Below are 124950 nucleotides of genomic sequence, written 5' to 3'. Positions count from 1 at the left end.
AAAATTAGAATATGTGTAAAGGAGTCATTATCAGACTGGAGCAATTTAAATGGAGTCCAAGAGAAATGGGATTATTTAAAAGTTGCACTACTGAAGGCAACAGAAAATTGCATTAGGCTTGTCAGTAAAAGCAAAACAATTCAAGAAACCACTGTGGTACTCCGCAGATGTGGCCAAAATAGTAAAAAACAAAAAGTTAGCATTTAGTAATTATAAAAAAAAACAGAGTGAGGAAGACAGAATGATCTATAAGATTAGGCAGAAAGAGGCTAAGCAAGTTATAAGAGCTTCCAAATCACACACAGAAGAGAAAATAGCACAGTCAGTAAAAAAGGGGGACAAAACTTTTTTTAGATACATAAATGAGAAGAGAAAAGTAAAACAAGGATTAGCTAGATTAAAAACAAAAGAAGGAAGGTATGTAGAAGAGGATAAAGGTCTAGCTGACTGCCTCAATGAGTATTTTTGTTCGGTATTTACAGATGAAAATGAAGGAACGGGACCTCAGTTAATAAAAAGGATAAATGAGTAATTAATTACACGTGAATTTACAGAGGAAGAGGTTCGATTTCAACTCTCAAAACGACAAATAAGTCAATGGGACCTGATGGAATACACCCAAAGCTATTAAAAGAGCTTAGTGGTGTACTAGCAAAACCATTAACAGATTCCAATATTGTTGAATCGGTAAGGCAGTGGCTGTAGTCAATGGAGTATATTCGAAGCTTGGGCTTGTCACCAGTGGGGTACCTCAGGGATCTGTACTTGGACCCATTCTCTTTAATATTTTTATTAGTGATATTGCAGAAGGTCTTGATGGTAAGGTATGTCTTTTTGCTGATGATACTAAGATATGTAACAGGGTTGATGTTCCAGGAGGGATAAGCCAAATGGCTAATGATTTAGGTAAACTAGAAAAATGGTCAGAGTTGTGGCAACTGACATTTAATGTGGATAAGTGCAAGATAATGCATCTTGGACGTAAAAACCCAAGGGCAGAGTACAGAATATTTGATAGAGTTCTAACCTCAACATCTGAGGAAAGGGATTTAGGGGTGATTATTTCTGATGACTTAACGGTAGGCAGACAATGTAATAGAACAGCAGGAAATGCTAGCAGAATGCTTGGTTGTATAGGGAGAGGTATTGGCAGTAGAAAGAGGGAAGTGCTCATGCCATTGTACAGAACACTGGTGAGACCTCACTTGGAGTATTGTACGCAGTACTGGAGACCGTATCTTCAGAAGGATATTGATACCTTAGAGAGAGTTCAGAGAAGGGCTACTAAGCTGGTTCACGGATTGCAGGATAAAACTTACCAGGAAAGGTTAAAGGATCTTAACATGTATAGCTTGGAGGAAAGACGAGACAGGGGGGGATATGATAGAAACACAATAAAGGAGGAGACTATATTTAAAAGAAGAAAAAGTACCACAACAAGAGGACATAGTCTTAAATTAGAGGGACAAAGGTTTAAAAATAATATCAGGAAGTATTACTTTACTGAGAGGGTAGTGGATGCATGGAATAGCCTTCCAGCTGAAGTGGTAGAGGTTAACACAGTAAAGGAGTTTAAGCATGCGTGGGATAGGCATAAGGCTATCCTAACTATAAGATAAGGCCAGGGACTAATGAAAGTATTTAGAAAATTGGGCAGACTAGATGGGCCGAATGGTTCTTATCTGCCGTCACATTCTATGTTTCTATGTTTCTATGTTAAGATATAAACCATTGGTGAGCCTCAAAAATAGGAAGTCCAGATTAGAGTTTGCCAAACAATATCTAAAAAAGCCTTCACAGTTCTGGAACAACATCCTATGGACAGATGAGACCAAGATCAACTTGTACCAGAGTGATGGGAAGAGAAGAGTATGGAGAAGGAAAGGAACTGCTCATGATCCAAAGCATACCACCTCAGTGAAGCATGGTGGTGGTAGTGTCATGGCGTGGGCATGTATGGCTGCCAATGGAACTGGTTATCTTGTATTTATTGATGATGTGACTGCTGACAAAAGCAGCAGGATGAATTCTGAAGTGTTTTGGGCAATATTATCTGATCATATTCAGCCAAATGCTTCAGAACTCATTGGACGGCGCTTCACAGTGCAGATGGACAATGACCCGAAGCATACTGCAAAAGCATATAGAAAAGAATATAATAGGTGCTCACTCCAATTTAAAATTCACTCCACCACTTTACTCAATTATCAAACCATATTGCACTATTGTGTATCCTCTCTGTTTTTATCTTTGAGGTTTTATGTGAATCGTTTAAGCAAAATTCTTTATGTACGTTTATTTTATTAATTACTATCTGGGGCGCGGTTCCTCTCTCCTTTTTGTTTGATACTGCAAAAGAAACCAAAGAGTTTTTTTTTTAAGGGAAAGAAGTGGAATGTTATGCAATGGCCAAGTCAATCAGCTGACCTGAATCAGATTGAGCATGCATTTCACTTGATGAAGACAAAACTGAAGGGAAATTGCTCCAAGAACAAGCAGGAACTGAAGACAGTTGCAGTAGAGGCCTGGCAGAGCATCACCAGGGATGAAACACAGTGTCTGTTGATGTCTATGCGTTCCAGACTTCAGGCTGTAATTGACTGCAAATGATTTGCAACCATGTATTAAAAAGTGAAAGTTTGATTTATGACTGTTAATTTGTCCCAATACTTTTGGTCCCTTAAAAAGTGGGAGGCACATATACAAACTGTTGTAATTCCTACACCGTTCACCTGAGTTGGATGTAAATACCTTAAAATTACAGACTGCAGTTAAAGCACATCTTGTTTGCTTCATTTCAAACCCATTGTGTTGGTGTATAGAGCCCAAAAGATTAGAATTGTGTTGATGTCCCAATATTTATGGACCGGACTGTATAACATTTTATCATTTTGATTTTGATTTTTTTCTTTTATTCAGGGTATATCTTAGAATTCAGAATATATATCTAGTTTTATATTGATTATTGATTTTATATTTCATCGTAAGCTGATGGGTTCTTCCTTTATCATCATTTTCAGATTTTTAATATTTTGTTTATTGTATTTTATCTTATCATTGATAATTAGTCTTAATTCTATGATTTCTCTAAATGGGGGAGTTTATATATTATTTTTATGTCAAATTGATTAGGTTTGATTTTGCAGTGCCAAACCTGAGGTCTTTGATGTAAATGCAATATCTTATAATGTTTTGTGATGTATTAATATATGTAAGTGGACAATTCATGCACCAAAAGACGGTAAAACCTAACAATGCAAATGCATTAATTCAAGATCAATCAATTGGGAGGTCTGGCAGAACAAGCAGATAGTGCAGTATATAAATTAATGGTTTTAAGAATACACCAATCAGCCAAATTGGGAGGTTGTAAGAACTGCCCACATAAGACCACTTCAAAGATAGTTGTTCCAGACTATACGTCTCAAGGAATCCAGAAGTGACCAGCTGAAATCACACACACCTTAGGAGGTTAGTGGAGTTTCGAGTGCCCAGGAATTAAATTTATATTAGTGATTATGCAATACTGAACTACAAAGACAATCTAGCCTCTTAACAGCGATCCGAGAGTGGAGAAGACCCTGGAGAAAAGTTTTAAAGCATTGATTCGCATCTTGTGAGTAGCTGTGAGAAATCTGCATATACTCAGTACTTTTTCTTGTAAGCGGCAACATATTGTATTCTACTTGTTCAAGGCATTTTATGTTTGTTGGTGTGCAAAAGATGTCAATTTGCACTTTAAATTTTAATATATTGGTGAACTTTAATACATTGGTACATTGTATAATGGAGAACTAAAAAGCCCACCAGCTGTAAAAGAGCTGTAAAGAGATCTGCACTCATTTGTTAATATTTTTTCTTTACATTTACACACCCAACTCTGTTAAATGGGTACCTGGAGACATCTAATGGTCATCTTAGTATATGCAGAATTCTAACAATTTTGTATGTTTGGTGTGGGTAACCTTACACTTGTGATCACTGCTCCACTTTTTTAATTGAATTCACTTACAAAATTTGTTCCATTCATTGAAAATGCAAAAATAAAAACGAGAAAATATACAGTGTAACACTGTAGTTAAGAGTAATAGCCCATATATAAGTATATGGGCACTCACAAACAGGGAGCAGGTAAAGACTGCTCAGGTTGCAGATAATCCAAATAAATTATCTAGATGAGTGCTTCTAAATAATCAACATTTGCACTTAAGGATTTTGTAATCTTGCTTGCACTACTGCTTTTTAGTCTTTTTTCATGTCCTTCACCGAAATTAAGAACAATGTTGGAATTAGCAAGTCTAGATTTTATTTAATTCTTTTTCTGGTAAGCATGGCCATGGTGCAGCGTTTTGCTTTTAAAGACCCAGTAAACAGCACCTTTACAAAGGTGACTCCCTGGGTGTACCCCTGTTAGCAACCTGGTGTCTCACCTTAGAGCTCTCTCTATGAGGAGATGATAGTAGTTCAGGGGGAGCATAATGAAGCCTCTAGTGTCAGTTTGTAAAATTCCCAGTTACCGGTGGAACACAGGCCTTTAACAGTTCATCTGCCTCTGTTCTGGCTGTTTCCCTTCTCAGTCAAGTGCATCAGTAGTTTAGCTTACTGGTTCGTATTGATATGGGGGCTCTAGTATTTCTGCAGTCCCTAATACTTCCATTAAGACTTTCCTATAGCAAATGGGTTACATTTAGAAGGTTGTTGGGGAGCATTTGGTACATTGTAATGTCCATTATTGAAACTGGATAAAAGAGTGTCTATGCTTCATCGAATGTCAGCCTGTGTACTACAGCCCCAAAGACAGAGGTGAATAACAGGACTAATAGCTGAGCTTCAAGAATATTTGCCTGTGTATAATAGCAATGAGAACAATGGAGAGGCGTTTTCAATTGAAGAGAACATCTTCCAGGTAAAGCCAGGGAGTCACCTTTGTATAGGTGCTGTTTACTGGGCCTTCAGGGTCAAGAGACTGAACTCTCTAATGCTCGTAGAATTTACATGTTCCAGTCTGAGTTTAAAGTTCCATATATGGTGAGACACTATGGACCTGCTCCACTGAAGTCATCGGGAAGATGCTTTTCAGCCACAAGAATGAGTTACCAAGGAAGAAGGACGCCAGCTGAGTGGCCAATTGTGGATGAGACGTGCATATGCATGTTCTTTGAGCCTTAGTGACAAGTGAACGCAATTATACTGTATAAGGATTTTAATATCTTTTAACATTTACTCAAAGCATTTTCTCTAAATTATCCAAGTAGGCACACACAATTTATGGCACTCTAGCACTCTAGATAGGTAAGGGGGGGTGGAGGGGGGGGGGGAGAGAGGAACACTAAGGGACATGGAGGGGAGAGTGGCACACACGGGGGCTGAATGGGGAGAAAGACACACAGAGGGACATGAAGGAAGAGAAAGACACACAGAAGGGCCTGGGGGGTGAGAAGGTTCCTAGAGGGTCTGGGGATGAGAGTGACACTCAGAAGGACCTGGGTGTAAAGAGACACATAGGGGCTGGAGAAGAGGAAAAAGAGACACAGAGGGGCTGGAGGGAGATAGACGGGCTGGTGGTGAAAGAGAAACACAGAAAAGAAGCTGGGAAGAGTAAAAGACACAAAGGGGAAGAAGAAGGAGACACATACAGAGGCTGGGGGAGTAAGACACACAAAGGGGGGTTGTAAGACACATATTGGGGAAAATAGAGGATAAGATACTCTAAAGGGGGTAAGACATTTAAAAAAGGGGATAAGAAACAAAAGGCTGGTTAAGAGGCACACAGGTGTAGATGCTTTTGGGTGGGGGCGCCAAAATCATTGTCGCCTTTGTACCGGAAAATCCTTGCACCAGCCCTGGGTGCACCCAGGCTGATCCAAGAACAGGTGGTGCCTGTGCAGTAGCTCTGGGTGGAGTTGATGGACCTGGTCCACTGTCAGTCCTTACTAACCACTATGGGAGAATTTGATAGTCACTGTCCACTTTGGGCAATAGATCAATCACTACATCCTCTTCACCTGGACTGTCTTCAGGCAGACAAATTACCAAAATTACAGTGGCTCACTCCTGGTACTCCTTCAACATATTGGCATAGCGACCTTGTTATCCATGTTGCTAATCCTCCGGCCAATAGTATGCAGACTGCGCCATGCAGCCTGAAGCTTTTTGGCTGGGGAGGGTACCATAGTCAAGACCTTATGCCCCGGGATAATGTCCAGAGCTTGAGCTACCGGATCATACCAAACCTTTTGTTTGGTCTGATCGGCAGCCATGTTCTGCTGAACCAGTCTGGTGATTGCTTGAAACCTGTCCCTTAGTTCTAACATTTATGGAACTATGGGGACCTTCTCATGTTCATAGTCACCCTCCCAGAACTCCCGGAGCAAGTCCAGGGGCACCTGCTGACCATACAGTACCTCAAAGTGTGAGAATCCTGTAGATTCTTGCGAACCTCGCGTTATGTGAACAACATCAGAGGGAGCAACTTCTCCCAATCTGGTTCCTCATCTGAGAACTCCAAAGCATGGCCTTCAAAGTGCTGTTAAAATTCTCACAAAGTCCATTGGTCTGGGGATGGTAGGGAGCAGAGCTGCTTCACACTGCAATACTGCAATAGCTGATAGACCAGTGCAGACATGAATTGGGTGCCCTGATCTGAAACTATCTCACTGGGAAAACCAACGCGGGTGAACACTGTCACCAAGGCATCTGCCACTGCTTCCATGGTAATTCAGGAAAGAGACACAGGCTCAGGGTACCAGGTAGCATAGACCACCACTGTAAGAATTAACTTTTTCTCTGACTTACTCGGGCGGGCTAGGGTCCCATGATGTCTATCATGGCCCTTTAGAAGAGGGTTCCCACTTTGGGCATAGGTTGGAACGGTGCCTTGCTCTTCCCTTTGCCAATCCACTGGCATTAGTTGCAGAAGATACAGAACTGCGTAATGGCCTGCAAGGCACTTGGCCAATAAAAAGCATTAATAAGTCAGGCCCTGGTCTTACTAATCCCCATGTGGCCTGCCAGTGGGACATTATAGGCCAGGGCCATCAAATGGGTTTGGCAGTAGGAGTGGACAATCAGTTGGCGCGTTGCCTTCCAATCCTGGTTCCCTCCTCCTGGTCTCCCAGTAAATACTCTCCTCAGTCCTGGGAGGGTGGAGGGGGGATGAGAAGAGCACAGGGAGGGTGGGTGAGTGTGAGAAGAGACCGCTAGGGGAGGGTGGGGGAGAGGAGAGACCACTAAGGGGCAGGGGAGAGCTCTAAGGGACAGAAGGGACAGCTCTATAGGACAGGGGGCAAGACAGGGAGCTCTTTAACACTACGTGCACACACACACACACACACACACAATGCATCCCTATACATACACAGAAACACACAATGCATCCCTATACATACACAGAAACACACAATGCATCCCTATACATACACAGAAACACACAATGAATCCCTATACATACACAGAAACAGAACATGCTTCCCTTACACACAGAGAAACACACAATGCATCCATTACACACACACACAATGCAACCCTTACACACAAAGACAATGCATCATTTGCACACATACACAGAAACATACAATGCAAACCCTTACGCACACATGCAAACACACACACTGTTTTTCTTACATACACACAGAAACTCAATGCATCTCTTACACTCAATGCACACACATACAGACACACACCTTGCATCCCTTATGCATACAAACACAGATTCACACAATGCATCCCTCACACATAACCAGAAACACATAATACATCCCTTATACACAAATACACACTGCTTCCACTACACACAAACACACTGCATCACCTGCACAAACTGGTATCCCTATACACTACATACCATAAGCACACATATTAGATAACACATAACACATCCCCTACACACTCCACTCCCTGTGAGCGAGCTCATGGGTGGGTGGAACATATAAGTGGACTTATGAGTGGGCCTTATGGGCATACTCACCGTCAGGCACTGGGGCCCAGACCTTGAGCTGTGTAAGAGGCCCCCAAAAAATGGAGCTGCTTCCAATTCTCCCAGAACGTTGAATTTTGTGACCACAGTTGCAAACAGCCTCCAGAGGTCCTGTTCTACACCAGACCAGTGGAGCCAAACTGCAGCCCATCATCATCCTCATCTAATTGTAAGTAGGCAATCTAGTATATTATTAGTGACACTAATCTATAATTTACCTCACATTAAAGGGACACTATAGCTTAATGAAGTGGTTCTGGTGTCTATAGCTGGTCCCTGCAGGCTTTTTAATGTAAACACACACTGTGTGCAGCACTGGCGTTAGTTCATATGGCAGATCATATGGGTGGGGCATTGTGATGTCACATGGGGGGGGGCGGCAAATTTATATTTTGTCTAGGGCGGCAAAAATCCTTGCACCGGCTCTGATCCTGGGCAGGTGCACCAGTCTACTGGTGACCCACAGGAGGGGAGTGCACTGATTGCACTGCACTCTCCTCCTGCCCAGACCCGTCTTGACCGCAGTGCAAGTGCCCTCTGCCCCTAATTTAAAGTGGCTCACACTCCCAACAAGCAGTGCCTGGAGCCCTTTGCAGAGACGGAAACAAAGAGGTTCTGCGGCAGCTGGCCGTCCTGCAAGCATTACATTAAACAGCTGTTCCCCATGCAGCCACAGGTGGCGTTGTGCTGGGAGACTGTGATTACTCTTCACTTCCTCCCAGCCTACAGAGCAGCGCATGGGGGAGAGAGGAGGAGGCATGATTTAATCTTGAATAAATCCTCTAAGCAAACCTTTATAAATTTGGGGGGATCAGCTCTGTTTCCACAGTTTATTGGTGTTTACTCTCATCTCTGTATTAATATTGAGGGATGTCTAAGTAGTAACATCAGTGTGTGTCAGCAGGGCCAGCCGTTGGGGTGGGCAAGCTGTGCGGTCACGCAGGGTGCCATGACAACAGAGGCGCCCGGCGGCCAACACAGCTCACAAGTTAGGTACACCAGCATATTTAATTTAAACGATTCGCTGGTGGTCCACTGGTGCGCACCAGCAGTAGGTGCAGTCAGATCATATCCTCTCCCTCGTGGTTCCGGCGCTCAGTTAGTGAGTCAGAGCACAGGCTCAGAGATTCTCAGCCTGTGCTCTGACAACATTGAAAGTCAGAGCCGTGAAGGACCGGGTATGGCATAGAGCTACTGATTAGCATAACATCAATATCCGTTATAAAACCAGAAAAAGGTGGGCATGGATGGTGAACTGATTTGGTGGCGCAATGGGCCACTTGACTGGTTTTGCCCCCCAGGCCTAAGGCTGCCAGCCCTCCCCTGCGTCTGGGTCAAGTCAGGAACAACCTCAGAACAACAGGGCTTGTTGCAACCCTGTTGCAACCCTGTCCTGGCACAAGCCGAACGTGTGGTATCAGGTACTTCTTGGGTCTATTTGGACACCAGAGATGGGGTTTAGCCGGGCCCGCCGGTGGTGGGGACTTCTCTCCAGGGTGTCTTGCCTGTCAATACTGAAATTTAAATGAGCTGCACTTTAAGCTCCTCAACAGAGTCACAAAAATCAATCTTCTGACTGTTGGAGATGTTGGACGAGTGACACAGAATTTCTCCACATTTGGTGGGATTATTCTGTCTCCAGCTGTGAAACAATAATGTCCTGAAGCCACCTGACACTTGTCGGTGCAATATCAAACTTTGTAACAGCTTAATTCCACTCTTGTGGTATTGCGGCCTGACGTGCCCCTGGCTAGGAGTAGTGACTGAACTCCTCGCTGGCAATCAAAAACCTGGGCCGTGGTCGGGCCGTGGTTGGGACCTGTATCCTCCCCCATTTGTACCGGCGTGGGTCATCTGGTTCCACGACAGCAATTATTCTTACCAGGCTCTGTTCTTACTGGCTCCAGTGTTCAGTGATAGTACAGTGTTCAGTGATAAAGATCGCAACAGCAGCCCTCCTCTCTTTAACCTAACCTCCCACCAAGAGCTACTGAGGCGAACAGGACTATGCCCTTTCGGAAACTGGGCAGAGTGAGACAGCAACCTCCTGGCTTAAGACAGCAGAAAACCTGGACTCCCTCGGCCTGACGTAGCCCCCAAGACAAAGAGTACAAAGAGCAGCATTGGATGGATATCCTCAGGTGTCGTTCAGATCCTCGCGTCTATGCATGGGACCGGTGGGTCAGCAGTTGGATCCTAGTGGCTGAATCTGGACAAAGAGGTACCCAGCAAAAACTTCTGTGTAGTCTGGAGCAAGCCTCAGGGTTGGCATAGGGTAATAGGTATGGACTGCCCCAGGATCTTGCCATCAATGCAAAAGTACCTTTGCAGGGCCCAGATGACTAACCTAATGCTAGATTTGCTTTATTTTGACGCTATCTGAGTGCATGTGCCTTCCAGTCACAGTTTCATTTTCTTTGCAATCATGTTTGCTGATCAGCAGCTTTCTGTAGCTTGAGCCAATATAGTTTACTCATATTTAGATGCTGTGGATATATCAGCCTTTAAATTAGTAACCCGATGATTTTTTGTTTTTGCATCTCCTACCTTGTCTCCCACTTAGACACGAAGGTTTAGCATAATACATCCTTTATATAAAATAGTGCAGCTTGTGACATGTTTTTAGCCTCTTTGATTGTGAATAATGTCATAACTCCTTGTGATAATGTAATTTATGCATCTGTCTGTACCTCTCTGCACTAAAAAAATAAAGAATTAAATATATATAATATATATATATGTTCTCAATGCCAATACAATTGCATTAATAAAAAATGCCAAAATTCTGGAGCATGTTCATGTTATAGAATTATTAAAAACCCTTATTAAATTTCCCATTAACTCCATTAACTTCATTTTATGACAGATCCTAACAGCATTTAGAATATTAGAAAGAGAATGTATTTTCTAGAAGGATATGAGTAACACCGGATTGTCAAGTTCCTGTAATATGTAACAATGTATGCCATAGTTAGATCATGAGAACTGAACTAATGAAATGTCCATTCACTAAAAAGCCTTGAACCTGACCTCGAATCTAACAGCACTAACTACTCGAAATGGCGCCTGAAGCCCCCCTCCCATCGAGTGAAGCCTCGTGCTAGCAAGATGGCGCCTGAGCCATCGTGTCCACTCCCGTGTCCAAGATGACGCCACCTCTCGGTGGGAGGACATTTAGCCAGCCACTTAATACTTAAGCCAATTAATAATATTGATGGGTGGGTATTGACATAGCCACTTAACACCTAACCCAATTAATGATGTTTTTTTTGTTGTTATCTTGATATTCTATGATGATGTAATATTGCTCTTATAAGGGTCTGCGAGCCCGCTTTTTAACCAGATGCCATTAAATTTTCTCGAAGTTCTTTTAACCTGAACTCCGTGTGTCAGTGTGAATTTACTTCTGTGTATACGCAATTTAATCATCTCTAATTTGGACATGAACAGATAGTCATTCAAACTTATTTGTTTGCTTAAAAGAATCTATATCAATTTGGCGCATCCAACGTGGGGCACCGGGTTATGGCCTTTGGCCGGTAAGCCGTCCTAGAAGACGCTGGACGGAGGAATCCTGGGGGAAGGAAAGGAGACTGATCACCTCCCAGTACACGGTAGAGACTGCTGCAGAGCCTAGCCGGTATGTTCCAGCCCCTTTGATTGACCCGTCCCAGTGTCTGTGACTGCTACCGGGAGGACATCAAAGTCAGGTAATAACTTGCCCCGGTGCCTTATTGTTACCCACCTGTTTACCTGCATTTTGCCTATCTGTTGCCTGGGTGTGTTTGTATTGGTCTGTCTTTAGCTTAAATGCCCGGGTAGAGTGTTTGCCTGTTTACCCCTTTTGGGATAAAGGGGGGTGGACCTGTGGTAGTTTTCCTGGGGGTCCTCTGTTGCCTGTTTACCCCTTTTAGGAGCCACGTGGCTGTGGCTGTAAGGAAAAAGGGGGGTGGACCTGTGGAAGTTTTCCTGGGGGTCTTCTTTTGCCTGTTTACCTCTTTTAGGTGCCGGGTAGCTGCGGCAGTAAGGAAAAAGGGGGGGTAAGGGATCTGTGGAGGTTTGTGTAGACTCATAGCTTTCTGGGGGTTCCTTTGGTGTCACTTTGATAGCCTAGCTAGCCTCATTGTGCACATTGCTCTGCTTGCAGAGAGGTGGTACCCTCCAGCCTCGAGCGCTGAAGCTGGTGGCATTCCAATTTTTCTTATTTGTGGCGCGTGGATTCGGGCAGGCATTGCTGTCTCCATCACCACGTGGTAGTGAGACTTACGGGTGGGTCTGTAGGGGCACTACGGGAGTGAGGGAAGTGGTGGTCACGGGTACCGGTCCACTTTAACGGGGGAGGCGTACGGAACTCGGGCCGGTGTTAGCTGTTTTCCATCGCCGCAGGTAGTGAGACTTGAGGAAGTCGTTCTCCGAGCGGGGATACTACGAGGTTGAGGGAGGTGGCTTTGGCCACATGAGTAAAGGAAAGGGATTACTGTTGAATTTATTTGAACTGTGATGCATGCACTGTATTTCAATTAAATTGTTGTCTTAATCGGGAGTCATTAAAACTCCTGTGTCTGTTTCTACTTTCACTTTTTACTTTTACTCTACTTCCTGTGTTATTTACACTTTCCCCTCCTATTTCTCTTTGTGAGAGAAGTGATTGGTCACACACTTCTCACCTCGCTCCAATCCGTGGCTACCTCGGGTAGGCGGAATAAGTGACTAGTCTACGTTTTGGGAAGACGCACGTAGGGACCCACCCTTACCCGGCAGTCGAGCATTGTAGACACTCTGTTTCTCTATCTTCCTCTATATCTGGGACGCCTTTTATAGGGGGAATGGGACAGGGGTTAGATAAGCCCAGTAAGGGCTGGTTAGCGTGTGATCTAGTTGAAGACAGAGAGGGTGAAGAGATGGTTAAGGGAGTTGAAAAGATTGCTAAAGTGTGTAGAATTGCTGTACCTTCATGTGGTAGATTACAGCCGGAGAGCTGGCGCAGATTACTGACAGAGAAGAAAGGCAAGCTTACAGATAATGATTTGCTTCGTACAGCAGAAGCCTGGTACAGAGTAGCAAGAGCTATTCAACAGGAAGGTTGGGTTGAGGAAGAAATTGATCACAAAGGTTTGAAACTGTATGTATATCATAAATATTATGTAGCTGGGGCATTCCCTCAGCCAGCGCCCCAAAATGGCGCCCAGGGGATGTCCATTCCCAAGGTTCAGTCAGCAATGAGTGACATTCAGCTGACCATGATCCCCACCCCTAACCCTCCCATCACCAATCCCGTCATCGCCCCTGTTTGCCCGGTCCTGCATTCTGATGGATCTTTATTCTTCCCCCCATCATCCCTACAACTATCATCACCCTCATCCATCCCTGCACTATCTTCCCTGCCTAATCCAGCTATTCCATCCGTCATTCCTTCTCTACGCTCTCTCGCCGTCTATAACCCTACCCTCCCACTTGAACCCACCCAGTCCACTAACCCCTCCTCACTTGCTATTACCCATCCTACTACACCCGCTTCAATCCCTCCTACTACACCTGCCTCTGCTAATCTCTCTCCGTCCTCCCTTCTGCCTACTCCTCCCGCAGCCCAAGTTCCCGCCTCCCCACCTTCACATCCCTACCCAGCTCTCTCGCCCTCCCCAGGTTCCGCCCTAGCCCCTGCCCAGATGGCCTGGCCATACCCCTACCCATATCCCGTGGCCCTGTCCTATCCAAACATTCCCTACTTCCCTTCCCTAGCCACACCCCAGGCCCCGTTCACGCCCATCCCGATACAATCTGCCCCGGATGTGCCCACATCCAACATGGCCGCCACTACCTCTCTTAACCCTAACGCAGCTTCCTTTCACGCCTCCAATATGGCGGCCCCCAGTAATTCAGCACCCCTAATGCCAGTACTTCCTGGTGATTTCTCACCTCGAGCTCATGATCCACTGTCTACCCCGGCATCCGGGATCCCCACATATCCCCCGGTCCTGACACCTCAAGCGGCTCCGCTTCCCAAAGGGGTCCAGGTCACATACGAAGATGAGTATGAAGAGGCTGGCTCTCATGGTTACCTTGGCTCACCGGATGCCATAGAGCCTCAGCCTCGCTGTTCCCTTGATGATCCTTTCGGACATATGGGCCGGGGAGAGCAGGCTCCTCCTAAATATGTTTCTTTTAATCCCACTCAGGCTAGTGCTCTGATGAAATCACTCCCTGACCCAGAAAAGCAACCAATGCCTTTTTACCGAGGGATAGTTCAGATTCAAAAGACCTATTCCGCCGCATGGCGTGATTTACTAAGCATTTGTGCCATTAAGGACGGAGATGCATACTGGCCTAGCATAGCCCGCCACCTCAGCACAAATTTACTTGAGACTGATACTGATTACTCTTCAGGAATAGACTCTATACGCAAGGGGATCATTGCTGCACGCCCTGAATATAGAGTTGTTCCTCTGGATACATTACTCCAGGTAGCCAGGGGATTAGAATCTGCCCAGACTCCAAAAAAGCCCAATTCAGCTCCCCTTATGGTGTCCCGTCCTGGCACTGTTCCCAGAGGAACCAGACCCGAAGATGGATTCTGCTTCAATTGCAAAGCAAAAGGGCACTTCAAAAATGAGTGCCCAGAACCCAAGAAAGTGACCAAGTCTGCTCCTGCCCCCAAGGCCCCAAAAGCCATTCCACTTGTTGAGGAGCCAGATGATTAGGAAATTGGCAAGCCTGTGTCATTAACCCCTGTCATGGCAGTGTCTTCAGGGGATCAGGGGGGGCCACTTGCCACTGTGACTCTACCCATTGAAGGACAACCTACTACATTTCTTGTTGACACAGGTGCAGCCCGAAGTGTTCTACGAGAACAAGACCTGCCAGACCCATCATTTCTGTCAAAAATTGATGTCTCTTGTGTAGGAGTGGATGGCCTACCAAGACAAAGTCCCTTAACGACTCCCTTACGGGTTGGCAACTATCCTCGCTTGCTTGCTCGTTTTGTGGTGTCCTCCACATGCCCCATTAACCTGTTAGGCGATGATGTTCTTTCACGCCTGCAGGCATCTATCATCTTCACTCCAGATGGACAAGTAGAATTATCTACCCCTCTATCTGATTCAGACACCTCAGCATTGTGCTCCCTACCTCTGATGCTCCATTTAGAACAACCCCATGGGGATGCAAAGGAACTGAGGTCTAATTTCCCTGATTCACTAAAGACAGATGTTCCTGCAAAACTGTGGTCCTCAGGCCCAGAGGACATAGGTCACCTAAAAGTCCCACCTGTGATGGTAAAACTCATTCCAGGAGCAAAGTTACCAAGGAAATCACAGTACCCTTTGAAACCAGCACAAGCTGCAGCTATCACAATTCAAATCCAAGCACTCCTGGAAAAGGGTGCTCTTGTCAAATGTGAATCACCATGCAACACCCCGTTGTTTCCTGTGAAGAAAAAGACACCCAAAGGAGAACCAGAGAAGTACAGAATGGTCCAGGATCTCCGTGCAGTGAATGAAGCAACAGTCCTGGACACCCCTATTGTGCCAAACCCACACACTCTGCTCTCTGGAGTTCCACCTTCTGCAAAGTACTTCACAGTCATTGATCTGGCCAATGCCTTCTTCAGTGTACCCCTGGATCCAGTCTGTCAATACCTATTTGCCTTCACACATGAAAAACAACAGTATACATGGACTGTCATGCCCCAAGGGGCACAAAATTCTCCAAGTCAATTTGCAAAGGCCATGTGTTCTATTCTTGATCCATGGCAATCTGACCATCCAGAGGTTGTCTTGCTTCAGTATGTGGATGATTTGCTGCTCTGTGGAGATGACATACCCACAACAGAAGAATGCTCAATTAATCTCCTTTGCTATTTAGCAGAGCAAGGATGTAAAGCTTCACTTCTCAAGCTTCAATTCTGTCAACCTACTGTTATCTTCCTTGGTCATTGCCTATCTCAGGGTACTAGACATCTCACCCGTGACCGTGTCAGAGCAGTACTGGATATTCCACCTCCAAGGACTTCAAAGTCCCTACATGCCTTTCTAGGCCTGATTTCTTACTGCCGAGCTTGGATCCCAGAAGCTTCTCTGCTCATGCAACCACTCTATGATACCCTCAAGTCAGACCCATTCTGCTTGACCATAGAAGCCCATGACAACTTCTGCACTCTAAAACGTGCTATTGCATCTGCTCCTGCCCTTGGCATACCAGACTATACCAAACCCTTCAAGTTATTTGTCTCTGAAAGACAGGGCCATGCTACAGGAGTCCTTACCCAAGCACATGAATCTAGAGGCCGTCAAAGGCCTATTGGATTTTTCTCCTGCCATCTGGATATTGTGGCCAGAGGGACCCCTTCTTGCCTTCGGGCCGTTTTTGCAGCCAGTGAACTAATTGAAAAAACTGCAGACCTGGTCCTTGGCCACCCTCTAGTTGTTTTGGCCCCTCATGACATTTCTGCCATCATCAACCAAGTACAACTCAAGCATGTCTCTCCTGCCAGACACCTCCGTCTTCAATGTCATCTCCTGTTACCTGACAACATCACTCTCCAAAGATGTCAGGTTCTCAATCCGTCCACCCTTCTCCCACTTCCTGAGGGGGTATTTACTATGGGTTTATCATGGATGAAACTATATTTTCCTTCTTGCTGGCACCATCAAGAAGATGCACCCCAATTTATCCTTCTATGACGGACAAACACCTCTCTGCGATGGAGCAGGATATGCCTTCTGTACCATGTGGTACAAGCCAAACATCACTCCTGAACCTTGCTATGAAGATAAGCTCTACCATCTGGTAGAGGTGAAACTTACCTCACAAGACTTCTACTGTGACTCTGAAGGCAACAGTATGGTCTTGATTCACCTACCTCCAGAACTCAAACATTTGTATCATCATTGGGACATTGCCATTCCACATGGCCCTGTTACCAAGTTAAAGACAAGATCATGGAATGATCTTGGGCCCATGGCAAAATTATGGGCCACCATGAATGAATCACAGCTACAGGAAAAAGGCGTTGTCAAATACCCAGTAACTGACCATCTAGAGGCATGGCCACGCCACTTCCTGGAAAATGAATTTCAAGATCTGGTCATAGTAAATGACTATGACCCAGAGACACCCCATGACTGTTTTGAACAGATGAAAATGGAGACAACACATCTACCAACCATGCATGAGGATCCACTAGTAGATCCTGATCTCACTCTGTTCGTGGACGGTTCAAGGTATGCTGATGAAGAAGGAAAATACCACACAGGATATGCGTAACCACAACAGATGAAATTATTAAGTAATCATCTTTACCACCAACAATGTCTGCACAAGAAGCCGAATTACAAGCCCTGACTTCAGCATGCAAGTTCTCTGAAGGAAAGCGTGCCAACATCTACACTGATTCAAGATATGCACTGGGCGTGGCGCATGACTTCGGATTAATTTGGAAAACAAGAGGATTTCTTACCACTGCCGGTACGCCAGTCAAACACAGTTCTGCAATCAAAGAACTAATGGATGCCCTCCTACTCCCAGAAGAAGTGGCCATTTTGAAAGTGAAGGCACACGGGAAATTGGTTACAGATGAAGCAAAGGGCAACCATTTAGCTGATCAGGCTGCTAAGCAAGCGGCAAGAGAATTGCAGGAAGTGGATGAAGGAGTGTCCGGACACGAAGAAATTCCTATTTTTACCTTGCAGACTCTTCCTACTGACCTAAGAATCCTACGGGAACAGCAAGCTGCAATTGCCCCTGAGGAAATACAGAAATGGAAGAAGAAAGGAGCAGTCCTAAGAGATGGAGTATATTACAACAATCTTAGATTCTGCCTCCCTAAGAATTTATATCCAGCAGTCGTCCAATGGGCACATGGACCTGCACATCTGTCAAAAGACCTAATGGCTGCCCTCATACAGAAGTATTATGAAGCACCTGGAATTACTACACTGGTCAACAACTTTTGCAAGGCCTGTGTTATTTGCGCAAAATGCAACCCAGGGAAACCAACCAAAGTGCCCTTGAAACACCTGGCTAAGCCTATGTACCCATTCCAGAGAATTCAGATTGACCACATACAAATGCCAAAGAGTGGCCCCCATGAATATGCACTAGTAATAGTGGATATGTTTTCAGGCTGGCCAGAAGCCTATCCAGTAACCAACATCACTGCCAAAACAACAGCAAGACGTCTGCTCACAGATATTGTATGTAGATTTGGACTACCAGAAGTTATTGAGAGTGACCAGGGCCCAGCTTTTACAGCAACAGTGACTAAAGAAATTTGGACTGCTCTGGGGGTGACCCTAGCTTTCCACACCCCTTACCACCCACAAAGCAGTGGCAAAGTGGAACGCATGAATGGTACCCTAAAAGCTAGAATGATAAAAATGTCACAAGAAACAAAGATGCCCTGGCCAGAAAGCTTGTCAATAGCTCTATTCAGCGTCAGACACACACCTAGAGGGAAGCATTCACTATCCCCATATGAGATTCTATTTGGGACTGCACCCAGACTAGGTTGTTATTACCCCCAACAGCTACAGCTTCAAACTGATGTTTTAGTAGATTATGTAACTGAACTTACAAGTGCTTTGAACAAAATACATGCCCAAGTTTTCTCTTCAATTCCAGATCCCGATTTTGATACGGGTACCCACAGCCTGCTTCCCGGAGATTGGGTCCTGGTCAAGAAATTTGTGCGGAAACATACCCTGGAACCAAGATTTGACGGACCATTCCAAGTTCTCCTGATCACTTCAACCTCCGTCAGGTTGGCTGGCAGGCCACATTGGATCCACACTTCCCATTGCAAGAAGACTCCTGCCCCAGAGGAAGCAGACACCGCACAACCATGTACCCCTGGTACATTATCACCTTAATTAGCCTAATTAAGGCCCAACAAGTAGCCATTACTAAAGATGCCAGTGGGTACACCTGCTGGTACAATTCCTCATGTACCCGTGTGGCTACATATACTTTTGACTATTGTGACATTGTAGACTGCCCATTCCCTACGTCACAAATTCAAACCATCTATAGAGATATACCTCATGTAAAAGACCCCTATGTTTGTGTAGTTGACAAACAATGGGGGCATAACTGTAACCATTGGGGGGCTGCAGGGTGGAATGCTGGGCCTGCCTGGGGTTACAAACCCAAAAGTGCCTTATCTAAGGTAGATGACCATGGTAGATCCCTCCTCCAAAGAATGACTTTGAGGAAGCCTGGAGGAGGTACACCCATAAAATTAATTCTAAACATAGAGCATCCCAGTCCAATGGATGCAGACCAGTATGTAATGGGAATATATAGGAAGAAAGGTTCCTATAACAAATTGGGGCACTTCTACCTAAAGGATATGTGCCACTCTCCAGAGTGGCAAGGGGCTACCCACATGGTCCCAAACCCATTAAAACCACACATCCAGTCCTTTAAAGACATGATGGCCATTGCTAATCCCACCTTTGAAGATACTATGGCCGCTGAAACAGGTTTTAATGATGTTAATTTATGGTTGGAATGGATGAAATATAATGCCAACAAACATAACAGAACTGCATGCTATGTGTGTGGTGGTGCCCGGCCTCACCTCGGCACTGTGCCCTTGACTTTGCCATTAGAAATAGAAAATTGCATCTTAAGTCTTTTTGCCTACCATTAAAATTTTAACAGGTCCCTCTGCAAAGCATGGACAGTAGAATATCCACTCCTAATCAAGGATGTCAAACCCCCAGATGGTGTTACGATCTATAAGGGAAACTACACCTGTTATGCCAATTATGACGGAATTGGTAAGTTCATGGGTAACGTTTCCGAAGGATATTGTGCCACCTACAGAACTGTCCCTATGTACCTATTACAATTCCACACTAGGCCATTAGGGGATATTTACTGGTTGTGTGGGGATTTACAGTTAAGATCCAGAATGGACAAGGAATGGTGGGGGGAGTGTACTCTGGCTAAAGCCATCATGCCCATACATATTATCTCTGACACACACCCTGACATACATGAGTCCATACAGACACCAGCCAAGGTTAAGCGTGAAGCTCCAGTAAGAGGCAGTTTTGACCCCCACATTTATATTGATGCCATTGGGGTGCCTAGGGGGGTACCTAATGAATTTAAAGCAAGAGATGAAGTTGCTGCGGGGTTTGAATCACTTTTTACCATAGTTACTGCAAACAAGAATTTAAATTGGATTAATTACATTTATTACAACCAACAACGCTTTGTCAACTACACCAGAGATGCCCTCCAGGGTTTAGCCGAACAATTGCAGGCCACATCCCAAATGTCCTTCCAGAACAGAATGGCCTTAGATATGTTTCTAGCTGAGAAGGGGGGCGTATGTAAAATACTGCCCGACACCATGACCTGTTGTACCTACATCCCAGAAAACACAGGTCCTAATGGTAAAGTCACCATGGCCATAGAGAAATTAAATAAGCTCTTTGAAGAGTTAAAGAGGAATTCTGGGGTGAAAGATCCCTGGGAAAGGTGGTTTGGTTGGATTACAGGGTGGCAAAAAGCTTTAATTCACAGTGGTATGGCATTACTAATTTTTCTTTTTATTCTCGCTCTTCTTGTTTGTTGTGTCCTCCCCTGTCTGAGAAAATTCCTACAGAAGACTGCAGGCCAAGCGGCACCAACTTTTGCACATCTGACAGTTGATGACCAAGATTTCACTTCACCCTGTATACCGCTGCAAACTATCCCTTTTACTGATAAAGTGCAAGAGTTTTAGGTAGGGAACCAGCTTAGGGACAGCGTCCGTCTCTATGGATAGACTGCCGTGCGGAGATGTGGTGGGCAAGCCACTGCGGGATACCAGCGGAGTGAAGAAAGTTCCTGACCGTATTGACGGATGAGCTGCAGCCTATTAGGGACAGGAAGGGACAGAATTGCACTTTGCAATAACACCTAGCTAGCGGTCATGGGGTTTCTGTGCCTTTGGGCTAACACGTCTTCTGGTATTAACAAATAAAGTTTATCTTTTTAGTGCCTAACATTTCATATGGGGGACTGTTATAGAATTATTAAAAACCCTTATTAAATTTCCCATTAACTCCATTAACTTCATTATATGACAGATCCTAACAGCATTTAGAATATTAGAAAGAGAATGTATTTTCTAGAAGGATATGAGTAACACCGGAATTGTCAAGTTCCTGTAATATGTAACAATGTATGCCATAGTTAGATCATGAGAACTGAACTAATGAAATGTCCATTCACTGAAAAGCCTTGAACCTGACCTCGAATCTAACAGCACTAACTACTCAAAATGGCACCTGAAGCCCCCCTCCCATCGAGTGAAGCCTCGTGCTAGCAAGATGGCGCCTGAGCCATCGTGTCCACTCCCGTGTCCAAGATGACGCCACCTCTCGGTGGGAGGACATTTAGCCAGCCACTTAATACTTAAGCCAATTAATAATATTGATGGGTGGGTATTGACATAGCCACTTAACACCTAACCCAATTAATGATGTTTATTTGTTGTTATCTTGATATTCTATGATGATGTAATATTGCTCTTATAAGGGTCTGCGAGCCCGCTTTTTAACCAGATGTCATTAAATTTTCTCGAAGTTCTTTTAACCTGAACTCCGTGTGTCAGTGTGAATTTACTTCTGCGTATACGCAATTTAATCATCTCTAATTTGGACAGGAACAGATAGTCATTCAAACTTATTTGTTTGCTTAAAAGAATCTATATCATTCACACCAAGCCCTGTGGGGAGGGTGCTGGGGAATACTAGCACCAGTTAACGGCTTAATGATTTTTAATATGTGTAACAGAGGTGAACAGTGTCAGGTGGCCTGACTTACTTTATCTTGACCTCTGTGGATCATACTCCAATTCGGTTCCGCAGATGGGTTTCACTGCTATACCTTTTTACAATTGTTTTGTTCACAACGAACTTTGACATATTGTTTCAGATAGTCACGTTTAAGCTTACACTGGCTAACTCCTAAATGGCCTTCCGTGGCTATAATAAAAAAAAAAAAAGGAAAGGAAAGAATGAAATTGTACTTCTTGGGGACCTGCATGTCCTTTCATGGCTTATTCATATTGTTGCTAAATGACAATAAAACTGTAATAAAAAAAAAAGCCAAAATTCAATACATCAACAAAAATCACCACAAATGTGTTTAAGTGATTTTATGTCAATAAAGGGAGAAAGACTAATATATTTGCATAGTATCCTTCTGCTGAACCAATAGTTATAATAATGAAAAACAGAGACAGCCCTAGTGCAAAATCGTTAGATAAATCAGGTAAAAATATTGAAACTCTAAATTAAGGGTAGTCAACCTTATAATACCTAACGCCCACTTTTGTATCTTTGTTTATAGTAAAATGTCCTTGCCACCAACCAGTGCCGCAGTAATTTTATAGCGCAAGTGCGATTTTATTTTATTTTTATTTTTTTATATTTATTTTTTTCTTTTTCGTATCCTACTTTTTTTGTCTGCCTGTGAGGTGCTGTGTGTGAAGGGTGCAGTGTGTGTGTGTGTGAAGGGTGCAGTGTGTGTGTGTGTGTGTGTGTGTGTGTGTGTGAAGGGTGCAGTGTGTGTGTGAATGGTGCAGTGGGTGTTTGAAAGGGGCAGTGCGTGTGTGAGGGCGCAGTGCATGTGTGAGGGAACAGTGCATGCGTGAGGGGACAGTGTGTGCGTGTGTGAGGAGGGCCGTCTGTGTGTGTGTGTGTGTGTGTGTCTGTGTGTGTGTGTGTGTGTGTGTAGGGCAGTCTGTGAGCGGTGTAGTGTGTGTTTGTGTGTAAAGGATGCATAGGGTCTGCTATGTGCAGGTGGGTGAGATGTGAAATGTATTTTACCTTTTACCAGGCACGGGGGACATAATGCTGCAAGCCCTGGGGATCCAGTGGTGGCATGTTCACTTTAGCCTGCAGCTCCTCCAACTGCAGGCTGACTCCTGTCCTCCTGCGAGCATAGCACTGTATCAGAGCGTTGCCATGGTTAACGTGTGGCAACATTTTCAACCAGCCTGCTCGCAGGAGGAACACGGAACCTCTCAGGCCCTTTCCTCCCACTGCTGGAACTAAGTGCCAGTGGGCGAGAGATTTACAGTGCCTTGCAAAAGTATTCACCCCCTTGGCATCTTTCGTGTTTTGTTGCCTAACAACCTGGAATTAACATTGATTGTTTGAGGATTTGCATAATTTAATTTACAGAACATGCCCACAACTTTGAATATGTTTTTTTTTTTTATTGTGAAGCAAACAACAAATAGTACCAAATAACAGAAAAATTCAATGTGCAAAACTATTCACCCCCTAAAGTCAACACTTTGTAGAACCTCCATTTGCGGCAATCACAGCTCTAAGTCGCTTTGGATAAGTCTCTATGAGCTTGCCACATCTTACAACTTCGATTTTTACCCATTCCTCCTTGCAAAACTGCTCCAGCTCCTTCAAGTTGGATAGTTTGCGCTTGTGAACAGCAATCTTTAAGTCTGACCACAGATTTTCTATTGGATTGAGGTCTGGCTTTGACTAGGCCATTCCAACACATTTACATGTTTCCCCTTAAACCACTCAAGTGTTACTTTAGCAGTGTGTTTGGGGTCATTATCCTGCTGGAAGGTGAACCTCCGTCCTAGCCTCACATCACGCACAGAGTGGTACAGGTTTTGCTCAAGAATATGTGATTGAAAAATAAGAAAAGGGTCAGTGCTTATAAAAATGAAGTAATTCGTATTTTTACACTAATTTAAGATACAACTCTATTTTTTACACTTATTTAAGATACCGCTACACTTATAATTATTTTATTATGTTTTTGCTTACCGTATATACTCGAGTATAAGCCGACCCGAATATAAGCCGAGGCCCCTAATTTTACCCAAAAAAACTGGGAAAACTTATTGACTCGAGTATAAGACTAGGGTGAGAAATGCAGCAGCTACTGGTAAATTTCTAAATAAAATTAGATCCTAAAAAAAATATATTAATTGAATATTTATTTACAGTGTGTGTATAATGAATGCAGTGTGTGTGTATGAATGCAGTGTGAGTGTATGAATGCAGTGTGAGTGTTTGAATGCAGTGTGAGTGTATGAGTGCAGCGTGTGTATGAGTGCAGCGTGTGTATGACTGCAGCGTGTGTATGAGTGCAGCGTGTGTATGAGTGCAGCGTGTGTATGAGTGCAGTGTGAGTGTATGAGTGCAGTGTGAGTGTATGAGTGCAGTGTGAGTGTATGAGTGCAGTGTGAGTGTATGAGTGCAGCGTGTGTATGAGTGCAGCGTGTGTATGAGTGTGTATGAGTGTGTGAGTGTGAGTGTGTGAGTGTGAGTGTGTGAGTGTGTGAGTGTGTGAGTGTGAGTGTGTGAGTGTGAGTGTGTGAGAGTGTGAGAGTGAGTGTGTGAGAGTGTGAGAGTGTGAGAGTGTGAGAGTTGCAGAGCCTTGGTGGGGGGTGGGTGTTTTTTTTTTATTATTTAAATTTTTATTATTTAAAAAATTTTGTTATTATTATTAATTATTATTTTTATTTATTATTATTATTATTATTGTATTATTTTTGTATTATTTAATTTTATTTTTTTTTTATTATTATTCATTATTTTTTTTTCGTCCCCCCTCCCTGCTTGATACATGGCAGGGAGGGGGGCTCTCCTTCCCTGGTGGTTCAGCATTGGCAGTTCAGTGGGGGGAGAGGGGGGCTGGCAGAGCTGTAACTTACCTGTCCTGCAGCTCCTGTCAGCTCTCTCCTCCTCCGCGCCGTCCGTGCAGCTCCCTCTGTCAGCTCACACTGTAAGTCTCGCGAGAGCCGCGGCTCTCGCGAGATTTACACTGGGAGCTGACCGAGGTGCTGAACGGACGGCGCGGAGGAGAAGAGAGCTGACAGGAGCTGCAGGAGAGGTAAGTACAGCTCTGCCAGCCCTCCTCTCCCCCAGTCTGTATTATGGCAATGCAAATTGCCATAATACAGACTATTGACTCGAGTATAAGCCGAGTTGGGGTTTTTTAGCACAAAAAATGTGCTAAAAAACTCGGCTTATATTTATGTATGTGTTCATATTCTTTGATTGTACTGGCTGCTAATCTATGATGGGTTTTTTTGGGGGGGGTTGGCACCAATTTTAATTGCTCAGTTACCTATATATACTCAGAGCAGCCAGGTTCTAATCTCTAACCCATTTAATAAAGCTCTTGTGGTGAAATGCGTTATGGTTATTTTGATTGTGTATTTTTTTAAATAAAAGTCTTTTTGGTTATAATTTTGTGCCAATCATCTTTTTAATACACTTTTTTATTTGGAATTTTTAACCTGGCTTCCTTTTATCTTCGTGTGACTCCAAATATATCCGCGGTGGGGATCATACCACAAACGCTGACATAAAGTGCAGTTTTTATATATTCCTCTCCTGAGTGTTGGATACCATCCCTCTGGAGGACTCCCATCACATATCCTTTAAAGCGGGGTTTATACTGCAGGTATATGACTGCAGGTCAGAAGAGGGTTTGATGCCCTGGGTATTGTACATGAAGCCTATGCTTCCTTGAATAACCATATTAAGTTAACATATATATGACAAGAACATGTTGATTTGGTTCCTAATGACAGTCTCAGGAGGATGAAGATTGTAAGAAGCAAAGGCTTGTGTCATTTCCCAAGCATCAATTATTCCAACATTAAGTCTTTTAAATAAGTCTTTAAATATGAGATATTGGATATAGCCATGAAAATCACTAATTCGTTCTACATCTGTGTTTATTTCCCTTGAATTCTCTAACTTGATGAAGATCTTGGTTTCAGGACTTCGTTGAAAAATACGTTCAATGGCCTTTCGCACACTTAGTAGTCTTCTGATGAACAAATGTAGAGGGAAACCTCTGAAATGTTGTCCAAGTGTAATAACAATTATGGTGTTTGGACTCCCAGGAAGTCCATCAATTTCACGGGGGATGTAAGCACAGTCTTTGACAGAGTAGATACCTGGGCTGACAAATGGATGACCATGCTTCTTCCATTGAATATATATATTCCTATCCATGTCCAGAGCTAAATATTTTGTATGTATACCATGTCCAGGAAGATTAAAAAACTTGAGGCCTGGGAAAAAAAATAATGCATTAAAAAAGATTGTGAGGTAAAGAAAAATATAAAGAAAAGAAAAATATTATATACTCAATAGTAACAATTCTAAGACACCAGTAATTTGAAATGATGACAATAAATGCATAACTCAATTAAAAAAATATTTTACAATTAACCTCCCTGGCGGTATGATTATGTCAGGAATTTTGTACCAAAAGCGGTACATTTGAATTACCCGCCCAGTTCCGCCCCCATGAGCCTCTGCGGCTCACAGAGACGGAACCAGGAAGTCAGATGGAGGCATCCGCCGGGGCTCTCACCGGCAATCACAGCGCGGGACATCGCTGGATCGCAAGGAGAAGGTAAGGAGACTCCGCTGCCAGCTCTGTTATCTGCCCCGAGCGTGACTCAGGGTTACCGCTTCTGGCAGCGAAAATTAACCCCGAGTCACGCTCGGGAATACCGCTAGCCTGGTTAATACAATTGTTAGCATTAACTTACAATAAAAGCTTCACACATTGAGGTCTGGAATAATTTTAAGAGGAAATTAAACAGGGATACATATTTTACAAAGAACTTTGTTAGCATTTTTTAGCAGTCAGTAGTCAGCATGTCCCTAAAGTAACAAATCTTTTTGGAATACAAACATATATTCCTAAAGTTAGAGTGATGTGTGGCCTATTTAGATGTTTGCCCCACAGAATAAAATAAATAAAAATACATTTATTTATTTCTCTTGGTGGGCACTTCTCACCACTCACTCTGTGCTGAGATCATCATTACTGATGGTTTTAGCCCATCCAATGTTTCCCCTTAGGGAGCATTGGGGGTCTAGTGTGCATGCGCAATAGTTACCATTTTGTGCCACTCAGCATCTTCTTATATGCATGTATCGACTCAATAATATTGTGAGCATAAAAGGTTGGGGAAAAAAGATACATAAAGGAACAAAAAGATACAGAGAAGGTAGGTAGCTTACAAATTATGTAGTTAAATAGCAATCAAAGGCCACAGACACAGGAGGCTGATGTCAATAATGTAATTTAATCAATGAAGTACTAGTATGTACTGTTGTTTAGAAAAAGAAAGTATCTATATATAGGTATAAGAGCAAATAATGTAAGCACTTACTCTTCATATGTTTTTGGAAGTATTCAATCCACTGACGAAGTGTTGAATCTCCCATAAGGTATATCAATTTCCCAGTCAAACACTCATTGATTTGAGACAATGGTTCAAAAGAAGAAAGGTTGCAGAAGTTTGAGTGCCATAAATTATTTAAAAAAATATCCACTTGGATATGGCATAGACATCCCAATTCTACATGTTGGTTTCACATCTGTAAAGTTTCCTGAAATAGACATAGATTACAACAAAATAAAATTACATCTTTTACATTATCTTTGTCTTTACACATTATCACATTGCCATTTTAAACTTATAAAGATAAATTACGGGCGGAGCCTAGCGCTTGAACGAAATGGCCGCAACACACAGAAGCTCCTGACAAGGGGAACAAAACCCAACAAATAACCGACCCCAAGCCACACCATCGAACGCCGAAAATACCCACCTCGATACCTCTGAGGGTGAGACACACACAGATGCCGTTCCTATTCCCGCAATCAAGCAGGAAAACCCGACGGGCAACGCTGGAAATACCAGAGTGGCCGGAAGCATACATATACTCCCCTACATACCAGACCACGAACCCCCCGCGGGGCACGGACACCATGGGCAGACGTACCCAAAAGCAACCCATAAGCGCAAGCAAAGACACCCAGGATATAGGGGCCATGCTACAGCGCCCAACTACAGCAAAGAGGGCGACCGAGCCGGCCCAAAATGGAGGCTCAGGGAGCCATGAGGGATCCACAGAGAGGTCCACACTCGCCGAACCACACCAAACAGTCCCAGCACAGGGACCGAACCTGACCCCAGCTACAAGGCAAGACATCTCAGACTTACTGCAAGAAATGAGGCAGCTGCATGCAGCAGACTTGGAATTGCTTAAAACTTAAATTATGGCGGTCACGGCACGCACACAAGCCTCCGAGGAGGACATCTTGGATTTAAGGCAAAAAGTACAAGGCCTTAAAGAATCCTTCCACCAACTGCAGACAGCACAGGCCACTCTAACAACTAGAGTGGACCAGGCAGTGGACTGCCACAGGCGCGTAAATATAAAGATCCGGGGAATACCCGACTCAGTGGGCCTAACAGAACTACCCCACTACCTTAGATGCCTCACCGCTTCTCTCATGCCCCACGCCCAAGCAAAAAAACTCGCCTTTGAGGGCTTCTTCCGCATCCCAAAACCGAGGCAAGCACCACCACGAGCCTCGCAGGATGTCAATGTCCGATGCCACTCGACCAACGACAAGATCCAACTAATGACCGCTGTGCGAGGCAAGACCTCGTTCAACTTGGAAGCTACACAACTCACCTTCTACCAGGACATTACCCGCAGCACGTTACTGTGGCACCGATCAATGGGGCCAGCGACCAGCCAGCTACGCAACGCGGGCATCGAGTACCGGTGGGCATTACCACGCACCCTGCTGGTCACCAATGTGGCGAGCACGAAAAGGCTGTCCACGCCAGAAGATGCAGCCTCGTATCTCCGAACCCTGGGGATCCCAGCTACAGAGGCGATGTCGGCAAATACACCAAACTCACAAACCTGGGAACCAGAGAGAACTGTGCCCTTTATCCCTGCAGGGAGCAAACATCCAATAGCCCCAACCTGAAGGAACTAAGCAAACCCAATAGGAGTTATGCCACACAGTTCAGTCAAGACTCTAGCTAAACTTGTCGATTTAAGGCTGTAATTTTAAGGCTTTTGTTTTTCACATGTTTTCATATGTTCCACTTTATTGATGCACACAGGTTCCCACAAACGAACTATACACACACCCCACAGGCAACATCTTCCCTGACCACCACCACCAAATTCTGGGCCAATACCCGGCATTCCCGCCGCACTCTTAGAAGGCCTACCACAATTTATCAGGACACACCCCACACCCACCAAACACTCACCAAGACTCGCGCCCCCCCCCAGCACTCCCCCAAGGTAAGGGGACCAACACACAAAGCACGACACACCGGAGCAGAAATACTAGAACCCTTGTAGGGCCTCAGCTATCCGCACAAGATAGCCCTGAACTCTGCCTATAGAAACCCACAGGGCCAGCGCACAACAACACACCCATGCCCACGCATGAGGGTACTGAACCAACCCTTGAGGTGCGCCTCAATCACCCACCACTGGACATAGGCTAGGGATAGGGCTCTCGCTTAGGCACCCTACGTACTCGACACCCAATACTGAGCACACCTCCCTAACAGACAGTATCACAATAGACTTACAGTGCCTTCCCAAACACCAACTATGACATATCACACTATGCCAAAGTGAAGTGACCAACTGGTCTAGACAGACCCCTGATCCACAAACGGCACACACACGCCTTCACTAGGTAACCGACTTTACAACAAGTGTACCTCAATTAATACATAAAAATACGTGCTTTGAAAATAACTACTTTTAACGTATCAAAATATCACTACCTTTATGTTTTGTCGAGAATGTAACTGTTAATCCTAATGGCACACATTGCACATGAAAAATAAAGAATAAAAAAAAAAAGATAAATTACAATATCAATTTGAACATATTTGTTTTGAAAACTGACTTTTTTTCTTGAAACATGGCAGCCAGAGTGCTTTGATTGGTTGGCAAATGTGTGGAGGCTGGGGGAAGTCATTGGGTCCTCTTCCCTTGAATTTTACTATTAGGGCCTTTAGCCACTGTCAGTGGGTGTGGGCCAATTGGAGGACATAAGCGCCTTAACACTTTAAGTATTATTATTAGGGCCCCCACCTGCCATCTATTATATTATATTATTATATTATTATATTATAATAACCTCAATCTAGCCACAGGTGGGGTCAGGGTGATGGACAATGATTTGTTGCCCCCAATATATTTTTTTTATGTCCTCCACCCAATGTCCACGTTCTTTCTTATTATTTCACAAGCTCCATCCCCTGTTACAGGGTGTTTTCTAGCAACAATGACTGCCCAGTACCTAGTTTTAACCCCTTAGTGACAAATGAAAGACCCAGTCCGTCATGCCGGGCAAGCAGTTAACGCCGGATGACGGACCGTGTCCGTCAAGCACTAAAGTTACCCCAGATGGCCGCTATCGCGGCGATCGCTGGGTTAACACTCGTCCGATCTGCCACTGTATTTAAGGCAGACCAGGAGTACCCAAACATGCTGTCCCTGCAGCAGTGATCACTCTGACAGGCTGTCAGAGCGAGCACATGTGCTTCAGGAACTTCTGATCCACCTCACTGCTCTTCCGCGTCCAATGTGAAGTGCAAGGAAACGGATCAGCAGTGATTTTCTGCTTGTGTAAAAAAATAAATAAAGTTTGTTTAAAATCCCAAAGGCCTTTACCCATTTTAAATAAAAAATTAACCCCTTCCCTGCCAATTGATCACTGACCACAGTGATCAATTGGCAGGGACTACATTTTACTGTGATCTGTTAATTTTTTTTAACCCCTGATGGTCAACTTTTATTTTTTGTAACCCTCAGGGGTTAATGTTATTAATTAATTTAAATATATTACATGGGTGGGTGGAAGTTAGTGGGGTATTGGGGATTGGGGAAGTTGGTGTTAGGCTAGCTAGGGGTTAACGGTAAATAAAGTTTTAAAAAAAAGTTCTACAAAGTTTTTAAAAATCCCACTCTTCTTTCCTGCCAGTTGATCACAATCTACAGTGATCAAAATACAGATCACAGTATCATACTGTGATCCGATTATTTTTTTTTAACCTCTTAGGGTTAACTTTTATTTTTTTTTAACCCTCATGGATTCAATTTATTTCATTAATTAATTTAAATATTTTTAAATTATATATTTTGCTAGCTGGGGTTGGTGGGAGTTATGGGAAATTGGGGAATTTACTGTTGGTGCTGCTTACTGCTAGTTAGGGGTTAATGGTAAAAAAAGTTTATAAAAATGTTAAATGTGTAAAAAACTTTTAAGAAAGTTTAGCAAAGTATAAAAAAATTAATAAGCAAAAAGAAGTTTAAAAAGGAGTTATAAAAATTAAAAAAGTTTAAAAAAGTTAAAAAAAAATACAGTTACAAATGCTCATTACCGGGAGGGGCCTGACAGCCAAGATGGCCGGGCGCACAATCTAAGAGCTCCAGCAATACCAAACACAAACACACGACTAACGACAGGCCTGATAACGCTGGCAGAATGGGATGACCGGAAACAATCTCATGAAAACAAGAGAAGCAGAATGATACCGGTCCAGCACCGAAGTAAAGTGTAACGGCCCGGGCCGAACATGCGGTCTTCGATGGAGTGGAACCCGAGGCCTGAGGGAAGCGGCACGGGTCCTGCACACAAGCCTAGACGCAGCATAACCCTGCTGCCCCCCCCCCCCCCTCTGGAGTGGCGGGGGATATCCTGGTCCTCGATGGGGTCGATACCCCCACAACAAAGCATGGCCAAGCGACGGCACCCCAAGCAAGACGGGGTGCCCAGACAAGATGGCGGCTCACACACAGTCAACCTTACCACGCTTGCAAACAAAGCCTCCCAAACATACATGGGAGTTCTACGAACAGATCCGCGCCAGTCTCTGGGCCAAGCTTCATACCCAGAAATGGAGCAACCCGGCGATGTCTAGGCAGGAATGTCCCTCGCGCCTCCAGAGCCGCTCTCGGACGGCGCCGATGCCGGAGAGGAACAACGCTGGGTACCTCGAGCTCCAGCAAGCGCGTACCCACGCCTCAGGGAGAGACGCACCAACAAGCACGACTCACCAACACCTTAGCAGCCCCAACAACCCTCACCCAGCAAGGCGCAACACCCACACCTGAAAACGTATGGTGTCGGCCGTTACGATGACCGGGAGGCAGTGAGGTTTGATACCGGCGGGAGACATAGGCGGGGAGCTCCTCCACGGTGCATGAACGGAATAACGCTGATCCAGGAAGCCCACATAAAGCACCACCAGCCCAACTGCCATTATCCTTGGCCCGCCTGCCAGACCTCCAGAACAGGTGTTGGCTGATCGGAATGAACTGACTCAGAGGCGGACTATGCTCCTACAAGCCCAAAGCACGAGACCGCTGCATAATTCATACTGCTTGTAATGTGTTTTATTTGCTCCTGTGCCCATTTGCTCTGCCATCACTTAATGTTTAGACCACTGTCTAGCCATTGCATGCCTATATATTGTGCAGCTGAGTATAACATAACATTTAAATATCCTCATATGTTCAGCAGACATGCACCTGAATAACAGGCTAGCACTGCACAGTATAATGATATCCAAATTCGTTCCCTGCCAAGTTAATCTAACCACTGTGCCCTTAACACCCATGTGTCACACTGATGACATCTCCTTAACTGATATCTGCACCAGCCCTTACTCCCAGCACACCTGCCCAGTCTCCAGGGGCGGCATAGCCTGAACAATAAGGACTGTGTTGGGGACCGGTTTTGACTCAGACCACCCACAGGAGAAGAGACCATACAGACGACAATCAGATAATTATATAAGCTTCTGTGCCTATTAGTGCAACCTTCTCCTTAGACTTAGTAATGTTCAGGAGGGCAGTTACTTCTCTACTTGATTTAAAGCGACCAGTACTTAAACCAGCTAGCTAGGCATGTAAACCTGTGTAAAGGATCCTTCTGTTTACATCGCTTTAATGCACGTATTAGCAAGATAACATCTGAGACCCTAGCCTGCCTAATTTCCGTACCAGCAAATGCATCTAGTGTACTTCACCATATCTAGCCAGCCAAACAGCCAAGTATGGCATGCTTTTGTTTTATAACCTGACTATAATGCTAAGACTATTATTTTCTGCCTCCAACGGTGTGTTACAGGTTTTTAGTGAGATTGCATTTCAGTAAACAGCCAGATTGGATGCCAAACACTTGAAAATTAATCCTGCCTAGTCAGTCAACTAGCTTGAGCTTACAACGTTTTGTTTGGCATGTTTGTGAACCTTAATCTGTTACTAACCTGTTTTATCTCTTAAAAAATGTGCGGTTAATTTATGCCATGACTATGTATGCAATGAAACGCCTGTAAACGCTGTTGTGGTGCTATAGGTCTCTCTGTTATATAATCAAGTGCACAAGAAAAAATAAAGAATTTAAAAAAAAAATGATCATTACCACTACACCTGGAACAAACTAGAGCAAAAATGCCAAATCCCACGCCAAGGTTCAAAATATGCCTTTTGAAATACCCCAGGGTGTATTCTTTAATAAATAGTATGCGTTTGTGGGGAAGTTTGAATAACAAACCAGCTAAACTACTCCAAAATGGAACATTGACACAGCGTAAAACTTCAAAGTTAGAAACAAACTGGAATGACTGTGTCTCAAATGTGCCCCTTCCAAGTTCCACATATACCTGGCAAAGGTACTTATGCGGGTATTGCTGTACTCAGACGACGTAGCACGCATAAGGTTTGCAAAATATACTGTGCAAACTAACTTTGCGTGTCAAAAAGGCAGAAAAAAAGGCTTATTACCACTACACTTGGTACGAGCTAGCGGAAAAATCATCCCACACTAAGGTTCAAAATATGCCTTTTTAAATACCTTGGGATGTCTTCTTTAAGAAATGGTATGCCTTTATGGTGTAGCTGGAATATGTAGCCTGCTCAAGTGCTCCAAAGTGGGACACGATTGCATCAAAATCCTCCATGAAAATTCACAATTAAAAACCTGAACTTGTCACGTCTCTTTTACAGCACTGTAACTTCACAAAATAGTGTCTAGGTCATACATTAGGCATATTGTTTTACTCAGAAGATTTAACTTAGCATAATTTGGGTACAGTGGTACATATCAAGTGTAAGAAATACTCAGCAAAAATGCAAAATATATGTAAAAATGCTATTTTCCCCCCTCACCACAAACATTGACATAAATTGCTAAAAAAAAAAAAAAAAATTATGACAGGTTAAGGCACAATATACACCATATAAGATACCCTGGGATGAAAAATTTGAACGCTAATATTTACCAGTGTTTGTGACTACGTGGCTACTAAAACAGACTGTACATTGCTCATTTGCAATACCTTGGGTTGTCTACTTTTGCAAATGGTATACAATCATAGGGTTAAGGCTCATTCCTGGGCTACCATATACTCTCAAAAGCAACGTAACCAATCTGGCAAATTTCAATGTGAACAAAAACTAAAATGCAAGCCTTATATTAGAGTTGGTAACTTTCTAAAACACCATAAAACCTGTACATGGGGGGTACTGTTATACTTGGGAGACTTCTCTGAACACAAATATTAGTGTTTCAAAACAGTAAAACGTACAATGACATCTTCAGTAAAAATGCTGTTTGTGTAAAAAATGCAAGAAAATGCACTTTCACTGTTGATATCATCGTTGTGATATGTTTTACTGTTTTGAAACACTAATAATTGTGTTTAGCGAAGTTTCCCAAGCAGAGGCGTACCTAGAGTATTTGGCACCCAGGGCAGACTTCTCTTTTTGTATTTGTATTTACTTTGTATCACACAGCCTGGTTACAATGCTGCTGGTTACAATGCTGCTGACGTAATAAGTATAGGGGTGTATATAAAAAATACCCCTTTCTGTCTCATTAGAGATATCATTGCCAGAAGCTCAAGGAAGCAGGCTGAAGGGTCAGTGTTAGGACCCGCTTAGGGGGGTCTGCCTTGACGTTGGCAGGCGGGCATTCCCTCCAATGGCCATTGGAGCAACTAAATGACCTCCATTTGTCTAAATATACATAGGGATTAAGGAGAAAGCGCAAGTAACATTTTCTTTTCTTTGGTTTTTACTATATATTGGGGCTGATGTGTATTGTAGTCCTTGCTGCTACTAAGCGCAGGACTTCTCTTTTTGTATTTGTATTTACTTTGTATCACACAGCTTGGTTACAATGCTGCTGCCCATCCCATGTGTTCCCTATTAAGTGTTAATAAGTATAGGGGTGTATAGAAAAAATACCCCTTTCTGTCTCATTAGAGATATCATTGCCAGAAGCTCAAGGAAGCAGGCTGAAGGGTCAGTGTTAGGACCCGCTTAGGGGGGTCTGCCTTGACGTTGGCAGGCGGGCATTCCCTCCAATGACGTAATGGATAGTAACTGTGAGCAAAGTTGGTTGTGGTGTGCCGAAACCAACGTACGAGTGGGCCTGTAAATAAAAGAGGGCCCACCAAGGAGAATGTAATTATAACAGGGTGTAGGTGGCTGGGGACAATCAGCTGAACGGCAGAGGTGAGTAGGGGCTGGGAGTTTAAGTAGGGGACTTACTCCTCCCACAAATTCAGGCCTCAACAAGTTCAGGCCTTTTAACTTGTGCTCGGAATTTAAATACGTAATGGATAGTCACTGTGAGCAAAGTTGGTTGTGGTGTGCCGAAACCAACGTACGAGTGGGCCTGTAAATAAAAGAGGGCAAAAAGATAAATTCGAGAAATACACACTTTATTGCATTTTTTACAAGACCAAGTTCCTGAAAGCTTGGCGAAGCTCTTTCTCCGGCTGTGGAATATATGCAGTATATATGGAGGATTTCCACCGCCCCAGTCTCTTGATGATATGGACCGGTGTGTTAGTGCTAGAGGCTGCAGAGGCGGCTCCTATATGGAAGGAGTGCCCAGAGAATGCAGTCGGGTTGTGTCCGAGCTTAGATAACAGAGTTCTGATATGAACCATCAATTTTGCTGTGGTTAACGGGTGCCCTTGTAGTGTTAAGAGCGGAGAGTCCGGTAGGTGACCGTGCAGAGTTGACCGTAGGTGGTCTAGTTCTTTTACCGGACACCAGGCATTATCAGTAGGGAAAAGAGGAATTATAGTAGGGTGTAGAGACCGGTTGGTTTTAGTTGTAGGGATCGAAAGTAGCTAGTGATCCTCTATTTTAGTGAGGTGTGATATTTTAAGGCTTAGCTTAATATCTCCTTGACAAATTACGGTGAACTCTCTAGGTCTGAGAAAACCGTAGAAAGCGAGATATATAGCAGATTTGATCACCGTATTTGTGCCGATGTCGAATGGGGCTGTGTCAAGGAGATTGCTAAGTGACCTGAAGATAGGCGCATCTATAGGTAATCTAATGGTAGTAAGTGGAGGTGAAACCTTTGATATGCCTTTCAAAACCTTTTTGACGGGGTATGAAGACAGGAAAGGAGTGTTGTTAGGAAAATAGGTGAGGCTGTGGTGCTGGACCCCCGTGAGATAAAGTTTAATGGTGTTGTGAGATAGTTTAAGGTGTAGGTGGCAAAAAGAGGCAAAAGCCACCATGGTTTGAATAGAGAAGTCACCTTGTAAACTGAACTCTGCAGTGAATGTATTAAATATATTAAGTGCCCTATTGTAAGTGATAGCTGTGTTTGGTGATAATGCTTGGTGAGTGAGTGCTCTAGCGTGGTTCAAGAGTGTGCTTAATCCAGGCTTAGTTCGTGGAACCGTGGTGTCCTGGATGGTTGTAGGTGAGCCGTTGGGAGTGCCTGAGAGAATGCCTGAAATTGAGAACGAGAAAGAGCGTCAGCGGCCGTGTTGTGAATACTCGGGATGTGAAAACAAACTACCGTATATACTCGAGTATAAGCCGAGTTTTTCAGCACATTTTTTGTGCTGAAAAACCCCAACTCGGCTTATACTCGAGTCACTGTCTGTATTATGGCAATTTACATTACCATAATGCAGACTGGGGGCTGTGTGCGGTTACTTACCTCTCCTGCAGCTCCTGTCAGCTCTCTCCTCCTCCGCGGCGGTCCGTTCAGCACCTCTGTCAGCTCCCAGTGTAAGTCTCGCAAGAGCTGCGGGGTCATAGTGCGGCTCTCGCGAGACTTACAGTCAGTGGCGGATCCAGGGAGGGGGCAACGGGGCAATTGCCCCCCCCCGAGATTCTCCCCTGCCGGCTAATGCAGGGCTGACATTGCCCAAGTGCCAGCCCTGCATTGTGCCTGCAGACCGGGGAGGGAGATCAGTGATCAGTGATCTCCCTCCCCGGTCCGCGGGCACATTACTGACAGCCGACCGGCAGGGGAGGGAGAGAGGACCCGGGAGCTGTTACCAGCAGCTCCTCCGGGTCCTCCTCTCGCGAGATTTGGAGCGTTGCCGCGGTAACCACGGCAACGCTCCAAATCTCGCGAGAGTGAACTCTAGCTCTGGAGCGCGGGCTAGAGTTCACTCCTACCACTGGGACCACCAGGGAATCCCCACTGGGACCACCAGGGAAAGAAAGATGTCCCCCCTCCTCCCAGTAAAGGTAAGAAGGGAGGGGGGACATAAATTATATATTAATTTAAATTAAATGTAAAAAAAAAACACACACACACACATTAAACAAAAAAAAGCCCCCCCCTCCCCCTTCTACACACACATTGCCCCTGCCCCCCATATACACACACATTGCCCCTGCCCCCCATACACACACACACACACACACACATACACACACATTGCCCCTGCCCCCCATACACACACATTTCCCCTGCCCCCCATATACACACACATTGCCCCTGCCCCCCATACACACACACATACACACACATTGCCCCTGCCCCCCATACACACACACACACATAAACAACCATTTCCCCTGCCCCCCATATACACACACACATACACACACATTGCCCCTGCCCCCCATACACACACACACACATTGCCCCTGCCCCCCATACACACACACATTGCCCCTGCCCCCCATACACACACACATTGCCCCTGCCCCATACACACACACACACACATTGCCCCTGCCCCCCATACACACACACACATTGCCCCTGCCCACCATAAACACATTGCCCCCACATACACACACTGCCCCACATACACACACTGCCCCCCATAAACACACTGCCCCCACACACATACATTGCCCCACACACACACTGTAACTGTCACACACCCATACTGACCCACACACACACTGCACCCCTGACATATACTGCCGCCCTCACGTACACACTGCAACCTTCACACACACACACTGCTAATACACTGTCCCCCTCACACACACACACACTGCACCCCTCACACATTGCACCACTCACACATACCACTGCTCCTCTGCCCTACTACAGCCCCATTTCCCAGAGGACCTCAGGTAAGTTGTCAAACAGTTCTTAAACAGTTTGACTACTTACTCTGGGAGGGGGTCTTGGCATTATTGGCACTATAACCACTACACTGAGCTGTAGTGGTTATTGTGTCTGGATTATTTATTTAAATAATCTACAAGTGCCCCTCCCGAGATCAGGCTCTGGATCCGCCACTGCTTACAGTGTGAGCTGACAGAAGAGCTGCATGGACCGGCGCGGAGGAGAAGGGAGCTGACAGGAGCTGCAGGAGAGGTAAGTGCTCTCTGCCAGCCCCCCTCCCCCCCCCCACCGAACTGCCAATGCCACTGGACCACCAGGGAAGGAGAGCCCCCCTCCCTGCCATGTATCAAGCAGGGAGGGGGGACGAAAAAAAATAAAAATTAATAATAATAATAAAATAATAATACCAATAAATAAATAATAATATAAAAAAATTTATTTTTAAATAATAATAATAAAAAAAATATTAAAAATGCTCACCCCCCACCAAGGCTCTGCATCACACACACACACACACTGCACTCATACACACACACACTGCACTCATACACACACTGCATTCATACGCACACACACTGCACTCATACATACACACTGCACACACTGCACTCATACACACACACTGCACTCACACACTGCATTCAAACACACACACTGCATTCATACATACACACTGCACTCATACACACACACTGCAGTCATACACACTGCACTCATACACACACACTGCAGTCATACACACTGCACTCACACACACACACACACACTGCACTCATACACACTGCACTCATATACACACACTGCATTCATACATACACACTGCATTCATACACACACTGCACTCACACACTGCATTCAAACACACACACTGCATTCATACACACACACTGCACTCATACACACACACTGCACTCATACACACACTGCATTCATATACACACACAATGCATTCATTATATACACACTGTAAATACATATTCAATTAATATATTTTTTTTAGGATCTAATTTTATTTAGAAATTTACCAGTAGCTGCTGCATTTCCCACCCTAGTCTTATACTCGAGTCAATACGTTTTCCCAGTTTTTGGGGGTAAAATTAGGAGCCTCGGCTTATATTCGGGTCGGCTTATACTCGAGTATATACGGTAAGTGAAACTGGCCGGATGCTGCCAACCAGGTCAGCTTGCGAATCAGCTGCATGATGGTCAGGTAAGATGATCGCCCTTTGTTAACGATTTCGCAAGCTGCCGAGTTATCTGAGTAGCATTTGACTGCCTTGCCAGACCAGCGATGACCCCAGGTGTGTGCGGCCGCCACAATGGGATACATTTCAAATAGTGCTGAGGTCGCTCTGAATCCTGGCAAGGCATCCGTATCAGTGGGCCAATGACCCCTGAACCAGTGGTTCCCGAAAATGGCTGCAAAACCGGTATTGGCTGCTGTGTCTGTGTGGATGATGGGTGAAGAGGTGGAGAGAGGGGGGATAAACATGGAGATTCCATTCCAGTCCTTCAAAAACTTCCCCCACATAGCTAAGTCAGCCTTGGCGTGGGGGTCCAAAGAAACTGTGCCAGAGTCCGGAACTCCGTGCATCAGGCAAAGAAGTCTGGATATGAAAGATCTTCCCTGCGGAATGATGCGCATTGCGAAGTTCAGGGATCCGAGAAGGGACTGAAGTTCCTTCCTAGTGCAAACATCATTCCGCAGGAACAAGTCTATCTCCCCTCTCAAACGTGCCAGTTTGTCGTGAGGGAGGCTAGCTCTGAGGTTAACCGAGTCCAGTTCTATCCCCAGAAAGGTCAATTTAGTTGTGGGGCCTATAGTTTTGGCTGGGGACAAAGGGACTCCAAGTGTAGCAAATAGTGCAGTAGTGCTTTTGATTGCTGTGGGTGATGGTGACCCTGGCTCTATAAGTAAAAAGTCGTCGAGGTAGTGGATAACGGAGTGACACCTGGTGATGTTCAGAAGCAGCCAGCATAACGACTCTGCGAAAATGTCGAACAGTTTGGGGCTGCTATGAGAACCGAAAGTGAGTCGTGTAGAGAAGTAGTATTTCTCACGCCATTTAATACCGTGTAAGTGCCAGAGTGAGGGGTGCATGGGTAGTAATTTAAAAGCGTTTGTAATGTCTGTTTTGCTAAGCTAGGGTCGGTTACCAGATGATATGATGGACTGTATGGCGTCGTCGATGGCTACGTATTGAAGTGATAATTCGTCTGCTGGAATGAGTGCGTTTATGCTAGGAACAAAAGAGGAGTGCGGATAATTAGACGTTTTTTATTAGAATATTTGTGAATAGCAATGCCAATGGGGTTAGTGCGCCAGGAGGAGAATGGTGAAGAGGTGAAGGGGCCTGTCATGAACCCGTTGGTGATTTCCGAGGCAATGAGGGTGTCTGTGGAGACTGGGTCTAAACGTGCTGACTGGAGATTAGGGCATTCGAGTGTACCTGGGGGAATGGCTACTATACCCGTGAGAAACGCTTTAGTGAACCCTGTGGTGAGATAATCCACCAGATGCCTGCTAGGGTGAGACCTTAGATAAAAAAACAGGTTGTCGATGTTTATGTCGGTTAGTCATTTGTTTGGTGACAACCTGGCTGGGCACATGGTCTTTGTATGTGCCCTGAAACATATGGAGCAGATGTGCAATAATCTACAGGCGCTGAAACTGCAGGAGCCTGCGTTGAAGTTATTGCACACCTGCGCCTTCCCTAGAAAGGAGGTGGGCCTACCTAGCTTATCCCGAAGACCACCCGATGACTTGTTGTAGGGGGTGAAAGTGGAGTGAGGTGTGAAAGTAGAGTGAGAGGTGGGGGTGGAGGTGGTGGGATCTGCTTCGACTGGACATAAGTCCGCCATGTGGGATGTCGAGTTGCATATGGCACAAGCCGGGGGCCTTGAGTCCAGCGAAGTGGCGACAGAACAGTTCTGTGTCCATCTGACCCCAGTTCATTTTAATATTGAACTGCTTCAGATGGGTCACCGCCTTCGCTGACACTGACTTATGGTAGTCATAGAAAGAGGAGCCCCCATACTTGATGCCTAGATCCACCACCTTGTGCAGATAAAGGTCTAATTCTTCTCTCCTGTGGGGGTACACCGTGCAAATAACGTCTCCATATATCCCGAAGGCCGAAGCCTGGTATCCCTTGTCTTGAGCACCACATAAATGTCACCATAGTTGAAAGCCTTGTTCTCAAGAACATCCTGAGAGGCTATGAGCAGAGACACCAGACACACATCCTTCCCGTCTAGGATATCTTTCTTGATAGAGTCAGGGACGGAGTGTGCTGGTGACTCAAATGGTGTAATGGCTGTGCCTGGTCCTGGGGGGGGTGTATGGGAGGGCATGTTGGTATGTCGGGTACAGCCGTGATAGGGACTGGGACTACCGTGATAGGGGCTGGGACTACCGTGGTAGTACCTGGGGAGGAGATGGCGCTCTCCACCTTAGATAGCCTGTTATTGAGGGTCTGTAGATTGGCCAAGATCTCTGCCAGGGTATCCTGGTTGGCCGTGCTGTAGCTTGGTGGTTGTCCTTGAGAGCTAGTGCCTGGCCTAGGCTCGGGGGCTTGGTGGGTAAGTAGCCTATAAAGTTCAGCCTTTCTGGCTGTGGCCGGAAAGGGGATTCCCCTGAGCCTAAGTTCGGCCGTAATTTTGGGAATAGTCCATGCTCTCAAGGACGTGGGGGTTGAAAGGGTGAGTGAATCGCCTGGAGACTCGGGTCTGGTTGGCATGAACTGTATATCTTCTGTCAGTTCTTCGGTTGGCATTGGTTCTTGGGACATTCTAAAAAGGAATGATTATGTGAAGATATATTAGTGAGGGAGTAAGGAAGTTGGGTGTGTGTGGGGAGTGGAGTAAATGGAAGAACTGGACTGTAATGCTAGATGCCAAAGCGAAGAGTTTAACTGTTGAATGTTTGGGTAGGTGAGGCACTGCTAATGCCAAGTGGCGGTGAGAGGCTCTACCTATGATTTGGCTTATGATGTAGTTGCCACAGACGTGGTGGCGGGATGTTGGCCTCTCGGTGACAGCAAACAGAGATCAAAACGTGTGGCCGTGACAGGTGAGGCCCTGACTAGAGCCCTATAGTAGGGCATGCAAGGCTTCTAACTATGATTTGGGCGTGGGGCCGTACCTCCATGTTGAGGTGGGGTGGGGATGGATGGCCTCGCGGGATAGGATTTCCTTATAGGGTGAGCTAAGGCATTGGCCTAGACCCTGTAGCCAGTTCGATTGTATACTAAAGGGTATAATGCGTGGACTGGAGTGGTGTGTGGATACTAACCTTGACTGGACGCAAATGGTCTCTGGTACCTTTTGGTAGTTTAAATGTAGTGAGTCTTGTCTTCTTGTTGTCCTCGAGGAAGAATCCTGGGGATTTAAGACAGATGTTGATGTATTTATGCGTATCGTGGTGGCGTATGATTTGTATTTTGTTAGGGGCGCCACGTGTGATCCTGCGTTGAGGGATCTGGAAGGTTTATGGTGTGTGAATTTAATGGTGTGTGATTTAGATATTTTAGAGAAGGCTGAATGAGGCCTTGGGTTGGACAATGGACGTATTTGGGAAGGGCGTAAGTACCTGAAGGTATGGCTGAGTACCGGGTCAGGATTTGGTGTTTATTCCAGAGCCTGGAGGCCGTATGACCGTATGTCTGGGTAGAAGAAAATAAAGAGTTAACGTACCGTGGGCGTAAGCCTTTGAAAAAGTAGTAATGAAACAATGAGACCACGTGAGGTCTTGTATGAACAGTTGTAAGTAGAAATAGAGAACTATACCTTGGTTAGACGTACAGAAATTTCGTTTAGACGTAGTAGGTTTTAACAGTATTGAACCGGTGGAAGCCTAGGTTAATACTGGAGCTTAAGGATTAACCGAAGAAATTTTTCATAGTTAACAACAGATGTGATGGTATGTAATCAAATTTAAAGGGACACTTCAGGCACCCAGACCACTTCAGCTCATTGGAGTGGTCTGGGTGCCAACTCCCACTACCCTTAACCCTGCAACTGTAATTATTGCAGTTTTTTTAAAACTGCAATATTTACCTTGCAGGGTTAAGTCCTCCCCTAGTGGCTGTCTATTAGACAGCCACTAGAGGACACTTCCTGCTTCATAGCACAGGTTTTCTGTGCTAGAGCGTCGCTGGACGTCCTCACGCTGTGTGAGGACCTCCAGCGTCGCTCTATTCCCCATAGGGAAGCATTGAAATTCATTTTCAATGCTTTCCTATGGGGTGCGCTAATGCGCATGCGCGGCATTGCCGCGCATGCGCATTAGGTCTCCTCGGCCGGCGGGCGAGATCAGTCTCGCCCACCGGCCGACGTAACCAGAAGGAGGAGCGGCGGGGGAGGAGGAAGCAGCGACGTGGGACCTGTCGCTGCCCCTGGTAAGTGACTGAAGGGGTTTTCACCCCTTCAGCAACTGGGGATTGGGGGGTGGGAGGGAGAGGGACCCTCCAGTGCCAGGAAAACGGATTGTTTTCCTGGCACTGGAGTTTCCCTTTAATAGTTTAAATGATTTTTTTGGCTTAGACCATGATGACTCAAAGTGATGAAATACCGTACCTGTTCCTGTAATAAAAGACCTTGAAACTAACAACTTTAGCTCAGAAAGCGAGAAACCGATGCACTCTGTAAAGTCAAAAATATGTGGCGGCGTGATTATATGAGAAATGCTTAGTACAGATGTTTAATGTACCGGGTGTTTAGACAAAGTATTTATTTGTATATGTGATGTATGGCAGTGTGTATCATGGTTTAAACATGATGTAGTGTTATAAGTTAAATATATGTATAGATCCGTATGTTTATAATAGCAGTGGACGTTTTTTAGGTTAGTAAAATAAATATAGCTGGTTAACATTGATAGAAAATCCAAAGGCTGGTATTTAAACAAGTTAAATATAACACCAAACAGATGAGTAGGTATCAAATAGTAACCGAACAGGGAATATACATAAAAGCATGTAATTCGAGCATGTAATAGTACGAGTAAGTTTAGAGGGAGCCTACCCCCGCGTTTTTAGGCCCGAACGGCGGGAAATAGCGGGACGCTATTTCATTCGCCTAACTCACGTGTACGTGCCGGTCTCGTGACCGGAAGCCGGGTAACTGGACCGGAAAACGGATTGGAGGCCTCAAACGGACGGAGGACTGTTTCTGGACGTCTGTCTGCTGGCAACAGGAGAAATTCTGGTGGGAAGCTGGACCGGAAGTGCTGGTTGCTATGGGGACAAGACAATCAGCTGAACGGCAGAGGTGAGTAGGGGCTGGGAGTTTAAGTAGGGGACTTACTCCTCCCACAAATTCAGGCCTCCACAAGTTCAGGCCTTTTAACATATATATAATGCACAAGATCCAGCGCACTCACTTTTCCACTAAACCGCAATTTCATTGTTGACAGATTGTATTAGTTTTAAAAAAAAAACACCTAATCTAGGCAAAAATAATGTGGGTTTAGTCATATTATATGATCATACATTGCATAAGTCTGCCACAATGTCAATGTACCCCATCTTTGGCGGGTCCTACTCTAACAGCCTAATGTCTGCTCTTATAAGATTAACCCACTTACTTGGGGAAAAAAGTAAGTGGGTTAATCTCATAAGAGCAGACATTAGGTTGTTAGAGTAGGACCTGCCAAATATATATATCGTATATATAGATGTATATATCGTTGTTACCTACAGTTTGTGAGCCGGTCAGTAGCGACACCTGCTATTGAGGAGAGCTAAGGTGAATGACAGTATAGAAACCAATATGTCTTCGTAAGGGGCTTAATACAGTAAGCCAAAAGAGGGATACTGTGATGCTATGTGTAGATGAGAAGCTGAATTGAACTAGTAGTGAAAAATCACCGTGAATAAACATAGCCGCTTCTATGTACGAGGAGGGAAGTGGTTCAACCTAAATATTATCATTAGTGATGTACCAAACTGTCCGCCGGCGAACAGTAGCGTGTTCGCGTTCGCCGCGGCGGGCGGACACATGCGCAGTTCGATCCGCCCCCTATTCGTCATCATTGGGCAAACTTTGACCCTGTGCCTCTCGGTCAGCAGACACATTCCATCCAATCAGCAGCACTCCCTCCCTTCCACACCCTCCAACCTCCCTCCCAGCATCCATTTTCGATTCATTCGGAAGATGCATGCTTAGTGAGAGGAGGGAAAGTTTAGCTGCTGCTGATTAGATAGGGAAATTGATAGCTAGGCTAGGGTATTCAGTGTCCACTACAATCCTGAAGGACTCATCTGATCTCTGCTGTAAGGACAGCACCCCAAAAAGCCCTTTTTAGGGCTATAACATCAGGCTGCTTTTTTTTTTTTTCCTGTGTAATGTAATTGCAGGTGCCTGCCTGCCAGCTTCTGTGTGAGGTTCACATTGGATACTGTGCCTACTTGCCCAGTGCCACCACTCATATCTGTTTTAACAATAGGTTAAGCTTTACATTTAAAATAAATAATTTTTTTTCACTGTAATAGAAGAGCAGTTGCCTGCCTGCCAGCTTCTGTGTGAGGTTCACATTGGATACTGTGCCTACTTGCCCAGTGCCACCACTCATATCTGTTTTAACAATTGGTTAAGCTTTACATTTAAAATAAATATTTTTTTTTCACTGTAATAGAAGAGCAGTTGCCTGCCTGCCAGCTTCTGTGTGAGGTTCACATTGGATACTGTGCCTACTTGCCCAGTGCCACCACTCATATCTGTTTTAACAATTGGTTAAGCTTTACATTTAAAATAAATAATTTGTTTTCACTGTAATAGAAGAGCAGTTGCCTGCCTGCCAGCTTCTGTGTCAGGTTGGATGCCTTGCCCATTTGCACAGTCAGTGCCACCACTCATATCTGTTTTAACAATTGGTTAAGCTTTAGATTTAAAATAAATAATTTTTTTTCACTGTAATAGAAGAGCAGTTGCCTGCCTGCCAGCTTCTGTGTCAGGTTGGATGCCTTGCCCATTTGCACAGTCAGTGCCACCACTCATATCTGTTTTAACAATTGGTTAAGCTTTAGATTTTAAATAAATAATTTTTTTCACTGTAATAGAAGAGCAGTTGCCTGCCTGCCAGCTTCTGTGTGAGGTTCACATTGGATACTGTGCCCACTTGCCCAGTGCCACCACTCATATCTGTTTTAACAATTGGTTAAGCTTTAGATTTAAAATAAATATATTTTTTTCACTGTAATAGAAGATCAGTTAGTTGTCTGCAAGCATCTGGGTGTCAGGCCTACTTCAGCGTGTGCTCTGCAGACCTGTGCCAGCGTGCTTTGACAGTTGCCAATCATATCTGGTGTCTCTTTAGCGTGCTTTTACAAAGAAAAAAGGTTTCCAGTGTAAGCTAATAGCAGACAGTCAGTGTCCTTCAAGCGGCTCTGTCAGGCCTTCCTTCAGCGTGTGCCCCGCACAACCCTGCCAGCGTACTTTGACAGTTGCCACTCATATCTGGTGTCTCTATAGCGTGCTTTTACAACCAAAATTTTGTTTCCACTGTAGTAGAAGAGCAGTTGCCTGCCTGCCAGCTTCTGTGTGAGGTTCACATTGGATACTGTGCCTACTTGCCCAGTGCCACCACTCATATCTGTTTTAACAATTGGTTAAGCTTTACATTTAAAATAAATATTTTTTTTTCACTGTAATAGAAGAGCAGTTAGTTGTCTGCAAGCATCTGGGTGTCAGGCCTACTTCAGCGTGTGCTCTGCAGACCTGTGCCAGCGTGCTTTGACAGTTGCCAATCATATCTGGTGTCTCTTTAGCGTGCTTTTACAAAGAAAAAAGGTTTCCAGTGTAAGCTAATAGCAGACAGTCAGTGTCCTTCAAGCGGCTCTGTCAGGCCTTCCTTCAGCGTGTGCCCCGCTCAACCCTGCCAGCGTACTTTGACAGTTGCCACTCATATCTGGTGTCTCTATAGCGTGCTTTTACAACCAAAATTTTGTTTCCACTGTAATAGAAGAGCAGTTGCCTGCCTGCCTGCCAGCTTCTGTGTGAGGTTCACATTGGATACTGTGCCTACTTGCCCAGTGCCACCACTCATATCTGTTTTAACAATTGGTTAAGCTTTACATTTAAAATAAATATTTTTTTTTCACTGTAATAGAAGAGCAGTTAGTTGTCTGCAAGCGTCTGGGTGTCAGGCCTACTTCAGCGTGTGCTCTGCAGACCTGTGCCAGCGTGCTTTGACAGTTGCCAATCATATCTGGTGTCTCTTTAGCGTGCTTTTACAAAGAAAAAAGGTTTCCAGTGTAAGCTAATAGCAGACAATCAGTGTCCTTCAAGCGGCTCTGTCAGGCCTTCCTTCAGCGTGTGCCCTGCACAACCCTGCCAGCGTACTTTGACAGTTGCCACTCATATCTGGTGTCTCTATAGCGTGCTTTTACAACCAAAATTTTGTTTCCACTGTAATAGAAGAGCAGTTGCCTGCCTGTCAGCTTCTGTGTGAGGTTCACATTGGATACTGTGCCTACTTGCCCAGTGCCACCACTCATATCTGTTTTAACAATTGGTTAAGCTTTACATTTAAAATAAATATTTTTTTTCACTGTAATAGAAGAGCAGTTGCCTGCCTGCCAGCTTCTGTGTGAGGTTCACATTGGATACTGTGCCTACTTGCCCAGTGCCACCACTCATATCTGTTTTAACAATTGGTTAAGCTTTACATTTAAAATAAATAATTTGTTTTCACTGTAATAGAAGAGCAGTTGCCTGCCTGCCAGCTTCTGTGTCAGGTTGGATGCCTTGCCCATTTGCACAGTCAGTGCCACCACTCATATCTGTTTTAACAATTGGTTAAGCTTTAGATTTAAAATAAATATTTTTGTTTTCACTGTAATAGAAGAGCAGTTGCCTGCCTGCCAGCTTCTGTGTCAGGTTGGATGCCTTGCCCATTTGCACAGTCAGTGCCACCACTCATATCTGTTTTAACAATTGGTTAAGCTTTAGATTTTAAATAAATAATTTTTTTCACTGTAATAGAAGAGCAGTTGCCTGCCTGCCAGCTTCTGTGTGAGGTTCACATTGGATACTGTGCCCACTTGCCCAGTGCCACCACTCATATCTGTTTTAACAATTGGTTAAGCTTTAGATTTAAAATAAATAATTTTTTTTCACTGTAATAGAAGATCAGTTAGTTGTCTGCAAGCATCTGGGTGTCAGGCCTACTTCAGCGTGTGCTCTGCAGACCTGTGCCAGCGTGCTTTGACAGTTGCCAATCATATCTGGTGTCTCTTTAGCGTGCTTTTACAAAGAAAAAAGGTTTCCAGTGTAAGCTAATAGCAGACAGTCAGTGTCCTTCAAGCGGCTCTGTCAGGCCTTCCTTCAGCGTGTGCCCTGCACAACCCTGCCAGCGTACTTTGACAGTTGCCACTCATATCTGGTGTCTCTATAGCGTGCTTTTACAACCAAAATTTTGTTTCCACTGTAATAGAAGAGCAGTTGCCTGCCTGCCAGCTTCTGTGTGAGGTTCACATTGGATACTGTGCCTACTTGCCCAGTGCCACCACTCATATCTGTTTTAACAATTGGTTAAGCTTTACATTTAAAATAAATATTTTTTTTCACTGTAATAGAAGATCAGTTAGTTGTCTGCAAGCTTCTGGGTGTCAGGCCTACTTCAGCGTGTGCTCTGCAGACCTGTGCCAGCATGCTTTGACAGTTGCCAATCATATCTGGTGTCTCTTTAGCGTGCTTTTACAAAGAAAAAAGGTTTCCAGTGTAAGCTAATAGCAGACAGTCAGTGTCCTTCAAGCGGCTCTGTCAGGCCTTCCTTCAGCGTGTGCCCTGCACAACCCTGCCAGCGTAATTTGACAGTTGCCACTCATATCTGGTGTCTCTATAGCGTGCTTTTACAACCAAAATTTTGTTTCCACTGTAATAGAAGAGCAGTTGCCTGCCTGCCAGCTTCTGTGTGAGGTTCACATTGGATACTGTGCCTACTTGCCCAGTGCCACCACTCATATCTGTTTTAACAATTGGTTAAGCTTCACATTTAAAATAAATAATTTTTTTTCACTGTAATAGAAGAGCAGTTGCCTGCCTGCCAGCTTCTGTGTGAGGTTAACATTGGATACTGTGCCTACTTGCCCAGTGCCACCACTCATATCTGTTTTAACAATTGGTTAAGCTTTACATTTAAAATAAATATTTTTTTTTCACTGTAATAGAAGAGCAGTTGCCTGCCTGCCAGCTTCTGTGTGAGGTTCACATTGGATACTGTGCCTACTTGCCCAGTGCCACCACTCATATCTGTTTTAACAATTGGTTAAGCTTTACATTTAAAATAAATAATTTGTTTTCACTGTAATAGAAGAGCAGTTGCCTGCCTGCCAGCTTCTGTGTCAGGTTGGATGCCTTGCCCATTTGCACAGTCAGTGCCACCACTCATATCTGTTTTAACAATAGCTTAAGCTTTAGATTTTAAAGAAATAATTTTTTTTCACTGTAATAGAAGATCAGTTAGTTGTCTGCAAGCGTCTGGGTGTCAGGCCTACTTCAGCGTGTGCTCTGTAGACCTGTTCCAGCGTGCTTTGACAGTTGCCAATCATATTTGGTGTCTCTATAGCGTGCTTTTAAAACCAAAATTTGTTTTTCACTGTTATAGATTGAATAGCAGTTACTTGTCTTCAAGCGGGTGTCTCAGGCCTACAGTGTGTGCTCTGCAGAACTGTTCCAGTGCACATTGCCAATCATATCTGGTGTCTCTATAGCGTGCTTTTAAAACCAAAATTTGTTTTTCACTGTTATAGATTGAATAGCAGTTACTTGTCTTCAAGCGGCTCTGTCAGTCCTTCCTTCAGCGTGTGCTCTGCAGAACTGTTCCAGTGCACATTGCCAATCATATCTGGTGTCTCTATAGCGCACTTTTAAAACCAAAATTTATAGTACCACTAATCCCCCAAAAAATGACAGGCAGAGGCAGGCCACCCTGCAGGGGCCGTCGTGGTCGTGGTGCTGTGATTCCCTTTTGCCCTAGAATAATGCCCAGTTTTCAGAAGCCACGTACCCTGAACTTGAAAAGTTCTGAGGACTTAGTTGACTGGCTAACACAGGACACCCAATCTTGTACAGCCTCCGCTCGGAACCTTGACGCACCATCCTCCTCCAGCTTAGCTTCAGGCACCTCTCAAGATAGCACTCACCCGCCTGCCGCCACCACCAAAACTAGCACCACAGCCGCTTTACTTGGTGTGTCAGAGGAGTTATTCACACACCCGTTTGAAGAAATGAGTGATGAGCAACCATTATTGCTAGAGGATGTAGATAACAGGGATATGTCTCAGGCAGGCAGCATTAAACACATGGAGGTACGGTGTGATGATGATGATGTTGTACCCGCTGCTGCTTCCTTTTCTGAGTTGTCAGATACAAGCGAAGCGGTTGATGATGACGATGCGTCCATGGATGTCACGTGGGTGCCCGCTCGGCAAGAAGAAGAACAGGGCGAAAGTTCAGATGGGGAGACAGAGAGGAGGAGGAGACAAGTTGGAAGCAGGGGGGGGTCATCGCAAGGACCTAGTGGCACAGTCAGACAGCATGCATCGGCACCCGGGGTCAGCCCGACAGCACGCCAATCAACGCATGCTGTGTCCACCACCAGAATGCCGTCAATGCAGAGCTCAGCAGTGTGGCATTTTTTTTGTGTGTCTGCCTCTGACAACAGCGATGCCATTTGCAACCTGTGCCAAAGGAAACTGAGTCGTGGGAGGTCCTACACCCACCTAGGTACAACTGCTTTGCGTAGGCACATGATCTCACATCACAAACGCCTATGGGATCAACACATGAGTACAAGCAGCACGCCTACTCTAAGCCGCCATCCTCCTCCTGGTCCAGCATCTTCAGCCACGTCAACCACTGCTGTCCTTCTTGCCCCCTCTCAACCATCCGCCACTCCGTATCCCGCCTTGAGCAGTTCCCGCTCATCTGCCCACAGTCATTTGTCTGTCAAGGACATGTTTGAGCGTAAGAAGCCAATGTCACCAAGTCACCCCCTTGCCCAGCGTCTCGATTGTGCAAAAGGAAGTCATGGCATGTCTGGCACACAGTGTTGGGGCAAGGGTCCATCTGACCACTGATACCTGGTCTGCAAAGCATGGTCAGGGCAGGTATATCACCTACACTGCGCATTGGGTAAACCTGCTGACGGCTGACAAGCAAGGAATGCGTGGCATTGCAGAGGAGTTGGTGACAAAGCCACGAATCGCAGGCAGTCCTGCTGCCACCTCCTCTACTCCTCCTACTCCATCCTCTTCCATAACCTCCTCGGCTGAGTCCTCTTGTGCCGCTGCTTCTTGTTCCACATCAACGGCACACCCCAGCTCCCCAGGTACTATTCCACATCCCGGATACGGCAGTGTCACGCCGTCTTGGGTTTGACTTGCTTGAAAGCAGAGATTCACACCGGACAAGCACTCCTGTCCGCCCTGAACGCACAGGTGGAAAAGTGGCTGACTCCGCAGCAACTGGGTATCGGCAAAGTGGTGTGTGACAACGGAAAAAATTTGATAGCGGCATTGAAGTTGGGCAAGTTGACACATGTGCCGTGCATCGCACATGTGTGTAATCTGATCGTACAATGCTTTGTGCATAAGTACACAGGCTTACAGGACGTCCTGAAGCAGGCCAGGAAGGTGTGTGGCCATTTCAGGCGTTCCTACACGGCCATGGCTCACTTTGCCGATATCCAGCGGCGAAACAACATGCCAGTGAGGCGCTTGATTTGCGACAGCCCTACACGTTGGAATTCAACACTCCTAATGTTCGACCGCCTGCTCCAACAAGAAAAAGCTGTTAATGAATATTTGTATGACCGGGGTGCTAGGACAGCCTCTGGGGAGCTGGGAATTTTTTTGCCACGTTACTGGACACTCATGCGCAATGCCTGTAGGCTCATGCGTCCTTTTGAGGAGGTGACAAACCTAGTCAGTCGCAACGAAGGCACCATCAGCGACATCATACCATTTGATTTCTTCATGGAGCGTGCCCTGCGAAGAGTGCTGGATCAGGCTGTAGATGAGCGTGAAGAGGAAGAGGAAGAGTTGTGGTCACCATCACCACCAGAAACAGCCTTATCAGCATCGCTTGCTGGACCTGCGGCAACGCTGGAAGAGGATTGTGAGGAAGAGGAGTCAGAGGAGGATTGTAGCTTTGAGGAGGAGGAGGAGGAGCAAGACCAAACACAACAGGCATCCCAGGGTGCTCGTTGTCACCTATCTGGTACCCGTGGTGTTGTACGTGGCTGGGGGGAAGAACATACCTTCAATGACATCAGTGAGGAGGAGGAACGGGAAATGAGTAGCTATCCCAATTTGCGATAGAACTTCTGGCCTGCCCCGCTTCAAGTGTCCTGTCAGAAAGGACCTTCAGTGCAGCAGGAGGTATTGTCACTGAGAAGAGAAGTCGCCTAGGTCAAAAAAGTCTAGATTACCTCACCTTTATTAAGATGAATGAGGGATGGATCCCGAAGGGACTGACACTGGGCGATAGATTCGCTTAAAAAAGGCCTGATGAGATGAGCTGCCTTGGGCTAAAAATGGTCCACACGCTGCTGTATTTTAGCTCTGAATGACGTTTGACTTGCGTGACTTATCCGCCACCAACTAGGGTTCAAGCCGCCATGTTTTAGGGCACTTTCTGCCTGTGAAACAAACATCAATTTTTCTGCCCGCTGCTACAACAGCGGCTGCAACAATACCAAATTTTTCAGGCATGTGTACATGCCTAATTTTTAGGCCCACTGGTGCAGCACTGTGGCTTCAAAAACCAAACCAAAAATTAAAATCCTCCAAGATGGCACCAATATACCAGTGGTCTAAGCATCTTCCCACCTTGGCCTAAAAAGGGGAGGTGATTCAACAATTAAAAATCTCTGCCATTTACACGTCCACTGATAGGAGACGCGGAAGGTATTAAACTGATATGAACAATACTCCACTCCTATCAGTAGGTCCGTCCCATTGTGATTCATGCCCCCCACCCACCGCGCAGGGATGGGGGCCGGGGGGGAGGAAAGTAGGCCCCCCATTGTGATTTATGCCCCCCACCCACCGCGCAGGGGTGGGGGCCGAGGGGGGAGGACAGTAGGTCACCCCATTGTGATTTATGCCCCCCACCCACCGCGCAGGGGTGGGGGCCGAGGGGGGGAGGACAGTAGGTCACCCCATTGTGATTTATGGCCCCCACCCACCGCGCAGGGGTTGGGGAGGACAGTAGCTCCCCCAGTGTGTATCAGGGGCTTTGAGGACAGGTGTCAATCCATACCTGCCAAGTGACCCTATGTAGGGGGAACAGTCTCTATTCTGCTCTGTGTCAGTGTGTATCATGGTCTCTGTGGATGGGGAACAGTCTCTATTCTGCTCTGTGTCATTGTGTATCATGGTCTCTGTGGACAGGGAACAGTCCCTATTCTGCTCTGTGTCAGTGTGTATCATGGTCTCTGTGGACGGGGAACAGTCTCTATTCTGCTCTGTGTCAGTGTGTATCATGGACTCTGTGGACAGGGAACAGTCCCTATTCTGCTCTGTGTCAGTGTGTATCAGGGGTTTTGAGGACAGGTGTCAATCCATATCTGCCAAGTGACTCTATGTAGGGGTAACAGTCCCTATTCTGCTCTGTGTCAGTGTGTATCATGGTCTCTGTGGACAGGGAACAGTCTCTATTCTGCTCTGTGTCAGTGTGTATCAGGGGTTTTGAGGACAGGTGTCAATCCATATCTGCCAAGTGACCCTATGTAGGGGGGAACAGTCCCTATTCTGCTCTGTGTCAGTGTGTATCAGGGGTTTTGAGGACAGGTGTCAATCCATATCTGCCAAGTGACCCTATGTAGGGGGAACAGTCCCTATTCTGCTCTGTGTCAGTGTGTATCATGGTCTCTGTGGACAGGGAACAGTCTCTATTCTGCTCTGTGTCAGTGTGTATCAGGGGTTTTGAGGACAGGTGTCAATCCATATCTGCCAAGTGACCCTATGTAGGGGGAACAGTCCCTATTCTGCTCTGTGTCAGTGTGTATCAGGGGTTTTGAGGACAGGTGTCAATCCATATCTGCCAAGTGACCCTATGTAGGGGGAACAGTCCCTATTCTGCTCTGTGTCAGTGTGTATCATGGTCTCTGTGGACAGGGAACAGTCTCTATTCTGCTCTGTGTCAGTGTGTATCAGGGGTTTTGAGGACAGGTGTCAATCCATATCTGCCAAGTGACCCTATGTAGGGGGAACAGTCCCTATTCTGCTCTGTGTCAGTGTGTATCAGGGGTTTTGAGGACAGGTGTCAATCCATATCTGCCAAGTGACCCTATGTAGGGGGAACAGTCTCTATTCTGCTCTGTGTCAGTGTGTATCAGGGCTGGGCTTTGAGGACAGGTGTCAATGTTAGGTGATTTCTGCCCTTTATGGATTAAAAGCAGACTCTGCATCAACTGTGCAATTTTCCATGGGAGTTTTGCCATGGATCCCCCTCTGGCATGCCACAGTTCAGGTGTTAGTCCCCTTGAAACAACTTTTCCATCACTATTGTGGCCAGAAAGAGTCCCTGTTGTTTTTAAAATTCGCCTGCCCATTGAAGTTAATGGCGGTTCGCGCGGTTTGCCGGTTCGCGAACATTTGCGGAAGTTCGGGTTCGCCATTCGCGAACCGAAAATTCCGGGTTCGCGACAACACTAATTATCATAATAAGATATATCCCATCTATCTGGGTGGAATGAATGCAATCTGGATCCTAATTTGCTTATGATGGAGACAGATCATCAATATCCGTACAGAAACATGCACTAAATATTGAGTTATGTAACGTATGCTCGAATGCATATGGAGGACCCTGCGAGGGTCAGTGTAAGGAGACAGCCCCTTGTAAAAGTCAGAGTTTGAATGTATTTACAAGACGTAATGGAAAACAGAGTGAGGTCTTGAATTGATATGAATCGTGAACGAAACGTATGTTGAATATCTGAAACCAAAATTCATAGACAACCTATTTTTAATCATACTGTATCTAACCAGTTAACGGCCTCTACCTGACTGTTATTTGCAATGATAGGCCTATATATGTTACTGATAACCGAAACAACTGTGTGTACCTAATATAGTTCATCACGTGATATTCTAATAAAGTATTATTTTAACAGAATGAACTTACCAAAACCTAATAGTACCAGCAACATAACTTTAAACACATTTAATTTACCGGCTGCACAGATTTACGTCCAAGTTAAATAAACCTGTTCAGACTTAATGTTGAAGTTATTCATTCAGTAACTGACGGAAATGGTAGATATCAGGTTTTGGTTATAAAAATTTATGGTTTTACTTATACTTTAGTAAATATATCTGCTCCGAACTATAACCCATCAGATTTGCTAGACCAAATTATGGATATTGTAGATGAAGTTGCCTGTGGTAGCATTATAATAGGAGGCGATCTCAATAGTGTCGTTGACCTAACTAAAGATAGAAGTTATACATATTCTGGTAAGGGTAACCTAAATAATATAGGAATATCTGGTCTATCTGATTTTTTTAGTTAAAAATTCCCTTTATGACTGATGGCGTATTACGAATCCTCAGGAAAGAGATTATACATTTTTTTCGCAGGTACATCAAACCTATTCTCGTATTGATATGTTTTTTGTGAAAGAGGGCCTCCTAAAAAATATTATTAAATCTACAATTGGTTCTATAGAAATATCGGATCATGCCCCAGTCTTCCTAAGAATTAGGTTAAAGGAAGGTAATAGCCTAAGGACTAGATGGAGACTTAATGAAAGCCTTCTGAAAGTTGACTGCATTAGGGACAAAATAGAATTAGAAATAGAGAATTTTTTTTAAAATTAATCATAATGGAGAAGTTGCAACACCAATTGTATGGTGTACCCTAAAAAGTTTTATAAGAGGATTATTAATTAAATACGGTTCCGAACATAAACGGAAGAAAGGTGAATGCTTACAAGTGCTGAGGATAAAACTGGCGAAAAAAGAACGGTTAAATAAATTATCAACAAATAGGGAATTAATAGAAGATATTAATAACTTAAAGTTAACTATTAAAGAAAAAATATATGAGGAGATTAATAAAAAGCTAACCTTTCTTAGACAAAGATGGTATCACAACAATAATAAAATGAATAGGGACCTCTCCAATAGAATTAAGAACCAACACAAAGATAAATCTATAAAAAAAATTGATGACTAAGGGAGGAAGGATTGTAAAATCGCCTAATGATATAGCAGAGGCATTTGCAGAGTTTTATAGATCGCTTTATAATTTGGGAGAGGTTAAGGTAAGCAAGAGTGAAACTGATGGATTTCTTAAGAAACTTAAACTTCCTAGGTTAAGCCAAGAGAAATTAGAATATTTAAAAACCCCTTTTAGAGAATGGTCTCTGAAACTGCTATGTTTACATCTGAAGGGTTAAAACCTGGGGGACCTGGCACCCAGACCACTTAATTGAGCTGAAGTGGTCTGGGTGACTATAGTGGTCCTTTAAACTCCTGTGCAATATCAAAACTGACCACTAGAGGCCGACATTTAAAACATACAGTATTTAACTGAAACAGTGAAGTAAAACAATTTGTATGAAATCGTGTGAAACCTACTGCTAATATAGGGTGTTCGGTTATAAATATACGAACGGCCCTTGTGGTGGGCTAACTTTCGCATATAACCAATCATTCCAATATTAACAAAAACTGCACAAAATAATAGTTTGAGAAATACAACTTGGTGTTCGTACGTTTGAGCCGAACACGTGCATTTGTGCGCATGCTCCCGAAAGCCCGCTAAACCTAAGTGGGATACGAACAGGCTGGAAATAGCCGAAAGACAGTACTATAGCCTAATCGTTCGCATAGCCACGAGAATACAGAAAAACTAACAGATGTATGCCAAAAGATATTAAAGCATAGAGCCACCCCAGAATGACGCTGAGCGCCTGCGACTAAGGTGAGACAAGCGGCTCGGCTCACAGATTTTACGATTCAGTCAACTAAGTGACTGGAGCAGGTATGCATAAAAGCAAGTGAACATTAATTTTGAATATGCATCCTTCTGGAAATTGATATTTTGTGAATATTCTATATCATAACTTTGCATTTGCAAAACCACTGATTTTAATTTAGATACCAAAAACATTGATGATTGTTGCAGATTCGCTCAGTCTGACCAAATTCTAACCATGTTTTGCATTAGTAATCAGTTGTGGTTGGAATTTTTTCATTTTCACTGGATTTTGGCCAGTGAATAACCACATAAAACATCTAGAGAATGTGGGGTGTCAGGGATTTGTGGCCTGGAGCTTAGTATGCAGGCAGAACCATTAATTTATGGAGAAGCCACAAACAAGAAGACCTGGAGAAATAAAAGATGAGTAACAACATAGAGGATGCAAATAAAGGAGGTAGAAGAGGTTCACATCAAATTGACATAGTAGAAATCAGCAACACTATTTAAAAAGTAATAACATTTTGAAAACAAAATTTGTTTTAACCATGTCCCAAAAAAATCTACATTTATCTTAAAGGAGCACTAAAGTCAGCCAAGCCACTTAATCTCCATACAGTCCTGTATGTTTAACCAGTCAAGGCAAACCATTATCATTTTTCTTGAAAGGGCAATGTTTGTCAGATAGGGGTAAACATGTCTCTAGGGGCTGTCATACCAGCCACTAGAGGCATTTCGGTTCAGACCAGCCACTAGAAGCATTTCGGCTGGTCTGAACTCAGCTCACAGAAAATGATTGGATTTAATATTTTCCTATGAAAAGCATTGTGTGTATACGGCACTCACCGCAGTCAAATCCACTATGCTCCTCTATAAGGAATCTTGGATTAGACTATGGCGGAGGAAGCCATGCCTCCTCAATGATATCACAAGAGGTGGAATGGTGAGAGGCACCGAGGATTCCTCTGTGCTGGAAAAAAGTGACTAATGCCTTTTATTGGAACAGAGGAACTGCAAACTTGTATTCCTAAGGAGACTAACAAAGAATAAGCAAGATAACACGTACTTTGACAATTTGTTACAGCAATGCTTCCAGGGTCTTTGGGAATTTTTACCCCAATATTTGACCTTTAATTTGAAAAAAAATAATAATAATAATAATAAATATTTGAATAATATCCATCACATTTTAATAAAATAATTGTATAGAATTTTTTGTACCTTCATTTTTTTTACTTTTTTGTGTTTGTACTTCTTCTGGGATAAGCTCAACAGTGCTATATCAAGGTACGGTGAGCGTCGTTATTGATGAGTAACTGCCCGTGGATTTACAGCAAATGCAGTAATTTCACAGTTGAGTATCAGTGTGTTTTTTAATTTATTGTTTTGCATATATTTTAATGCAACATTTATTAGCCAGTCACAATAGCCCTAAGCACAAATCATTTCTGTCTGTTATTACAGGGAAAGATATACTGTAAGCCTTCATTTTTTTTTCTTATATTCTTTTATTTTTGTTGTGCATAAAGATGCAATTATGCTTGCAATGCCCCAACAGTTTGAGCAAGTATATCAAAGGATATAGCATAACAGTAGTAAGGCATTCAAGAGGTTTGCACATTTTTAGGATTAAAAACATAATAAACAGGCTGAACAACATATCTAACCCTTATATATAAGGGGGAAAAGACAGCAGGATACACTGTTCGACAGAATATTATCCACTACTAATAATGCAATATGACATGATTGGGGTTAGCCTTAATTTTAATACCAGCCACCAAGCTGATAGGATCTCCTTTTTGAGAGGCCAAATATTTTATTCCAAGTTTAGCATTTAAGGAAAGGAATTGTTTTTTTCTTCACAGCAAGGGTAGCCAGGATGTATAGTGCTTGCTGTGGTAGGGCTCACTAATTATCACAGGAGTTTGAGTTTCACTATAGCTAGGAGATTTTACTATTTCACCATATGGAAACACAACTATGTCAAAATATATTTAGGGGAGGGAATTGTTTCATTTCAAGTAGTGTTGTGAGTGCTGGGCGTCCCCTTACAATACTAGAAAACACTTGGGTTGAGGACCTCACCCCCTCCCCTCCCCCCCATGCCCGTGTACTGGGCTTGGATAGGGAATTAGGGTAATGTATGGGAAGCTCCTCCCATAATTTGATATCTTTACACTAGATTTAGAGATTAATTTCGGGCTGAACTGTAATTTGGCCGAGTTTGATTCAATTGGGTTATGAGCTGAAATGCATCCAAATCACTGACCCATTGATATGTACAGTGCCAAACATTCATCATGTGGCACCAAAAAAAGAGGTAAACCATGAGAAAAAAATGATGAATGATAGCTAGGGGACAGTCAATAAAAGTTCATTTTATTCATGAAGCGAATAAGACGTGAGGAATGGATGGACAAAAAACTCTCTATATATTGTATATGCAATAATTATATAATTAATATATATATATATATATATATATATATATTATTATTTTTTATTGCTCTTTTTGTTTTTCCCTCTGTTGGTTACACATTTGCATAAAGGAGAGCACTCAAAACATTAGTGATAAGGATACATTTTTGTTTTTATTGCAGTCAATGTTTCATTTCTCAGTCATGAACGTTTTTCAAGACAAAAGATCCTGTCAATGCTATTGTTTGCTTTTAATGGATTAGAAACATGAATTTACATAACTCTAGGTGGGGGAGGAGAGGGGTCTTCATGGCATATACACTTGGGGCTCTGTGATTTATTTATTTCACTAACACACTATAACTACACCATTTTAAAATAAATGTTTTATTGATCTACAAAAAAGTTCTGACTGCTCGATAACCAGGCTGCCTATTTCCCTGAAGACTCTGTACCCTGACATCTCAATCTGTATGTAATCAATCATGGGGTACATATACTGGAGGAAACTGTTCGTAACATGAGAACCACACTAAAACCTATTTTTTTCCCCAATAGTTTCACCTTCAAATGTCACTTGAAAAGTCAGACTTAACTTGCTCCAAGCTAGAAAAAATTATTTAAATATCATACAGGAACTATGATTTATTATATTCATGTTTTATCCTGTCCTAAGAAATATTTACCTGGTAAAAATAGTCTTTTCTGATTTGGTAAGATATGAATGATGATGGATGTTGGACCTCATTGAAATTAGTGCTTCACATGGTACATTTGGAGGTTTGATGCAGTAGAAAAATTCACCATCTCTTTTATCTGCATAAACACATTTTTCCTGTTGTGATTCTAAATAAAATCCACAAACTTTCTCAATCTCCTGAGTTTTATAGAGAAAATTTCCAGTGAAAATAATATTTTTATATCCCGAATTCCGAGCTCTCCATAAAGCAGACACACCCTCACTTGGATGATACAAAATAAAGATATTTTCACATTCCCTTCCCAAGATAGAATGAAATGGATGTTATAGGATCCATTATTGAAATCTTCAACCCTTCCGGAAGCTGCAGCTCCAAGATCGGTGGAATAGATCCATGCTGTTAAGAAATCTCCTCCATATGTCTTCCTTTGACCCAAATAATTGAACATATCAACACGGACAGTTAAAGAATCTCCATTGCAATACTGTTGTCTGTCAGATAATATCTTTGCTCTGCCCATTTTTGCACTTGTTGTTAGATTTAAATGTCTGAAAGGGACACTCGAAATACTGTTACTTATGGTATTAAAAATCTGGTTTATTTCCATGTCCTTCTCCTCAGAAATATATTTTGTATTGGATTCATAAAAGTCTCTGAATGCAATTTGATGAATTTGAGGTTTGAAAGACTGTGAGGAAAAACATCAATAAAATTGTTATTTATTGATTAAACTCTCTCTTGTTTAACTTTATATTTGAAAGAGTAATCATTGAATGAACATACCTGGAATAATATTCGATGGTAGTTGAAACTTAGCTTTAGAACAACAATCAGTGAAATTACCAAAATGATTTTATAGCCTTTTGTCGTACAGTAGGACATGTTCCTAGTTGTAAAAGAGAGAATTGGATTATTTAGTATTAATCCACTTATTTAATAATCAGCTGAAAGATGCATGAATAAAAATTAAAGTAGTTTTCTATACCAGCACCAAATCAAAAATATAATAAATACATTGTGGACAATAATTAAAAATGCATTAATTGATTATTGTGGATATGCTCAATAGTCCGTTCAAGACATGGCAGGACTGTCACAACAAGGGATTTGCCAAACGCTGATTGAAAATAAATACATACATTTATATACTATTTACACTGATCAGCCACAGCATTAAAACCACTGACTTGACCACTAGTTAAGAGAATAACATTGATTTTATTACAAGATATGGAGGCTCATATTATGCTTACTCTGTCTTTACTTAAAGAGTCACTCCAGACCCCCAAACAACTTTAGTTTGCTAAAAAGCTTTATGTGTGAAAAGCGTGTCCTCTTTTTTTTTTTTCATTTTGCGAAAAGAGCAGAATTCAATAGAAATTTACACTTTAACAAATTAAACTGGTTACACCCCCTTGAGTTTCAAGCAGACAACAGGATATGTTACTTCCTGGTTTAGTTAGCTCCATGCAGCTGAGCTCAAGAGGCAGCAATTGCCCAGAGCATTTGCCTTACAAAGACTTCTCATTGAGCTGTATTGAGTAGAAACTGGTGTTCTGGGCGTGGTTAGAAGGGGAGAGCTTGCAAAGGCAACAGACAAGAGATCTGCAGTTTTTGCAAGCTGTTTTTAGGTTTTTAGGTATATCCCCAATCAAATAAATAAAAAAAAAAAATGCAAGCAAGTTTTTAGATATCTACCAAACAGTGATTTTTATTTATTTTGTTCCAAAGTCATCTTCCTTTGCTGCTCCTCAGCGGGAACAGATGAGTATTAGCTATATATAACGGATATTTTTATTTCTGGTTTATAAACTTGGATTTGTTTTTGATCATGTATATATTATACTGCGTTTTATTTTATTTCATTTTAACTCTGTCATTATGTTTTGTCATTTAATTTAATTATCTACTTTATTATTTATTTAGCTATTATGTTCACTTAATGTTTTGATTTTTATGTAATAATTTCTTAATGTTTTACATTTATGTATTGTGATGAATGATTTTTTCTTATCTGCCTTTCCTATCAGATGTTATTTCAGTCTCACGCACTGCAAATTCGCCGCAATTCATGAGTTTGGAGTGTTTAAAAAAATCAATATTCTGCTTTGAGCATTCAGGCTCATAGTTAAACATGTGAATCATTGCATTCATAAAAAATGGCAGAGTTCAAAGTCTGAATTTAATCCATATGGTATAAGAGTGTTGAAATTAAAAATAAATGTCATCTCTTCTTTGCCCAATTTGTTGATAAAATCCCCTCCTCTCCAATCTTTTTGTACTACTTTTAAAACACAGAGAAAGAGGTCTGTGGGGTTTTGGTTATGGGTGGTTTTAAAATGTTGAGAAACACTATGGGTTTCAAGACCTTTTTTTATATTGCCTATATGTTCCGCAATTCTAATGTTTAATGGGCGAATTGTTCTGCCTATATATAATAAGTTGCAGGGGCATTTTAGAGCATAAATGACTCCTTAACAAGTTGCATGAACTTTGATGGTTTATTATTTTCCTATAATAAGCCTTTTGTGGCTACTGGTGGTCCTGCGTGGAAGGCAGTTGCTACAACCGTAAAATCCTGAGAGCTCCTTTGAAAAATTCTTCTTTGGTTTCTCTGTTTCTAAATGGCTTTTAACTAAAAGCCTTTTTAGGTTTTCCGTTCCTCTAAAAATGATCTTGTGTTGAGGGGGTAGGATTTTGTTTAACCCCTTAAGGACCAAACTTCTGGAATAAAAGGGAATCATGACATGTCACACATGTCATGTGTCCTTTATGGGTTAAAACAGGGTCATCTTTTAAAATATGCCAATACTTCTGTATGGCTTGTTTTACTTTTCGGGTATTTCCATGGTAATTGCAGATAATCGGTATATCGTTAGTTGTCTGAGTTTTATTCTTAGGTTTATTTGTAAGGAGTTGTTGTCTGGATAGGGTCTTCACCTGTTCCAAGTTGTTTGGTATGCTTTCTTCCTCAATCTTTTTCTAGGAATTGTTGTTCCAAATATTTCACTTGTTCTAAAAAGTAATTCTCATCTGTACAGTTCCTCTTTATCCTGACGAACTGTCCTTGTGGGACATTGGCCAACCAATATTGGTGACGGCAGCTCGTTCTTTCTATATAACTGTTCCTATCTACTGGTTTAAAGTAATTCTTAGTTTTAATTGATGAATCCTTAATGTAGATGTTTAGATCTAAGAAATTGATCTCTGATTGGCTCTGGGTACATGTGAGTTTTATTCCCCAATTGTTACTATTGAGGAATTCTAAAAACTTCTCTAAACTGGTTGGTGTGTCCAAATGTCCAAATAAAAAATATGTAATCTATAAACCTTCGATAGGCCACCAAGTTCTCCCCCCAGCTGTGCTCTTGGGAGATAAAATTCTCCTCCCAATACGCCATAAAAAGATTAGCATAGCTGGGGGCGAACTTGGTGCCCATCACGTTATCACAGATCTGTAAAAATAATTGTTCCTCAAACCAGAAAAAATTGTTGGTTAAAATCAATAAAATTCCTTCTATAATAAAATCAGTCTGCTCTTCCTTAAAATGTGATTTTTCTAAAAAATATTTCACAGCCTCTATGCCTTTTTCGTGTGGGATAATGCTGTATAAAGAACTGACATCACATGTAACCAAAATATATCCTTCTTTCCACTCAATGTGTTCTAAAATTTGTAGCATATGTATCGTATCTTTTAAATAAAATGGGTTTTTGATTACTATTGGTTGTAATAAAACATCTATATATTCATATACTCTTGATGATATTGAGTTAATGCCAGATATTATTGGTCTACCAGGGGGTTGGTGATGTCTTTATGGACTTTGGGCAGATGGTAAAATACTGTTATATGGGTATTGTCCATAAGGAGGTACTCAGCTTCCTTTTCGTTTAGGATATTTAATGCTTTCCCTTTGTTTATATATGATTTGAACTTAACTTTTATATTTTCTGATGGGTTTGCTGGTAGCTTCTTGTAGGTTTTGTCATCTAAGTGAAGTCTCTCAGCATCTTGTATGTATTTCTACCTATCAAAAATGATGGTTCCTCCCCCTCTATTTGCGGGTTTTATTAATATATTTGGTTTTTTTCTCAAATTATCTAGAGACATTTTCTTCTTTTTTAGATAAGTTGTTCTGGTATTTATTAATTCTCTTTATTTTGTCTGTCTTTTTCATCACCATAGTTTCAAAGGTTTCAATTTGGTCTGAGATCATATGCTTTGGAAAGAAAGTAGATCTTTCTTTCAGGGATGTGTGTTCATATATCTCATTTGTTTCTAATACAGTCTGTTCTTTTCTTTCATAAAAAATTTTTTTTGAGGCATAGTCTTCTGATAAAATGGTTAATATCTACAAAACAATCTAATTTATTAAAATCAGAGGTGGGTGCAAATTTAAGACCTTTTCCTAAAATTTCCTTCTCCTCTTTAGTAAAAGAATAATCTGTTAGATAAAAAAAAATGCCATCTCTATTGTTCCTCTTCTCTCTGTATCTCAATTCTTCTTCTCTTCCATCTTCGTCTTCTTCTTCGCTGGATCTCTGCCATTTCCCAGGAGACTCTTGTGGTGTGATTGTTTGTGACCACCTCAATCTGTTGGTCAAGGGGTCCTTCCGAAAAAAAGGTGAAGAAGCTACAGGTACTGAAGATGTTGAGGGAGGAGAGTGAGATCCTTCTTAATCCAATAAATTCACTGGACTTGATTTCCAAAATAAGGAAGTACTTTATTAGTATAAAATGGGATTAAAACAAAAAAGTTAAAAAGTGGTATAATAAATATAGTCCACATCAAGTAGAACGGACGGACGGTCAGTTCACGTTTGGAACGCATGTAAGCGTACCACTACTGTGCAAACTTTATTGTCAATAACATATTCCGTAATTTAGATCAGTCCATGTTTGGAACGCATGCTTGCGTTCCACCCTCATATCAACTTTATTGTTATTTTGTGTTCAAATCGTTTTACCAGGATTTGTTTTTGTTGGTTGCTGCATGTACTAAGATCCTTCTTCCATTTGCGCCATCCTATTTATAATCGTTTTTTCTTTTGAATGTTATTCTGTTTACTTACTTTATCACTTAATAAAAACATATTCCCCACTCAGCCCTTCAACCCTCAGCTCTTTGTCACATTCTACTGTCCTCTGTAAAGCATTTAAGATTTATAAGAGTGATAGTGATATCAACATCAACAGTGAAAAAGATTAATGTAGTAGATTATATCATATAATGATTACAAAGTAAAATGGAGCAGCATTCATTTTCTATTTCCAGCTCTCCTTCTTTTATTAACACAGTGTGCAAAAAGAACAGTATAACAATATACTAGAATAGTAAAACAATATAGGTGTTTAAATACATAACTAATAAAACTAAACCATAAAACACTTTCAGATAACATAACACACCTTTACAGACATACTAACCCTTAGGTTAAACATTTATAGTATCAGTACTAGACTTTCAATTAAAAGAAAGGGATACTATAGGTATCATGCCACTGCTGTATCACTGCTCAATTCTCTGCCATTTAGAAGTTAAATTTGTTTCTGTTTATGAAGCCCTAGCCGCAACTCCCCTGGCTGTGATTCACACAGTCTGCATTAAAAAAATGGTTTCCATTTTCAATCACATGTTAACTTGCTTTAGAAGTTTTTATATCCTGCTCTGTAGATTGAACTTTAATTGCACTCAAATCAAAGTTTTACAGAAGACTCCTGCAAAGTCCAGCAGGCAATGGACAGAGCAAGAGATACGGAATTGTAAAGTAAGCAGAAAATGCTATGAAGGAAAGAAAAAAGTTACTTGCGCACTATCTCAAATCCCAATGGTAATTTAAGTGTAAGTTCACCTGGAACATCAAGGCAAAACATTTTTCTAAAAATGTAAAATCTCCAATGAGATAGAGAAGGGTTTTTTTTTACACTTATTAACACTTAGTAGGGACTTGTGGAGTGGGCAGCAGCACTGTAACATGGCTATGCAATAAAAAAGCAAATACAAATATACAAAATGGGTGGCAACAATGACTGTACCAATTCCTCCCCACTACAGCCAGGGGTGAGCATCAATTCAGCCATGTCCTATGTTAATAGATCTCTTTTAAGAGAAGGAAAAATGAATAGTTCAAGACAAAAATGTGTTTATCCAGATAGTGCGGACGTTCCTGCTCCAAGAGGTCATTGTTGATATTTTTGCTGCTGATGTGTTTCACTTCATGGTATTCAGGTTCTAAAGAGGACCTGGATGCTGAATTATTGAATGCCCCACATTACAGGAAACTGGCTGTGGAGGAGATACAGCACAAGACAACACTGGTGAAGTAAAAAAAAATAGGAATCTGTATAACATTTTGCAATGTCTAGTCAGACTTGAAATGACTAGTCCTTTTTTTAAAATGTGGCACTGTGGTTAAAAATCTGAAACATAGTACAAAAGTAAAAGGGACACTATAGGCACCCAGACCACTTCAGCTGATTGCAGTGGTCTGGGTGCACAGTCCCAGGCCACTTAACCCTAAAAAGGTATTTATTGTAGGTAAATTGCAGGTATTTATTGGATTTATTGGATTAACTCCACCTCTAGTGGCTGTGTACTTTTGGTCGCCTATCTGACGCTGTACGTCCTATCTGACGATGTACGTCCTAATGCGAGCGAGGCTATCGCCGCGCATACGTATAAGATATTTTTCACTGGCTGACATCGGCGTGGGAAGAGTGGAGGTGGAGTCCTGGCCAGCGCTGAGGGACATCGGTACTGGAACAAGGTAAGTGACAGAAGAGGTTTAAACCCCTCCTGCTTAACGGGGGTGGAGAGGGCTTGATGGAGGGGGCACTATAGTTTCACTTTAATAAAGATAAATATCTCTGTAAGGATAACTGACATTGCACCCCCTTTTTATTAGGGCATCAGGGCTTAACCCAACCAAAAAATTAATAATCATAAATCAATTAGCACAGGAGCTAACATTATCAGTCAGCATAAAGCCCAAAAGCTTGGGGTGTCCCATTTTATGCTGCGCATAGTTACAGGAATTATCAAAACAACGTCAACACTAGAGCTGTGTAGAAGCCTGCCTATAACAACTCCAATCCACAGCTAGATTGCTGGAACTTGGAGACATCCTGCCTGCAATTATTTACATTAGGATTTAACCATGGACATTAGCTTTGCTCGACCATCACCATCTGCTATACTGCCACAGGAGTTTTAAAACAAAAAACAGCCCAGTTCACGTTTCAGTATTTCAAATACATTGCGTCAGGTACTGGTGCATTTAAATGCCCTGTTAACCAATCAGCAGGCAGTGGTGGTGTTTACTGAATTTATTGGTGACACCACTAGTTGTTAAAGGGCATATCATATGAACCTGCACATCTTAATTTTTAAGTTCTGTTCGGCTAATTTATTCCAGAAATTGTATTCATTCTAAAGCCTACTCTGCTTTCATACCATTGAAGTTAGTCCCACACTTATCCCTGAAACATTTTCGACAATAAACAGTATTTCCATTCAGTTACATTTCTCAATCATATGCTGCCTAGCTCATTACAACTGAATATATTCACATATGTGTGGGGCTAGTCTGTGATACTCAGATTATCCAAGGGGAAAATCTCCTTTTTAGTATGCAAGGTTACACAGGAAAGCAGATATTTGTCTGCATTAATGACTTGTTAAATAAATTAAAAGTAGCCAACATTTAATATATCCATCTTTTTTGCCAACCTTTATAGAACCCCCCAATACAATGACTGCCATGTTCTCATGGATATGTATCCAGAAATAACCCATATATTATACAAATTAGTCAAACTATGGGTAAAATCAATGTTATTGATATGTAATGGACTATAATACATAGATTGAAACTAACCTTATATTTTAGACTTAAGGGGATAAAACAAGAGTCTTAATCCAATTAATCTAAATACCACACAATGTGCCATCACTACAAAGCATATGTACCTATATAAACAAAAAAAAAATGAGAAACAAGCTTAATGCTGTTTAAAGGATATAAAAAAGGAATGAGAATGGTCGATGGCAGAAGAACAATTATCTGTATTTGAAATGGTAACGTGTTCTCCTATCTACTAGAAGCCTCCACCCCGGTAAAAAAGAAATAAAAATAGTTTTTACTCACCTTCAGCCCTCACCAAGCTGGTTTCACAAAGGCAATGTTGACAGTTGAGAAGTAGTGGTAGTTAGTGTCCCTTTTAAAAGTTGCTGGGCCCCTATCAATCAAACCATTAGCCGATTTTATTCGAAATAACATCGAAATTAGAGATATAAAGATATGCCATCATGAACATTCTATTACATTATATGCAGACGATGTTCTCCTCTCACTCTCTTCTCCAGGATCCTCGATTCCAGCTCTTTTAGATGCAATAGATCTATTCTCCTCACTGTCTAATTATAAAGTAAATCTTTCTAAAACTCAAATATTGACTGATGATCTGAAAAAGGATATAGATGACATTGGTTACCCATAAAGTTACCCATAAAGTTCCTGGGTAATTAGATTACACCAAAAATACCGGATATAATTATAAATAATTATGAAACTTTATGGGGGGAACCTAATTTATCATTGACACAATGGAAGAAACTAGAAAATCCTTTTTTGTCATACGGGTGATAGGCGCTACAATAGAGGAAAAACCTTTAACGAAACGTCTATAATCATTAGAGAAACCAAGAAAACGCTGAATGGCTTTCAAACCTTGTGGTAAAGGCCATTCTATGGCAGCAGAAAGCTTCTGGGGATCAATACGAAAACCTTTCGCGGAAATCAAGTACCCCAAAAACTGGACTTCGGATTGGTTAAATAGACATTTTTTCAGTTTACAATAAAGACCATTAGCAAGAAGGGTCTTCAGAACTGTAGTAACATGTCTGTGATGAGTGTGTAAATCTGTAGAATATATTAATAGGTCATCCAAGTACACAATTACAAATGTGTGAATAAAGTCTCTTAAGACGTAATTAATACATTCTTGAAATACTGCTGGGGCATTACAGAGACCAAATGGCATAACAGTATACTCATAATGGCTAGATCTAGTGTTGAATGCCGTCTTCCATTCGTGGTCTTTCTTAATACGTATTAAATTGTATGCACCTCTAAGATCAAATTTAGTAAATACAGTCGCATGTTTGAGCCTGTCGAATAATTCCGTGATTAAAGGTATAGGATATGCATTTTTGATAGTGATTTTATTTAGACCTCTATAACCGATACACGGTCTTAAATCACCTTCTTTCTTTGATACAAAAAAGAACCCCGCTCCAGCCGGAGAAGAGGATCTCCTAATAAACCCCTTTTCTAATGATTCCTTAATATACTCTTCCATGACACGGTTTTCTTGAACAGATAAAGGGTACACCCTGCCCTTTGGAGGTATAGTGCCAGGCAATAAATCGATAGCACAATCGTAGGGTCTGTGAGGTGGTAATTTGTCAGCCTCCCTTTTATCGAAGACAGTCTTGAGAAATAAGTACTGAGGGGGTACAACCGTAGACAAAGGAGGAGTAGTAGGAACATTAATCGAATTCAAAGGGGTGACTTCAATAGTACAAGATTCGTTGCAGGCTTCGCTCCATGACTCCCAGTCAAAAATGGGATTGTGGGCATGTAACCATGGGTACCCTAACACGACGTGAGAAGAGGGAGAGGTGATGACCTGGAACATGTGTAACGGTACAGTTTCATGAGTAACAACTGGAGAACTTAATGGTCTACCATCTATGGCCTCAACGGCCAAGGGTGTCTCCTTCTCTCTGATGGGAATGTTGTTTTTCTTAACAAAACCAGAGTCTATGAAATTTTCAGCTGCCCTGGAGACAACCAGAGCGTATATGTGCTCAGCTATACAACTCTCTCCCATATGTAAAGAAACAGGAAGAAGCAAACGGTTAGGAGGCAATTTAGGAGACTTAGATATCACACCCAAGGCCAGTCCCCTATAAGGTCTTAGGTGCGAGAGTTTTCCGGAAGCAAAGGACATTCCTTTACCATATGGTCTCTCCTACCACAGTATAGGCAGAGTCCGTCCCTTCTCCTATGTAACTTTTCAGTATCAGAGAGTTTGGCAACCTCTAATTGCATGGGTTCTTCCTCAGATACTTTAACACTCTCAGGTTTATCAACTCTGGGGTTAATAGGTGTAACAAAACGTCTATTCCTGTTCTTAGTATAGAGCCTGTCACGAATCCTATTATCTCTATCAATGAGGTAGTCAATAAGGTCCTCTAATGCATTAGGAAGCTCCTTAGCTGCTACCTCATCCAATATAGTGTCAGATAAACCTTCCATGAACACAGTAGTTAACCCATTATTGGTCCAATCTACCTGTGAAGCAAGGGTACGAAACTGAATAGCATAGTCAGCCACAGACCTAGAACCCTGTTTAATTCTCAATAATGCTCTTGCAGCATTTTTTTGACCTTTTCGTTGTGTCAAAAGTTCTACGAAAAGCCGTAAGAAAACTGTTGAAATCATGCACCATAGGTCCATTAGCCTCCCAAATAGGGTTTGCCCACTCAAGTGGTTTATCGGTAAGTTGGTGCATAAAGAACCCCACCTTAGACCTTTCTGTGGGAAATTAACGTGGATACATCTCAAAATGGAATTATATTTGATTAATGAAACCTCTGCATGTCTTAGAGTCCCCTCCATACCTGGAGGAGGTGTTAAATGGGCCGAAGTATTAGGCAAAGTAGATACTTCAGGAAGAAGAGGTGGGTTGGTTGGAATAGTTCTAGATAAGAGCGTCTGGAGAGCCTGGGCTATCTGATCCATACGGTTATCCTGCTCTACAAATCTAGCCTCATGGGATGCCATCTGCTGAGCTAAATCTGCGGGGTCCATGGCCCTATCGTAATGTAACGAAAATATACCCCAACACGCAGGATTCAGCTAAACAGAAGACAACACAGAGGGGAGATACGTCTACCGGACCTTAGAATGGCCGGACTCTATGTATATAGGGGAAGTACAGAGTCTGGAGCGATCCGAGGTCAAGGGCACACAGAGACAGCGTAAACTAGGACTAGCCGGGGTCTGGTACACCGAAAACAGCAAGCCGGCAAAGAGAACAGATAAGGATAAAGAGATAACTTAGTCAGAAAACAAAGTCAAGTACGAAGGAACACAACTGAATACAACAAGCACTAAAGGGAACTGAAACAGAAACCACGATAGGGCAAGGAACCAAGGGAAAAAGGTGAGTATAAATAGCTAAACAACTATTTTGATTGGTCCCTGTCATCTCCACGCCCCCAAAAGGTAAGTGTATGGGGAGTGTGGCATGACAGGGACCAATGGGAGGCCTTTTCCAATTTAGGCTCCCACTGTTCCTTTAAGAGCGCGCCCGAGACCCGCGGCGCGCTCTTAGAGTCAGACGGGACACGTGACCGCTTCTCGCGGTCACTGCCCGCCTTCCTGTTCCTGCCTTCGGATGAGCCACGCACGGCTCGTGCAGCAGCAGGACCGCGCGCGGCTCGAACAGAGGACCCCGGCCGGCCCCTGGAAAGGGTAAGTACCGCTACAGGGGTGGACCGAACATCGCATATGTTCGCCATCCGTGGCGAACGCGAACAAGCTATGTTCGCCAGGAACTTTTCGCCTGCGAACTGTTCGGGACATCTCTAATTACAATCTCTAAGATTTGAAATCATTGTTTAGTAAATAAGCGAGTGCGCTGGATTCTGTATTTTGTATATTTTGGCCCCAGCAGCACCCTATAATGTAAGCATGTTCGGGTGAGTGCAGCCCTCTTGGTTTCTTTTGATATATATATATATATATATATATGTATTTTTTTTAAATCCCCTAACTGCTATACATTGGCTATGGGTGAGAGGGGGTTTATGTTAAAGACTCAACAACCCCATAAGTGTGTTATTTCCAATTTAATCTTAATTATGTACACAATTGCCCTAATGTGTCGTCCCTGTCGTCCCCCTCCCTCTCCTTACCTGGATCTGCCGATGCCAATAGGCAGGGGGCCGTGCTTTTAAAGGCCCACTGTGCTCGACCGGCCCTTGCTGACACTGCCAATTGGGTGGCCCTAACTGCAAAGGCCACCCAGTGGGTCTCCTTAGTGTGCGGGCTGGCAAAAAAAACTTTGGTGGGGCGTAAGTTGTGCGAGCCTGATCTGGATGAATAGACAACAGCATGATCGAGGACTAAACAGTCAATTTCCACATAAACAATCAGAACATAACAGTCTCTGACACCAAAATGGAGTTCTGACCATGATGAGGGTTTTAATTAAAGTAGCCATGTATTCATTGGCCACCATCATAATTGCAATGCTAAAAAATATGTCAAAGATGTTGCATGAATTATGCATTCAGAATAGTCATGCATGCACAGAACAGGATAACAAAAATATAAATAAAAACATTTTATATATAAGATTATGGGTACGTGCTATGTTAGCAACAAATTATATATAAAGGCAGCAAACACTTGTGAGAGAGGAACTCCCTTATGCTCTTAAGAGTATAAATCAACAGCTTTTTTGCATGAAGGGTATGATATCAAATCACAAATCAAAACGAGCATGCTCATCTACTGTTTATTTGATTCTTGATTCAGCTACATGTTAACTCTGATTTTGAGAAATTATCCAATCAATCCACATTTGGGTGAATTGCAGTTTGAAACAAAATGATTCTCCAAGTCTTGTACAATAAATCTTGCGTGTACTCAGGAAAATAACATTTGTTGGAAGTAATTACACATAGAAGTAAGCCTGTAAAACAAACAAGTAAAGAGCCCATATTTTAACAGACACACACACACACACACACACATATATATACATGCAGGTCAAAATATAATCTTTTATAGCCACTCTCCAGTTACCTACCTTTTGGGTGCTGGAGAGTGGTTTCCCTAATGTCCAGTCTGCAGCCTGAAGAAGGTAGGAGTAAAGGACTGGCTCTTGCAGCCTGCACCCCCTCCTCTCCTGCCTTCTCCTACTCCTGTCTCTCTCTCCCCGGATGGCCCCCTCCTCACAGCCTCGAGGCACACACTTCCTCTCAGGATGCAAGGGCGGACCCAGAACCGAATCTCGGGAGGGAAACTTGGAGATTATTTACATGGACAATCAAGGCACAATAACCATTGCAGCTCTCTGTATTCATATGGTTGCAGGAGTGCTGTGACACCCTTCAAGAGTAAGCAGTCAAACCATTTAAGAACAGTTTGACAACTTACCAGGGGTCTGCCGGGATTGAGGCTGTATTAGGGCATAGGGCCTGTAGTAGGGGATAGGGGCAAAAATGTGTGTGTGCTAGGGGTGCAATGTGTGTGTGTGAGGGGTGCAATGTGTGTGTGTGAGGAGTGCAGTGTGTGTGTGTGTGAGGGGGGCAGTGTCTGTGTGTGGGGTTTAGTGTGTATGAGGAGTACAGTGTGTGTGTGGGAGCAAGGCAGATTGTGTGTATGGGGGCGTGGTGTGTGTTTTGGGGTGCAGTGTGTGTATGGAGGGCAGTATGTGTGTGAGGTTGTTCAGTGTGCGTATGGGGGGCAGTATGTGTGTGTGAGGGGGTGATGTGTATATGGAGGGCGGTGTGTGTGTGAGGATGCAGTGTATGTATGGGGGGGAGTATGTGAGTGTGTAAGGAGTGCAGTGTATATAAGGGGACAGTATGTGTGTGTGACAGGTGCTGTGTGTGTATGGTGGGCAGTATGTTTGCATGTGAGGGGTGCAGTGTGTGTATGGGGGGCAGTATGTGTGTGTGTATGGAGGGTGGTGTGTGTGTGTGTGAGGAGTGCAGTGTATGTATGGGGGAGTGTGTGTGTGGGGTGCAGTTTCTGTGAAGGGGAAGTGTGTGTATGGGGGGGCAGTATGTGTGTGAGGAGTGCAGTGTGTGAATGGGGGGAGTGAGTATGAGGGGCAGTGTGTGTGTGGGGGAGCAGTATGTGTGTTTGTGGGGGGGGCAGTGTGTGAAGGGACACTGTGTTTGAATGTATAGACTTGTGTGTGTAGCTTCTTACCTTTACTCAGGGAGGGGGGTATTTCCTGAAATCCCTGGCAGTTCTCATGGTAAGAGTGAACTCTAACCTGCAGCTCCTGAAGCTAGAGTTCATGGTAACTGGGGCAACGCTCTGTGCTCGCAAGAGGAGGACCCGGAGCAGCTGGATGCTTGAGCTTGCGGGTCCTCTCTCCCACCCCTAACAGCTACCAGCAAAGTGCCAGTGGACCGGTGAGGGAGATCTCTAAACTCCCCTCCACTCCGTGAAGGCACAAAGCAGGGCCGGCGCTTGGGAGGGCAGGGCAATTGCCATGATGCCCCCCTGTATCTGCCAATGCCAATAAGCAGGGGGCCCAGTCGGGCTGTTTAATGGCCCATAGTGCTCGACCGGGCCCATTGGGTGGCCCTAAGTGCAAAGGCCACCCAGTGGGCCTCTTTAGCATAAAAAGCTTTGGTGGGCCGTAAGTTGTGCAGGCCTGGTCTAGATGAATAGACAACAGCATAATCGATGACTAGTCAGTCAGATGCATACAATAAACACGGTATGGAGAAACTATTTGTTAATAAGGACCATAACAGCCTGGGTGCTTTTCCTCACTGGTATTCCCTCTAATACCAATATAAACAATAGTTAAGTAAGAAAGAGAATGCACACCAGAAACCAAAAGTAATATCTAACTTGGTTTAATAAACCAACAATTGGTTTAAACATATAAATTACAATAACATATAAAGTGAAAAAATTAGGCAAAATATAATAATCAACAGAAAAGTTTACCAAAGTTCTCACAAGCCTAATAGGGCAGAAACACGAATCCAAAAGAACCCCACAACGTTTCGGCACCCCCTGGTTGCCTTTATCAAGGGCGTTTATATCCACACTCACCACAAATCCTCTTATATAACTCTTAAACAGCTGATGGCCATCAGTATGATAGAAAAGCCGAAACCGGAAGTGACATCATCACCTCCGCCCTCGGTTTCATCCCATTCCCACACAATGCACCTATACCATATATCTCCCCATAGCACATATTATTTACATTATAACATCCTTATAACGTAGTTGCACGTAGTTGCCGTTTTTCGTTTATTCAGATGCATATTCTCTTTGTTAGTTTTCCATGCTTTTGAGGATGTTATAATGTAAAAGGCAGCAAACACTTGTGAGAAAGAGGAACTCCCTTATCCTCTTAAGAGTATAACTAAGCACAACAAAAAGAAACACAGGTTGATCAAAATATCATATAAAATAAATAATGGTCCTACCTGTTTAATCCACAATATTGGTGTGTCCAAAATTCCAGTGAAATAGGGAGAAAAGAGAGAGAGAGAGAGAGAGAGAGAGAGAGAGAGAGAGAAAGAAAGTCAGGATTATATTGATCCAGCATGCAGAATAGTATCGCATCCTAGAACTAAAGGTAACGTCTTACCAGGCCTTAGATCAGGAACACACTCTCGGATAACCATCTAAGGGAAACCATAACAGGGCAATGAGCTAAGGAATAAGTGAGTTTAAATAACCCTCTTGCAGATACAATTGGCTGTACCTAGCCCTTGACCCCAAAAAACATGCGTGTGCATCTTTTGCGTGACGTCACCCGCACTTCAACGTCATCTTTACCGTGGACAGACGTGGGGCTATATAATTGCATGGGTCCTCAGCAGCTGGCGTGCACCGACATGCCACAAAAGCCAGTCCTCATGGCAGAAGACCACCAAGCAGCACTTTTCATTGGTTGTCTTTGATGAGGTCAATTAACAGTTGAATATCTTTAACCTAACAAAGGTTGAATTGTTTTGAGCCTCCATCACTAGAACCAAAGACATTAGAATCCCAGCCAGATATCTATGAACCACACAAAATTACTGAACCACACAAAATTACTGATTTGGATGCAGTCATTCAAGGAACCAAATGACATTTACTTGGACTGCAACAGGTAATGGCTTTGATGGTATTTTTTTTTTTTTTTTAAATTCTTTATTTTTGTAGTGCCAAGATGGGTAACAAGCATATAAAGACAATTAGTGCTATACTTAAAATATAAGTTAAGGATAACTTTAGGGTATCAACATATGTCAGCGATAAGGCACCTTTTATGATAATAACATGTTGCATTGATGGAAAACTGTACATTGCACAGTAATGTTGAAGAGTGTCGTGATATTAGTGTGGTTGCAGTCTATTACTGCCCTTCACATAGGGAAGGCCAGCTAGAACGTGAGGAACATGCTAGGGCTATCACTGTGTATGCATTTGTACGTTTGCCACCGATAGCCGGCCGCAAGGTGGGTTGCCGGGAGGGACATTTTAGTCAGTGAGACTGCCAAATTTTGGTTCGGTGAATGAGCCACGCCAAGGCATGGAAGGGAGAACTTAGTGGCAGGTGGGTAACCGAAAGTTTTGGTTCCCAGGAACCCCAATGCGGGTGTTTAATGGACATAACGGTGTCCTGTCAGCTTGTAAGGGCTGTGTTGTGCACATAAACAGCGGAAGCGGATTGAGCCCGGTGGGGAGTTAAGTAAGCTCCATATCCCCGGAGCCTGTGGGGGGGGGGGTGCATTTCAGGAGCGCTTGCTGGTTATAGCGCTTTGCACAAAGGCATGAACTACCCTCGTAGGGCCGCTTGTCCCGTGGGACTTATCTACGGTTAGGTGAGTCGGAGCGTAAAAGGAGAAAAAAAGAAAAGAACATAAACATAAACAAAACCAGTTGCATGAGTATAACAATGCATAACGCAAGCATAACTGTAGGCTGTGTGTCAGCAAAAAGAGAGTCTGTCCATGAGGCGCCTCATCCTGGGGCCTTCGAGTTGGCGGGCGTAAAGACCGCTACGTTGTCGACATCCCACACGTGTGTTGAGCCGTTCTGACTGGTGGTGGTGGTAGCAGTCAGTCCCAGGGAGTGCAGAAAGTTATTAGCGTCGGACAGTGAGGTGAGTCTGTGTTTTTTGCCACTTCTCTCTACCACAAGTGCCCGTGGGGTCCTCCACCGGTACGGAAGTCCTGCTGTACGCAGTTGAGTCGTCACCTCCTTGAATGTGGCGCGCCACTGCAGTGTAGATCTGCTGAGGTCCTGGAAAAAGCACAGTGCGTGCTGTTCAAAGAGGAATGGTGATTGGCCTTTAGTTTGCGCCATGAATATGTCCTTGTCGGTTCGTGTTCGAAAGCAAACAATGACATCCCTTGACCCCGAGGGTTTGGTTGTGAGGCTACCCGGGAGGCGGTATATCCCGTCAAGCTGCATACCTTTAGCCTGCTTGGGTGTCAGTGTAGTGGAGAGTAATCTCCTGACGTACTGTGGGAGCTCTCCAGCATCAATGTTGTTTGGGATCCCTCTAATTTTGAGGTTGCGCTGTCTTGCCGCATCTTCCAGCTGTCCCACCTTCGCTGTCAGCTCTGCACATGCGAGGGTTACTCCCTGCAATTGGGATGCAGTGATGTCTTGTTTAACCCCGAGGCCGCGGACATTTTCCTCTGTGGATTGTATCCTGCCTGCTAGAGTGCTGAGGTCCGTTTTCAGGACCGCCATTTCAGAGGCTATGTACGTTTTGAGTTCCGCCACCATCGCGGCTATGTCGTTTTTTGTAGCCAGTTGCGGGTCGGATTGCCTCTGGGGGGCAACTCTGCCACTTCGGGTGTGCAGCTGAGTCTCTTCCAGTTCAGGATCTTCCTCCTCGGAGGCCGATGTGGAGCCGTGAGGTGTTTCTGCCCTGCGGTCCGCCATTTTAGGCCTGGGTGTCTGGGTGAGTAAAAAGCTAATATCTCGGGTGTTGTGCTCACCCGAGCCCCGAGATTTGCGGGAGTGTTTGCCCATGTTCTCCTGCTTCGGGTAATGTTTTGGGAGCGTATACCCGTTATTCCGATCGGGGTAATGTGGGTATTCAGTCGTTTTCGGCGTCGGAGCTCAGGGTGCATGCGACCGCTCCGTTAGCTAGCAAGCTCCGCCCCCCTGGCTTTGATGGTATTTTAAATTACAATGACCTTGATTTAATTTTTATGGATAAGCTTTTCAAGTGATCAGCATCTGTTAGAAAAAATAAAATTAAATTAAATATTTACAAAAATTCCCATAAACTACAATGGTGACGTCTGTACAAATTCATTAGAAACATTATATATATATATAACAAATTCATTAGAAACATTATATATATATATATATATATATATATAAAACAATAAATATATATTTATTATAGATTGTGATTATTTGAAAGGATTAGCCAAAAGAATTAAGTCAAGGCCATAGTTTCTTGGCATGAATCAGAAAATACATTTTGCTTTAACCCCTTAAGGACGGAATCAATTGTACAAGTTGTGATCAAAACAAGATGTAAACAAAACTTGGAACTTGTGCAATATGTCTGTTCAACCAGAATGCACCTTTTCATATTAAGTGTACCCACACTTAGTATATATCATTTTGTTCAGGAAAAACAGGACTTTTATTATTTCATATCAAATATTTATATATGAAACATTTTAATATGAAAATTTAAAAACTTTTAGAAATTAAAAAATGTAAGTTCTGCATGGCAGTTTAACTGTGAATGTCACAATATTTGTGTTCAGTGATGTCTTATGAGTAGAGTTGAGCGAACCCGGACTGTAAAGTTCGGGTTCGTACCGAACATTACGTTTTTGGACCCCGGACCCGAACACAGACATATCACTGTATGTTTGGGTTGGAGTTCGGTGTTCAGCGATTTAATGGCGTGTTTTGAAAGGCTGCCGGGCAGCCAATCAACAAGCGTTTGACTCGTGTGCCCTTAGAAGCCATCACAGCCGGGGGGCGTGGTTAGCGGCCGAGCGAGCTGGACGTGTCCGGGTGAGGCTCTGCTGCGACCGCGGTGCCAACGGCTAACAAAAGCAGAGACAAATCCCTAAAAACATCTGAATTCGGTGGGGGAAGCAGGATGGATAGGAAAGCCTTGAGAAAACAAACGAAAAGAGTGACGGAAACAGGTCTAACGGTGACCGATATGTTCGCGGCCTCTCGAGCAGTGCGCTCAGGCACACAAGATGGCGGACGGCACAGTCATGGTGCGCCCCGTTCACCCTCGAGCCCAGCGAGCGGCGTGACCATGGGTTCTTCAGACTCCGATACCGGCCAAATCCTGGCTAAATTGGCGGAAGTCCGTGAGTACCTGGCCACTGAGATTACCCGCAACACGGCAGAAGTGAAGGCCGAAATCCAGGCCTTGGGGGTGCGGACAGCGGCGCTCGAGCACCGGGTGGAATCCACAGTCGTGGCCCACAATGCTGCCGCCACCCAAATCAACCGTCTAACCTCCCAACTACTTACCGCAGAATCGGCAATAGATGACCTCGGTAATAGATCGCGACGGAATAACGTCCGCCTCCGGGGCTTACCGGAGCAAGAGGGGGAAGGGTCTCTGGGAGAAGTCGTGCTGGGGATCTTTAAACCGCTGCTCCCCGACGTCCCGGATCATCTGTGGCACATCGAAAGGGCGCATAGGGCTCTCCGGGCTAGGAGGGCGGATGACCGGCACCCCAGGGACGTGATAATTAAATTTCTTTCCTTCCAAACGAAGGAGGCCCTGATGAAGTATGGCAGGGACCGCCCGATTGTTCACAAAGGGGTAAGCCTCGCTCTCTTCCAGGACCTCACCCCGCTGACACTGCAGAGGCGGCGTAATTGGCGCCCGATTACGGAACTGTTACAGCAACATTCCATAAGGTATGCCTGGGGGCACCCCTTTCAACTGATGGCCTTCAAAGATGGCCGCACTAAACTTCTCTTCCCGGATGGCGACCCGACAAAATTTCTTGGCGACTTTGGGATCCAAACTCCTGATGACTTCGCGGTGCCGGGGGCGTCGGCGGAGGTCCTCGCCGTTCTCCCCCGTGAGTGGTATGCGGCAGATGAATGAGGAAGGCGGATCTCCTGTTGCAATTCCAGGCTGGCTGGCTGTTGTACCGGCTGGTAAGGCCTCACGGGGGGGATAATATTGTTTGGGAGGGTGGGTCTGGAGCCCCGCTCCCTATATTTTCTTTTTTGGGGCCCAGTATGGCGGGATCCCCGATATAGCTCCTGTGGGTCAACGGGTTCCCGGTCTCGAGGGTGGGCTCGGTTCTACTTGGGTGGGTTAGGGTTGCTTCACGTCCCTGGGCCTCACCTTGGCTCCCGCGCTAGTTTCCTTGGGCTGACCCTCAGCTGCGGACTGTTGGCTTGTTATGCCACATACCCTTTTGTTTATGACTTTATTGTTAGGTTCCTCGAGATTGGGGTCTTATATTCGTTTTGATGGTTTTGATGTTGGGGTGCGGGAATGGTTTCGGGCGGCGGGCGGTGGGCGGCGGGCTGGGCTCTAGGAAGTCACCTGGCGCCCTCGGATTGTATATTGCAAATATATTTGTGCCGGGTACCGATTGTGTTATATGCTCATTGTGTGGCGGTGGGGTATTTCGCCGGGAGGGGTTGGGACCCGGGGCGGCAGGGGATTTTATGTGGGAAACTGTGCACACTATGTTTTCCGGTCCGTCCTGTAATACGGGGCCCAAGTTTAAGCTTGTGGGGAAGAAAGCCGTTTATGCCCCTACCTCCCCTACATAATAGCTTCCCAACTGACGGTATCGTTGCAAAATGGGTTCTATTGGGGGGCAGGCAGGTTCTCAGGGGTTTTAGCCTTGGGCTTCTTCTTAACGCTAGTGTTCCACTCCCCCCCCCCCCCCCCAGAATGCCCTCAGCGGCCACGAGGCACCATGCAACAGGGGATAAGGGTTTAATCTAGACTGGTTGTATCCGTTTGTGCACTTAACATATGTAGCCAATCTGGTTATACATGCGTAAATTGAGGTTTGACATGTTTAGCTCAGGTCATGTTATCACGCTATGTGGCCCCTTACATATTACCCGTGTATTTCCTGGCTGTGCCCTCTTGCAACTGGGCCTGCTATGGTAGCCTTCCTCTTTGGCATCCTAAGTTGCTTCCCCCTCTTTGTTGAGGCCCTGCAGTTTTACCATGAAGATATCTTGCCCAACAGCCCGCTGTCGTGAGCCGGGGGAGTGGGATGCGAGTCCCTCGGGATTCCATTCCCTGCGGCCCGTCCGACTTCCCCTGCCTTTATGGGGATTTTTGTCCCCCTTTATTCGATTTTTGTCTCTAATATAGGTTCGCTTGGCACCCCAGGGGTGCTTTGCTTAGTTGGTCTATGTTTAGGCATCTCCGGCGCCCTTTTGGCGCTATGGAGGAGCTTCAACATATACCCCGTCCTGTCCTGGCGATAGGTAAGACCAGGCAATTGTTCTTTCTATTATTCTATTGTTCTCTTCTTCTTTTTCCCCTCTATTCTACCCTCCTCAGTCTTCCCCCTTCCTCTCTCCCCTTCCCCGCCCACGTCTCTTTGGGAGGGGTTGTCGCTGAGCCTCATTTGCTTTATATGGGTCGACCCCTGGTGGGTCTGCCTGTTGAGACGAGCTCACCTTTTAACCCACCGTAATGCCGTTGAAACTACTATCCTTGAATGTTAAGGGCCTTAATGCCCCAAGAAAAAGGCGCCTTATGTTTCGAGAACTTAAACGTATAAACCCAGACATAGCATTCCTGCAGGAGACACATGTGCCAGCACCAGCAAAGTTCACTTTGAGGGATCATACGTTCAGGACTGTATTTGAGGCGAGAGCCCTAAATAAAAAGAATGGAGTAGCTGTTCTCATCCACCATAGATGCCCTTTTCGATTGGGAAATGTGATAATGGATCCGGCTGGACGCTTTTTACTGCTTTCAGGGAGTCTGTATTCCCACACGATCCACTTTCTCAATGTTTATGCCCCCAATGACCCTTCCGCTGCATTTTGGGACAATATGGCCCAAACTGTCAATGGTTTACCCCACGGCATGATTGTCGTAGGAGGGGACCTTAATGCTGCCCCGTGTCCAGCGGCTGACCGGAGCCATAGAAGCGGGATACCAAGGTCACACAGTAGGGGGGGCCAAGATAAACTGCTCCGCACGTTTATTCAGCGCACGGGCCTATTGGACGTTTGGAGGGCCCACCATCCTGATGACCGTGACTTTACTTACTATTCTGCACCCCACGGCACTTACTCCAGGATTGACCTGTTCCTGGTGAACTCTCATGCGATGTCCAGGGTTTCGGACTCCGCGATTGGATCCATCACTTGGTCGGACCATGCTGAAGTCACGTTGACAATGGACAACTTGTGTTCGGCGTCTCCATGGTCCTGGAAACTGAATACTTCGTTACTACAAGATCCGGCCGTAGTGGAGACAGTCCGCAGGGAACTATCGGAGTACTTCGTTCGGAATACGGTGTCCGACGTACGCCCGGCTACGGTATGGGCCGCTCATAAGGGGGTCATACTTATTCGTGAAGCTACGTTAAAAAAGAAACGCAAAATGCAACTATTGTCATCCCTCCTGGAGGCCTTGGGAAAAGCTGAGGAGAAACATAAAGCTGCCCCGTCCGCCAGTATGTTGGCGGACGTGCAGAAACTACGCACGTCAGTACGCGAGACACTTATGGATGATACAGCTAGGGCAGTGGTATGGTCTAAGAGGACGTACTATGAAAAATCCAATAAGATGGACACGTTGCTAGCTAGATCTCTTCGCCCGAGACAGGGTCACTCCCATATCACACGGATTAAAGACGCCACAGGTACGTATCGCACAGATCCCACCGATATCGCGAAGGTTTTCACAGAGTATTACTCCAAATTATATAACCACTCTGACGGCGGCGACAGCACTCAACAGCATCGCGAGATTGAGGAAACGAGAGTTTTATTGAATCGCTTGGCTATGCCGAAGCTGGGGGAAGGAGACATTGCTGTCCTGGGAGCGCGGATCACGGCCGACGAAATAGACGCGGCAATTACGTCATTGAAGGGCAATAAAGCCCCAGGCCCGGATGGTTTTGAGGGCGGATACTATAAAGTTTTTCGTGAAGAGCTTACACCCCATCTTGAGACGTTGTTCAACGATCTCATGGAGGGGGGAGCACCGGACAGGGACATGTCATTGGCCGACGTGGTTCTCCTACCAAAACCGGGCAGGGACGATTCGCTTCCTGAGAACTTTCGCCCGATATCGCTGATAAACCATGACTCTAAGATTTTGGCCAAAATACTGGCGACCCGCCTAAGCCCCTTCTTAACACACTTAATTCATCCAGACCAAGTGGGATTTATACCCGGCAGACAGTTATATGAGAATACTAGACGCAACATTGACCTTATATGGAGGCAAGCGACTCGGAAGATCCCGACGTTGATCCTATCGCTTGATGCAGAAAAGGCCTTCGACAGAGTTAAGTGGCCTTACCTATTCGAGGTTCTTCGGCACTTTGGCCTCCCTGTCGCTTATGTCACTGCAATTAAGGCAATGTACACAGGTGTTCAGGCACGGGTCCGCATAGCAGGCTCGAACGCGAAACCCTTTACCTTGGGCAATGGAACCAGACAGGGCTGCCCTCTGTCACCTCTGCTTTTTGCCCTATCACTGGAACCTCTGCTGCAAACAGTGCGCTGTACCCAGGAGATTCGGGGGATCTCGATAGGAGATCAGCGGTACGTGGTGTCCGCATTCGCGGACGACGTGTTGTTGACTCTGACGGAACCGACGGAATCAATGCATGCGTTAGCAATGGTACTGGAGTCCTATGGAGCTTTGGCCGGCTATAAGGTGAACCTACCCAAATCTAGCGCACTCCCTGTTTGTATGCGCGACTCGGAAATTGCCCACGTGGGATCTGCACACAATATTCGAATCTCAAAGAGTAATATTAAATATCTGGGAGTTTACTTGACGGCGGACCCCGCCCGGCTTTTCCAACAGAATTATACCCCCTTGATTCGCACTCTTATTGCGGATATGGAGCACTGGCAAGACAAACCGATCTCATGGATTGGTAGAATCCACTCGGTAAAAATGAATGTACTCCCCCGGATTTTATTCCTATTTCAGGCACTCCCGGTACGACTCACTAAGTCGGACCTGGGCGCGCTCCAGCAGGCAGCTGGAAAGTTCATTTGGCAGAACAGGAAACACAGGGTCTCTCGAAACATTCTGTACAGGGCGAAGTCGAGGGGGGGACTGGGATTACCAAACTTCTATTTTTATTATCTAGCGGCCCAGCTCACACAAGTAGCACTCTGGCACTCCCCCCCGGAAGAAAGGAGGTGGGTTGACTTGGAGGCATCCCTCATGGGTCCGGATATTCCCCAGTTCTTCATGTGGGTCCCTCGGGAACACAGACCGACGACGCATATAGAATGTCCGGCTATCGCAAATTCGATGAAATTATGGGACACTGTGTCACTTAAATATAGGTTGTCCTCCCAGGCATCTCCACTAACTCCCTTTTTGAGGAATAAGGCTTTTCCCCCAGGAATGGACGCTAGAGAATTTAAGGGGCTGGAGGGTACGGGCGTTCAACGCCTTTGCCACTTGTACGAAGGAGGATCACTTGGAGACCAGGGCTGCTCTGCGCCCCTCTGACTTCTTTCGATTCCTCCAACTCCGGGATTACGCACAGACCCCGGCTAATAAAGCCTGCGCGCTGCGGCCGCCCACCTTCTTTGAAAACATGTGCCTAAAGGAGCAATTTCCAAGAGGCCTCATAACAACTTTATACGCGCATTTAAGCACATCCACGTCAGAATGGGGGGAACTTACTTACATAGCACAATGGGAGGCTGACCTAGGAGAGGAGCTGGAGGGGGTGGATTGGCAGGAGATCTGGGAGGCTGCAGCTACATCCTCCATATGTGTCTCCATGCAGGAACAAGCTTATAAAACCATGTTCAGGTGGTACACCACCCCGGTGAAGATGTGTAGAATGCATAGGTTGTCTACGGACATGTGCTGGAGAGGTTGCGGTCACAAAGGTACATATTTGCACATGTGGTGGGAGTGCCCTGAGGCCCAGGAATTTTGGAAACGGGTGGCGGACTTGCTGAAGGATATCTTCGGCAGGGAGATTAAGCTGGACCCATGGGTGTTCCTTCTGGCCAGACCTCTAGAGGGATGGACCAGAACTGAGCAGAAACTGGTACACAAAATTAACCTGGCAGCAAGGCGGGCCTTGGCTCAGGTCTGGCTTCAACCTTCCGCCCCCCCGATCCAGGTAGTGCTACTGAAGATTAAAGATACATTCCTTATGGATAAACTCACAGCAAAGGTCAGGGGCACAATTGCCAAATTTAATAAAGTTTGGGCACCTTGGATGGACAGCGGTATGAGTGATTAGGGCGCAAGGGTCCTAGGCGTAGCCCTACAGACCCCTCCCTCTATGATTGGGTGCAAGACGGATGTGAACACGGTTTACCTCCCTTTAGAGGGCATATTGAGGCTCTCATTTGGCGGCCTCCGGGAGGCAGCAAGCTTTTTGGGGGCAGGGAGATTCGGGGCTACGTACAGCGCAATAGGTCTGGGGTTATTGGCGCTACTTTGCGAACTACAGGCGGAGGACATGCGACTACTATCCCCTCCCTTTCCCACCCCCCCCCCCCCCCCCCTTCCCTGGTTTTCCCTTCCTGGCTCTTCATCCTATAATCTTTCCTGTTCCCGCTTTTCTATGTCTTTTCTATCTTTCCTTCCTTTCCGTTTCTCTCTTTATTTCTTCTGAATGGCTGCATATTCTTTTTCTCCGCTACCTTGGCTTAGACCTCGTCCTGTCTAGACAGGGACGCTACTACAGGGAGCTTTTCTTGGTAATGTACGATTGCACTATTAGGCGTTCCAACAGGCGAGGCCGGACAAAGTTTTTTCTATAGCCCGAAGGATATGTTACTACATATGTAAAATATTCAATGTCATGTATATCACATGCTATAGCCATTCTAGTTCTTTTTGAGTTTTATATATATGAAAATGGAGGGACACCACGACCTCAAGTGCAATCCTCGATACCAACCCGCCGATGACATCGACGAAGCTTCAAGAGACTTATAATGTACCTTATACGATGTGCCTTATGTTTCTATTGATTCCTGCATATGTTCAGGTGGCGTTATTTGTATCGATGTGTATTGTACATGTGGTGTTCAACCGTACCAAAAATAAAGAATTTTTTAAAAAAAAGAAGCCATCACAGCCATGCCTACTAATGGCATGGCTGTGATTGGCCAGTGCAGCATGTGACCCAGCCTCTATATGTAAGCTGGAGTCACGTAGCGCCACATGTCATTTTCTTTCAGGAAAGATTAGGAAAGAATTATGCAAACTACTACATTAGTGCGGTGCACTTCATTGCTGAGAGTCCAATAGAAGCGTCAAATACTGCAGTTACATCAGAGTTTTAAAAAGTCAAATTTTATTGGTGCTAAATAGTACATTAGTGGGATAATACATTAGTGGGGTGCACTTCATATCTGAGAGTCAAATAGAAGCGTCAAATAGTGCGGTTACAGTGCAGTTGTAAAAATTCTAATTGTTTTGCTGCTAAACTGCTAAATAGTACATTTGGGTCGTGCTCTTCATATCTGAGAGTCAAATAGAAGCATCAAATACTGTTGTGTCATAGCAGTTTTAAAAATTCTAATTCTTTAAGTGCTAAAAAGTCGATTTGGTGCCTGCACTTCATACCTGAAAGTCAAATAGAAGCGTCAAATAGTGCGGTTACAGCACAATTGTAAACATTCTTATTTTCTGGGTGATAATCTGCTAAGTAGTAAATTTGGAGCGTGCTCTTCATATCTGAGAGTCAAATAGTGCGGTTACAGCGCAGTTGTAAAAATTCTAATTGTTTTGCTGCTAAACTGCTAAATAGTAAATTTTGGGCGTGCTCTTCATATTTGAGAGTCAAATAGAAGCGTCAAAATTGGGGTAATGGCTTGCTGACGTACGTGCCGTTAGGAGGAGGGGCGAACGCAGCGGAGTGAAGCGGAGGAAAAGCATTAGTGCGGTCAGGGCTAAAATAATCTACCCCTAATAACGAGTGCTGAAGGTGGACCAGCCGATTAGCGGGTTAGTGGACTGACTGACTGAGTGGTCTGGTGGACTGGCTATTCGACCCTGCTATTCTTGGATCTCGTTATTTCTGGATCAGACGAGAAATCAAGTGAGGATCTAATTGAGTCTAACTGCCTAACTGATCAGCTCGACTAATGATCGGACTTATAGAACGCCAAAGGTGAGGTGACTAATGAGCTTGGTAAGTCCGAGACTCTTAAAGCCTGCTGGCGGGTAAACCTCAAAAAAACCTCAAAATACCCTAATCTATCGAGTTATGATGTGACTGAGCGTCTGGGCTTTTTGAAATTATCTGTGGTTAGCTACTGCTACAGCTGCTGTTACTGCTACGTGGGCTGGCTGAAATTCTTTACCTATTACCCGTAGCCTGCTGCATCACCTGTATTTCCTGCATTACCGGCATTATCTTTTATCGCTTTTGCTGCTATTTGCTGTCTGTTGCCTCTGAACTACTTGATTACTGATAAGAATTGTGCGGGCATACGTGGATTATATATCAGCATTTCCTGTTATCTGCAATTGGCTACATGTTATTACTGCCTGTCGCCTTACCCTTTATTGGCATTGATAACTAGTGTTGTCGCGAACCCGGAATTTTCGGTTCGCGAGCGGCGAACGCGAACTTCCGCAAATGTTCGCGAACCGGCGAACCGCGCGAACCGCGCGAACCGCCATTGACTTCAATGGGCAGGCGAATTTTAAAAACAACAAGGACTCTTTCTGGCCACAATAGTGATGGAAAAGTTGTTTCAAGGGGACTAACACCTGGACTGTGGCATGCCAGAGGGGGATCCATGGCAAAACTCCCATGGAAAATTGCACAGTTGATGCAGAGTCTGCTTTTAATCCATAAAGGGCAGAAATCACCTAACATTGACACCTGTCCTCAAAGCCCAGCCCTGATACACACTGACACAGAGCAGAATAGAGACTGTTCCCCCTACATAGGGTCACTTGGCAGATATGGATTGACACCTGTCCTCAAAACCCCTGATACACACTGACACAGAGCAGAATAGGGACTGTTCCCCCTACATAGGGTCACTTGGCAGATATGGATTGACACCTGTCCTCAAAACCCCTGATACACACTGACACAGAGCAGAATAGAGACTGTTCCCTGTCCACAGAGACCATGATACACACTGACACAGAGCAGAATAGGGACTGTTACCCCTACATAGGGTCACTTGGCAGATATGGATTGACACCTGTCCTTAAAACCCCTGATACACACTGACACAGAGCAGAATAGAGACTGTTCCCTGTCCACAGAGACCATGATACACACAAACACAGAGCAGAATAGAGACTGTTCCCTGTCCACAGAGACCATGATACACACAGACACAGAGCAGAATAGAGACTGTCACCCCCCCTACATAGGGTCACTTGGCAGGTATGGATTGACACCTGTCCTCAAAGCCCCTGATACACACTGACACAGAGCAGAATAGGGACTGTTCCTCCTACATAGGGTCACTTGGCAGGTATGGATTGACACCTGTCCTCAAAGCCCCTGATACACACTGACACAGAGCAGAATAGGGACTGTTCCTCCTACATAGGGTCACTTGGCAGATATGGATTGACACCTGTCCTCAAAACCCCTGATACACACTGACACAGAGCAGAATAGAGACTGTTCCCTGTCCACAGAGACCATGATACACACTGACACAGAGCAGAATAGAGACTGTCCCCCTACATAGGGTCACTTGGCAGGTATGGATTGACACCTGTCCTCAAAACCCCTGATACACACTGACACAGAGCAGAATAGAGACTGTTCCCTGTCCACAGAGACCATGATACACACTGACACAGAGCAGAATAGGGACTGTTACCCCTACATAGGGTCACTTGGCAGATATGGATTGACAAATCCCTGACAAACAGCTACCACATGCAAGGAAGGCAGCAGGGGCGCAAATGACCCACTCCCGACGCGGGAAGGTAGTGACGACAAATAACAATACAGGACTCTTTAGAGGCCCTGTAATTGTAATCAGTCCACTTGAAATCCTTTAACTTTGATCAATTGGAGGGAAGTCTGGTGCAGAGCCACTGACCCATGCGCAGGGCCAGCCTTAGGCCTTTGGGCGCCCTGTGCAAGAAATCTTCACCCTGTCACACCCATGTGCAAGAAATCTTCACCCTGTCACACACACACACACAGGCAGAAAGCCATACACACGCACACACACAACTGCGACTGACTAGGTTTGTCACCTCCTCAAAAGGACGCATGAGCCTACAGGCATTGCGCATGAGCGTCCAGTAACGTGGCAAAAAAATTCCCAGCTCCCCAGAGGCTGTCCTAGCACCCCGGTCATACAAATATTCATTAACAGCTTTTTCTTGTTGGAGCAGGCGGTCGAACATTAGGAGTGTTGAATTCCAACGTGTAGGGCTGTCGCAAATCAAGCGCCTCACTGGCATGTTGTTTCGCCGCTGGATATCGGCAAAGTGAGCCATGGCCGTGTAGGAACGCCTGAAATGGCCACACACCTTCCTGGCCTGCTTCAGGACGTCCTGTAAGCCTGTGTACTTATGCACAAAGCGTTGTACGATCAGATTACACACATGTGCCATGCACGGCACATGTGTCAACTTGCCCAACTTCAATGCCGCTATCAAATTTTTTCCGTTGTCACACACCACTTTGCCGATATCCAGTTGCTGCGGAGTCAGCCACTTTTCCACCTGTGCGTTCAGGGCGGACAGGAGTGCTTGTCCGGTGTGACTCTCTGCTTTCAAGCAAGTCAAACCCAAGACGGCGTGACACTGCCGTATCCGGGATGTGGAATAGTACCTGGGGAGCTGGGGGGGTGCCGTTGATGTGGAGCAAGAAGCAGCGGCACAAGAGGACTCAGCCGAGGAGGTTATGGAAGAGGATGGAGTAGGAGGAGTAGAGGAGGTGGCAGCAGGACTGTCTGCAATTCGTGGCGGTGTCACCAACTCCTCTGCAATGCCACGCATTCCTTGCTTGTCAGCCGTCAGCAGGTTTACCCAATGCGCAGTGTAGGTGATATACCTGCCCTGACCATGCTTTGCAGACCAGGTATCAGTGGTCAGATGGACCCTTGCCCCAACACTGTGTGCCAGACATGCCATGACTTCCTTTTGCACAATCGAGTACAAGTTGGGGATTGCCTTTTGTGAAAAGAAATTCCGGCCGGGTACCTTCCACTGCGGTGTCCCAATAGCTACAAATTTTTTGAACGCCTCAGACTCATCCAGATTGTATGGTAAAAGCTGGCGGGCTAATAGTTCGGACAAGCCAGCTGTCAGACGCTGGGCAAGGGGGTGACTTGGTGACATTGGCTTCTTACGCTCAAACATGTCCTTGACAGACACATGACTGTGGGCAGATGAGCGGGAACTGCTCAAGGCGGGAGACGGAGTGGCGGATGGTTGAGAGGGGGCAAGAAGGACAGCAGTGGTTGACGTGGCTGAAGATGCTGGACCAGGAGGAGGATGGCGGCTTAGAGAAGGCGTGCTGCTTGTACTCATGTGTTGATCCCATAGGCGTTTGTGATGTGAGATCATGTGCCTACGCAAAGCAGTTGTACCTAGGTGGGTGTTGGACCTCCCACGACTCAGTTTCCTTTGGCACAGGTTGCAAATGGCATCGCTGTTGTCAGAGGCAGACACACAAAAAAAATGCCACACTGCTGAGCTCTGCAATGACGGCATTCTGGTGGTGGACACAGCATGCGTTGATTGGCGTGCTGTCGGGCTGACCCCGGGTGCCGATGCATGCTGTCTGACTGTGCCACTAGCTCCTTGCGATGACCCCCCCCCCCTGCTTCCAACTCGTCTCCTCCTCCTCTCTGTCTCCCCATCTGAACTTTCGCTCTGTTCTTTTTCTTGCCGAGCGGGCACCCACGTGACATCCATGGACGCATCGTCATCATCAACCGCTTCGCTTGTATCTGACAACTCAGAAAAGGAAGCAGCAGCGGGTACAACATCATCATCATCACACCGTACCTCCATGTGTTTAATTCTGCCTGCCTGATACATATCCCTGTTATCTACATCCTCTAGCAATAATGGTTGCGCATCACTCATTTCTTCAAACGGGTGTGTGAATAACTCCTCTGACATACCAAGTAAAGCGGCTGTGGTGCTAGTTTTGGTGGTGGCGGCAGGCGGGTGAGTGGTATCTTGAGAGGTGCCTGAAGCTAAGCTGGAGGAGGATGGTGCGTCAAGGTTCCGAGCGTAGGCTGTACAAGATTGGGTGTCCTGTGTTAGCCAGTCAACTAAGTCCTCAGAACTTTTCAAGTTCAGGGTACGTGGCTTCTGAAAACTGGGCATTATTCTAGGGCAAAAGGGAATCACAGCACCACGACCACGACGGCCCCTGCGGGGTGGCCTGCCTCTGCCTGTCATTTTTTGGGGGATTAGTGGTACTATGCGTGCAAGCTACTGTGAGACCAGATATGATTGGCAATGTGCACTGGAACAGTTCTGCAGAGCACACGCTGAAAAATCTATAACAGTGAAAAACAAATTTTGGTTTTAAAAGCACGCTATAGAGACACCAAAAATGATTGGCAACTGTCAAAGCACGCTGGAACAGGTCTACAGAGCACACGCTGAAGTAGGCCTGACACCCAGACGCTTGCAGACAACTAACTGCTCTTCTATTACAGTGAAAAAAATATATTTATTTTAAATGTAAAGCTTAACCAATTGTTAAAACAGATATGAGTGGTGGCACTGGGCAAGTAGGCACAGTATCCAATGTGAACCTCACACAGAAGCTGGCAGGCAGGCAACTGCTCTTCTATTACAGTGGAAACAAAATTTTGGTTGTAAAAGCACGCTATAGAGACACAAGATATGAGTGGCAACTGTCAAAGCACGCTGGCACAGGTCTGCAGAGCACACGCTGAAGTAGGCCTGACACCCAGACGCTTGCAGACAACTAACTGCTCTTCTATTACAGTGAAAAAAATATATTTATTTTAAATGTAAAGCTTAACCAATTGTTAAAACAGATATGAGTGGTGGCACTGGGCAAGTAGGCACAGTATCCAATGTGAACCTCACACAGAAGCTGGCAGGCAGGCAACTGCTCTTCTATTACAGTGAAAAAAAAATATTTATTTTAAATGTAAAGCTTAACAAATTGTTAAAACAGATATGAGTGGTGGCACTGGGCAAGTGGGCACAGTATCCAATAAGAACCTCACACAGAAGCTGGCAGGCAGGCAACTGCTCTTCTATTACAGTGGAAACAAAATTTTGGTTGTAAAAGCACGCTATAGAGACACCAGATATGAGTGGCAACTGTCAAAGTACGCTGGCAGGGTTGTGCAGGGCACACGCTGAAGGAAGGCCTGACAGAGCCGCTTGAAGGACACTGACTGTCTGCTAATAGCTTACACTGGAAACCTTTTTTCTTTGTAAAAGCACGCTAAAGAGACACCAGATATGATTGGCAACTGTCAAAGCACGCTGGCACAGGTCTACAGAGCACACGCTGAAGTAGGCCTGACACCCAGACGCTTGCAGACAACTAACTGATCTTCTATTACAGTGAAAAAAATGATTTCTTTAAAATCTAAAGCTTAAGCTATTGTTAAAACAGATATGAGTGGTGGCACTGACTGTGCAAATGGGCAAGGCATCCAATCTGACACAGAAGCTGGCAGGCAGGCAACTGCTCTTCTATTACAGTGAAAACAAATTATTTATTTTAAATGTAAAGCTTAACCATTTGTTAAAACAGATATAAGTGGTGGCACTGGGCAAGTAGGCACAGTATCCAATGTGAACCTCACACAGAAGCTGGCAGGCAGGCAACTGCTCTTCTATTACAGTGGAAACAAAATTTTGGTTGTAAAAGCACGCTATAGAGACACCAGATATGAGTGGCAACTGTCAAAGTACGCTGGCAGGGTTGTGCAGGGCACACGCTGAAGGAAGGCCTGACAGAGCCGCTTGAAGGACACTGACTGTCTGCTATTAGCTTACACTGGAAACCTTTTTTCTTTGTAAAAGCACGCTAAAGAGACACCAGATATGATTGGCAACTGTCAAAGCACGCTGGCACAGGTCTTCAGAGCACACGCTGAAGTAGGCCTGACACCCAGATGCTTGCAGACAACTAACTGATCTTCTATTACAGTGAAAAAAAATTATTTCTTTAAAATCTAAAGCTTAAGCTATTGTTAAAACAGATATGAGTGGTGGCACTGACTGTGCAAATGGGCAAGGCATCCAACCTGACACAGAAGCTGGCAGGCAGGCAACTGCTCTTGTATTACAGTGAAAAAAAATTATTTATTTTAAATCTAAAGCTTAACCAATTGTTAAAACAGATATGAGTGGTGGCACTGGGCTAGTGGGCACAGTATCCAATGTGAACCTCACACAGAAGCTGGCAGGCAGGCAACTGCTCTTCTATTACAGTGAAAAAAAATATTTATTTAAAATCTAAAGCTTAACCAATTGTTAAAACAGATATGAGTGGTGGCACTGACTGTGCAAATGGGCAAGGCATCCAACCTGACACAGAAGCTGGCAGGCAGGCAACTGCTCTTCTATTACAGTGAAAAAAAAATATTTATTTTAAATGTAAAGCTTAACCTATTGTTAAAACAGATATGAGTGGTGGCACTGGGCAAGTAGGCACAGTATCCAATGTGAACCTCACACAGAAGCTGGCAGGCAGGCACCTGCAATTACATTACACAGGAAAAAAAAAAAGCAGCCTGATGTTATAGCCCTAAAAAGGGCTTTTTGGGGTGCTGTCCTTACAGCAGAGATCAGATGAGTCCTTCAGGATTGTAGTGGACACTGAATACCCTAGCCTAGCTATCAATTTCCCTATCTAATCAGCAGCAGCTAAACTTTCCCTCCTCTCACTAAGCATGCATCTTCCGAATGAATCGAAAATGGATGCTGGGAGGGAGGTTGGAGGGTGTGGAAGGGAGGGAGTGCTGCTGATTGGCTGGAATGTGTCTGCTGACCGAGAGGCACAGGGTCAAAGTTTGCCCAATGATGACGAATAGGGGGCGGATCGAACTGCGCATGTGTCCGCCCGCCGTGGCGAACGCGAACACGCTAATTTCGCCGGGAACTGTTCGCCGGCGGACAGTTCGGTACATCACTATTGATAACTGATGACCGGATACCGGCTGTATATCCGCTACTTATCTGCTACTACCTGCTATTTATCTGCTTATCTGCTTATCTGCTACTGGAGTGCATATCTAGCGATTATGATACAAATGATACAAACTGGCATAATTATATAACTGTTACAATTTAAATATTGATTCAGATACCTTTTGTTCTGAAGTTTTTAAGGTTCCTAAATAAATGAGAAAGGAAGCAATAAAGGAATTGGAAGAAAGGAGCAGAAACAATTAGGAAGTAAAGTATAAATTGACTATTCAGAGGGATTAAGGAGGATTAAGGAGTATCCCTGTTCTGATAGTTTTTTTTTTTTTTGTGTGCAAAGATCTCCTTAAAATACCTTGAGTAACCCAACAGATCTTTATTGCATATAGTTTGAAGCATAATAAGAACGCTAAAATTACGATTACCCTGCAATTACTGTCTTCTCTCTTGCACTCTAAGAATGCCATCTTCAAAACAAACTAAGTTAACAGATTCGGCACGTTACACTAAGAGAGATAAGCAAAGACAAATACAGGAAGAAGATGTAGAAATAGAAACAGAACCAAAAGATTATGGATTGGAATTAGATTCGGTGCAAGGGAACTCACAAGAAGACCATATCTCTAAAAGCTTTCTAAAACAAGTTCTGCAAGAGTTAAGGGTAACTATAAAGGAGGACTTTGCAAATATAATAACAAGCATACATCAAGAGCTATCGGAATTGGGTGATCGAACTGATCAATTAGAGAAAAAATCGGATGACCTCTGTAAAGCACACAATCGGCTGGATGAGAAAGTTAGTACACTGGAAGAAGAAAATAAGATATTATGGCACAAAGTTGCAGATCTTGAGGATAGGTCTCGGGGACGCCGGGAACTGGCTGAAATCACTAAAGTACTAAGGGACAATAAAATACCTTATCGATGGGGTTATCCAACAAAAATCCTATTGTGGAAAGATGGGAAAGTAATAACAATAGACGATAGAGCTAGTGGCTTAATTACTTTAAAAGAATGGGGGATCGAGCATACAGGAGAAATAGCAAGCTTGGATCATAGGGTGGATCTGATAAATACCCAACCAGAATGGAAGAAAAGGGGGAAAGCCTCAATTAAAACATAAAGATTATATAGGAAAGGAAAAAAATAAAAAAATAAAAAAAAGGAAAAAAGAAAGGAAAAAGTTTGAAGTAAAGGGAAGGGAAGGAGAAGATAAGTAAATTAAAAAAATAAAAAATAATTATAAAAAATAAAAATAAAAAAGGAAATATAATAAATAAAATAAAAACAAAAAGGGGGGGACTTAGGTGCATATATATATATATATATATATATATATATTGACATTTTCGTTACTTATATTCGGATTAAGATAATCCGTTATACATTTTTTAGTTGGTAATTAAAATAGTATTGCACCTAAGCTGAATTCTTGCATTTTGGATAAAGAAGTGTGGAGACATTCATAATAAGGTAACCTTTAAGCGGCTAAGATCCTTCCCCTTATATTATATCATATAAGTATTAAGAGTTCTAAGATCCGTAAAAAGAGTTTGCCCTCCAAATCTATTGAGTTCATGGTTTAGGGGTAAAAATAGTTATAAATAGAGGAGCAGAAGAGGATTGAAAGACTATAATTGGTAATGAAGAGTAATTGTAAATTTTAGTTATAGTTACAGACATATACTAATAATTCATAACTTAGTAGTACTGAATGTGATTAGGTACATGGGGAACACTCATAAGTATGCCTGCTAAATGGATAACCAAGTTTGAGATATTTAATGTTTATTTGTTAAGGGTTAGGTAATAAAGAATTAAAAGCACTTTGTTAAGATGTTGAATTTACCTAACGTGATTAGATTATCTTGAAGAAGAGTGACATTTTTCATAGAAGAGTAGATTTACTTATTTTTTTATTTTATTTAGTTACTGGTTTATTTATTTTCTTTGCACTTTCACTCCCATTACGGTATAAATATTAAGGTATTTTAGGCCCATTAACGAACGAAATGTCCTCTTCAAATCCACTGAGCTTTATTGTCTGGGGATACAGCTAGATGAGTAAAATAGTTATGGAGACTGGAAAGACGATGATTAAGTAAGAAATAGCTTTAAGGTAGGAGCAGCTCTCGCCTTGAGGGTCTTAAGGCGGGAGCTGCTCTTATGAGCATAAAACGATATAGCCCCTAGTATATTTGGGATCTTTAAATGTTTTTCAACTCTTAAACATAAATGGAATTTGAGGTTTAAATTCTGAGATGGCAGTTTTCAGCCTAGAAAGCAGGGGGATATTTTCCCATGATATTCTCTGGGTCTAGTCCATATAATCTCCACTTAGAGATGTTAATTTGAGTTAAGGAGTCTAAGCCGTAATAATTATTTGAAGATTGTTAAACTACGCTTTATTATTAATATCACTAATATCTCTAATACCATTTTTTCTATAACTCTAATTAGCTTAAGCAGACTTTATTATGCATTAGAACTTCGCGTCGCCCCTAAAATGAGCTATTACCTTGAATGGGATGCTCATTCCTCCGACCCCTTTATTATGCACCCGAGAATCACTCGGGGCATTTGGCTCCTAGATAAGGAGCAAATTAGGGCGTTTAGCCTACGTCAATTGTTTTTTTTGGGGGGGGGGTTTTGTGTTTTTTTCCCCCCCCTTTTTTTTTTTTCTTTTTCTTTCTTTCTCTTTTTACATCCAACTTATTCAACTTACTACATAAAAATACACACAAAATACGTTAATATAGTAAGACGTTTTTACTCTGGAATGGATTTATTAAGGGCATTGTACATTGTGAGCTACTATCGGAAAGGATCATATTACTTATAAACAGACATAACTATGAAATGAATCTCATACAATGTTAAAGGCTTAAATTCTTTAGGTAAGCGTAGGTTGCTTCTTACGGATCTTATTAAGAACACAATCGATGTAGCCTGCATACAAGAGACCCATTTCAAGAACAATCACAACCCAACTATTTTCAGCAAACACTTCCCTACACATTCCCTGTCTAGATCTAAATCAAAAGGAGTATCAATTTTTATTCATAAAGACACAACTTATATTCCGCAACGACAGTATGTAGACCCAGGAGGGAGATGCGTTATATTAGTGGGCTACTTTAATAATATACAGTTGACATTGGTAGCGGCCTATCTTCCTAATGATTACCCACGGAAATTTTTGAGCTCCCTCTTGAGTAAGATTCTAAAATATAGACAGGGAGAGTTGATACTCTGCAGGGATTTTAACTGTATTCAATCGCCAGAGCTAGATACGACAACAATCCTGAAAGGTACATATAAGAAGAGAATGGAAAATTCAACTAAAGCCTTGACTAAGCTATTAGACCAACACGACTTATATGACGCATGGATAATTTTGCATCCATCGGATAGAGATTACACATTTTACTCATCAGTACATAATACATATACTCGTATAGACACTTTTTTTTTAAAATAGAACGCTCTTACCACAATTAATGCAATGTGGTATAGGAGAGATAACTTGGTCGGATCACAGTCCAGTCTATTTAAATCTACGTGAGGCATTCCAAGTCAGAGATCGGGGGCCTTGGCGATTGAATGATTCTTTGTTATCAGATACAGATTTTTCAGAAGAGATTAGGTTACGAATACAAGAATACTTTAAATTAAATGCAAAATTTCGGAATTTACTTTATGGTCAGCACATAAAGCGGTAGTAAGAGGTCTGTTTGTGAGACGTGCCTCATTTCTTAAAAAACAAAACGGACTAAGTTTATGTGATTGTCAAAGACAAATTGCAATTATCTCTAGACAAAATAAAGTTCAACCTTCTACTGAACTAGCAGAACAGCTTACAGCACTTCATATCCGATTGAAGATGCTTAATACTGAAGCCACTAAGCAGATGCTCCATAAATTAAGGGCTAAAGAATATCATAGTAGGGGGAAGGCTAATAAACATTTAGCTTCTAGGCTTCGGAATAAGTACTCTAATCTTAAAATTCCATATTTAATAGGAAGTGATGGCTTGAAGAGAACTTCCCCTATAGAAATTTGTCAAGAATTTGCAAATTTCTATGCCAAATTATATAATCTTAAAGAAGACAGTAGTATCCATAAAGTAAGTACACAAGATATAAATGTATTTTTAACTCAAGCTGATCTACCTCAGATTAATGACACTCAATTAGATACATTACTTAAACCTATCGAGCTTAAGGAGGTGTTAGACACAATTGAGAAACTACCACAAGGGAAATCACCAGGAGCAGATGGGTTAACGAACACCTATTATAAAAATACGCAAAAAACCTAGCTCCGCATTTATTAAAAGTTTTTCATAAGGCCGCAGTCACGGGTAAGCTCCAAATGGAGATGCTTCAAGCTACTATAGTAACCATCTTGAAACCTGACAAATCCTTCGATTTATGCAAAAATTATCGTCCAATATCTCTTTTAAATACAGATGCAAAAATTTACGCAAACATTTTGGCAAATAGGATTAAAAGGGTATTACCATCTTTAATTGGAGATGATCAGACAGGGTTTGTACAGGGGAGACAGGGGATGGATAACACCAGAAAACTAGCATTAATTTTGGATTATCTGAGAAGGACCAGAGGAGGCGGACTTTTGTTAGCTTTAGACGCTGAAAAAGCTTTTGACCGCCTCAGCTGGCCCTTCCTCCAACAGACGTTGGGTGCCTATGGGTACCCACAGCAGATAATTAAACAGATTTTTGCTTTATATGCAGAACCCATGGCCCAAGTATTACAGGCAGGTTTTATGTCCCCCTCATTTAAGTTAACCAATGGAACAAGGCAGGGGTGTCCCTTGTCTCCATTATTGTATGTGCTTGCATTAGAACCCCTTTTGCGAATTATTAGAAATAATCCCAGCATACAGGGTATTCAAGTCAATGGCATTGAATATAAGATCAGTGCTTTTGCGGATGACGTTTTACTTTATATTAAAAACCCTACAAATACGCTTCCGATACTTGTACAGCTAATAAAAGAATACGGCCTACATTCTTACTATTTATTAAATACTACTAAAACGCAAGCTCTGGTGATAGATTTACCCGACCGAGTCACAAACACATTATATAAAACATATCCATTTGAATGGAGGCGTAATAATATTAAATACTTAGGGATCATTTTCTCTAAGAAATATGCTGATTTGATTACTTGTAATTATGTTAGGGTATGGAAGGAGTGTAAGCAGATACTGGTTAAATGGAGGTCCCTGTTTTTAACCTGGACAGAAAGAATAGCTGCAATCAAAATGGCCATCCTCCCTAGGTTACAATATATTTTTCAGAACCTCCCGCTGCATATACCACAGTCCTATTTTAAATCAATTCAAAGGGATCTTATTAATTTTATTTGGTGCAAAGATAGCCCCCGCGTGTCTCTGAAACTTCTGAGAGCACCAGCCAGGGCAGGGGGACTAGCGGTCCCTGATATTTGCACTTATTACCATGCATCTATTTTAGCGGCTGGTATGGTACATTTTGACAATTACAGCCCTCCCCAGTGGGTTCGAATGGAACAACAAATGGTGTCGCCATATAATATTATACATATCTTATGGCTCCCTAAACAGTTTCGGCCCCCTTTAAAAACAGTCCCGGATCAGATAGCCTTGTTAATAAAAATCTGGGATATACACAGATACAAGTTAAGTAGACAATTAATTTCCCTTGCTACTCCTACGGAGGCTCTCACATATTGTATCCCTACATTTCATGCAAAACCATGGAGTGAGAGGGGTCTTACACATTTAATTCACTTTTATGCTAACTCAAGGTTACAGGAATGTCAGACTCTTCGATCACTTTATAACATCCCTTTAACTTCTCAATTCTCCTATAGACAATTGCACTCTTTTATGTATAAACAAGGAACACAGCCTGTATCTCAGGATATAATTATGGATCAACTTACATTATGGGAAAAATTATGTATCGATAAAAAATTATCTACGCTATGTAAACCAATCTCCACCTGTTATCAATTATTATCAGATTATACACCCCTCTCAGAAGCTACACCTAGGAAACAATGGGTAGAAGATTTGGACACTGAGATTTCCGGGGAACAGTGGACTGACATATCTATAAAGACTAAGGAATTGGTTAAATCAGCCTCACGTATAGAACAAAATAAGAAAATGATTTATATGTGGTATATGGTCCCAGCACGGATTCATAAAATGTATCCTTCTACCCTACCTACTTGTTGGAGGTGTCAATATAATAATGGATCGGTAATACACATATGGTGGAAATGCCCACGAATCCAACCTTTTTGGAGAGAGATACACAATTTTTTACAAGATCTTACCCAAATTAAATTGTCATATGATCCCCTAACATTTTTGTTATTGAATCTCCCTCCATATACACCTAAACACCTTAAAAAATTAATTCTCCATGTAGTATTAACGGGTCAACGATGTATTGCACGAGTGTGGAAAACTGCTAAAATTCCTAAAATTGAGAGGGTATACCTTGAACTGGATGAGCAGAGGCTTTATGAATGCTGCTTTAATAAGGAATTTCAGACTACGCAAATTGCGAAAGCATCATGGGATATTTGGAATAAGTGGAGATTGGTAACTTTAAATAGGGAGCAGCAGCAAGGTTTTTAAGAATATACCATATTGTTTATAAAGATATTTGAATCCTTAGAAAGAGTTAATGTGTTACATATGTAATCTGAATTTAATCTATAAGTGATCAGATCTATTAAGGCAATTAATTTAGTGTTTATTGGTGTGTATAGATAACATATGCTTAAGGTTCTAGGTTGAGTTAAGTTTTAGAAGATATTGGGATGTCTTTTATTATTATTATTATATTTTATATTTTATATGTATAATTTTCTTTTTTTTGTTTTGATTTGTTTTGTATCTGCATTGTGATTATTTCTATGATGTTAATTTATTTTCATTTGATTTGATTTTCCCTTTGTATCTTTAAAAAAAGAAAAATAAAAGATTTAAAAAAAAATAGAAGCGTCAAATAGTGCGGTTACAACGCAGTTGTAAACATTCGAATTGTTTTGCTGCTAAACTGCTAAATAGTACATTTTGGGCGTGCTCTTCATATCTGAGAGTCAAATAGAAGCGTCAAATACTGCGGTTACAGTGCAGTTGTAAAAATTCTAATTGTTTTGCTGCTAATCTGCTAAATAGTGCATTTTGGGCGTGCTCTTCATATCTGAGAGTCAAATAGAACCGTCAAATACTGCTGTGACATAGCAGTTTTAAAAATTCTAATTCTTTAAGTGCTAAAAAGTCAATTTGGTGCCTGCACTTCATATCTGAGAGTCAAATAGATGCGTCAAATAGTGCGGTTACAGCGCAATTGTGAACATTCTTATTTAAAAGCATTTTGGGAGGGGGCGGGCCTGACTGCCATGGAGGGAAGACGTGCCTGACTAGAGCTCCCTACGAAAAGTGGAATAATGGCTAAAAAGGCACTCTTTAACTCACCACACGAGACCCCAAGCGACTTACCACCTCCAAGTTCCCACGATGAACCGGTAAAGCGGCCCGTGAGTGAACGATGGGCAGCAGAATATACCCGCGAGGGCATGCGGCCTGGAATGTGCCGGGCCGGAGAGGCGGCCGACCTCCCAACCTGGAGCCATCCGGAGACTACAAGCTACGAACGGGCACCCCGCAACCCCCCCCTTGGACCGGAGGGGGTGATCCCGGTCCACCCCAGGGGGTCTCCCCCGACACAGTGCTTATGCCGGAGAGAACGACTGGAGAGACGAAGGGCCCACCCACAATGGCGGAGACCACGAGTTCCCCAGGCAAGCATGGGGCCAGGCCCGTCTCTGAATCCAACCTGGACCGCATCTTCATGGATTTCTGGCTGAAACTCGAACAAGTACTGCAACTAAACGACGCTCGTCCACCCAGCTCAAACCATTCACCTCGACAGTCACCCCTGATCCTCAACGGCGGGGAGCTGAGCCAGCGAAACACTCGACAACAAAAAAATGGCGTCGGAAAAGAAAGCGTGTACCTCGTACAGAACAACCCCACGGCAGAAATCAAGCAAGGGCCCGCTCCGGGCACCCGCAGCCGCAGGGACGACCGCACGAGGACGCCAAGGTACCAACCGCCCCCACCCACTCCCGATCACTTACCGCACCCAAGGGGAGATCCACAGGCAGCCACAGCAGGGAAAGACGAGGCCTCGGGTGAACCAGCTAGGACGCACTGCAAACCGAGATCCATGACCGGGAGACCGAATAGGTCGCATGGCACTGCACTAAGGGAAATGATCTTACAAAAGCCAACCCGGCCAAAGAGGGACTCAATCCTGGGAAACTACAGGGGACTTTATTGTATTAACGTGCCCTGCACTAGACAGACACAAGTTCAGCCAACTTACTCAATGTCACTTTAAGTATTAATAGTTCCACCGAGCATGCAACGTGGCATAGTGCTGCACAAACCAACAGCTAGACTACAGACAAGGTAAAGGCTACATATAAGCAGAGAATAGAACATAACGTTGGTAAACCAGTCTGTTCATGAGACACTGATATACAGAGAGCTCATGGCCCTACGATGCATACGGTCACACTGCAGGCATTACTACAAGATTAAAACATCATGACAAGCAACTCAAGGCCACTCTAGTACTCACTCACAGACCCAGGCACTCTAACACTGCTCAACAAGATATAATTTAACCTGTTATATGCCTAAGCCTGTTTAACCCTCACAATGCTCTTGACTTATACGAGCCCACCTAAACCTTACTAAATTGCCTCATCAGCCTGTTTCACCTATGTTGGACTTATATTATATTATATACATAAAACAAAAAGTGCAAGATCTAACATATACCCTACTGTTTCAAATGTTAATGAAAAGCATGAGGAATGCCGTCGGGATACCACATGCTCGCTTGTTATTTTTTCACGCACTGCAAAAATAAAGAATTAAAAATAGGATCTACATGGGATCTACTTTTTGACCACCCATGTACTGAAGTAGGGTCCAAAACAAATTCTTGCACAAGTGCAATTTCTACATTATTTATGCCACCGCACAGGAGGCTGCTACAGTATCTGACCAGTTATTAACAGAGCTAGAGATAATTACTTCTAAATTAAACATGCTGTGCATAGAGAAATCAGTCAAATTTAGTGGAAATATTGCCAGTTGATTAAAATGACACAATAGGGGGGCGGGGCCTGGGCAGCATGGCGACTGGCAGCACTTTCGGGAAGCTCCGGCAACTAACCATATTGTAAGCGCCCTGCAGAAGTTCCAGAGTGCCCTGTGGCCCTTAATGTGTGACATATCTGCATCAGCAACCTACTGAAACAAGCGACAAGTTTCTGGAAGCGGCTCCCTCTGCAAACGCTGGAGAGGCGAGTGAGGCCTGGTGAGCCCGTCGGACAGGCAAGATGGCCGCTTGCCTGTACTGTGCGGCACTGGGCGTCCGCAGGGCAAGCTACAGCTCCGTTTCCCCCCCCCTTTGGACCGGTGGGGGATATCCTGATCCACACTGGCTGGCCAGCTGCACCAACGAGCCTCAAACCCTGAGACAGCAAATCCCGAGACTCCCTCAGCCAAGATGGCGGCGGCCTCAGGAGTCTGTGGAGCACAGACCATGCGACACGGGAAGCGGCAGCACGACCACATCTACAGACCCCTGCATGTACCCGGTCAGCGATTATGTGCAACCCTAGAGGCAAGACAGGGGTATGCTGCACCCTCACACAGCACACAGGAGTACAGATGCAGATTGGGTAGAGGAGATGGTGGGAAGCCTCTGGGCACTCTATCAAAGCACGCATGAAGAATCACACATCCTGCCCCACCTAGGCCGCAGGGGGGGAGACCCCGGCGCATAACCCACACGGACAGAGGACCACCCGCATCCAGCGGAGGCATGACATCAGGTCCGCCTGTCCCCCTCACGAAGGGCAGGACTTGGACTCTTTGAGGCACCAAGACCGTGGATCCAAGGCCTGCAACCCAGCCTGGGGCGGGAGGCACATCCCCCACAACGCTCCGACCACAGAAGGCTGGGACTCCCCTAGGACCCACACCCCGAGCAACCTGCCGACCGGTATAGGATAAATGCATGACCCGGGACTGTAACATATCCTAAGGCTGATAGAGAATGCTTGATATTGCTTCCCATATACCCGGCCAGTGGAAAATCGAATCATTATGGGTGACGCTGTTTTAGTGTTCGTCAAATATGTTTTGTTTAATTTTAAGTCACCCATAATCCAGCTAAAGTATAGCATAAAATGGCAACTGCTCATGTATAGCTCAGGCAGTCAAGAGAAATGCATAACCGCATAAGTCAGCTAATACGAACCTAAATAATAGAACTCAGCAATTACTCTGTTGGAACTGTCATACCTAGCCTGTGTTAATATACATACTTACCCACCATAGTTTATCAGAGTATTATAAACCTCAAAAAATGGGACTAGTGGTTGACAGAGTTAAGACACACTGCCACACCAAAATACCTTATATCCTTATATGAAAAAGGCTGTTTCTGCACATACCCTGTAGGGGAACTCTTATGAGCAGATAGCCAGAAAAAACAAAAAAACTCTTTAATGGTCCCTCTTGGGGAGAGAAAAAATGAATAAACGTACAAACATACAAACTAGGTTAAAATTGGGACCTAGTGGGGAATGGTGATGACTAAACCGGGAAACAATGTTCCACGAGCAAGTAGCAAGGGTTGTATCAATATATTGAAAATTTGCCAGGGATTGTAACAATGTACTAATATCACAGAACACCAAATGTCATAAATGTATATAAATTATAACTTGCGGACCAAATGGTTCCTGGACATGCCTTGGCTGATATCCCATGTACTAAATGCTCCTCTAGCCTAAACCAGAGAAAAATATACAGGAGATCTACAAGAATAGCACACCTAAATTGATTTCATTTGTATGGTGTCAGACCCTTATAGTAGATTACTTATATATAAGACAGAAAGACACCATAACAGAATATACAATAGGTAAATCTCAATTAGATAAAGCGAGGAGTATTTCTTAGAAATGCCAACAATTTTAATCTCCCGTGAAAAGAGAAGCACATCTAGATTTGTGGTAAAATTTAGACAGAAACTCTTTTTAGAAAAATTTTATAAAATAAATTTTATAAAAATTTTATAAAAAAAAAAAAAAAAAAAAATTTTATAAAAAAATTTCAAAAATTCATGAAGTCTCTAATGACATCGAAATATTCTAACAATTCAACTGGCCCGTAGATATCCAGTCTATCCATCTATGGTCACCCTTATTTACCAATTAATTGCTTGTAAATAATATCGATTTATACCTCCAATAACCCTTGATCGAATCTTATCCATTTGTTCAATTTGTGGAGTACATCTCCATTCTTCTACCCATATTTGTCATCACACATGTGTTACATTCAAACAGATCTCTTTTTCTTGGTACTTACCCCCTATATCTTGGGGGTTTTAATTTTAATTTTAATTCTAAATATCGCTCTCCAACACTACTCTTTAAATGCATATGAATAGCTATCTGTTCCCTACTAATGGTATTGTCCAATTCAGGGCCTCTGTCCAGTTGTAAAGTATTACCATTACATTGGGTCCCCCAGCATCGGATATGGCCCCAGCAATAAGACCAGATTTATGATAAATACTTGATTTGGAGACTCTGACAATGAAGGGCAATATGGGCATTTACAGATCAACCCCTTACAGCCGATAATGTGTTTGGACAGCTCCTGTTTGCCACTTTAAGGAACGCCTGGGCATACATATGGTGATATAATCGTCCATACTCACTGCACACAACACTCTTGACATTTATCAGGAAGGCTTCTTTGCCTCGTATACCCATGTATGTAAAAACTTTTACAGATCATCTTTCTGAGTCACATCGCTTTTTCACGGAAAGGGTTAATCACTGTGAACATTATTGGAAGATCTCTCTGCCCCTTCATTTATACGAAGCCCACTGATTGGTCAATGACGTTTACGTCACACTAGAGGGCGGTACCAAATATGCATTTAAAAAGAGGCGCCACTCATTTCACAACGGCTCTTGACAAAGGCGACGTAGATCGCCGAAACGCGCGTCGAGCTACCGACACAGAGCGGATGATTCCCTAACTTTTAAACTTTATTTTGGGACAGTTCTGGGGTTTTTTTTTGACTAATCAAACGGATTCTCTGGACTCTACCTGCGGTTGCTGTCTGTATGAACAGAATGCTAGGGACTCCTACCCCCAAATCTCATATAGCTGTTTGGCATTCTGCTACATATTTGACATAACGCTGTTTTGCACCTTGTTACATATTTGACACAACGCTGTTCCTTTTCTGACAACGAGGAACTGAGTTTCTGTCTAAATTTTACCACAAATCTAGATGTGCTTCTCTTTTCACGGGAGATTAAAATTGTTGGCATTTCTAAGAAATACTCCTCGCTTTATCTAATTGAGATTTACCTATTGTATATTCTGTTATGGTGTCTTTCTGTCTTATATATAAGTAATCTACTATAAGGGTCTGACACCATACAAATGAAATCAATTTAGGTGTGCTATTCTTGTAGATCTCCTGTATATTTTTCTCTGGTTTAGGCTAGAGGAGCATTTAGTACATGGGATATCAGCCAAGGCATGTCCAGGAACCATTTGGTCCGCAAGTTATAATTTATATACATTTATGACATTTGGTGTTCTGTGATATTAGTACATTGTTACAATCCCTGGCAAATTTTCAATATATTGATACAACCCTTGCTACTTGCTCGTGGAACATTGTTTCCCGGTTTAGTCATCACCATTCCCCACTAGGTCCCAATTTTAACCTAGTTTGTATGTTTGTACGTTTATTCATTTTTTCTCTCCCCAAGAGGGACCATTAAAGAGTTTTTTTGTTTTTTCTGGCTATCTGCTCATAAGAGTTCCCCTACAGGGTATGTGCAGAAACAGCCTTTTTCATATAAGGATATAAGGTCTTTTGGTGTGGCAGTGTGTCTTAACTCTGTCAACCACTAGTCCCATTTTTTGTCTCTATTCCCAGGGGTTATGCCCCACTATATCCTTTAACCACCACAAACTCTGGTGGGTGGATATTTTGTGTCCATTCCACCTCAGTGTTGTTCTTTTTGTATTATAAACCTCTTCGATGTTTAAAACCAGCGATGTTTCCTCCAGCCATGAGTCAGAATTAGCTGTTAGACCTTTGACTGTTTATTATTTTAACTACCCTTAAACAAAAATTGTGCTACTTTTCTCATGTACCTCTATGTTCAAATATCTATACAACGCGTTGGAGGATTGCCTTTGGGGTACCTCACAACTGTCACGAGATTATGCACTACAAAAATAAAGAATACAAAAAAAAAATACGAAATCTTTTAATATATGAACACATTTTATAAGTCTACCCACTGCTGAAATATTTAGATTTCATATATAAAATATTAAAATATCTGTTATCTTTTCTCTTGGCACTATTTTACTACTGTATAAACAAAAATGATGGATCCCTCCCCCCTTCTTTTCTTCTTATGTTTATATTTTATTTTTTTAATTTAATTTTTAAGGTTCTACTTTTTTCTTTTCTTTAATGTTCATTACTTGTTTGTTTTTTTAAAAATATTTTGTTACGTCTTGAAAAAAATATCAATAAATACTATTATTTGATAAAATGACACAATAATCTAGCTGTTACTCCTATGTTGTATTAGATATAGATCTTATAGTTAAGAAAATAATAAAAATTAAAATAAAAAATAAAATAATAAAAATAATAAAAATCACGAAACAAAAAACATATCCACTTTAAAGTCATGTGTGCAGCACACAAGATATTTGCTGGCCAGGAAGTGGATCCACCAATCAGGAGCCTAGTCTAGGTTCTGTTTCTTATTCCTTAATCCACTTCCAGCTGATGTTTATTTGAATTAGAAACATAGAAACATAGAAACATAGAATGTGACGGCAGATAAGAACCATTCGGCCCATCTAGTCTGCCCAATTTTCTAAATACTTTCATTAGACCCTGACCTTATCTTATAGTTAGGATAGCCTTATGCCTATCCCATGCATGCTTAAACTCCTTTACTGTGTTAACCTCTACCACTTCAGCTGGAAGGCTATTCCATGCATCCACTACCCTCTCAGTAAAGTAATACTTCCTGATATTATTTTTAATTTTTTTATTTTTGCAGTGCATTTAGAATAACAGGCTTGCATGGGGTACCCCAAAGGCAGTCCTCATGCATTTCAAACATTCAGTACAGTGGAGTATATAAACTTGCACAGTTTTTGATAATTAATGAAATTGCGTTATACAAAGTTGCACGTCAGATGTATAGGTAAGTGGTAAGCTAACCGTCTTGTTCATTGCACGCTAAATAGTTATGTAGCTTTGCGTTAGTGGTATGCAGCATTGTTGAAGACAAGAGTGTGGAGTACAATAAGAGTCGTAGCGCACCATTATTAGTAAATAGGTATAGTCAAGCTGTGTAACACATCGAATTATGAATAGTAAAGACAAGAGTGTGGAGTACATTAAGAGTCGTAGCGCACCATTATTAGTAAATAGGTATAGTCAAGCTGTGTAACACATCGAATTATGAATAGTAACTGTAGCTTGCTATGCATGTCTGGTGATGTTGCATTTTCCGCATGGTTAACAACTCAGTGGTGCTAGCTAGCATTGCAGCCGGTTTTAGTGCTATTAAGTTGGTAGACTGCACGTGTGCTCTAGACTTTACCTTATTGACTCTATGCTTGGTGAAACATGAACTAAATACTCATCTTAAACAGATAAGAGATTTGTGTTTCTCTATTCAATAATTGTCATCAGAGATAAGAGAGTACAGGAGGAGAGGAAGGAGTGAGAGCAAGAGATAATAGGAAAACATGCATAACAATATTTCAGGGCACAACAGACTGGCATGTCTTAAGCTTGGGTCAGGTGCAGTGTCCATAGGTTTGGGAGACCCGGTCAGCCTATGCCGGTTAACAGTCTGAGAATAGTATCTCCTTAGCAACAGGAACAGCCAATCAGGTTCCTCTCTCCAGCATAATAGGTTCTGTCAACCAAACATATTCCTCTTTCTTTGCTGCTCCCTCAGTTAAGTAACATCAAGTCCCATGGTTTCTTAACTGTGGGACAATATTTCTTATATTATTATTATTGTCATTATTGTATTTATATTTGTGATTATCATTGTGTATAATATTGTGATTAATAACTACTTAACTCCTAGTAGTTAACACATTTTTCTCATGTTAATAGCTGTCAGTTTCAGATGGATTTTACTCTCACTATAATGTCTTAATGATGTCTCTATATTGGCTTTCCTGAGCTGTTTCTAGTTCCAGCTACCCCCCCTTCTCCCCTCCCTCCCCCACCCCTTCACTATTGAACCGGGCTCTGGGACGTTTGCTGGAACTCCTCTGCCCTGTTTCAGCGCTTCACGCCATTCCTTCCCTGTGTCCTGTCAGATCGCCATTCACTGATTGCAGACACGCGCGCGCTGCATTCAGTGAAACCGCCTTCATACTTCCTACTCTGCGGCGTTCGTGACATTATCTCACGAACACTTAGGACACCCGCTCTGGTATTAGGTAGCTTTTATTACCGCGATTTCACTGGTTCATACGAACACTCCTGCGTCCCTTTCAGGACTTTCGGCCTTCGCGGCGGCCATTTTATTGGTTTCCCACGTTTTTTTCTGTAATACTGCCCCCAACAGCCGTGTCTCAGAGTTGGGGCTTAGTATTAGTGGCAGTCGGATGATTGATTAATCAACTAATTAGAAACGTCAAATTTTTAAAGGGGGGAAAGTAGAGAGAATAGAGGGAAAATTGATGAGAACATCATATGCTTTGATACTAAATAGAGAATGGAATAGATAATAGATACAGAAAGAGATATAGAAGGAATAAAAAGATTAAAGGCACTTAGATGATTTAAGGTTTTTGGAAACATGAGGAATTTTTTTTCTAATTGTTTGATTTTTATAGACTCAAAAGACTCAAAGACTTACAAAGTTTTTTGGTGATTTTGCCGTTGCCTTTTTATTTATTTATGGTTTTTATTTATTCTTTTTTTTTTTCACAATTTGGTGGTTTAACTACTTTAGTAGAATAAGAACATAAGAAAACACTTGTAAAAATTTGAGAAATGGGGGAAAAAGTAGAGGAAATCTAACACTATATAATATATAAAAAGGAAAGATAATATATAGCACTCTTTATAAAATAATATCCTTTGAAATAAAGGAAATAATAATTAACACTTAGATAATATAATATGTTTAATAAACCTGCACAATATTTAACTATTAAAGAAGGATGTGAAAGGGGTGAATATTTGGATTTTTTTTTTTTTCACAATAAGTGTGATCAACTTGTGAAATAATAAATAGTTTGACACTAAATTAAGGAATTAGACATAAAAGGGAATTAGAGGTGGTGTAAAGGGAGAAGAAAATAGTCACAATAAAAGTTATCAATACAGATAATACACAGCAAGTATCATAAAATAGTTCATTCTGAAGTTAAGAAAAGAATCATAGCATATAAATAGATAAGTTAATAAAACTGTACAATATATAACGTAGAAATAACTTATTTTTCCCCCTACCCTCTCCCTATCCTCTTTTATATCCCTACTCGTTACATTGTGATATCCTCTTCTGAACTCTGATATACTGCATCTCGCTAGTCTGAGGTGAGGCTTAATCCCCATATTCAGGGCCGTCTTTAACATTGATTGGACCCTGGGCAAGCATTTGTTTGGGCCCCCTGGATCCTGCCATCCCTCGCCCTCCTCCGAAACTTTCACTTTCTGGCATGCAATCACGCCCTCCACCCCAACACAGTGGCAGAACTAATGTAGACAGGGCCCTGGTGCAAGACATTTTTTTGAGCCTCCCCTCTAGCGCAAGAACAGAGAAAAGATAGATCCTCATCTGTTGTACAATTCCCACGATGCTATGCCAGCTGGGGATCTACCATTTGAACATTCTTGCAGGGCTCTATTTGTGAGCAGTGTTTGTGCATTTGAATGTGAGCATGTTGTTGTATACAGTATGTGTGTGCATGTAGGGTGTAGTATTGGTGTTTAAGTGTAGGGATGTGTTTCTATATACTTTTTGAGTTTTAATTCCGGGCTGTGTTTGTATGTAATGTTTGCAGGGGTGTGGTTGCATGTTGTGTTTGATTGCCTTGATGAATGATATACATTCACAGATATACATACACATTAGCACACTGATACATGCAAACATCTGGACACGTGCACACACTGACAAAGACTGGCGTATACACACACAGCCACATACATAAATACACGTGCACACACAGAGATAAAGACATTGGCACATCCACACACAGAGATACACACTTACACACACTGACACAGATATATACACAAATACATATGTATTTGTGTGCAGTGTTGGCATAGGAATGCTGAGATGTATGCATTGTCACACAGATGCACTCTCACACAAACAGTGATACACACAGGAACACAGATACACATGCAGTGGTGTATTTGTGTGCATTGTTAATTATGGAATACAGGGTTGTATTTGTGTGCAATGATAGATGGGATAGATGTATGCATTGCCACACGCACAGATACACACTTACACATACTGACACTCATACACATACAGGTACATATACACACTGACACAAAGGTACATGTACACTGACACAAACACAGCCAGATAAACACACACGGACACACAGCCCGATACACACTTACACACACAGTGTCAGATACACACACACAGTCAGATACAAACACTGACACAAACACAGCCAGATACACACACACACACACACACACACACAGTGAGATACACACACACAGTGAGATACACACACACAGTGAGATATACACACACAGTGAGATACACAGTCAGATACACACACACAGTCAGATAATCACACACTCAGATACACATACACACATACAGTCAGATACACATAAACACACACAGTCAGATACACACACACACAGTAAGATACACATACACACACACACAGTGAGATACACACACAAACACACATAGTCAGATACACACACAGTGAGTTACACACACAGTGAGATACACACACACACACACACACATTCAGATATACACACACAGTCAGATACACACACACACACTCAGATATACACACAGTCAGATACACACACACAGTCAGATACACACACACACACAGTCAGATATACACACAGTGAGATATAGACACACAGTCAGATACACACACACACACACACAGATACACACACAGTCAGATACACACACACACACAGTCAGATACACACACATACAGCCAGATACACATACACACACACAAAGAGTCAGTCATATGAATTCACATAGTTTAGCCACCCTCCTTACCTTTACAGAAGTGTGGCTTTCCTGTAGTCCAGTGGGAGCTGGATGGCTGAGACTGATGGGAGTCTTCTTATTGGTCTGTACCTCCTCCTTCTCTCCATGTATGTCTCCTCCTCCCCAGCGGCACTCTGTTAAATGGGAGGAAGTGACCTCACGACACTTCCTCCCAGCAGGCCGGAAGTCAGGGGCTCGGTCAGGAGCTCTCTTAAAGGGCCGGGGGCCCCTGATTACATCACCTGCTGCAGCCCACTGGGATATTTCTCAGTATCCTGGTGGGCTGTTCAGACCTGGCTGCGGGCAGGGGGCCCACAGGGCAGCTGCTTTGGGCCCCCCAGGAGCAATTGGGCCCGGGGCAGCTGCCCTGTTTGCCCCTTGTTAAAGACGGCCCTGCCCATATTACTCCAACATTAGATGGAGTTTGGATGCCACACCATAGGGAATAGGTTGTGGATTCCTGTCCCCAACAAAGGGGGTTGGAGACGGGATGTTTCATGTATTTTCTACATGAGGGATCATGGTTTTTACCATGTTTTATATGTTGTTCTTTTTTTTTTTTTTTTTTTTGTGTTGACTGTGCCGAGACTCTGTCCTATTCTCCTACTCTCTCCCAATGGTTAAAATTCTGACACTTAACGTACAGGGTTTAAATAATCCATATAAAAGATCCATGGTATTTGAATATATTAAAAAAGAAGGTGCAAAAATAGTATTGTTGCAAGAAACTCATTGGTTAAGGAAAGATACAAAAATATTTATTCCTAATACTTTTAATATCAAAATATGTTCTTCATTAGAGGATAAAAGAAAATGTGGGGTTGCCTTTCTTGTAACCAGTGATATAGATACACAGATTATGTATCAGGAAATAGATAAAAACAGAAGATACACTGTAGTAATATGTAAAATACAAAATGAAGTATATACAATAGCGAATTTATATGCACCTAATGTTAAACCTATTGGTTTTATACAAATGGTACTAAACAAAATAGATTATTTTAAAAAGGGAAAGGTCCTTATAGGGGGAGACTTTAATTGCATTATGGATGAAATGCTAGATAGAAATTCACTTGGAGGGGTTATTCAAAATAAAAAAAGTAAAAAAACATCAAACCAGCTTAAACTTTCAGTAGGTAGACATGGTTTGTTAGATATATGGAGAATCTACCCAGGGCTGGACTGGGAGTAAAAATCATTCCTGGAAAATTTTTATACCAGCCCTATCAATAATTGTGCCAGCGGGGACAAATATACAGGTATTTAGAATTTCACTTCTAATTTAAAAAAATATATACATTTGTGCATATGTATAGATGCATAATACTCCAACAACTCTCAGATAAAGTAAAACTATATAAAGTACTGACACGCGCACACTGGATCCATACTGACACGCGTAATACCTTCACAAATACAGAAAATGAACACTCATAGTTACTCCCTCACAGGTTCACTGACCAAAACACCAGTAAGCATACAATTACACCCTCAAATATACACAGAATATTTACCCTAAGAATCAGTAAAATGACTTTGCTCTTTCAGATGGTCTGTACTCAGCTCCTGGCTGAAAGCTTTAATCCAGCAGAAGGGGGAATCCAAAGCACAGTGATAATTTGTACATGGGGTACTGCTAAAATCCTCTGAAAGCATGCTGATGACAAATAAGACAGGGAGGCTTAATCCCAGCAGCTCTTGGACAGGCCTCCCTGCTCACCCCCAGCCAGCAGCTGACAGGCCCCTTGCTCACCCCTCTCACTCCCAGCCAGCAGCTCTGACATACTTCCTTGCTCACTCCCAGCAAGCAGCTCTAACAGGCCTCCCTGCTCACCCCTTTCACTCCCAGCCAGCAGCTGACAGGCCTCCATGCTCACCCATTTCACTTCCAGCCAGCAGCTGACAGGCCTCCATGCTCACCCCTTTCACTCCCAGCCAGCAGCTCTGACAGGCCTCCATGCTCACCCCTTTCACTCCCAGCCAGCAGCTGACAGGCCTCCATGCTCACCCCTTTCACTCCCAGCCAGCAGCTGACAGACCTCCATGCTCACCCCTTTCACTCCCAGCCAGCAGCTCTCACAGGCCTCCATTCTCACCCCTTTCACTCCCAGCCAGCAGCTCTCACAGGCCTCCATGCTCACCCCTTTCACTCCCAGCCAGCAGCTCTGACAGGCCTCCATGCTCACCCCTTTCACTCCCAGCCAGCAGCTCTGACAGGCCTCCATGCTCACCCCTTTCACTCCCAGCCAGCAGCTCTGACAGGCCTCCATGCTCACCCCTTTCACTCCCAGCCAGCAGCTCTGACAGGCCTCCATTCTCACCCCTTTCACTCCCAGCCAGCAGCTCTCACAGGCCTCCATGCTCACCCCTTTCACTCCCAGCCAGCAGCTCTGACAGGCCTCCATGCTCACCCCTTTCACTCCCAGCCAGCAGCTCTGACAGGCCTCCATGCTCACCCCTTTCACTCCCAGCCAGCAGCTCTGACAGGCCTCCATGCTCACCCCTTTCACTCCCAGCCAGCAGCTCTGACATACCTTCTTGCTCACTCCAAGCCAGCAGCTCTGCCATACCTCCCTGTTGACTCCTCTCCTCTCCTCCCTGCAGTTTACACACAGGAAGCAAAACTTTAAGAAGACCCGCGTGGGCCTGATTACCAGGTCACATGATTCCTGTGTGTACATGCTGTCAGGCAGCGACCACGACTGCCATCCTTCCTGCACTTACCCCAGGCTCCTGCCGGCTGCTGGTTTCCTGCTCCTTATGTCTAGCTCGAGACAGACATAGTGGATAAAGTACCTTTTAGAGGTGAGAGAGGACCTTCATCGCTCATGCAGCCCTGACACGAGTAGGCAGGGCTGCCATCAGAAATTTTAGGGCCCCTGACACAGCTCAAGATCTGGGCCCCCGGGGCCAGCCCCGAGTCCGCCAACAAGGATGAAGTGTGTGTGTGTATAGTGGATGCGGTATGTGTGTCATGGATGCAGTGTGTATAGTGGATGTAGAATGTGTATAGTGGATGCGGTATGTGTGTCATGGATGCAGTGTGTATAGTGGATGCAGTATGTGTGTCATGGATGCAGTGTATATAGTGGATGCAGATTGTACGTTTGTGTAATGTATGTAATGTTTGTATGCATGCATTAGATGCAGAGTGTGTGTGTAGTGAATGCAGGTGTGTGTATAGTGAATGCAGAGTGTGTGTTTTTGTAGTGGATGTAGTGTGTTTGTAGTGAATGTAGTGTGTTTGTAGTGAGTGAAACGTGTGTATAGTGAATGTAGTGTGTGTGTAGTACAAAGTGTGTTTAGTGAATGTAGTGCGTGTGTAGTGCAGAGTGTGTTTAGTGAATGTAGTGTTTGTAGTGAGTGCAGAGTGTATAGTGAATGTAGTGCAGAGTGTATAGTGAATGTAGTGCAGAGTGTATAGTGAATGTAGTGTGTGTGTGTAGTGCAAAATGTGTATAGTGAATGTAGTGTGTGTGTGTGTGTGTGTAGAGCAAAATGTGTATAGTGAATGTAGTGTGTGTCTGTAGCGCAAAGTGTGTTTAGTGAATGTAGTGTGTGTGTGTAGTGCAGAGTGTGTTTAGTAAATGTAGTGTTTGTAGTGAGTGCAGAGTGTATTTAGTGAATGTAGTGCAGAGTGTGTTAGTGAATGTAGTGTGTGTGTAGTGCAGAGTGTGTTTAGTGAATGTAGTGTGTGTTGAGTGAATGTAGTGTGTGTGTGTGTGTGTGTGTGTGTAGTGCAGAGTGTGCTTGTAAGGATTCAGTGTGTGTATAAAATAGGGGGAAGGGGAGTATTATTTTATTTATTTATGTGTGTATATTTCAATTTTATTCCCCCCTCCCTGGTTCTTACCGTGCCAGGGAGGGGGGAGATCGCATTTCCTGTTGATCCAGTGGCATGGTGGAGGGAGCCAGCCGCGGTACATTGAAGAGGGGGCCCAGCAGCACACATTGTCTTCCTTTCCAGCTCCTCTCTGACTAAATCTCACGAGACAGGCCTGTGTGCTGTGCGGAGCGTTGCCATAGTAACCCGTGGCAACGCTCTGGCAGCCGCAGGGTGCAGGAAAGTTAGACAGAGAGCAGCTGGAAAGGAGGACAGAGTTTGCGGCTTGGCCCCCACTTCGTCGTACAGGTAGCAGGGGGCCCTCTGCGCACATATATTTATGTGCTTCTCTATGACAAGCGTTCAGCGTCGACATGCAGAGCATGGAGATGTTGAATGTCAGTGCTGCACATTTTGCAACACTGACAGAGGAAGCGCCTAGGTGTTCCTAGGCAGCAATGTAAACACTGCATTTTCTCTGAAAAGGCAGTCTTTGCAGCAAAAACCCTGCAGTGGTAGACTATACTCACCAGAACAACTACATTAAGCTGTATAATATAAATTAAGCTGTAGTTGTTCTGGTAACTATAGTGTCCCTTTATGTTTGTGCGTGCAAAGGGGTAGGGACTGCAGAGGGTGCCGAAAGGAAGGGGCTGTAAAGGGTGTGAGTGGAAGGGGCTGCAGAGTGTACAGGGGGGAATAGAGGCTGTAGTGGGTGCAAAGGGTAATAGGAGCTGCAGTGGGAGCAGTTGGGAAGCCCACTAGCCACTACCAAAAGTGAAACCCTACCATTGCGCACAGTGCAGGGGGTAGGGGATGCAGTGGGAGCAGGTGGGTAGGGGATGCAGTGGGAGCAGGGGGGTAGGGGATGCAGTGGGAGCAGAGGGTAGGGGATGCAGTGGGAGCAGAGGGTAGGGGATGCAGTGGGAGCAGGGGGGAAGGGGATGCAGTGGGAGCATGGGGGTAGGGGATGCAGTGGGAGCAGGGGGGTAGGGGGTGCAGTGGGAGCAGGGGGGTAGGGGATGCAGGGGGGTAGGGGATGCAGTGGGAGAAGGGGGTAGGGGATGCAGTGGGAGCAGGGGGGGTAGGGGATGCAGTGGGAGGTAGGGGATGCAATGGGAGCAGGGGGGTAGGGGATGCAGTGGGAGCAGGGGGTAGGGGATATGCAGTGGGAGCAGGGGGGTAGGGGATGCAGTGAGAGCAGGGGGTAGGGGATGCAGTGGGAGCAAGGGGGTAGGGGATGCAGTGGGAGCAGGGGGTAGGGGATGCAGTGGGAGCAGTGGGGTAGGGGGATGCAGTGGGAGCAGTGGGGTAGGGGGATGCAGTGGGAGCAGGTGGGTAGGGGATGCAGTGGGAGCAGGGGGGTAGGGGATGCAGTGGGAGCAGAGGGTAGGGGATGCAGTGGGAGCAGAGGGTAGGGGATGCAGTGGGAGCAGGGGGGAAGGGGATGCAGTGGGAGCATGGGGGTAGGGGATGCAGTGGGAGCAGGGGGGTAGGGGGTGCAGTGGGAGCAGGGGGGTAGGGGATGCAGTGGGAGCAGGGGGGTAGGGGATGCAGTGGGAGAAGGGGGGTAGGGGATGCAGGGGGGGTAGGGGATGCAGTGGGAGGTAGGGGATGCAATGGGAGCAGGGGGGTAGGGGATGCAGTGGGAGCAGGGGGTAGGGGATATGCAGTGGGAGCAGGGGGGTAGGGGATGCAGTGAGAGCAGGGGGTAGGGGATGCAGTGGGAGCAAGGGGGTAGGGGATGCAGTGGGAGCAGGGGGTAGGGGATGCAGTGGGAGCAGTGGGGTAGGGGGATGCAGTGGGAGCAGTGGGGTAGGGGGATGCAGTGGGAGCAGGGGGGGTAGGGGATGCAGTGGGAGCAAGGGGGGGTAGGGGATGCAGTGGGAGCAGGGGGTAGGGGATGCAGTGGGAGCAAGGGGGGGTAGGGGATGCAGTGGGAGCAGGGGGGTAGGGGATGCAGTGGGAGCAGGGGGCATAGGGGATGCAGTGGGAGCAGGGGGCATAGGGGATGCAGTGGGAGCAGGGGGTAGGGGATGCAGTGGGAGCAGGGGGGTAGGGGATGCAGTGGGAGCAGGGGGTAGGGGATGCAGTGGGAGCAGGAGGATAGGGGGTGCAGTGGGAGCAGGGGGGGTAGGGGGTGCAGTGGGAGCAAGGGGGGGTAGGGGATGCAGTGGGAGCAAGGGGGGTAAGGGGGATAGGGGATGCAGTGGGAGCAGGGGGGGTAGGGGATGCAGTGGGAACAAGGGGGGTAGGGGATGCAGTGGGAGCAGGGGGGTAGGGGATGCAGTGGGAGCAGGGGGGGTAGGGGATGCAGTGGGAGCAGGGGGGGTAGGGGATGCAGTGAGAGCAAGGGGGGGTAGGGGCTCCCAAAACCCTCCCAAACCTTACCTCTCTGGTGGTCCTCTTCTGAAGGAACCTCACAATGCTGACACGCTGCCTGTAAGTCTGCTCAGGGCAGCTCCGCACAGCTCACTCTGCACTGTGACTGATGATGTCACTTCCTGCAGAACAAGCTGCACGGAGCTGCCCTGAGCAGTTACAGGCAGCTCAGTGAGGCTGTTTGGAGACAGGCACACTGAGGGGCAGCCTAGTGGGGTCTTTGGAAGGCCTCTATAGCTGTCCCTCAGTGTGCCCTGCACGGAGGAGATGATTAGTAGCAGCAGGGGCCCACGGACGGCTGTACGGCCCCTTGCTGAGTGCAGGCTGGCTGGGGAGATTGTTTAACTCCCCAGCTCAGCCATTACTTACTGAAGCAGTATGTGGGGCTCGGGGCCCCCCAGGACCGCCGGGCCCATGACAACTGTTATGGTTGTCATGCCCTGATGGCGGCCCTGCGAGTAGGTCTACTGGGGGCAGCACTGCGCGGCCCCAAGTGCCACGGCCCACCGGGAGATTTCCCAGTATCCCGGTGGGCCAGTCCGGCCCTGAATCTACCACCCCCAAGAAAGGGACTTTACTTGCTTTTCAAAAGTTCATTATACATATTCAAGGTTAGATCTATTCTTGGGTACAGTAGAGATATAACTTAAGATAAAGAAGGTTATAATTCAGGAAGTCACTTGGTCAGACCATAACCCGGTAATATTAGACCTTGATATAAGCCCAGATAGTAAAATAAGGAACAGTTGGAGGCTAAATGATCTTTTATTAAAAAATTCTCAAGAAATAGAGAAAGTAAAAGAATTAACAAAATGTTTCTTTGAAGATAACCAAAATAAAGGTACATCAGACGTAATAGTATGGTGCACCTATAATGCAGTTCTGAGAGGGCACTTTATCAAAATGGGTTCAATAAGAAATAAAAGAAGAAGTTCCTCCTTGACAGACCTATATATTTCTTTAAATGCTTTAACAAGGCTTAATAAAGATAATCCCTCCAAACAAATGAGTGATAAGATAACTAAAATTAAAGAAAATATTGATGAAATTCTATGGCAGCAAACCTCCAAAAAATTGGAACGCTTAAGAATAAAATGGTGTTACAGAGGTGGCCGGACAAATAAAATGCTTACAAATAAAGTTAAAGGATATAGAATGGCCACGATGATACAGAAAATTATAACTGAGGAAGGGCCACAACTAACCCCTGAAAAAGTTGGTAAAGCATTTAACTCTTTTTATCAAGAGCTATATAACTTGCCTAACCAACTTAACAATCCAGAAACATATTTTAAAAATAAAAAGATGAAACAGCTATCAGCAGAACAGGTTAATAGTATCAACAAACCTTTCACTGAATTAGAGATCAAGGAGGCAATAGACACGTTAAAAAAGAATAAAACTCCAGGCCCGGATGGCTATCCTAATATATTCTATAAGCAATTTAAGGAAGAATTGGTGGTTCATTTGAAAAATGTATTTAATAAAATTGTGGAGGAAAAGGTCATCCCGGAGGAAATGCTATACGCAAATATTATCCCTATACATAAGCCAGATAAACCACCAGATCAAGTAAGAAGTTATAGACCTATTTCTCTGCTAAATTCGGATATAAAGAAAAAAGCTAGCATCCTAGCTAACAGGATGCAAACCGTCTTACCTTCTTTAATTCATAAAGATCAGGTCGGTTTCATAAAAGGTAGACTCTCCAGCAATAGTGTGAGAAAAATAATCGATATTCTAGACAGCACTAACGACTCAGGAGTCCCATTTTTGGCCCTATCATTGGATGCAGAGAAGGCCTTTGATAGGGTCAGGTGGGACTTCCTGATAGCATCTATGAAGGCTTTTGGTTTTGGTGGATGGCTAATGGATGCTGTAATGGCCTTATATTCTTTCCCAAGGGTAGAACTATAGGGAGAGGTATAATATCTGACTGGTTTATAATAAGAAACGGGACGAGACAGGGATGCCCTCTCTCGCCGCTGCTTTATTTGCTATATATCGAACCTCTAGCCTGTGAAATTAGGGAAAACCTAAAGTTTAAAGGTGTCAGAATAGGTCAAGAAGACTACAAATTATCACTATATGCAGACGATGTCCTAATCTCCATTACAGATCCTGTACCATCATTGGATGAATTGATGAAAGTTATAACTGAATTTGGAAATTACTCCAATCTAAAGTTGAATGTAGATAAAACAACTATGTTAGCAAAAAATCTAAGTAAGGAAGATAGAGGGAAGATTGGGAATAAATATGACTTTGTTTGGGCTAAGAAACATTTGCAATATCTAGGTATTAAAATAACAAGTAACCCAAATAAAATCATAGAGAACAATATTCTCCCTATGATGAAACAAATAAATAAACAACTTAAAGACTTAAGAACTGCAGAGATATCATGGATTGGGAGAATAAATGTTTTAAAATCATACTTAATGCCCAAATCGAGCTATATATTCCGCATGATGCCTCTTAAAATTCCAAAACCATGGCTTACAATGATACAGACAGCTTTTGAGAAGTTTATATGGCTGAAAAAAAAAGGGTGAATAAAAAAATACTAAATATGAGTTCCAAAAAGGGTGGGTTGGGGGTCCCAGATATTCTAGAGACATATGAGACATGCGCATTGGCTCATTTAATTATATCGTTAAAGGAGAGCTCCGCAGAGGAAGCCTGGGCAAAAATAGAAGCTACAAGACTGGGATCTCCAGACTTATTAGCTATATTTTGGAGTCTACAAAAGAGAAATAACACAAACATAGGCCTAATTATGGATAATTTATTATGGCAGTGGAAAAATTGGAAAAAGAGACTTAAGATACTGGATAAAATTATTACGGATATACCTTTCAACATTTTGACAGTCAATATAGAAGATTTAAATATAAAAACCTGGACGTCTAATGGTATTAATAATATAGATCAAATAATGCAACAGAATCAAATTATGTCCTTTGAGGACATTAGGCAGCTATTTTCTCTTCCCTATAGAGAGAATTTTACATATTTAAGGATAAAGCATTTTCTACATAAACATAGGGTCATAGAGTCATCTGAAGGATTACATATATTCATGAATTTAATTAACTCTAAAAGTAATACAAATTTAGTATCACATTGTGCTAAACTATATAAATTATATAAATCAAGCCCAATATTTCCAGCCCTTGTATCTTGGGAAAAAATACCTACAGGTTACTATTGCAAGAAATGAGTGGATAAATGCAAATAATGCCGTAACTAAGGCTATTCATTTTTTAAATTCATCTGAAAGTCATTATAAGATCATTAATAGATGGCATTATATCCCCACTAAATTGGCAAAAATGTACCTATCCTCTCAATATAAGTGTTGGAGATGTGGCTCATCTAGAGCAGACTATGTCCACATCTGGTGGTCTTGCCCAACTATGGAATAAAGTAGCAAAATTTTGTCAATAGGTGATAAAAGTAGATCTTGACTTTACCTGTAAGTCATTTGTATTACATCTAGGTTGGCCTAGAATTTCAAGAAGCAAAAAAGATATAGTGATTCACATCTTAACGGAGACTAAAGCAACATTAGCGAGATACTGGAAATTATCTGATTCCCCCTCTTGGGATATGATAAAATATCAGGTCCTGAACCATTGCAAAATGGAGATTGGAATCCTGAGACAAGATAACTATACTAATTCTAGAATAGAACAATGGGAGGAATGGGTAAAAAAAGTTAAGCCCTACATAAGGAAAATAGTAGTATCTATTATTCGATTTTAGCACAGTATGTATATTGGACATTACTGTTAAAAACAATGTAGTGAATAATAATAAAAAAAAAATTTGAGAAGAATCAAAGATGATAAACTTAGTATGACAAATAACTTATGAATATAGAGACAGATTAGAAAAATGTCTTAATAATTTTACATCTTAGAGAGCTAACACTGTTGATATGTTCATAGGGTTGTAATGTTTCTATATTTTGCATCTCTATATAAAGCAGTCTTTTGGCTATTTATAGCGTACATTTTCTTTAAAAAAAAAAGGGAGAAGAAAAGAGAGAAAGTAGCAGAAAAGGGAAAAGTAAAGGGGAAAATATCAAGCCCCATAGTAAGGCACTATCTATCAGGATATATAGATCCCAGACGTCTCTTTGACACTTTTAATTCCCTTCTCCGCCCTGCTGTGGCCACCCCCCAAACTAACCTTACAGCTGATAGCTTTGCATATTACTTTACTGACAAGATTGAACAGCTAAGGAAACAATTCTCCCCTCCTTGCCGTTCTCTTTCTCAACCACACATAAATCATGCTTTCCCTACCCTTCAGACTTTCTCCCCAGCTACTGAACAAGAGGTGGCTGCACTTCTCCATTCCTCTCGCCCCACCACTTGCCCACTTGATCCTGTCCCATCTCACCTCATCAGATCTCTCTCCCCTTGTCTTGTGCCTATCCTAACACACATCTTTAACTGCTCTCTCTCTTCTGGCACTGTTCCTGCTGACCTTAAACATGCCACTGTAATACCTATCCTGAAAAAAACATCTCTTGACCCGTCCTCCCCCTCTAACTATCGTCCCATATCCCTGCTCCCTTACTCATCAAAGCTTTTGGAAAGACTTGTCTTTACCCGTGTGTCTCACTTCCTTAATTCCAACTCTCTCCTTGACCCTCTTCAGTCTGGCTTCCGCCCTCTCCACTCTACTGAGACCGCTCTTATCAAAGTGACTAATGACCTAATCTCTGCTAAATCCAAAGGTCACTACTCCATATTAATTCTCCTTGACCTCTCTGCTGCCTTTGACACAGTTGATCATGCTCTCCTCCTTCAAACTCTTCAATCACTCGGTCTCTGTGACTCTGTCCTCTCTTGGTTTTCCTCCTATCTCTCCCAACGCTCATTTAGTGTCTCCTTTTCCAAGGATACCTCCTCCCCTCGCCCTGTCTCGGTTGGAGTTCCCCAAGGCTCTGTCCTTGGTCCCCTTCTATTTTCTCTTTATACTGCCTCTCTTGGAAAACTTATTGCCTCTTTTGGATTCAACTACCACCTGTACGCTGATGACACTCAGATATACCTCTCCTCACCGGACCTCTCCCCAGCCGTCCTGCAACGTGTCACTGCTTGCCTCTCTTCCATCTCTGACTGGATGTCGTCACGCTTTCTCAAACTTAACCTCTCTAAAACTGAACTCCTTGTCTTTCCTCCTCCTAATACTGATCCTCCTCTCTCACTCTCCCTTCAAGTCAGTGATATCCACATGAGTCCATCCCTACAAGCGCGCTGTCTTGGCGTCATACTTGACTCTGGTCTCACCTTTGAGTCTCACATCCAGTTTGTTGCCAAGTCCTGTAGGTTCCAACTCAAAAACATAGCCCGCATCCGCCCCTTTCTTACGCAAGATGCTACCAAGGAGCTTGTCCATGCTCTAGTAATTTCCCGCATGGATTACTGTAACCCTCTCCTGATTGGTCTCCCCAAAAGCCGTACTGCCCCGCTACAGTCTGTAATGAATGCTGCAGCTAGACTGATTTTCCTATCCAGTCGGTCCTCTCACACCTCGCCCCTCTGCCAGTCCTTACATTGGCTCCCTGTATCCTATAGGAGTCAATTCAAAGTGCTAACCCATACATTTAAAGCACTGAACAATTCCAGCCCCTCTTATATCTCTTCACTGATCCAGAGGTATGCCCCTCCTCGTACCCTCCGCTCTGCCCGCGACCACCTCCTGACCGCTGCTCGCACCCGTACGGCCAACTCACGCTTGCAGGACCTCTCACGGGCGGCTCCTCTCCTATGGAATAACTTGCCTACTGCCATCAGACTCTCCCCTAGTCTTCAATCATTTAAGAAGGGCCTTAAATCCCATCTCTTCAGGAAAGCGTATGGCCTCCCAGAGTAATCTCTCCCTTACATACCTGTCTCTTGCTCTCCTATGGGATAGTGCTTTGCTCTCTCCTCCAGCTT

The 124950-nt window shown here is 43.7% G+C and overlaps 1 protein-coding gene across 1 annotated transcript; it reads right to left on the bottom strand.

Moving 5' to 3' along the window:
• Positions 1 to 25409: 25409 nt before the first annotated feature.
• On the bottom strand, positions 25410 to 60894 carry LOC134568670 (NXPE family member 2-like). Its single transcript, XM_063427320.1, is given in 6 exon segments — positions 25410 to 26039; positions 27156 to 27309; positions 27311 to 27375; positions 58182 to 58243; positions 60223 to 60517; positions 60520 to 60894. Coding segments are annotated over 6 exon segments (1437 nt in total). The 5' UTR covers positions 60845 to 60894; the 3' UTR covers positions 25410 to 25503.
• Between the last annotated feature and the right edge of the window lie 64056 nt (positions 60895 to 124950).

This window comes from Pelobates fuscus, chromosome 7 (genome assembly GCF_036172605.1).
Source record: "Pelobates fuscus isolate aPelFus1 chromosome 7, aPelFus1.pri, whole genome shotgun sequence".
NCBI classification, from domain to species: Eukaryota; Metazoa; Chordata; class Amphibia; order Anura; family Pelobatidae; genus Pelobates; species Pelobates fuscus.
Note: the sequence above shows the minus strand (reverse complement) of the source record. Positions and strands in the feature narration are given on the sequence as shown.